The 143,650-nt window shown below is 45.8% G+C and overlaps 2 protein-coding genes across 2 annotated transcripts; one reads left to right on the top strand and one right to left on the bottom strand.

Moving 5' to 3' along the window:
* Window positions 1–36,687: 36,687 nt before the first annotated feature.
* On the top strand, window positions 36,688–97,109 carry ARHGAP31 (Rho GTPase activating protein 31). Its single transcript, XM_084201467.1, has 12 exons — window positions 36,688–37,406; window positions 73,029–73,131; window positions 73,621–73,765; window positions 78,198–78,280; window positions 78,888–78,995; window positions 80,676–80,821; window positions 82,122–82,320; window positions 84,057–84,181; window positions 86,583–86,642; window positions 87,468–88,088; window positions 88,413–88,723; window positions 89,600–97,109. The coding sequence occupies exons 1-12, from the start codon at window positions 37,307–37,309 to the stop codon at window positions 92,057–92,059; spliced, it is 4,461 nt and encodes a 1,486-aa protein (XP_084057593.1). The 5' UTR covers window positions 36,688–37,306; the 3' UTR covers window positions 92,060–97,109.
* Window positions 97,110–104,096: 6,987 nt separating this feature from the next.
* Window positions 104,097–109,321, bottom strand: UPK1B (uroplakin 1B; the record flags this gene model as incomplete). The annotated part of the gene is made up of 7 exons (XM_084227134.1): window positions 109,242–109,321; window positions 108,507–108,707; window positions 106,926–107,000; window positions 106,098–106,208; window positions 105,634–105,813; window positions 104,774–104,857; window positions 104,097–104,147 (listed from the first exon to the last, which is right to left on the bottom strand). The coding sequence occupies exons 1-7, from the start codon at window positions 109,308–109,310 to the stop codon at window positions 104,097–104,099; spliced, it is 771 nt and encodes a 256-aa protein (XP_084083260.1). The 5' UTR covers window positions 109,311–109,321.
* Between the last annotated feature and the right edge of the window lie 34,329 nt (window positions 109,322–143,650).

The following is a 143,650-nucleotide window of genomic DNA, read 5'->3' on the forward strand; positions in this document are numbered from 1 at the left end:
GGGGAATGGTTTGCCTGAGTTTAACCAGAGAACGTGTGGCTGTCCATATGCTTGCCCAGACCTCTGGCTGTACTTCTTCCTCAAGCCTGCCCCCAGGCCCTGGGTGGGATTTCTCTGTTCAGCGCACTGTGCATTAGCAGAGAGGAGCTGCAGAGGGTCAGTTCATTTTGCTGACAGGACACTGCTTCACCTGAAGGATGCCAGAATTTCCCTTTTCCTGCATTGATCTTCTCCTAAATGACTTGGGAAAGATACTACCATGGAGGAAATGTTGACTACCAGGCTGGCAGCCTCGATGCAAATGTCCAAAGTAGCTGGGTCTTGGTGACATTAATCCTTTCAATGAAAGATTGTGGCAATAAATCTGTGTAAGGGGCGGTGAGGTCTGATGCATGAAGACAGTTTAAAACAACTAGAGATGCGTACTGTAGCTTGTCTGAACGATTCACACCTGCCAAGTGACACCCACACATTTTATTGTGCCTGTCAGTCTGCCCAAGCACAGAAGGGAGGAAAAAAGCTGGTTTGCTTTTTCTCCTCGATACTCCTGTTACTGCCCTTCTGGGCATTTGTGGGGCAGGTAACCTGCCTTCTCCCACTGACCCATTTGCTGAGGTCTCTCTCTCGTGCTGAGATACTGTGTCCTGAAAAAAGGAAGCCAGGCTTTGAAAAGGGCCTCTGTGAAGGGTAGCAGACATGCAGTGAAGAGCCATTGTACCAGGGCTACCCTGGGGCACAGTAGATGGAAATGTTATCTTCAAGAAGCGGTACACAAAGATCGCGGCTTTTTATAGCTCTGACCTCTTCAGACCAAAACTCCAGGCCGGAGGAATGTTTTCCCAAGCTTCATGATTTGTGTCTGACTACAGGTCCGGCAGCATTGATGCCTGTGTGAGCACAAGCCGTGCCTGTGGCATGAAGGACTGATCTTCCCTGGTCTCACCTGCCTCCTGGAGCAGAAAAGGGCTTAAAAGAGGCATATTCTTCCTCTGCCTCTCTTTTCTTACTTCCTTGCATCCCATCATCTTCTCTCAGGAAGAAGATGAGAGACAAATAGAGAATGCATTTACCTTTCCTCCCACCCCCCACTTCAAGCACAGAAAAATGCAATGAGAGCAGATTGTGCCCTGAGTTACCTTCACCAAGCCCTTTTAGGCTTGGGCAGGGAAATAGGCTGCTGCTAATGCCACCTTGAGATGCAGAGTTTCAGAAAGGAGAGAGAAGAACCCAGCCAGGAGCTGTAGGAGTAGATCTGGAAGAATGAGGTTGCTCTGGAGATGAGGGGCTCCAGAACATCTGCAGAAAAGACAAGGGTGCATACACATGTTTTGGGGTAACATGAGAGAAAGTACAAGCATCAACTGAATGAAGCTTAAAGGGGAAGGCTGGGAAATCTTCATTTTCAACAGGGTCCAAATCACTTTGGCTTTATGCACCTTGGAGCAATTAGTGTAAGGTCTGTTTTAATTCCCCCAGCCACATATGTGGATCCAGACAGTGGAAGAATGTCCCTTTGCATATGTGTGTGTGTGTGTGTGTCTGTGAGAAGGAGGGAGTAAAAAAATGCATAGTCATCTTCTTTGCTTGGTCTAAGGTAGGTGGGAAGGCATCTGACTCAGCATTTGGGGTTAGGCACTCCACCAGAGAGAGAAGCAACTCGAGGCAAAAGTTGGAAGATGACACAGCTGCAGGGAATCTTAATGTAAGCTGTACAGGCGTTTCATAAATACTGTTCCTCTGGTTCTCCTACTGACAGCAGGTTGTGCTCCTACTAAAACCAGGGCAGCTCAGAGAGGTCTGGCAGGAAGACAAGAAGGGGTGGTCCATCAGCCTGGCTTAGCACTATATCATTTAAACAGAGCTCTGCCTTCATATCTTCCAGGGAGATTTCATGCAGCTGATTTACCATCCTAAATAAGATATCAAATATTAATACAAAATATTGCCTCTACCTCAGGGACTCAGAAGCTGTTCTTGCCATAAACTCAAGGCTTTCATTAAATAGGCTGAGGCTGCAGCTGTATTGTTCTTATAGAAACAGATCACTTTTCCTGTGTCAGGGCACTGCTGTGATAGAGCTATGAGAGAGGGAATATGAGAGAAAACAGTACAGAGCAAAAGAGATGATGGAAGAAGAGATACAGGGAACAGAAAATGGAAAGTATCAGCTGGAGAAAGAAGAATCAAAGACAGGAATGAAGGTGTGCTGATGATGGGAAGGAGAAAAGAGGCAAAAGAATGGAAAAAATATGTGGCAATTATGTGGCAAAAGAAAAACAAAAGCTTGTTTCTGATTCACAAGACTAACACATGGTCCTGAGGGGATCAAGGAACTACTCTGGAAATTCTGGGAAGCCACATATGATTAATAATTAGCTGCAAGATGGAGTTGAATTCTTTTCCTTTTGGCTTTTTCCATGCTTTTGCCTTTACTCAAGGAGACTGCAAGGAGGAGTTCACCACATTGACCCCTGTGCTGGCAGCAGAAAAACAATACCTGGGCATTCATATCTCAAACAGGAGGTGAGGTGCTGTGGTGGCCTCTGGCAAATGGCATGGTGTATCACTGGTGGGGATACCTCATAAATGGGGCCATTCCTGCCCTCCTGTGGTCTGGGCTGTGCAGCCAGCCTGGCTCGATGACTAAACCAGCCCCCAGCTGCTTTGGAAGTACTATCAGTGCTGCTTTGTCCTGTGAATTAAAGATCCTTCCTGGCTCTGTGGCTGCCTTTCGTTTGTCCTGCTTTGTACAAATTCTTTCCCTGCTACACTACGGCACAATGCAATACCAGCAAATAATGCCAGAGGGTTTTAGCAGAAGACAGACTTCCAAATGAGAGAAGTGAGTTCAACACTCTCCACAATGCTATGCCACAGGTGATCTTCTACTTGTGTTTTGCTTATTTTTAGGGATTGCTAATCAAACCTCTAAAGGCAACAATAAAGAAGACAGATGAAGAAGCAGCACAGTGTTAGGTTTCCCTCTTTAAGGTCCTCATCTGCTTCCACAGTGGATGGTCAGTAGAGGGGAATAACACATTTGCAGGTAGCAGAAAAAGACCCTCTTTTCATTTTTCTGGAGATTAGATTTTTCCAGTGTGGCTCATTTGACCAATTGAACGCAAATGCAGCTCCTGGGCCTGCCGCGTTTCAGGCTAAAAGGAATCACAGTTTGATCAAACAGTCTGACCTTTTGTGCACTGCAGGTCTTTCATATTTATTCCATTGCCACTATAATGGCAGGATGAACTTGTGTTTCATGAAAGCATCTTTTTTTTTAGATGAGTGTTTAATCTTCATTAAAGGAGAGCAGAGAATGTGACGTCCACATCTTATGTCAGTGCTGTTTCCTGGCTGACCATCTTCTTTGTTGAAATTCATGCTTTTCCTCCAGCCCAAATTTATCCAGCTTTCAGTCAGTGACTCTTGCACTATTTCTATTCTGCTAGATTAGAGAGACCCCTTTAGTAGCTGGCATTTTCTCCCCATGACGGTACTTGTAAGTTGCAACCTAATCACTTCTTTGTCCTGGTTTTGATAAACGAAACAAACTCAATCCTGAGATTCTCATAGGAAGACACTTTCTCCAGATCTCTAAAGATTTTAGTTGCTGTTTGTTTTTCTCTTTGATTTTCCAGCATCCTTTAAAGGATGGACACCAGAGCTGAACATAGTATTCTCCACTTTGATTAAAGAGGGGAGAGCCCATTGCATTATACAGCTTCTGTGTGAGGGGAAGTGGAGGGACAGGTGCTCATCTCTTCTTGCTGCAACCAGGACCTGAGGCAATGGCCTGAAGTTGTGGCAGGGGAGGTGTAGTTTGGATATTAGAAAAAGCTTCTTTCCCCAGAGGGTGGTTGGGCACTGGAACAGGTTCCCCAGGGAAGCAGTCACAGCACCCAGCCTGACAGAGTTCAAGCAGTGTTTGCACAGTGCTCTCAGGCACATGGTGTGACTCTTGGGGTGTCCTGTGTAGGGCAGGAGCCAGACTCCATGATCCTTGTGGGTCCCTTCCAACTCAGCGTATCCTGTGATTCTGTAATACTTTCATGTAAACATAAAACAACCCTTCTACAACAGAGAAGTAAGAAACACTTTTTCCTTCTGCATTGAAAACTCTTATTATCTCTCTTTGTTAAACAGTGGTACAAGATGATCATTGCTTGTCTGGCTTTGCCACTAGATCCTCTTCAGAGCTGACATGTCACGAGACACTTGTGGTAGGAATAGCTTGTGCTCTTTCTTCTTAGGTTTTCATTGAGCCACGTCAAAATGCATTTTGTCTGTAAGCATCCACTTGCTATTGAATACAGTTCAGGGTCCATGATGGCTTTTTTCTCATATTTACTGCTCTGCCAGACTTTATCTCTCTATAAACTTAACTGGCTGTGATTTTTTTATTTACTTCCAGATCATTAGGCATCAGGCCCATTTCTGATTGTGGAGCTGTGCGAGACACCATCCCCGTTTGAAGAGTTGTTCTTCCCAACAACTCTCTTTAAAGGCCTTACAGCTGTTTACTCTTAACCCATTTATGATGTGGTTTATGGATGTTGTAAAATCATCACAGGTCTGTTTTTAAATCAGAATATCATGCACTACTAAGTGAAATGAAATTTGTGTGGTTAACTTCTTCAGCTAAACTTTCAAGTCCAAGAAAACCACAACAGGTTTGACATGTTGATTGTCATTAATTATATTTGTGCTCATTACTTTGTCAGCAGTGAACATCTGGCCATCTGACCTACCACTGGAACAAGCTGCTTGCCATTTTTGGCTACATTAACACAGCATTAGAGTTCTCTGGGTCTTCTGAGATTTCACCTCCATGCCAAGATTTGTTTACTGTAGATTACTGACTCTAATCAATAGGTGACACAGTGAACTCCTTGGGACTCTTGGGTAAAAGTCATTCAGATCTGGAGACATTAAAATATCTAACCTTAGTGGGTGATGTTTAATAGCTTAAGACATTAATGGACTGGAAAGCACGTCTTCATCCTCTTAAAATGTTGCTGTTTTGTCTTTTTTTAAATACAGACCAGAAGCACTTAAGTCAGTTTCATTTTTTCCAATGTATGAGAAAATATTATCTCCACTATACCTGAACCTTGATAGAATTTATTATGTCCCTTAGACACTTAAAGTTCTTATTGTCCTTAATCTTACCACATACTTGTTTTCAACTTATGTTTAGTTTCCCTTATCAATTTTCTATATTCATGACTTCTAATTTGTATTGACTGTCATCTGTTTTCTGATACAGTATAACTCATTTATCGTACATGTCTTCCCAGTTTCTGATTGCTGCTTTGACTTTGCAGCTGAATAAGGATGATGAGCTCTCAAGGCAAAGCATCCCTTTTGTTGATTGAAAAGATGTACTTTTTTTCTAGCAAACTTTTCTGTAAGACCTGCCAATTTTCATTTATCTTTCCTGCCTAATTTTTCCCCATCGATTTCACTTGAATTTTTCTTCTGCTGTTGAGAAATTAGCTCTTTGCAACTGCCCTCTGTTTGCCCACATTTAATGTAATCATCCCACAGTCATTATCATCTGTAATTTTAGAAACCTTTAAACTCCATCAGTCCCAGCATATATCCTTATAATCAAAGCTCATTAAAACAGTGCTTTCATTTTTTCCCTTCTGCATTAGGTATGAAGAGACAGGTGCTTAAAGAATAACTCACCTTATTTTCTGCTTTGATTTAGCACTCTGGAACATCCCTGTACCTGCATGCCTCCTGAGTTTTATTAGGGAACATATGCATTCAACATCCTTTGGTTCTGGACTCTAAATCAAGTAATGACATCTTTAATGCAGACTGCCACCTCCACTTCTTTTTTCTGCTCACTTATTCCTAAACCGATTAAACCCATGGATTTTAACATTCCAGACATGTGAATTGTCCCACTAGGTTTCAGCAATGCCAATTATATCAATGAGAATTTCTAATCCTTTTGCTTGTTACAGAGTCTCTTTGCACTGCAACAGGAGCAGCTGAAACATTTCGTTCCCTGTATGCTGCCATCTCAGCGCAGTTTGTCTGCGATGAGCGGAGTTCAATGTTACTTTTTCACTCCTGCACTCGTGGCTTGTCTCACAGGGTGTGGAGTATGTGATGTGGTGTCAGGATTGTATCAACATCCATGTTTTATAACAGTGCTAGAGGCTAACTTTTAAGATGGCTTGCTCTTTTGCCTATAAGAACCATAAAAATTACTGCGTTGGAACTTGGCACCTGTCAAGTCTGTCTGTCTTCAGTAAGCTCACAATAACATATTTAATGCCAAGACATACTACATAAAGGAAAGGAAAGATGTCTTTGTTTGTCATATTTACAGCAGCAGAGTTTTGTGGGAGTTAGTGGGAAAGGCACTTCTTGTGCTTTGGTCCAAAGAGTCCGGGACACAGCTGGATCTGTGCAACTGTTCTGGGGGGAGGAAGTCCCTTAGATAGTAGCCATAAGGCAAGACAGAATATTTCTTTATCTGCTGTTCATCTAAATGTTTTTCTTGCCTCATCGCTCTCCCTCTAGCTAGTTATCGCAGGGTTTGTTGAAGTGGGGCCAGTGGTGCTGGCCATGTCACGTGCTCAGTTGTTTGGCAATAGACTGGGAATCAGTGGCATCTCTCCATCTTCCCAAGGATTTTCAGAGGGCAGTGTTTTGAGTTGTGCAGGCAGGAGCTTCCAAGGCAGATGAGCAACTGTCCATCATAACAGATTGCCTCATCTGCAGCCTCCCTGGGCCTGGGTTACAGGGACTGTTTGCTCAGCAGGGAACAGGAAGATGGGAGAAAGTCTTTGCAGCAGAGGATATCAAACATTTGTAATAAATGTGAGGCTGGAGCTTTGGTAGTACTGATACTCATTCACATATAGATAGAGTGATAACATAGATTAAAATTTCTTTATAATCCCTTGAAAAAATTCTTGTTGTCTATAAATGGCCAATCCCACAGGTGTTGTGATCTCGCTCATCAGTTTCAAATCCTTGGGATCACCAGGAAAGAGAAGTTGACCCAATAGACAAGTGGTGTCCCTGGCCATAGCAGGCTTGTAGGGGTCTCCAGGAGCAGGCCAAAGGGAGACAGACAACACTGGTTCTTCCTAAAGCAAGATAAGCATCTGCTCAACCAGCATCCTCTTCTGAAAGGGAGAGACTCTTGGGTTACACTCCAACAATGGACAATAGGAAACCAACCCAAGCAAGGAAAAACCACTCTCCCTAGCAAAACACATACCTTTATCAGAAATTTGCTAGTGGTCCATACTTATCATTAGACTCTCAGCCACAGTCTTCTATCACTAGGTGCAACACCTGACAGAGATGCTATTTGCTCATATGCCTCAGCTTGAGCATAAACAAGCAAACAGTAAACACCCACAAGGGCAGTGAGAGGTTTATCTGGGAAATGCAGTGTGTAAAATGGCAATTACTCTGAAAACTGCTTCTGGTGTGTGTTCACAACACAACTTCTGGGCAAAAGCACCTGAGGTATTATTGTCCAGCTTTCTCACCTGGGATATTATTGTCCAGCTTTCGCAAACCATAGTTTCCATTGCCATTGGACATGGGTCAGGATGGGTATCTTATTCCTTTTCCCCAGCTAGAAAACATTTTCTCTGCCTGTCTTCATCTCTTCCCCTGCCACGTTCAATGCATTGTGAGTGCCAAGTCACCAAGTGCCAGCACTTGTGTCACTCTGGGCTAAGGAAAAGCCCAGGTGCCTGCTGCAATGCAAATCATTCAGGAGGTGCTTGGTCACCTCTCTGCTGAGTCAAGTGTTTAAAAGAGAATACATCACAGGAAGGGGAAAATCAGCTGTTCCCTCAGCCTTTCATCCGTGTCTGAATGATAGAATGGGAGAGGAGCTCAGTTCCATCTGAGCAGTATTCATCGTGGCTGGATTGTCACCAGTGCTACAGGCGAAAGGGTTTAGCATATTTGTCACAACAGCTTAGGGCTCCTCTGTGCTTTCAGGGGGGTCTGGATTGAAACCCTGGGATGATGAGGAGTGTCAGGTTGCTGTTACCTTTCCTGGAACCCAAACATCCCAGTGAAGACTACAGACAAAAAAAAAATCACAGCAGTGCATTGCGACGTGCCTTGATGGTGTTTAAAGAGTGCTCTTGGAAGGAGCCGGCTTTAGACATGGGCACCAGAATTCCTAGTGCCTGAGCTCTGAGCAAAGCATGATTTACACCCCAAGCCTTCCTGTGCAAATGTGCTCCATGCCTTCAGGTCTGAAGTGTCAGGATTTATTCTACCAGACTCTGAGATAATATGACAAGTTTGCATCTTCAACCAGATCTCACAAATTTCACCAATCCCCCCCAGCGTGTAGCTCTACTTCTTTCCATCACTAGCGGCTCTCTTTCTTCCAGCAGGAATAAGAAATTCATGGTAAATAAAAGAAATAGCAGATAACACTTGTGTGTGTAAACTGTCCAATGGGTCATACATTCAGCCTGCAGTGGGAAGAACCAGGAGTATGACCAGAAGTTTAGCTTGCAATGGACAGAAAATCCTACAGGCTTTTATAATGGACACACTACTATCCTGCTGCTACAATGTGCAGTGATTTGAGAACATCTGAATGCAAGAGTTTTCCAAGGTGATACAGTCCAGTCCCTGCTAACAAAAGCAGCTGTACCACAAGGCTTCTTATAAACTGATCAAGAGTAGCCCCATGTGCCTTGACCCCTTTCTCTCTTGGACCCCACATAAGGCCAAGGGCTATGAAAGACTTCAAAGCATATAAACAAAGAGAAGATACTTGCCATAGTGGCAGAGAAAGTTCAGCAGCTGAACATTGATACATTCAAGGGAATCATCTCACAGAGCCCTAAATGTTACAGAACCCAAATTAGCTGTCCCTAACAATCAGGTTATTGAAGACTTGTGCTTCATTCCAATGTTAACCCAAACCAAACAGATGGAGGAAAAGGAAGAACAGTACAGCACTCCTATATGTGTTGGTAGAAATATTTATTGAAACTTATATTTGTAAATGTAGAATTTTCATTCTAGGTTGGCTTGTGCTGACTGAGAGTGGTTACAGCTGTTCCACAGGATGGTGAAGCTGAATGCTGAGTGAGTGCTTTTTGCCTTTAAGTCTGTCTATAAAGCTCACAGTTTTTAAAGATGCTCTACTAAACACTAGTTATTATAATCGTATACACATGCAAAAAGGCTGCAAGCCCAGAATTTTCACAGTGTTTGTGTTATTGGGAAGAATCTCGGGAAATGCTAACCCTACTTTTGTTCTTCCATTTGCTGTTATATATTTCCCTAACCTTACTCTTCTTATGTGTATCTTCTTTAAACTAAGAGATCACACCCTTCTCAATCTTTCTTGAACAGGAGCGTCCCAAGCAGATAATCATTCATGTCATCTATCTCTGAGCTACTTCCATTTCTACTGCTACCACTTGAAGGCTGGTGACTAGGAATGAGCGCAATATTCCACATGAAAGCACACTATTGATTTATTGAATGGCTTTATATTTTCAGTAATCTCTTTCACACACACTGTCTTGCTACTGATGCTAGAGGAGTAAATGGATAAAAAATGTCTCTCAAATGCACTAAAATGGAAAATCCCAAGTATAATCTCTTCCTCCCCCTGGAAAAGTAACACATCTGACACCCTCTGTGTTGCAGAAAGTGCATATCCATCTTGGATTTTCAGAGAGGTGAACTTTTGACTTTCAGCGTGACTTACAAGAAAGTTGGTATTTATTGTGTTACTGCCCATTTGCAAAGTACCTGAGAACTGGGATTCAGTTAGCTGAAATGTGAATAGCTTTTGTTGGGCTGGGGTATGTTAAAGGAGGGAATGCTAAAGGACTTTTCTTTGCCAGTAACCATTTCTGTAAGTGGATTTTAGCAGTAGGCATCTGTAACTGTTTTAACAGAGTATTCTTCTTTCAATATAAAATATATGGGTGATTCATAACAGTTATAAATATGATAACATAAAAATGTATAGCTAAACTGAATTCCTGAAATCCAGAATATTTACAGATGCTCTCAGACTAGGTAATAAATTCCTCCTTTTCTTTATGGCTTTTGATCTGAAATTCCCCCTATGAATATACCATACCCTGGAATGCAACACATTAGCAAAGTTTACCATACCTAAAAAATCATTTTAAGAGGAGACCCTCTTTTACACCATATCCTGTAGAAAATAAATATCAAGAACTTTTAGTAAGTCAACAGTCACTCCTTCTGGCCACCCCTGGCCTGCTCTTCTCAGCCATATCATGGATCCCTAATAGGTGCAGTTGGACTTTAAGAGTAAAGGAGCATTTTCCTTGTGTCCCTAAAGCAGCAGTGTGGACACACTCACAGGCAACTGTGGACTGAATGCTGGCAGCCTTCCTGCTGACTCCCAGGTTTTTCTGCTCCTGTAAGGACTTAAGGATGAAGACTGTAGACATACAGGCACTTTGACTCCATCTATCTTGGCATATGCCAGTGTAGATAAAAGAGTGTATGGCCACTTGCTGAGGCTGTCTGCTAGAGCCAATTGACAAGAAATAAATTAAAAGCATAACAGTTGTCATTATCACCAAGTGTCTCCTAGACACCCTCACTGACCAGGAGCCCTATCTCCCAGAATATGTAATGAGACAGGCAGTAAGATGACTTTGCACCCACCTTGCTGTCTGTTGTCCTCTCCAGAGTCCAATACTGAAGATGCACAGCCAGACTGCATGGTCAAAATGGTTCAGGAGTTAGCCCTAATAAAAACAGGCAGCTGTGTGAGTAATGACAAGTAATTTACTCTATTTTTGGCATTGCAAGTCAGCTGAAGCTATCATTATTGGTGTAGAACTAATCCAGTCCTGGAGAGCAACCTCAGTTTCCGTTATAGCCATGACTGCAGAAGTGAACATGAGAAATTTGCAGAACTTTATTATTTAGTCAGGACACCACTTCTGTTAGCAGGTCTCCTGTACATGAAGATCTTTTCTGCGTGCTTATAACAAGCCCTGAGCCATTAGTATGGACTTGCAAGTACCAAGAATGAATCTTTAACTCTGAGTGTATCTTGGGGATTAAAAACAGTTGTGCCTCTGAATTTTAGCCAACATGTGTTTGACGTCAGCCTACCTATCAGCAGGCAGCACAGGTGCTTAACAGACAGGGATGTGAAAAATAACGTCCAAGGAAGTTAGGGCTCCATGCAAATACCTCTGGATTGAGAGTTTGCTGGACATGACACATTTCAAAGCAACGGGGAGAACTTCTCAGTCTGTTATTTGATCTTGCTCTTGTTTATCACCGAAGAATCTGAATGTTTAACAGTGAATGTACCCAAATCCTAGAGTAAGGCAGCAGGGCTAGTGACAGCTCCTCTCTGAACAGCTCTTTTAGCATCACACTCTGCTGCAATGGCCACAGATAGTGCTGTGGTGGGAGCATGAGGAGAAACAGAAGCATAAGATAGATTAAATGTTCAGGATGATAAGGTTTGGGTCACTAACCATTAGTTTGATGGGTCAAGTGCAGTCCCCATCCTTGTATGTTTCCAAGAGCAGAAGAGACAAAGCCCTGAGCAACTCAGTCTGATCTCACAGCTGACCCTGCTTAGAGTGGGGGATCAGACCACATGATATCCTGAAGTCCTCCCTTTCAATCTGCATTAAATTGCTCTGTGATCCTGTTGCCAGGGTCCCAAATCAGTGCTCTGATGCCAGAGTTTCTTCAATCTGTCATGCTTTCTTAGCTTGACTCCAATCCTGCTATTAGTTTCACTCCTTGCAATGAACACTTTAAAAACCTGCATTCAATGAAGCCAAAGATCTTGAAAAAGAATATCAACAGGGAATCTGTGGCTGTGAAATTCACAGCCAGAGCTCTGACTAAAACTGATGAACAGTAGCTATAAACTACCATCAACTTTCCCCAAACACATTTATGTTTCATTAGAAATAGCAAAATATGTTGCCTGTTGTCCACTCATGACATCACCTTACAAATATATAGCTTTCAATCTTTTTCAAAGTTTCCCCCACCCCCAACTTTGCTACATTTAGATATGATCACTGAATCGTAAGTTCTGTTTCATTTCATGTGGACCATCTCTCATCAATCATATTAAGCAATTTTATCCTATTTAATTTCTAATACAAAAATGTTTGTTTGTTTTAATACCCCTTCCTCAGCCTAAACAAACAAAAAATTAGAGAAGAATCAAGTGGTTCTTTTATTCTGAAGAATTAAAATCTCTAAGGGAACAAGCATTTCTCATGAGCATTTATTCCTTTGAAAACTCAGTATTTGTTCAGGAAAAAAAAAAAAAAAAGAAAAGAAAGGCAAGCCTTTGATGAATGTATTAGCAGTTCATTCTAACCAGGATAATAAATGAAATGCTCTCAAAGCAGAAAGAGCCCAATAGCCTCTAAAAACAGATAACTGCATGTGATAGCTTTTTATGGACTGATGAACTTGGCACAGCATGCTCCTGCCTTGCTTCCTCAAGACACTTTCCCACCTTCAGCTTAAGGCTGCTGTGCTATAGAAATCTCGACACCGTGGCGGGAGTCTCTCTGTGAATGTCTGCAGTGCATATGGGGGCTATATATAGTCTGAAATCAGGTTAATTGCCTATAATAGTGCCCTTCACTCTCTTTGTCACGTTTATTGTTGCTGAAAGATGTCACCCTGACAACTGCTCAGGCTGAAGTCCCCCATCTTCCACAGGAGAGTGAAATATACTCCACAAGTAAGACAGACTCCAGCAACTTTTCATGTCTTCTGACGAGTTTGGGTATAAGAGGGACAATTGTGGCGACAGCTTTAACCTTGACCATTCCTCAAGAGCAGCAGGAGAGGATTGTCCACAAGAGGCAGCCACTGGTAGCCACAGGTAGCCGACTTATGGTATTTTTGAGTGGAGGAGATTTGAGGTACTCACCTTATTTCAAAGTCAGAAGCTTCACACATTTTTATGTGTTTGCAATTTGATGTATATGTATATTTGCCACTCTGCGAGCTCCTGGTAAAGCAACCAGGAGGAATTATCACAGAGGTGATCATAGCCCAGGTGGTGTTCTCATTGACCAGGCACAGTCCCACAGCACCAGGCAGAGTCCACTGACAGCCCCAGGCAAGGCAGGGTGATTAGTAAAGTCCAGGTTCCCATCAGGGAACGAGACCAACCTTTCTACAAGGTGGACCCAGTATATCTGCAGAAAAAAGAATTAATTAAACCAGGACGACACTGAGCACAGGTACACAGGCAACATAACCCAGGAGATTTACTGGAGCTCAGCTCTGGGCTAATGGGCAGAGGTAAGCCAGCCAGGGCAGTTCAGGTCTGTTAGAGCCCTCAAGGCATGGCAGATAAAAGGTTGTAAATAAAGGGGAGCACCATTAAACAGAAAACATGAACACTGAACCACAGGGAGCTGGCTCATAGCATCTTGTGAACAAATGCCTGAGGGCTGTGAGGGCTGTGTGTGTACTGATTATTCCAAGGTTTTTTTGGTGGTCGTTTGGTGTTTTGTTTTTTTGGTTTTTTTTTTGTTGTTGTTGTTGTTTTGTTTTTTTGTTTGTTTGGGGTTTTTTTGGTGTAAAGTATGGAAAGTATTTTCTTTTTGCATTGGGATACAGGCAGTAATACACAGACACAAAGGATACACATCACTCAGCAGAACAGATTCAACCCAGTATGGCAAGGGATATTAGGGAGAAATCTGGGGTGGGGGTAAAAGGAATAGTTTAGTCTGTGCAAAACAACAGAATTCGCACAACAACCAGTAGGTGAAAAAACCACCACTGCCAATTGTTGTGTGTCAAGGTCTAAATGGATCACAGTCAGGAAGTAATTTCTTTCCAAAATACACATGAAAACATGAGGCGTGTCATCAGCGTGTCATACATCTTAGAACACATCTGTGAGATCATTTTTTGGGAGAGTGTACTGTGATGAACAGAGCTCCTCTAGCATGGAAACTTCTGCTATTCCTCTGGCTCTTTTGGATATGCCAAGCTGCATGCCCCCAGGAGATGGGCTGTGGGAGCCTGAAACACAAGATGTGAGGATGAGGCAAGAATGGGGACTATAATAATCAGAAGGATCTTTATTTCTGTCTGGAGACATGATTAGGATTTGTTAACTTCTTTGGGCCAGTCCCTAGAAAAATGTGGCATACCACTGTCTCTGAGCTCTGCCTGCACACACTTCATGTGTTATTTGCACATGAGGAGGAGACTTAGACAGCAGATGCTGCAGAAAGGGAATCAGTGAATATTTATTCAGATTCTGCACAGCTGCTCATCTCCACTCCTCCCCCACTGTCTTTTGTTTCTTATTCATGAGGACGGGTCTGAGTGGGGTTCTGTCTGACATGTACGTTTGGGACACAGCTGTGGCGGGGGGGGTTTCTGCATTAGGAAGCAGAAATCTTGTAATTAAAAGCATTCTGACATGTAGTTCAAGAGCTGTAAAGCACAGCACATCAGTGAGGGAGCCACTTACAAGGCCTGAATGGGAGAAGGGAGCAAACTGCAGACACCCCCCACTGAATGAAGTCTATTTGCATGAACCACTCATGAAATAATTACCAAGAGCAACAAAAAGCGAAGTCTGTTTGCTAATGATTCATGAGCTGGATAAAGGCTTGAATTAGTTGGATAATTTATTTGTAAAAATAATCTAGCCAACTGTAATTAGAAGGCTGGATAGAGTGATCTAGAAAGAGAAGGAAATCATTCCCAACAGCACATGACCTTCCAGAGGATATTACTGTTTTTGAACAGAAGCATTCCTAAGAGCCTGTGAGCTCGCCTGGGTGCAGGGTAGGTCTGGTGGAGGCCTAAGAACCAGGATGCTCTTTTTGTAATTTTAAGTGTAGGGATCCTTTCCTTTCTTGGCTTTGGCCTATTTGAGCAGTTGGTACTATTCCCAGTGGCTTTTGGGTGTAGATCAAAGCATTGCTGAAATCACTTTCAAGTCAAGCAGAGAGCATTTGGAATTAGATCAGCAACTAGCTTCATTTTAAAAGAGTTAGAGATTTTCTGTTGAGAGAAAAAAGTCAGGGTTTTTTTTTTTTTTTTAAACATAGTAGGGCGTTAACTTTCCTACAAGTTTCTCCAAATAGTTCAGGTCTTCTCCCCAGCCCCAGCTCTTACAGAAGCTGAGATAGGGATGCCCCTCGTGTGAAGCACCGTCCTCTGGGGACAGCACCTCTAACCCACCATGGATATCTGCAGGCCTGTGTGTGATCAATCCCAGCACTGCTCGTTTCGCCTGCCAAAGCCCTGAGCTCAAATGTTCCTTGTCTGTCAGCTGGCCTGACCCTCACACCGGTGGCAGAGGCTGACAATTGTGCCTTGTCCTCGTCTTTGCTGCGGGGCTGTTCCCTTCTCTGCTGGGAGGGGAACACGGAGGTCAAAGAACTTGGCTGGGCAGCAGGAGGAGAGGAAAGGGGCCACAGGCAGGTGGGAAGCTCCTGGTGGGGTCATGCTACCGCGAGGAGTAACCCACCTATTGCTTTGTGCAGAGCATTGTCCCGTCATCGTCACAGAGAAACAAGCCAGCTTTTGATATGGACCTTCCTCTCAGCACTCACCCCCGGCCACATTTGCATGCTAGCAGCATCAAAATGGTCAGACAGCCCCTTAGGAAGTTATCTGCCTCCCCTGGGCCAGTGAGGAGTTCCTCTCTGACCTCAGTCTCCCTGCTTCAGCCTGGCAAGCTGTGTGACTGGACCCTCCTCTGCTCAAAAGGAAAGTCCTCTGGACAGAAAACAAGCACTGGCTGACCCAAACATCAGCAGTTGTGTCGAACTCACCTCTGCTGGTCTGCAGTTTAATCATCCCTGTCTGCTGGCCTGACCCTGCAGGTTATTGTTGACCTGCTCTGAAGCCTTTGGAGCAACTCTTAAAGGGGCCTTTCCTTGAAATTTCCCTGCAATGAAATGTTAAAGGGACTGTTGAGGCTGTCAATTGCATGAGGAAGCAGCAAAAGAAAGTATGCTAACCATGCCCTTGGTGTTCTAACAAAGGGCTCTTCAAAGTGTCCTCCCTCTAAACTCTAAGAGTATTCCCTTACACAGAAGAGGTGACAAAACTCTCTTTCTTACTCATGGGGTGCTGCAGTTCAGGCCAAGCCCTTCCCGACCTTCCCACTTGCTGGAGTGAGCTCCATCCTCCTGCCAGGGAGGGCCAAGGCTCAGCTGGTGCCAACCAAAATAGGCTGAAAGCTTCCTATAGGGGTTAAAAGGACCTCACATGGGGAGAAGTCTATTTTTAATTAGCTTTGTAAATTGGTGCAATCATTTTAATGATTTGGAGATTGCTCCTCTAAGGTATATCTGGGAGCTACAGTGGATTTTTTATCTCTCCCGGGGGAAAATCAGCAACACTCAAAGAGAAGCAAGTCCCTTAGATACTGAAAAGCGACTGTTTGTTGCTATCTATGTAACAGTCCTGTGCAGAGGGGTTTGAGAAAAGGGTGGGTGGGAAGGGTTTCCACCAGATCAAAATAAGGCTGTGAATCATCAATGTCACACTGCTGTGAAAATGTGTAAGACCACACTAAGATGTATGGCTAGACTCCTGTGAAGAGCAGGAGCAGCAATCCTTCAGCACTGGGGATTGCTATGAGCTCATTCAGACAGCTGGCATCACACTTCAAAATGTTTGTGCATCAGCTGGGCAGAGCTGGGAGGAGGGTGCCAGCAGAGGTCAGTGGTCGAGAAAACAAGATGTGTGAGAAAAGACAGAGAGTACTGCCTAAGCTAAAGAAAATGACATTGCTTGAGGAGGAGGATGTGATGCAGTCTTCAACACATAGAAGGCCACCGCACAAAGTATGGGATTTTTTTTTCTTCATATTTTTGCTGGGGAAAGGAAATGTAATGAACTGCAGCTAGAGGAATTTAAGGCTGCAGATGCACTGAAGAAGATTGTCTTGGATGGGTGAGTTTCCATCATGGTAACATTAGATAAGTATCTGCTAGGAATGGCCCCGATATAGGTAATTCTCTTTTGGGCAGAAGGTTGGTAAAATGAATGTTTGAGGTCCCTTTTAATCCATATTTTTTTACTAGTCTACATTCAATATGATAAAGCCTTTCACTAGTCACACGCAGGGGGATAGAATTCTGAAACTGGAATGCAGGGATAAGGAATGGACATTTGTTCCAAAGGTTGCTGAGCCTTGAAAAGAGAATCAGAGAGTTTCCAAGTCAGAATACGGCATCAAAAAGGATTAATTTCATGCATTATAATGCCAAGCAGGATGCTGTCCACACATCATTAGGAGTCAAGGCTTTTAAGATCTGCTCTACACTGGCACAGAAAGCAAAATTTGCCCCAGTGGCCCGTGTAAAAGCCATAAAAATGAAATTCTCCCTCATGCCCACTTGCAATGCGCTGGCTACCGAAGAAGATTTGTTTGTCACCCTCCAGCCCAGGTGATGGTCGCCTTCCAGCAGTGCTGCCAGAACGGCAGAGAGGTGCACAGAATACTTTGGGATGGAAGTTTCTCCCCACAGAGCCATATGGCCACAAGCAGATAACGCTGTGAGCAGCATTCATTAACAATTTCCAAATCTGCAGCAGCTGGAGCGTGGGATCATTTAAAACATGACTGATTTACTTCCTGCAGCCTTGAAAAGGAGGGATCGGTGGGAACCCAAATGCACAACACATTTCTCTGAACTTATCAAACGAAGGCACATGCATCTCATTAGCATCACGCACACACACTCACAGAGTTACCTCTCGGGGAGGGTACTGGAGAGGATCACAGGACAGCTGCTCGATGGAGCATTGGCAGGAGACCAGGTATCCCAGTTGCTGGAGTGGCTCCAGAAATCGAGCAGAATGGAGAAAGTGGGAAGAATATTTATAATAATCCTGATGAAAACAAAGCATTGGGCTACTATTTTATTTGAGCTGCAGCAAGAGCAACAATAAAAGCTCTGAGGTAAGGACCATTCTTTAGGCAAAACTGTTCTGTGGAGGCTTGTAATGAGCTTCGCTTACCTAAAAATAGTGTTTAAGTTAACACAGTGTACCCTTATTTGTGGGACAGTGATCCATCTTTGTGCCCACCAGATGTTACTTCATTAATTATTGACAACAACATGGCATTTCTATAGCACTTCATAGTGTTAAGAGAGTTTTATAAATAGATAGATAAAAAATTAATCAATCAATTTTGTTAGACAATTAACTAGCATCCACCATTTTAGTCTGAGGTGATGCCAAGATTTTCCTTTTTTTCAAAGCATGCAAGAAGACAAAGACTGAGCTTGCCAGAAAAAAGAGAGAAACGCTTCCAGCCTAAAAAATGCGAAATAATTTCTGAATGTTAAGCAATGGGGTTAAATGTTTAGAGCTTCCAAAAATTTTGGGCACTGGGATGGAATTCATCCTCCTCCCTTGATTGAATGCAGATGTTTGCATCTAGGCCGATCATTGTGGACCTCCTTTATAGTCAGCAGAAAGAAATGAACCATGCCCTTCAAGTGCCTGTTAGTTGTGGCTGATTATAAAAAGAGATATTGTAGATGTCAAGGTCTGATGTAGGCATTGCACAGCTGAGGGAGACGAATCCTCCCCTGACATCTCCTTTGAAAATCTGTCAGGGAAAACATTTTGAGCTCCAGCCCTGGAGCTGCTGCAGTTTAGAGGACGCAGGATGGTACCTGAGGGAAGGATGGCCAGGCACGTGGCGGGCACAGGTCCCAGCTAGTGCAAGGATGGCGCTCGCTCTGCAAAGGCATTGCGTAAGGAGGGCACCTGCCAGAGGGCAGGGAAAGAAAGAGAAAGCTCTGCTCCTCCAGTGCATCTGCGTGGGCTCTGCCTCTGAGCTGCACTGCTGCAAAGCATAAGTATCTGAGAGCTGGGTTGTGAAGGAAACTGTTGCCCAGGAATACACGGGCAGCCCTATCCTGGCTGCTTTGTGTTGAAGCTGTGGCGATGCCGGGGCTCCTTCTGGTTGCTGTAAGCACAGTGGGTCGTGGTCACTGGCTGCTGTGTACCCTGCCAGCCCGGCTCTGTGCCTTGCTTGGCCTCTGTGGGCTCAGAGGGACTGAGGCAGTAACAGGAAGAGTTATTCCTGATAGATAGGAACAGTACCCAGAAGGAGATTGCAGAAATCCTTGCTCTGTTGTGTCTGCAAAAGGGCATCAGAGCTGCTGATACACTGAGATACGTGGCTTCTTTCAGTCATTTCTCCACAGCAAATGAACTGGTGCTTGTTTAAATGGGCAGGAGCCGGAGCAGAGAGAGCAAGGTGCTGAGGAACAAGAGAACAGAAAGCTGATATTGTGCAGGGAATACAGCATGCCCTTAAGGCTGAGAGATTTGTGGTGAAAAACACCAGGATCAGGATCCCCTCTCTGCACAGCAGAAACCAGCACTCACCTGAGTTTTAAGAATTTCACCTTCCAGCTGACAGGACTGCAGAACTGTTAGAGGAGACATAATGGGAGGAGAAAGGGGAAGGAAGAACTCCCATACACAGGGGCAAATATCCTATTTCTTCCTCCTGTTTTGAAGACCAAGACCACAACAGTTCTTACCTTGGGGACAGCAGCATACATCCCACCAGTATTTTATAAATTTCACTAAAGACTTTCCCTGTCATTTTGTTTTAACATAATGTACAGTCACAGCAAAATGCAACAAAGGTTTAAGGGAACAATACCATACGAAGCAAGAGCAGCACTGGTTATCATTATCAAGATAATACTAACAAGATAAGAAGATTTACCTGTTATGTGTTGGGAGACCAAAGACATGGCCATTGTCTTTTCAACTTTCTCCTACATACACTTTTTGTGCTCATCTGAGTTGCCACTCTCCAAAATATTCATGTGTTATTTAAAAAAATATTTTAGTGGAAACTTGTTGAGAGTACTTGTAATGGGTTGACATAGATTTATACACTTTCTAAAGAATGCTTGAAAATTTTAGAGTTTGTACTCCTGCGCAGTAGTCCTTAGTGGGGATTTCCCTGGATGTTCCCAGGCTTGGAGATGGACATGCAGCTACACAGGCTGATGGCAAAGATGTGGGAGAAGGCTACAAGCTCTTTTATGAAGTAATGGCCATATTTCTTCTGTTTTTCACTCTCTCCCTTCAGAAGAACTCTATATACTTTCACATTGAGAGTAGTATCTTGATTGTGAATGATCTTTCACTGTTCTGTTGATAGTCTTCCTTTAAACCTCTGTCACATTACACATGTGTAAGCTTATCAGCTCCGAAATTTTCTTTCACAATCAACACCAACTAAAAACACTGGAGATGCCACTGGCCAAGCTCCTGTTTCTGCTGGATTTTCTCCTCTTTCTGTGGTTGCACCTGGTTTCTGGAAGAAACAGTACCCTGCTTGTCTTGTGCCACAGATGTTTGTGGCACCCTCCTAGCAGACAGAAATAATTGCTGCCCTAAGGAGCTCTTGACTGCAGTTAGGAGAAAGAAAATGCTTCAGAACCTTATATATTTAGATCTATATTTAAATATTTACAATGTATATACATAATATATTTTCTAATTAACATTTATTCTTTTTGTTTCAGCAGCTCTACGCAGGGGGTCAAATTAATCCCTGGTAAATTGTTACTAATCCCTGTATACAAGTTAATCTAATGGTTCCAGGCAGACAGAGAAACTGCCTGGCCACTGTCTGCACAGGTTGCTTTCAGTGGGAAGGAGCAGATTTTGCAAGCTCAAAGGAGCTGCTCCTTCCAATTCAAGCTGAGAAACTGGCCAAACTTTTGACAGCATGCAATTTCCCCGTGAGATTTTGAGTATAGGTTAGGCTGAAATCATGTTTCTGAAAAGATTATGATACTTCCCCATTCTGATTGTAGGAAATGAGGAGAAGAAAAAAAAAAATAAAGCACATTTCAAATTTTTGTAACCCTCCAGGAGTGTTACTTAGGGCTGCTGCTCAAATCACCTGAATAATTTTGCTCTTCCCTATGTTTTCTTTTAATAAAGATGCTTCTATCAGTGCATCATTATTCAGTTCCCAGCAGCAGAACAGCTAAGAAGACTCTCCTGGTTGCAATCATTAATGGCACCAATCAAACCTGCAGCTGAAATACCCTAAATTTATTTAAATTCAGCCTCCTGCCAGACTTCAGAATTAACTATTTGCACATCTTCTGCTGTTTTACTTGCGCTAAGACCTTCCTGCTATTGCATAATGGACTAAGGGATCATAAGCAAAGAGATCAAAGCACAAATCTTAAAAGATGTTTCTTTTCTGGATGAAATGTGACCTGGGTCTACTCTTAGCTGTTTTTCTGCCTTGGTCAAAAGTGAGTGCAGGATAAGAAGACGCAGCACACAAGTATTTATTTACCTCACCTTTGCCGATGCAGGACTGTGCCCCTCGCACTCGCTGTACGAGCTCTGGGATGATACCACACGTTACCACTAGATGTCAAACTGTGTCCCAAATCCCACAAACGCCTCCAGCGTCAAGTGATGGAGGGCCCTGCGTGCTGCTCCTGCTGCAGCGACCGTGTCAGAGCAGATTTTAATTTTATTTCAGAGGAAAATGGTAGACAAGTGATCGAATTAAGGGCCTTTAGTTACTGCAGACACAGGGATTTCTAAACGGGTACTTTGCCCAAAGAGGCAGGATCAGGTGTTACCAACAGCTACTAACTATGATTTTGTTCAAAAATTAAATCTACCTGCTTGCACCGTTTATGAAAGAAAAAACTAATATAGATCCATAGGGGGAAAAGTTAATTTACCAGAAAGTGAGGCTATATTATTCCTTTGTTCCCTCTTGGCAAGTTTTAGTTGCTTTAAAACCAAAATCAGTAAGAAAAACCGAGGAGTCCTTAGCTCAGGACTGCAGCTCTGGCAGCATTGGTACACAAAGCACAAAAACCATGATCAGCATTTGGATCAAGGATTCCCCTGCATGCAACAAAACCCACGAGAGCAGCTTATTCCTTCAAGCAGCCGAATCTGGAAGTGATGGAGGTGCTGCCTTGCAGATGTGCTGCAGGCTGAAGCCCCTGATGAAGAGTGTTGACTACAAGCCCTGTGTTTCATTCCTCAGGAGAATGGCACTGTCACTCTGGACAGGTTTGGACTCCTACCAACCGTAAGTTTGATTTCTCAGACGTGTGCTTCTTTTTGGTGCCTTCAGGTTTGAATGACAGCTCTTTCACCATCCAGATAGGGTTGTTTCTCAGCAGGAGGTGAAGGAATTCCCATCGAACTGAATGCTTTCTCTATGAAAGCTGTTACATAGAGGATGGGCTCTTGCCTTTACCGTGTGTTGGAAAATACATTTTGTTAGGTGCAGGCTTCTGGAAAGGCATGGCTTGGGCTCATTTTAGCCTCACCAGCATCCTTCCTGTTTCTACCAAAAATAAACACGGCAAAGCTTTTCTTCTTTAGCCCTTTTAAACTTTCTTGGCTTTGTCATAAGTTGTGTCACAGGATGTCCCACATCACCACAACATACCACATCACCCCAGCACGACATGGGCTGAGATCAGCCGTGTGTGGGGAAGTGTCTGGGCCTCTCCTGCCTCCAGTTCCTTGTCATCATCTCCCCCTGGATCAAGTATGATCGAGTACACCGGGTGTAGAGCCTCCCTCCACAGCCCAGTCAGGAGGATTTAATCATCTGGCTCTGACCTTCTCATTTAGCAGTGGCACTTCTGAAAGGCACAAGGCACCCAAGCTGCCCCCCTGAGTGCAGCCTCACTTCTTTCCTGTCCATTTTCCACACACACTTGCATGCAAAGTTCAGTCATGGCTCCTGTCCCTGACTGGTTCCTCCTCAGTTCCCTCCCCCTCTGCTCCTCTTTTGGGGCTGGCAAGAGGCCCCGAGGCACAGCTGGGTGAGGACAGAGGTCTGGTCCAGCCGGGCATGGTGGCTGTCTGCCTCCCACCCAGGGCATGGAGGCTCTGGCTGGGACAGCCACAGAGCTGTGTGGGAAGAAGAGGCTGTCTGGGCCCCTGTCCTCACCTCAAGACGCCGTGTCACAGCCCAGAGCAGGTCTTCTCTGGCTGTCCTGCTTTATTTCATGGAGCAGCAAGGCTGAGAGAGGAGGGTCTCCTGGACAGAGCAGGCTGCAGAGCCAGCATGGTTCAGGAAGCTGCTGGGTCTGGTTACCCGTCCCCAGAGCTGTCTCTCTAGCCAGAAAACTTCATCCTGACACATGAGGAGGGCCTCCTCAGCGTGCTCTATCCAAACCAGCAAAGAAAGGGCCTTGTGCCAACAAACCCAGGCCAAAACTATGCAATCAGACCTCCAGCATGTTTAAAAATATCTCTGGGTCCCTGTACATCCCACTTCTCCTGGCTCCCTTTCTGTTTCTCAGTGTGAGGAAGGAATCTCTAGCTAGCTGAGGTTTGGGATGTGGTTGAGACGTTTCAGTGGAAAAAGGGTGGAGCTCCCTTGTTTTCCTCTTTTTCCACAAAGTGCTCTGGCTTTTGGACAGTGACTGTCCAAAGAAACCATGCTGCTTTTCCTTCCCACCCCCTGCCTCTCCTTCCCTCGCTCAGAAGGTAAACAAAGGAGCTCAGGGATGGCAGGAGCGAGCAGCAAGCCGGAGCTTTGCACCAAAGCTCTCATCAGAGCAAGGTGTGGCCAGCACACCACACAGAGGCCAGCCAAGAGAAGCACTTCCCTTCAAAGAGCCCTCCTTCCCACTACACCAACACCAGGACACCCTTTCATGGGATTTCCTTGCTGTGGCAGCCCACACTCACACAGTATTTAAAAGAAAGGTCATTTTGGGGTTCTCCCTGTGCCACTACCTGCTCCACTTGCCTCCAGCAACCACACAACAGATGACTGGGGCAGGGATGGGGACATGGAGAACACGAGGGTGCCCCAGCATAGCAATGAAATGAAGTGGCTTTTGGCAGCCTGACAACGTCATTTCTCTGTCATCATTGCTCTCTCTGAATTTTAGATCTGAGGCTGTCTCCTGTTCTGAATATAATAAAAAATTATTCCCCTTCAATGGCACACAGTCTTACACTTAAATCTTTCTCCCTTCAGCATCCTCCTTAAGTGAAGGACACAAGTCTAAAGATCAACAGCACCTGAATTAATAACAATGATCTTTTTCCAATCAAACATTAACATGAGACTGAGCTCTTGATTTTTCTGTGGCCATGTGGTCTCACTCGTCACAGCTGGCCCAAATGCCTGAAACCACAACTAGTCAAAGTTCACAGTCAGTCCATGCACAAGAGGAAGAAACTGCAGAAAACTTGCCTGATAGCCTAAGATAATAAAGAATCTGAGGAAATTTCAATCTGCTCTGGGATACTCCAAAAGCAGAAAAAGAAGTGAGATTTGCTGAGTAAACAATTCATGGCAAAATTATTCACTGAGATTAGAAGCCAAATAAAAGGAGGGAGAAGGATCCAGAATGCTTTATGGTAATAGAAGGTATGATGGTATTGGCACAGGAAGAATGTACTTCCTAGGAGAGATGACAAAGTGGGTCTGTCTCCTTATTGGCATTTTTCAGAAGCACAACAAGAGGTAAGACTCCAGAAGAAAAATAGAAGCCATTTTTATCCACAACCTATAGATCCTGGGGCCCCAGAGCCGAGCTGTCACATCTTATTTTTATATCCTACTCCCAGTGTGTGAGTGTTTTACCAAGATGGTTTTCCCCTCTCATTTCATATTTTCAGCAATTGCTATTGTTCTGCAGTCTCCAAACGGGCTCTGGGAGCCCAAGGACGGCACGAAAAGCTGAACTCTGGGAAACACTGTGCCCGGAAAGGGCAGAGCAGGAGGACTCAGAGGGGTGACCGAGACTCCAAGGTCCCCTGGAAATGCGGCGCCCAACCATCCCTGATGCAAGAGCTGGGCTCAGGTGCTGTGAGTTCAAAAAGTGCTCACAACCCTCAGGTATCGAGTGGCTGTGCTTTCACACGCCTGCAATCAGCAGGAGCCAGTGTTAGCCTAGAGTGAACAGAAAAAATGATGTCTTGTAATTTTTTTTCCTTTGTTTGGAGGCTGCTAAGCACATACTGAGTGTTGGGGGTCTCTGCTGCTATCTACTTCTTCTCTGGCCATAAAGAATGAGCAAAGCCAGCAAACATGTGAGAAATCATGTTACTTATTGCAAAGGTTAACCTGAAAAGAGATGATCTAGCTCATACTAATTTGTGGGTAGCCTAGATAGTTTAAAAGGGAGACAACCGTGAGTTGGCACAAATTGGGGTATCTTAGAAAAGCATTTGTGGTTTCCACATGACTGATATATGATTATGTCTGTTTGAGATGGTGTGCTTTAAAAATATCAGATAGCAAAAAAAGGATGATTAGTGTAATCTATATTAATTATGCTTCATATTTGTAGTTATTTCTAAAACTCCATAAAAATTACCAGAAAACAAAACTGAACTGAACTAAAAAGGTTGCTTCCTGTTGGCTGGTAATTAAAACATCCTGATTTGAAACTAAATATAGCCCTTCCTCTAAATTTGGTAATTTTTTGCTACACTGGGCTCTCTGCACATGTAAATAGAACAATCTAATCACTCACTTTTATTCAAATCCACAATTTGCATTTACTTATGTCAGAAAATAGCAAATGGCTTTGCTTATTTATGTGATAGTTATTTTTTTTTTACTTTGATTCGTGTCAAGCTATTTTTAGATAAAAATTGGAATTCAATTAAGATGCAGAAAGACAGCATTTAAATTCTACTTTTTATTTGATAATGGAGCGACCCAATAGTTGGGCAGAACATAGAAGCTGATAACAATGATTTAGTAGGGAAAGGAAATAGTATCTGTAGGTGTGAATTTGTTTCTTTTTGGTTCATATGTCTTAGCAGGTTTTAGAGCTAATAGATCTCAGCCTTTCCAGCCTCACTTATGGTGAAACAAAAGAAGAAAATCTAGTCTTGGTTTTCCAACATGTTATGAACTTTGCAGTTCTGATGAGAGCAGTAGTTCTTGAATAAAAAGAATAATAAATAACTAATAAACTTAAGAAAACCTCCCAGAACTTCAAGAAAAAGTCTTCAAATTGTAGGGAAAGGAGCTCTTGGACTTCAGCAGATTTTTCTAGTTTTTTCACAGGTGTCTTACCTCGCATTGCTGGTGCAAGATTAGACCTTTAATACACAAAATGTCCCATTGATTTCTTAAACAGCTTCATGTTCTAAAAGGAAGGTCCATTTAATTTAAAAGCTAAAAACACAATTAAAAAACCCCCAAACTATCTATGACTGCACTCCTAGCAGTCCTCCCATTGCTCATACTCATTTCACATCTAAACAAAATTTTCTGCAAGAGGCTCCTCCTAGAACAGGACCCATTCTGCAATCACCAAATACAGGTATTTGTTGCATGTTCCTCAGACAATTAGCACCACCTCAGCAGGCATTTCATTGCCACCCCTGAGCTTCTCAGGATGTCATTAATCCGCGTTCCTCTGATTCTCCCTGCTGGCAACCTTTTCCTTTTCATGTTCAGCTGGAGCTCAGGACTTCCTCCACCCGACTGTGCTGCCACAACAGGTCACAAAAGGACCCCAAGCACCAAATCTCCCTGGTAATTCAAGCGGTTTCCCAGCAGCTCTCTTATAGGTAAGGGGCTGCAGCGCTGTCTTGGAGAGTCAGAAAAGGATGTGGCTGCAGACCAATCACTGTCACATCTCCTAAGCAACCACTGAAGTAGATGAACAGTCTTTTCAAAATGGCATAATGATAAAGTGATTTGGCAAAATGCAAATATAATTTCCTGTTGACTGTTAAGGCTCCATAAATGATCTTTAGTCACTGAGCACAGAGGATCTGTGTTCTGCAATAAACAGCAAGTATGAAATAACCTCCTTCTCTATTGCAACACAAACCAAGACCACAGATTTCTTGTCCAGCCTGTGTGCACTAAATCAGGAGCTGCTACAGAGACAGGCCTTTTTTTCTCAGCTTGATATTCAAAATTTTCCAAGTTTTTTGGGCTCGTGTCTTCTAAATTTCTCTATGCACTAATGATGGCTGTAGCTTTTTTATTAGTGGTTTATCCTGAACTCTCAGAGTCTTACAAGAAACCCCCTGACACCAGGAGCTGGGAATTTACAGCAGTTGCTGTGTGACACTAATATTACAATCCAGAAAACCCAGAACATACTGGGTTTTCTAATAACTCCCTTATCTCGTATGACAAAGGCAATTCCCAATTGACTCAGTTTTATTGGAGGCCTTTGAGTTACTCAAATTATCTTCTGTGATATGTTGAAGTGCAACACTGCAGGTCTTGCATGCTGTATCCTATAGACCCTGTCTGCTAGGGGTCAGTCTGAACTGCATTTCTCTCCTTGCTGCGTGAATTTCTCCCTTTTACTGATTTACCTGAAAAACATGGATTGTAGCACTTGGGTAGTTCCCTGCACCCTCCATTCATATAGAGTTTCTCCACGTGACTGCTCTCCTACAAAGCCCATGAATCAGTGTTGTGTGCCCACGGTTTCAAAATATTATTATCTACTTATTTTTGCCCCAGCTACATTTTTCCCGAAGGCATGAGCTCTCCTAAGCTGTTCTTAAAAGTTGGTTCCATTTTCAAGTTGGAAATACTTGGTATTGTTACAAAAAGATGCTATATAACCCAAACCATTGGATTTGTCCCAGTATCTCTTAAATTGGCCAGAGAACTGTGTGTATGGGGGGATCAGGGGACTGGGGTCACATGCACTCCAGCCTTCCTCCTCACAAGAGATTTATACCCCTCTTCTCAGGCAGGACTAGCAGATGTCTGTGTGGTTGAGGCAGATACTTTTCTAGCTAGTCTTTCTCTCTCTGCAAATTTTGCTATCATTCTGGTACTCAGCACCTTTTTACACTGTTGAAAATGTTGAAAATGTTTTTTTTCCCCCTCAAGGAAACCTCTCTAGTGCTTATGGGTTTAAAGGAAGACCCAAACCTGATCCAGCTGAAGGATGTTCCTGGAATCTCCCTCAGGGATACATATGTCCTTCTCTGGCTGGGGATATTTTGGCTCAGAGGGCCATGAGCAGCAAAGTTGGAACTTAAGGTAATGGAACAAATCCATTTTGGAAACAAATCTGTGATTTCCAGGTTCTCATCATTTAGGCTGCTGTGGATTAGGCAGACCTCTCAATCTTAAAAAATACATTAATTCTCTCTTCTCATTTTATGGCTTCTTTGTTTGTTTGTTTGTTTGTTTGTTTGTTTGTTTCTCCCCCTCTTTGCTTTTTTACTTTGGCTCCATTTGTTTAAAGCAAGCAGAAATAATCTTGTTCTTGCTCTGCACACCAGTAGGGCTGGGGCTGCTTTTTCTCTCCCCTTCCAGTGCTGCTGTAGCAGAGAACGGTGGCCAAACACCACAAGAGCACAGAAAAGAACAATGGGGCGAGGGAGAAGGGCATCTGACCACACCTGTAACCCTATATGTACATGAGCAGCTCCTGCTGCAATCAGGGCAGAGATAGCAAAAGCTTTCCAGGAACAACCTGCTGCTAAAATGCGCTCTGGCAGCAATACAGGATTAGGGGTGAGGGAGAACACAGAGCAGATCTTACATTGCTCCTTGCCATCCTGATTTGCTGTCTCTTGGCATTCTCCCCGTGCCCTCTGACACCTCCTCAAAGACAGTCCCTGGGGCAGGGCCACAGCACAGAGCTCTGAGCAAGGGGAAGAAGCCCACGGTGGAGGTTGGAGTGGAGAGGCACAATTGCTTCCCATTTCTCAGCACAGTATGTTACAAGGGGCCCATTGCGAAGCTTGGCCGCCTGACAGTTTCGTTTGCAAGAGCCTTGGCCCCTTTCCAAGCAATTCTTTCAGGTCTCATTGTTTGGTAGGAAACAAACAAGGGGAACAGCACTGGGTGGGCACACCAGAAGAGGGTCTAAATATAGCAGGGCAGCATTAGGGAGCCAGGCTTCCTAGCCAAAGCTTACTCTAAAGATGACAAACCCGCTCTGCTAGTCCACAGAAAAGACACCAGTTCTGCTGTAGGCACCCCAGTTACTCAGGAGAGGGCTCTCTCGATGTCCCTTGGCCAGCTACAACGATTCTACACTAGCCATAAAAGCTGAAAGCAGCCTGCTAAGCTGAGTAAGTAATTGCAAAGCACAAAGAGAATATAACCAGTTTCAGCCTGAAGTCTTCTGAGTAGTTTCTGCTATAATTTACACCCAGTCTAACTTCAGCATGAGTCAGGAAATAATCTGAGCTACAGATTTAGGCAATGAGGCGTCAGAATGAAGGCAAAGCAAGCCCTTTTGACCTGTGATGGAAAGAAGAGAAATTTGTGCCACCTTTGATTGGAGGTGTTGAGACTCAGTAGGATTCAAAATAAATAATTTTGCTGACAGCACTGCAGAGCTGGTGACATTTCTGAAAGCAAAGGAAAAGAGAAAACAAGTGTGCTAAAGAAGTTTAAAAACATCCTCCTTAACTTGGCATATCCCCACAGAAAACACATCTCGCTAGAACAGCCGGGGCACAGGTAAGGAAATGTTAAAGGAGAAATGTGGCTTTTCCTGAGGTAGTATATGGGGGCATTTAATTTACACATCCTGAGCGAGGGGACGCTCAGGCAGAAGGAATCTCCCCACAGAGATGATTTTCCTGCTCAGTACCTTCAGCATTTGAGAGCACAGTAGAAAGGCAAGTTGTTTTTCCACTTAACCTAGGGGCATGCCTGACCATGAAGAGAGATGTGGTGCGAGGCAGGAAGAAAAAACATGAAGGAAGAGGGAATGTGATCAGCCTTGCAGAGAAGACAATAGGAGATCATTTGTGCAGACCCACCAGAGCATTTCCTACAGGGATGTAGCTCAGCAAGCAGAAATAAGAAACAACAAGTGTGCCAGAGCCTGCCACATGCAGGAACACCTGGCCTTGCCTGACGCAGCTGCCAGCACTCTCCACCCCTCACAGCTGCCAGCCCTGGTTAGAGGTGTCTGCAAAGGGAACGTGTGGCTCTTGCAAACTTGTACTTCCTCTCTTCCCCCTTCCTGCCACCAAGTCATGCTTTGCCCTGTTAGAGACAGAGAGAAGGTGTGAAGCAGCAGTGTCGTAGCTGAAAACCACCATGATAGCTGGTAATTCTTCATAGGACCTCATCCTTGTGCTGGATGTTCAGGCACAATAGAAGGAACCTTAGCTGAAAGCTTGTGCTAAAACAAGATAAGTCTCTCATACAAAAGATGATTCATGCAAGTGATCAAGAGAAGACCTCAGAATAAAAGACGTCAGGTTTTAAGTGACCTTTAAAAATAGCATGGACCAGGCTAGCTTTTATCCCTAAAATAGTAAGCATCCCCTGAGCTATTTGTTTGGGTTTTTATTTCCAACAACAAGAACAAGATTATTATAAAGCAGCCCTTATCTTCTACAGAAAGTGACCAATATGGGTGATTGCTGGAGTGAACCCCTAAACCTACTTCTTTTCCCCCCTCCAGCTTAGTCCTTACACTAGAGAATAATCCTCAGCCCTTAGCCTTGAATCACCATTAAAATAATGCAAGGCTGCTGTTTTTATGCAGTCATGTTAACCCACAACTTCCTTCTCCTGTGGGAACGTGATTAGCAGAATGGATGATAAGAGAGGTACATCTGAAAGTGGAAATACAGGCAGTGAAGTGGGTGCTGGTTTCAGTGTCCTCTGTGTGGTGGTGAGCTGGGCTAATCAGAAATTATGCACATGGGGTTTTTTACAGAGTGCTACCAATGCTGTTGTTCAGAACTGAGGACAGGAGAGACAAAATAGTTTGGTTTTTAATTTTTTTTTATTATAGGCCTCTGGCTCAACAGATTTTTCATGACTGCTAGAACAGTGTTTATAGGTTAAAGGGCTGGGAAAAATGAAACCACTGAGTTGCAAATGTGGAGGAAGAGATTGACACTTGAAACTCTCCTTCTATCTCTTAGGCTGTGGTAGCAAAGCTGCCAAAAAGTGACAAGACAAGGGGTGTCTGAAGGGATAGATAGACAGATGTCCTCAGGATTTTCTTCCCCAACTGAGTTTTGTCAGCTCCTAGAGACTCCATTGGTGCTTGAAAATTCTGATTATCACTTTTATTCACAAACTGATAAGACATGAGAAGAAATGGCCTTATGGTTAAGACATTCCCCATGTTCACAGGTGTAGCTGATTGGGCCTTTTGCTGTGCTATGCAGTCACAATGCTGTTTTAAGCAGGTTTTTTCATTTCTGTTGGCCTCTTTGGTTAGCTGATCAGGTGGAAAAAAAGCAGGCAAAAACATTTCCTGGTTTGCTGGGAATCCTCATGGCTGATATTTGCAGTGAGGCAATGTGCTAAAGGAATCACCCTCTGTGACACACTACCTTGCTTGTACTCAGCATAAAGTTGCCAGCTGTCTCTTCAAAGTTTTTCAAAAATTTGCTGGCAGGATGCTCTCAGAAAGGCCTGTGTGACTTTGGAATGTCTCCATGGGGGAAGTTTTGTGGTCTTCCTGCCTCACCAAATGGGTCATCCTGCTGGTAAGATGCTGGGAGGAGGTTCAGACCATGCCTCTGAGATGAAGGAAGCTTTTTCTAGCTGTGTGGCTTCTCTGATAGATTTCTTTTCTCTGAATGTTTGTTTTACAGTACTATCATATATTACTGAGCTATCAATAGAGTTTTACACAGAGGGACATAAAGCCTTTCTATAATGGTCTTCATGTTGTTTAAATAATGAACAGTTGGAGTCCCCAGTCAAGAATTAGACATCCTAGATGCTGGACAAACACAGAATTAGGCAAATGTCATGGTTCAAACAAGTTTGTGCTCTGAATTAGGGAATGGAGATGTTTTCCTCATCCTATTTTCTGTATCCAAGACATCTCTGAAGGGACTGTGAACAGCGAGAGAAGTCAATCTGGCTAAACACATAGTTGCATGTTTTGTAGTTGTGCTCTGTCTGGTCGGTACTGAATTATCATGTTATATTGGGGTACTTACAACCATGTAGGTTGGAAAAGACCTGTAGGATTGTTCAGTCCAAGTGTTAACCCAGCACTGCCAAGTCCACCACCAACCCTCCTGCCCCTGGTTACACTGTCATGTCATGGGCAGGCAGCCAGCAGCAAGGAGACTCAGTAGCATGTGTGGGGGGCCTCCTTCCTTTGTTCCCCAGGTGCTGGGATCTGCAAAGTAGCTGACCAAACAGTTGCATAGGGCAGAGAGACACACACAACAAGGTACATCAGGGTGTAGGTCAAGAGGGTGAAAGGCAAAAAGGGAGCTGGGAGCTGAGGAGACAGGGCTTGTGTGGCTGGGAATGGGTGGAATTAGGACCCAAGAGTGGTAGGTGCCCTGTGACAAGGATCAACCCCACAGTCGGTGGTCCAAAATGTACTCAGAGAAACAAAAGACTCCACACCGGCCTTCAGCTTCACAATACACTCCAGCTTTGGCCACAGAGATGGGAGTAGACAGGAAACTGCTCTGGAGAGGGGTAGGAGAGGAAAGAGAGTATGCTGAGGGGTGGGGAGGGAGGGTGAACTGGCGTGTCAGAGTCTAACAATGAACCGTCTGTGTCAGGAAAACAGACGTACTCGGCAGGGCTATTTTTAGGGGTTCAGATCTCCCCCTCTCTGAGTCTGCCTCCCCCCTCCTCTGCGCTGAGTGGCGCCTGGCAGATCGGTGGAGATTTAAAGGCCACAGATAGGAAAGAGCTCAAACACAATGAAGGAAATGCAGCAGGGAGGGGAGGGAGAGATGGATGCCCAGAAATAGCCTGTGCAACACCTCAGCCACGGCCCCCAGCTCTTGGTGGAAGGGGAAGAAATACTTAGACCTAATGGCCAAAGCTTGTTCCCCAGGCCCTCAAAGTGCTCCTGGTGTCAAGGATAGCTTGTCTGTGAGAACGGAGAGAACTGTAAAGAGCTGTAAAATCATCATCCATGCTTGTTCATTCACACACGAGGCTGGCTCACCACATCCGTTCTCAGGCTGAAGGGCGGGTGAGGCATGGCAGAGCAGCAGTGAAGCGGGCTGGGGAGGTGCCCCACCTTCCTGCGTGAACCTGGGGCCCTCACTGACGGGGAGCCCTTTGTAACTGACTTAAAATCCTGACCCATATTTATAGGTTCAAGGGCAAGGAATTAAAGTCATTGTCACGGCTTTCAGACTTGGGCTGTGGCCCTGTGGGGCCGCTGGCCATCACACTTTGCATATGTTGGCAGAGATGAGGAAGGAATCTCTACAGAGAGATAGCTGCTCTGAGAACCTTGATTTGGCTTGCTCCTATTCTACATTCACTTTTTAATTTTTCTATTTTTTTTTTTAGGAGGGAGAGAATTTCCCCCTTCTTTTTCAGTTGTTTCAACCTTGAATTCTGTTTTGCTTTCAATACTTCTTGCCTGAGAACTTTTCCTCTCCAGGTTAGCCCGATCTTCTCTGTGAAAGCTTTCACAGGAGGGTCCCTGGCTCACTCCTTAGCCCTGCTCACTCGAGCTAGCTCAGAGCCCTGCCTGCTGGGTTGCGCAAATTCAGATTTCGTATTTTTCCTCTCCGGAGAACATCGCCCCTTTCCCTCAGAAAAATCCCTTGGCTCAGCACTGATTTCAGGCTCCGATATGAAGTGCTTTATTTGTAAAGCCTCCCTTGTTTGGCTCCCGCTCACCTTGCCTGACCTTCTCCTCCTCCTTCTCCTCCTCCTTCTCCTCCTCCTTCTCCTCCTCCTCCTTCTTCCTTTCCTCCTCTTGGCCACAGGCTCTCTGGGCACTCCTGTAGCGACCTCCCCTCTGTCCCCTTGCTGAACCTTATCCTGGCATGAGAAGAGCCACCCCTGTAGGACAGCCTGCCTGGCAAGAGCTCTCCTGCAGCTCCTCATGGTTTCTTTCTCTCATTGCAGCACATACCTCTTTCACCCAGCTTGCCATGCCATTTCCTCTCTCCAGCTCTCTTCCCTCCATGGGAACGAGGAGCTGAGCAGCAAATCTACAGCATCTGAAAGAGCTTCTGTGAAGAAAATGGGAATAGTCCTTGTTTTGTTTCTAGCTTCTCTTCCCTCTACTTGTGCTTCAAATACTGTTTGATCTTGTCATGGGGGTGGCAGTCTCTCTGCTTTCCCCACTAGGTTATCATGGTGTGGGCAGCAGACCACAGACCCCAAAGATGAGATGGCAGCTCTTAATTTCTGCAGTGTTCATCAGCCAGCAGGACCCACTACCATGGTTTCCAAAGATGGCACCAAGAAATGGCGCTTCCAGCTGAAAATGCCTGCTGGCCTGTAATAAACACCACAGGGTGAGGGGGATGTGCTGACCCAGCAGTGCTGCTGAGTGCCCATGCTCTGGGACTGTGAGCCTTGGAGCAGGGCTGTACAAGGAAGGGGAGGGGATCTATGCTGCACTGGGTTCTCCCCTACGCCTGGGGCCAGAACTCCCTTGCTGGTGACGTAAGTAAGCTTTACTCATGCATGGTTTTATTTATTTATTTATTTATTTATTTATTTATTTATTTGTTTGTTTGTTTGTTTGTTTTAAAATGAAGGCATTCTCTTCTGAAGGCATTCTGTTTGGATAGATTTGCAAGAGAGGAGTTGAGAAACCATATCTAAGATGAGGGAGGGCAATGGAGATGGGGCAGGAATGTGATGTAGAGGGTCACCAGACGAAAGTACAGGTGGACACACACCCTGTTAGAGGTGTGATCTCCATCTGATGTAGAGCAGTGGAGGAGACCAGCACAGTGAGATTACACATCTTGTTTAGCTGAGGAAGGGAGTGGTCTGCAGAGGGGAGTTCAGGACTTCAAAGAAGATGCTGTGGTTACTTGCCATGGTGAACCTTTTCTCTTACCACTGGTCCTGTGTGGGGACTCAGCCGTGTGGGAAAGGGCTGGCGAGTGCAGCAGGACATGCCTCCTCCTTGAGGGGACTGGGACAGGGCTTCATCTTCCAGCCACCCAGACAGAGGGAGGATGGGCTGGCAAGGCATGCAGGTCTGAGCGTCCTGTTGTCTGTGCGAGCTGTGCGAAGCGAGCCCTTGGCAGGCAGGCAGGATGTGCCGTGGCACGCGATGGCTTTGGCGGCACGCCGTGCGGGGAGGGATCCCATGCTCTGACTCAACATCAAGGTGCTATGAGAAGCTCAGAATAAATTCAAGGAAGCTCTAAGTGTTTCATGAGGACTGAGGGTTCCTGAGAACTGCCACTGGCCTGGTGGTGAGAGCTGAGTTTTCCTCCCTAGCCTGCGAGTGGGAGCAGAAGGCAGGGAGGCGACAGGCCAGACATCTCTATGACACATTCTGCAAATCACTTTCCCCTCAACCCGTCAGACATCAAGCTGTAAAATGGGGATAATTATGTTAATTGCAGTGATAAACTGCACAATCGGAGCTATAATTGGGCAAGGTCCCTCACCAGGTCCCTTGGTGTTTTTTCCTATGTGTGAAGTAGTAACATCCAACAGTTCTAAAGGAAAAAACTGTCACCATACCAACAGAACCTGGACTGATTTTGGCAGCGGTCAGATCTCAGACAGAGGCTTGATTTCCCTGAAAAATTACTCTCAAGTGAGTGAGGTGGTGAGTTTGCAGAGGGGTTCCTCTGCCCTGGGAGAATGCAGAACCGAGGCTTGTGAAGGGAGGTGGGTTAAGGGTGTCCTTTGCCCCGTTTCCCGGCCAAGTTTCCTCCAAACCAAAACTACCTTCCTTGTCTTTGGCCTGATTTTTAGTGAAAAGCTGCAATATTCTGTTTTTCATTTATTTGTGTTGCTCATTTTTTTTTAAACCCAGACCCATACAGCTACAGTTGGCACAGAGTAAGAGGGGTCAGTGAAGCCTTAGGAGAGGTAATTTTGCCTCCCTGGGTATGCTGGTGGGCATACCCAGTCCTGTAAAGAAATGTGAATTTCTGGGATAAAATGTGAAGTAAGTGCAAGGAACTGCTCTAATGAGCTGACATCTGTGTGTACTGAAAACTGGACCAGAAAAGCGTTTGTGGGGTGAAGGGCTGATGACACAGACAAGGCTCAGGACCTGAAGGCAGACCTGTCCCATTTCCCTTGCTGTACTGAGTCATTTCAGCTCCTTATCTAAATCCCTTTGTTGGTCAGGGGGACCCTTTTTTGGGAGCTGAACTCGAAAGTATGTGAACTCAGATGCCCTGACAGCATCTGTTTCTGCTTGCCGGGGAGGAGGGAGCTGCAGGTTTCCCTCCTTCCCCCTCTCTTTAATTCCCCAACTCTCGGTCCCCTTCTTGCACTTCAGCAGCTCCCGCCCGCACCTCTGGAGAGGAAGGCAGATCCTGCAGGGACAGAGTCACGTTGGAGGGCAGGAAGGCGCCTCGCAGCGAAGGACTCGGCGAGCAGAGGCAGAGATTTATTGCGGAGGCTCCCGGTCTCCCCGCTCCTCGCCGGACCCTGGCCGGCCCTTGCCGGGCTGCGGGCTGGTAGAGCCGGGAGCGCCCGGCCCGCCCGGGGCTGCGGAGCCCCGCAGGGATTTCCTCCCGGGCAGCCCGCTATCTGCCGAGCGCCAGGGCAAATCTTCCCTCTTCCTTCCCCATCCCATCCCTGTTCCCCCAACTCCTCTCCCCGCCTTCCCTCAGCCTCTCGCTCACACACTCTCACACTCACACACTCACACACACACACGCACTTTACTGCCAAAAAGCGTCCTCCGCCCCCCTCCTCAGCGAACTTCCTTTCAGCGTTTTTTTGAGCTGGATTATCCTAGGATTTGTAAAACGGGGGAAAGGAGAGCGCGACTGAGCGGGAGTCAGGACAGGAAGCTGGTTTCTCATTCCTCCAACTGTCCAAAGCAGGAGGAGGGGAAGGGGGGGGAGCCAAAGAGGAGCCTTGTGCAGACTCTTCCCCAGTCCCTTTTCATTAGTCCGTTTGAACTTCCAGTCTCCTCCGAAAGCCAAGAGGAGGACGACCAGACTGGGACGCCTTCTGCTGGAAGTGGCGACAGCGCGACTGACGAAACCCAGAAGGTGGCTGTGGAGGGTCCCGGGATCGCGCTGAGGGAAAAGACGTCCCCCCACCATCTCCTGCCCCCAACTTGCCAGCTCTGATGCGGGCACCCATCCGCCACCCACTTGCCTCTGATGAGAACCCTTCTGGGCTCAGGCTATGATCGCTGCTGCTGCGGGCTGTGGAGCCTCCTCTCGCCCTGACCTTCTTCTGCCGCAGGAGCAGCCCAACATCTGGTGGGGATTAATGTTTACTTCTCTGGCTGGACGCTCTACGGGACCCCCGATGTTGCTCCCTGGGAGCGGGACACGGGCGGTGGTCTGAGGAGAAGAGCAAGAATTTTGTCGCCCAGCGTGAGGCCGGGGGGAGGGGGGCAAGGCAGGAGAGGGGTGAACCTCTTTTGGGACTAACCTCATGAAGAACAAGGGAGCCAAACAGAAACTCAAGAGGAAGGGAGCCGCGAGCGCGTTCGGCTGCGACCTGACGGAGTATCTCGAGAGCTCTGGGCAGGATGGTAAATGCTTCTTTATTCTCACTCTGGTTGCAGAAAAGCCAAGCGTGTGTCCCCCTTTTCTAACTGGCAGGACTGCAAACCAGACCTTTCCAAAAGCTAGGGGTTAGACAACCTGGAGCTGATTTATCCCCGGGAAGTGGAGTCACTGCCCCGTTACTCACAATGAATGAACGATCTGAAGATTGCTTTGGTGATGCATCTGCATGACCCTTGCATGAGTAGTGCTGTGTGTGTGGAAAGGACTGGGCTGGGGCTCTCGGGCTGCCTAAGTGTGTTCAAAGACAGCCCCACGTCAGTCGTGATGCCCTCTCCCATCTGCCTGGCAGTGGTAACAGGCTTTTAGCGAGTCAGGTTTGGAAATCTGAACTGTGCTCGGTGTTGCCTCCTCCAGGATTACAAAATCCACCTTAAATCCATGAGACTAGAATTTTGGAGGACTCTGGGGAGGAACTAGACTCCAGTACAGTTCCCATGTTGTCCTTGGACTGGGGGATGGAGACAGGACAGAGACTGGGTTATGGGGTGGAGTACGGTGTGTGGTGTAGGAGACAGCTGAGCTAACACTTTCACCACCCTGCCTGTTGGCTTTCACTCCTTCTCCCCTTGACCTTCATGCTCCCAGGTATTGAATGAGAGCACAGTAGTTCAGACAAGAGGGTAACTCCAATAAAATAAGTGAGTTTGAAATGGTCAGTCCTTGATGAGGGAAGGAGTAGAATGTTTTTTCCTAAAGTGGGTTGAATGACAAGAGAAGTGGTTGTGAGTTTGGCCTGCAGAAGGACCTGCAGTTTAGCAAGAGGAAAAGATAAATACATGCCTGTTACCATCCGTGATGTTAGCATTTTGATCCTGATTTAGCATTATGTTCCAATTTGAATTGACCAATTTAACCAATGTCAGGTTATTTCAAAGCAAAAAAAAAAACCAAAAAAAACTTGTAGCAGCAATGTCAGGGAGAGCTGTACAATCAGGTCTTTCATTTGCTGATGAGCATGGCTGATGAAGTGCAGTGGGGAACCACACTGGCAGAGGGATGGGCTGGATAACAGGAGTACTTTCCATTGCACAGTGAAGAGGGCAGTAAATGTATCACTAAGATGAACTGTTGTATATGTGCATTTATTCAGGTATGGGGAAAACCAGCCATTCAATTGCATCGTGGGTTTTCTGCAACAGGTACCGGATCCTTTAATTTATATAGCTCTTAACAGCAATTGAATTAAGTGTCAAAAAAATAACAGACTTAATGAGCTGATGTCCCCTTTGCCAGTGTGAGGTGCAGACAGATAAATTGGACCTCTGTGGTGGAGGAACTATATACAGCTGTTTACAGGAGCACTGGAAAGCAACACAGGGAAGGTGGGCACAGGCAGTATATTCACTTGAAGCAGCAAGGGGAATTTTAAAGGGAAAAACATACTTAGTGCAGTTGAAGTTAGGCTAGGTGAGCAAAATCTATTGCCTAAAATCCCATTGAGGTTTTTTGGTTTTGCTTTTGTTTGTTTGTTTGTTTGTTTTAAATAGTCTTTTGAGAACAAGAAGGAAGGACATTTTCTCAAATCTCCTTTGTGGCATGGTTCACAGTTCCAATGTACTTATCTCTCCATGCTCAGGAAGAGTGGGGAGAATAGGAAGTTCCTTTCCTTTATGCAGTACTGCTGTTTGTTCAGTAGCACATCCCATTGCCCTGTGCTGTGGGATCCAGAAATGAAAGACTCAGTTGTTGCAGGTTTATTGGTAAGGGTGTAAGTTGGCTTGGAAGTTCCAATTCATCAGGGCAAGGGGAAAAGAAATTAAAGTATTAGAGATATTAATTTTGTTGGTAGTAGGACTCTCAGGATAAATAGGAATGACCAAGAATGCCGAAGTGATGTCCTGGGGAAAAAAAGGAAGGTTGAGATGTCACCAGGACATCATTCACTTGCAAGCAAATTAGAAGTGCATTCAGGGTATGAGAGATGGTTGATCTGGGGAGAGTTGAATTGTCCTGCTAAGAATTATTTCCAGTGACAAGTCAGTGCTCCTGTAAGCAGCAGGTTTTATAGGGACATGAAGCTGTAGCTTTCTCTCTGCTTTGTTTTCTTCTCAGTGCTGTGTGTTTAACTGGTGGGATGCAGGCTCAGGTTGCTCCCTACTAAGAAGCAATGAGGTTCTAAGACTGTTCCTGGTACCTGAGAATGGTGAGGAGCAGGAGAGCTCTTTGGCTGCTGTCCAGCAAACATTTTGTTGCGGGCCTTTCTGAAAGCAGGTTTTAAAGAGTACCTGGAAGGGTTAACTGGAAAAGGAGATGCTGTGGGCCCAGCAGGACGTGAGTCATGTTGGTTGTGCTTTCCGTGCTCAGGTTTGCTTCAGGCCATCCTGCAGTGCCTTGTGTTGTGTGTGACTGGATGACTGGAGCTGCACAGGCAAGGAGAGGCTGAGACCTGCTTTGCTGGTGCTGGCCAAGGGAGTGCAGGGGATGGCCAAGGCTGGTGAAGACAGTTCAATTTGGAGCTTTCCCCTCAGGGTTAGTACGTGACCTTTACAGTTAGGGGGTGCTGCACTACTGGTGCGATGCTTTCTGGAGGAGAGGCACAACTGAAGTCCCTACATGCTTGTGGTTGTTGACGAGCAGCTTGTGCTTTCTGTAAGGACCTTAGTCCCTGTGTTGTTGCCAAATTCCAGTGGAGAGAATTATATTCTGCTAAAGGTATCAGCATTTCCTCTCTTCCCATGTAACTCTTTAATGACTTGCTATGGTTCTCTTCAGAGACAGCCAAAGATCCTGCTGTCTCCCTTACCAGATCCACGTACCTAAGCCTCTCTTAAAAAGAACTTTATGATAATACAATAAAAGCTGCAGCAGAACTACAAAGAATTAAAAAAAGATCAAATAGGAAGACTTTAGCAGGTACAGTGAAGCAGCTCAGGAGCCAAAAACATGATACAAAGCCTTTAGCCGTAAGTTGATTCTCTCAGATCTGACACAGGTCAGTGGTGATGGGCAGATGTGGATGTCTGGTGGCTGGTTGGACACTCAGATGTGTTGAATTTACTGCCTTTCAAGTCAGTTCCTGTCAGTACCACATTTGACCCTATTTGGCCTTTTCCTGCTGGCAGTCTCTGCACAGATGCTGGTCACACTTCTTATGGGGGCAGACTGCTATCAGTGCACACAAGCATTTAAAATCATGACTCAGGCCACAAAAACCATGACATAAAATTTATGCTGGGTTCTTTGTCTGCTTTTTGTTTTCCAAAACTTCAGTGTGCATCTGGGTTATGTTTTCAAGTCTTTCTTTGGTAAGAGGGCTAGAAACTTGGGGAAAAATAAACTTCTCTTCCTCCTCACCATAATTATCAAACAATGGCTTAAATAGCAGTGTGTATGAAGACAAGCTCACATCACACATAAAGGACTGATGGCTGGAGATAGCAATGAGGAAAAGTTGTCTAATTTTATGTAGACTCTCCTGTGTCACTTCCAGGACTGAGTCCACATTTGAAGGCAAGTGATCTTTTGGAACTTAAAAGCTTCACTAGAAAGCAGTGTCCATGCCCAGACTTTGGACGTGGATAGGCGTCCATGCAGAAGGAAGTGAATACTAATAGCCCTTTACTAAAACTTTTTACTGTGCCAAACTTTATTGAAATGTATCAGAGTAATGGGGCTAACAGAAAATAGTCTTGAAGGATTAACATTAGAGTCATGTTCTGGCCTCTTGATAACCAGCTTGGTTTCCAGAGGAGAAAAATGGATTGTGCCTCTGCTGAAGTCAGTGGGAGCTGCACATCAGGTGTAATAACAAGGGTATAATTTTCTGGTGACGAATGAGCCAGCAGAGAAGACAAGACACAAGTTTGTGCACCATCTTTAGCTGGGGCAGGACACTCTGAACTGCTTAAGAAAACAGTCACAAAGAACAGTCTTGCTTCTGGTTATATCACAAAAGTATTGTTAAAAGGAGGCTATTGTAAGAGTCAAAGCTGTTAAAGTGAGAGGAGCTAAATCAAAAGGAATTTTAATATTCCTTGTGCTTCTAACTGTGGGAAATTCAAGTTGGGATTTCAGGTACACAGCCATGTACAACTTCCATTCTTTAAAATGGAAATACACACAGCATCTACAAGAATTGGATTGTGATGGTAAAAGATAATCCAGTGTTTTGTATAGGACCTGCTAGCAATCCTGACCTACCTTTGCTTCATATGCTTAGAGCCAGGTAGAACTTGGAAAAAGGCTGAATGTTTCCTGTGTTTTTTTGGTATGCTGGTGTCTAGCTGTCGGGCTGAGAGGTGCTACCAGGCATGCATAAAGCCAAATCTCAGACTTGATGCCTGTTCTTATGGTGCAGGTCAGTTCTGTGTGTCTGAGATTCCCCTATTTGCTGGAGAGTTAATTCTGCTGCTGCTCTACCCCTCTGTGGTTTCTTCCACATCTGTTTCCTGCCTGATGTTGTCTGGTTGGGATGCAATGAGCTCATCTTTTCCCCTCAACCCCCTCCCACACTCCCTACAGCTCCCTCAATGGCTCTCACCCTGAGCCTGTAGACCCAAACCCCTTCCTATCTATTCATCTAGTGCAGCTTATTGGCTTTGTTTGTTACTTGCTTTAGAAAAGGGGCTACTTCATTTGAGAAGTTTTGGAGCCACCAACTCCCTCGTTCTCCCCACTTGAGGGGAGAGAAAGAAAGGCCAGCCAGCAGAGCAGCACTCCCTGAGGCTGGGGAGGGAAGAGGAGCTGTTGTCTTCAAATGTGGACAGGGAGACGTGAGGAAACCATTACAAGTCCCTTGATTGTGGTATGGGAAAGGAGACAACAACATGGCTGCCCCATATGACACTCTTCTGTGCTGTGTGGCTGTGCAGTGGCTGCTTCTGCCTGGTCACAACTGCATTGGAATGAAAGAATATGGAAAATTTTCATTTTGCATTAGTGCTCTCAAAAAGCTGGTGGCTCTGGCCAGCCCTGGCTCCACAAGCAGGTTCTTCAATGTACCTGAGAGGGGCCGTAGGCAAAGATTTGCTGTAGCATAGGCAGGTGGCTCAGAGGGAAAGCAGTAACAATAATTCAGCAGTTACGTGCTGGGTACAAAGGAAAGGTGGGCTTGGATACTGCTTACTTGTTTTGCACACTGTACTCTGCACAGTGGTTTTGTCATCATGGTTTTCACTGTGAAGCTGCCTTGTCAATACATGACTGGATAAAGAGACCTGTCACTCAGGAAAAAAATTTCTTGCTTCAAGAACAGGCTCCCTTTTGAGTCCATCATTAAACCTGCTACGCAGATGTGAAACAGCTTTTCTGGGTCCTGTGGCTTTCTTTCCTCACCCTCGCATGTCTTTTGGGATAGGAGCATGCTGGGATGAGCGTGAGGGTGCATGCAAGTCCATAGCACAAATAAGTGTGTGCCACACAAAGCTGCATTTGTGTTCACTTAGGACATTTTTTTAAGCTGTCTTTCCTGAAGTGATGTTTCAAAGTAAAGGCATGCCCATACTTTTGGGTAGGTGCTTTTGGTTAGTGATGTATGCAACGAGTCCTGGGAAAACTGCTGAAGAATCATTAAAGGCAAACTGGAGGAAAAAGACAAAGCTTTTATTTATTTTTTTTAAAGTCCCCGTGGAAAAATGAAAATGCCACACGCTCATTTAATCTGCTGCAGAAGAATGATGAGCTGCATTCATCCCTCTTTCAAAATTAGAAGCTGTGGCACTGGGGATTTCTGTCTCAAGAACTGATCAAGCTGAAAAGAAACCTTTTTGTGGAGCCAAATTGCCTTCAATCGTGATCTCTTTTCTGACCTACCTTACTCTGTGGCTATGCAAACACTTGTCTCCATTCAAGGAAGGAAGTGGCAGGGGCTGGGAGGAGAACAGGACAAGAACGGCCTCTTGGGCTGGCTCAGAAATGCTTTAGTCCTCTTTTTTTTGCGTGTGGTGTGCTGCTGGGGTCTGATCCACATTTTCACAGTGCTGGTATGCTGGGAGGCCACCTGGCCTGCACGATTCCTGACACCAGTCATGCAGGCTGTGCGGATATTTAAGGCTGCATCCCCTCATCCTTGTGACAGGAGCAAAAGGGACAGTTGAACTCTGAAGTTTTGGGGGGAAAGAAGTGGGATTGTTATTGTGCAGCGAAGGAGGGCTGTGGCAGCGGGGCCTGAGAGCTGAGCACATGTACTGGCAGGTGGAGGAGCTAGGCTGGGCTTTGAGGGGAAGACAGCTCCTTGGCCTTTCAGGGTCTGCCAAAGCCTGTCCACCGGACAAGAGATGAGCAGCTTTGCTGCCAAAATGGATACTGTGGAGGAAGTTATTAATAATGTAAATTCTTGCATTTTCTCCACCCTCTGTCACAAGTGGTGCATCACATTTTGAGTCCCAGATACCAGCCTCTATGGCAACAAGTGAGAGCAAAAAGACACTGGGAACAACGGGAACAGAAGCCATCTGCTTGCTTCTGTTACTTTGCTGTTCCTTCTTGTTTTGGATTATGTTTGTGTTACTTCCTCAATCTGTTTCTGGTTCCTGGGACCTGGATTTTTGTGTCTCTGTGGCACAGTGTTACTGTTGTTTAACATTCATGTTGCAAGCTCAGCTCCTTGTTCTGTATTGACTTTCCACTGCTAGCACTGTGTGATTAGCAGAGAGCTCTTGCATGTTGCCTCCTGCTTTACATTTCCCTTACTGGGCACTGCAGGAGGCAGATGTGTGGTTTGCATGCACTGAGCCCCACTTTGATCCTGCCTTCTCCCCCACCCCCTGCAAACAGCACGAAGCACATCTTGCCTGCAGATCTTAGGTTAGGACACATATTTTGATTTAGCAAATGTTTTCTCTTTGTTGGTAGCAGCTGATTTCATCTGAACTTGGAAACCAAGGAGTAAGGACTCCACTGCTTGTGGTGTCACAGCTCTCAAAGGTTCAGGGAAACAGCTGCACTGGATGAAACACTGGCAGTGCTTGGGGTGGATGTACAACACAGGCTGATCTAGCCAGTGATGAGAAGTCTGGGAGGTCCCCATTGGTCAGGGGTGCTTGGGTCCCAAGCTTTGGTGTAGGCCTGGTTCTAGTCTGGAGAGCTCAGAAAGCATCTGTAACTCGGGCTTTGCATGTATGACGCAGTTCTACAGCAGCAACATTTGCTGGCAGTCAGGGTTGTGCCAAAAATGTATGTTCCAGTGTTTCTCCTTTAAGGGTAATAAGGGAAATGAAAACAGCCTGTCAGTAATGGTATAGCCAGCCCTGCTCTGAAGGGCCAGGGTGGGGTGGCTGTCACATTGACTGCCCACATCATGGCTTGGACTGCATCTCTGTCTGGAGGGTGATTAAAGGATGGAGAGCTACCAGCATCTGCCTCCAGTCCAGCACCACCAACAGGGTGCCAGATACACTCAGAGCTCTGACATGAAAACCTACAGATATCTTATTGAAATGCAGAGGCTGCTAAATGGCTGCACTGCTGGTTTTTTCAAGGGTAGCTAGTGTTCCCAGCCGCCTACCAGTGGCTCCTTTCCATACATTCCCAGAGCCTCAAGCCTCAGCTGTCTTTTGCTTGCATGCCAGAGCCTTCAGCTTCTCTGCTGATAACTTCAGTTATTGTGTTTTGCATTGTCAACAACAACAAAAAACCCAAATCAAAGCAACCAAACAAAAAAACCCCCAAAAAAACCCAAAACAAAAAAATCTGCAGTATGTTTACAGTGCACACAGACAAAGAACAGTGTAACATAAATTGAATTTATTGTTAAATGAAATTATGTTGTGCAACAATGCTGACTGTATTATTATAACTTTCATACTTAATTCAATGAGTAGACTCTGTTTTCTACATTTATCTGAAACCACAAGCAGACTTTCTGATCTTCTGCAATCACCAGTGTGATTGCAGATATCAAAGTATTTAACCATGGACTTAAGACCTACATTTTTGTCAGATGTTGGGGCCTTTGCATCCAATGAAGTTATAGACACCAATACTAACCTTCACCCTCACTCGAGTGCCAGATCCCTGCTACCCCTGTGTGTGAGAGCGAGGAGTTCAGTCCCTAATGCTACAAATCTTGTGGCACATAAGTGCACAGGGAAGTGCCAGTCCTCTTCTGTTTCACCCCCCCTGCCTTGAACAGGACCCTGCAGCTGGATTAGATTCCCCATTTTCACCCAAGTGGGGGCCCTTTTGATTTTAACAGCGCACCAAAAGGGGAAGAGCAAAACTTAGGCTTTTTGCAGTTGCCTTCAGTTCCTCCAGCTCAGTTGCTGTATTCCCATTTGGGAGCAGCCAACTGGCCTAGGCTCAAACCTGCCCTCTTCCCTCCTGGTGTCACCAGCTGATGATGTGTGTGACAGACTCAGTTCCAGGCAATGTCAGGCTGGCTGCATGGCTGCCTCGACTTTGGTGAGTTAATGTCCATGTAGGAAGAGCTACCTACAGCAGTAGAAAATGTACAGAATCCCAGAATTACTGAGCAGGGACTTCTTGAGATTAACCAGACGAAATCCTCTACTCAAGCAGGGTCAGCTTGAGCCAGTTGCCCAAGACTGTGTCCAGATGAATTCTGAATATCTCCACAGAATTTTGGATATAACCTCTGTGAGCAAACTGATCCAGCCTCAGACTATGATCAGAGTAAAAAAATTTTGTGTTCAGATGGAGTCTCATGGTTTTTAATTTATGTATCTTGTATTGTCAATAGGCACAACTGAGAATAGACTTGCTCCCTTTTCTACATTCCCTTCCAGCAGGTCTTCATTCACAATGACAGATCCTTCCTGATCCTTCTGTTATACAGGATAAGATGATCCCAGCCTCTCCTCACATGAGAGATGCTCAAGTCCTTTAATCATCTCTGTGGCCCTGAGCTGAGCTTGCTCCAGTGAGTCCTTCTGGTGCTGTGGAGCCCAGAGCTGGACACAGGACTCCAGCTGTGGGCTCAGCAGTGCTGAGCAGAGGGGAAGGATCACTTCCCTCAACCTGCTGGCAACTCACCTCCTAACTCTTCTGGTGTTCTTAGTAATCTATGCAGTTACTGGCAGAGATTTTCCTTGGTAAAGCAGTTTTTGCTGGCAATTCAATCAATAAGTAACGTGCAATCAGGACGTTGTAAAGAATCCTTTCTGCCTTGCCTATGCTCTTTCTGCCCTGGTTAATACCCAAAAGGAATTGTCTTTTCATAAAGAGCCCCAGTTCTTTAATGGTTTCTGAAGTTTTGCTATTGGTCAGCCCAAATACATTAATTTATAATACACTGCTGTGCTGCATCTTCTGAAAGCCAGGCAGAGCTTTGGCTTAATAGCAAGTCTATAAAAAATGCGTTGAAGCAGCACACCTTTCTCAGGTGGTGTTTGTAAGAGCTCTCCCTCTCCTCCCCCAAAGGCACGGAGCACAGAACCAGGGCATTGCCATTGACAAAGGCCAAGCTCCTTTCTGCCAAAGCAGACTGGAGAGTGAGAAACTTTGCTGCCAAAAAGGATACCATGGGGGAAATTATTAATAATGCAAACCTTGCTTTTTCTCCACCCACTCTCACAAGTGAAGCATCACATTTCAAGTCCCAGATACCAGCCTCTATGGCAACAAGGGAGAGCAGAAAGGCACTGGGAACAAGGGGAGCAGAAGCCGTGTTACATCTACAGCACGGGGATCCAGCAAGGGGAGGGGAAACTCACATCCCTTTGCAGGATTCTCAGCTGTGTTTGCTGCTCTTAGAAATATGCCCTGAGCAGCTGACTTGGGTTCATAACAATTTGTCTGCTGCTCCTCACTGCCCTCTTCTACACTCAGGGCTCAGCTAACTAAATGCCTTTGGAAATGCTATTATCTCCTGTGCTCTCTGGGGCCAGGAGCAGCGTGAAGATTGATCATCTGGAACAGGAGGCTTTGTTTAGTTCTATAAAGTACAGAAGAGTTAAAGAAAGAACAAAAAATAAATGCCAAACCCAATGCAAAACTCACTTTAAATCTCATGCCCTTTATTTTCTCTCGCCAATCTGGGAATGTGAATGTATTTTGTCTTGTCATGTCATTAGATGCTATCACATGAGGAAATGGTTAGAGGGGATATACCTGCATCTCTAGAACAGGGATTGAACATCCAAATGGCCAGGAGACATTCCTGATATGACTAAGCTGTGTAATTTATTTCCTGAAGAGCATCAGACAGGAGACCCGGCAGCTTCTCCAATACAAACTTCATTTAAAGGATGCCCTGGCTGGTTTTCACTGAACACAGCAGCACTGACACTGCCTTTTTACCTGAAAGATGCTGAACATGCTCACAAATTTTCTATACACGTGAGATGCAAGGCTGAGAATCCAGGCTGGATCTGTGCCTGAACCCACCATCTATATTCACCAGCTCATCAAAAAATGCTGATTTGGCAGACAGAACTCTGGGAGGAAGGGTGTGTGTGTGTGTGTGTATGTGTGTGTTTATCTGCAGCTGAATATTTCAGTTGGGATATTTTTGATCCATTGGCATTCTGCATTTACCATCTCAGCAGTGAGTGTGACTGTCAGTCCTGTTGCAGACAGGCAGCTTGGCAGCACAACAGAGCCATCCGGCGTGTGGAAAACCCTTTGCTCCACATGCAACTAGTGCTGGTTTTTCTATTCCTCTCCCACTGTGGTGCTGCTGCTGGTGGTAGCAGGCGCACCTCAGGAGGTGCAGAGGTGTGATCAGGCAGGGTGAGCTTCCTTCTTGTGCCCTTGCATCTGTGCTGCAATTTGTGTGAAATAAATAAGCTGTCGGTGGGACTGAATGTTTACTTTCTTTGTGCAAAATCAGAGAGGGAAACAGCTTCACCATTTTGCTCTTTCTGTTTTTCTCTTCTCAGTGTGCTCCAATTGGTAGTGCATTTTCCTTACCCTTGTTCTGGCCAGGTAATTTCAGATACATGAGAGGCTAAATGAGAACAAACTCTCTTGTGAGATTTATTGCATCTTCTGCTTCTAATCAAGCCAGAAAAATAGAGCAACAGACTTCTTTCTGTAATCCTGTTCTCTCCATTCCAGTCCTGACTGGAAACCAGAAGTACAACAAGGAGGAATGCAGTGAAAAAAAAAACAAAACAAAAGTTAAAACAAATGTCCTGGAATCTCTAAGAAGACCGTGGGGTTTGGCCTGAGGTGATGGCTCAAGGGTGCAGAGGGGGTATGGAGGATTCTCCCTTCTCTCAAGTGTTTTCAGTTCCCTCTACTTAGCTGGTTTTTTTTACCTCCCCCTGCGCTACCCTCCCCGTCTCTCTCCATTTTGATAACTTTATTGCCAGGATGGCAGTATGCACATTTTGCCAAAGTCAATACATCAAGCTCTGTGCCCAAGGCAGGCTTAGGAGCAGTAAATGAGAAGAGCTGGTCTTGATCCATTGAGTCCATCATTCTTCCCTCCTGGCTCGATAGTGACTTACATACTGCTGCCTGAGGTTTGCTGCGTAAAGCCACAAACAGGGGCTGAGACGGGAAATTCAGTTCCATATCCCAGTAACTTCAGTTTGGGGTCACCCTCCAGACTTGCCAGAACCTAGATAAGGAATGGAATCCCCTGCAGCCCCATGTGTAGATCAGGTGGGTGTAGGTGACCCAGTGCCTGCTGTCCTCCTCGGGGTGGCAGGCAGAACACGGTGCCAGAGGCAGCCCTCCATCGCTGCTCACAAACCTGCTTGAGGCGGGGAGGAGCCGATGTGACAGACACAAAGGAGGGCTAGGAGTCCTAATTAGTCCTAATTTCTATCCTGCTAAAACACCCATCTGTCACTCTGCTGCAATAATGAGATTTGAGAAGATTAACTGGATACTACTGAGGCCCCTCAGCATGGCAGCTCAGTAAGTGTGCCGCTGCTCAGCTTTAAGCCACGCTCGCAGCAATTACACCTCAAGCAGGTTTTTATGTCTGGTTAGTGCTTGCATGGGAGTGGCCCAAAAAAATCTGCTACAGGGATGGGGTGGGTGATTCAGAAGATGGCAAGTGTAGTATCAGCTCTGTCAAGTTGCTGTCTAGGCGTCATTTGGGGAAATGTTGCCATTTGGGTGCATGGTAAAACAAGGACCCCAATACTTAAAAAACATCCCTGGTTTATCTTTTTCTTTCCTAGAGCATAGGGTCTCTTTTACAAATGCACATGCTGTGCTGTGTCTTTTCCTTTGCAGAAGCAATTTCTGCTAGAGCTAGGATTTGTTTATTTATCCAGTGTCCAAAACTGTCACGTAGTGCTGCTCTGCCTGGCTCAACAGCTGCCACCTCCCAGCCTAGAGGTGGGTGGAGTGAGTCTTGTTTTTGCAGTTTGTGAAATATTTCAGGATGTAAGGCACTCATTAAATTATTGATGTTAGCTCTTGGGCATTAAACAGATGTGAATTGCAGCTCTGCATCCTAAGGGCTTTAGAGGCTTATCCCTGCCCTAATGATGGTTCCCTGTTTGGGATTTTCATGCATCTCTTACTACAGATTTGAGCTCACTGCGGGATGGTGCAAGGATTTAGCAGATGGACAAAGGGTGACTGCAAGGCTTTTCTTTGCAACATTATATACCTGTGAAGCAAATCTAATTGAGCTTTGGTAGAAAAAGTGGAAAGACACATGCATGTTTTCTTTAGGAGAATGGAAAAAATTAGAAAAATGTGTTCCTGCCTCTTGACAGAACATGTTTGCAGGGTATGAAAAGATTTTGAATAGTTGTGATTCAAGGAACAGTGCAGGTGCACCTGACATCAATTCTTGTGCTTTAGGAAAGATACTGTAGCTGGTAACATGCCTAATTCCTATCCCTTTCCCCAGTCCTGCCTTCTTGAAAAGTGGCTGGCAGCAGTAGCGCTGCTGGCTTTACCTCGTGATGGTGGCAGGGTGGAGGCTGGGACTTTGAATGCAGCCCTGTCTCTGCGGTACCTTCAGCTCTTTGGCCGGGCTGTGCTGGTGAAAAGCAGCACCATGGCTGATGTGGGACAAGGGATGGAAGGTAACAAACGTGGCACCAGGAGCTGTTGAGATCTCTGGGCAGCTTTGACGGCTGCTTGCTGGTTCCCAGGGAACCGACTGCAAACAAAACTCTGTGTATGGCAGGAAAATCTGCTCTCAGGTTTGACAGGGGTCCCGTGTCTGTGTTTGAATGGGAAGCGTTCAAGAGGCTTCTCCTTCACCTCTGCTTTCCCACCCATTGTCCCCTCTCTGCTTTGGGGGGCTGTGGGGGCACAAAACCCTCCTGTTTGCTGTGGGGCAGAAGAAGGGCGAGGGCCATCCCTGACCCTCTCCTCCCCTCAGCAGTTTGCATGGCAATTAGCTCGTCCCTACCAGACGAGCCCACAGCCCAACAGAGACACAATTCAGATGCTGAACAATGTCCAATTATCCCAGCCCTGGGAGCAAGAGGCCACTCCCTGACACGTGGGCTCCGTGTCCCTGGCCAGATGGCTCCTCAGACTCCCTTGGCTGGCCCAGTAATGCTGCCTGGGGAATTTGACACGTGTCAGCAGTTTTGGCTGAGGGCTTTTGCGAGCTACCAGCAGCACAGTTGCCTGAAATATTGGGAAGAGCTCTGTGTGCACCCCGGGCAGTGCCAGGCACTCCGTGCCCTGTGCTGAGGCAGGGCTGGTGGCTACAAGGGTGTTCATGTGTGGAGGGAGACTTTGCAGCCTCAGCTTGGCTGCCTGTATCCCTCATTTGGTTTGGTGACCTGCTGGAGATGTAAGCAGGTTAAAAGCGCACCTTTTGCTTTTCTCTTTGCATTCCAGCATTTGTGCACCAGTGAAGGCTGAATTGCTCAGGTTGGAGTTTGAACTGCATGAAGGAGGTGGCAGGAGTCACATCCATGGCATGTCACAGGCCATGGCAAGCTCTGCTCCTGCCACTGCCTGGCTCAATGAGAGACCTTAGTGCACCCCTTTTTCCACATTCTACCTCCCTCAGTGATTAAATGACGCTGGTATCACCTTCTTTTTGGTGCCAAGTTCCCAGTATTGTTGTTATTAAATGGGAAGAGTCCTGGCTGTTTTCATCACCCAGCACTGAAAAGTGGGCTCTCGCAGCTCTGGGGAGTTACACATTGGGTGAGAGTGAGGGCAGGAAAGTATTGAGCTCACCCAGCTTGCCTTTCTCAGCAGGTTCCACAGCAAGAGCCTCTGAGGGAGGTGTGAGGAGCACCAGGGTGGCATCACATGCCCAGAGTGCTGCGTGCTGACTTGGCCAGGCTTCTGCCCCAATACGTGACAATTTAGCTTTGAAGAGAACATGACAGCCATTTGCCATCTAACCTCTGGGGTTAGGAAATGGAAAAAACAATGCAGCACGGATCTGAAATAGCAGAAGAGATTTCCCTAGACTGGAACTCGGCCAGGCTGCTTCTGCTAATCTTGCAAAAAAAAAAAAAAAAAAAAAAAAAAAGGAAACCAAGCAGAAAAATAAAAAACACTACAAAGAATTTTTGCAAGATGATATTTTATAGTCTCTGATTTAGAAGGGAGAACATGCAATAACACAGCTTTCCCTTCGCACACCATGGGATGGGCTCATTACTGACTCATGGATAGGACTGCCCCTTACAAGTTGCCTGCAGCAACTTCGATTGATTCTGGTTTTGGGACCAGGCCCAACCTTAATTTATGGATAGAAGTTAATGATAATGCATGCAAAGAAACAGCTGGGAGGAAAGAGGTGTAGCAGAGAAATGGAAAAGGACACTGGAGGAAATGAATGGGAAAAGGGAATAAAGGGCAAAAGCAGTATGGAGAAAAGCATGTGAGGAAATTCCAACATGCTTGAAAGGGAGGTGGCGAAGGCTGGAAAAACTGACTGGGCAAAACTGACTGGATTGGAACAAATGGAGACTGCTAATGAATGGTGGAAGAGAGAGGGCTGTAAGTGGGAAGAAAGTTCAACATCGTGGCAGCTTTGTTAGTAGGGGTGTTAGAGAGGAAGAGACACTGTTCTGGGTACAGACAGCTGAAGGATAGACAGGGACATGCTCTAAGTGTCTTGTTATCCAAAACTCCTCTTCCAGATATTTACTCAAAAGTGAGGCAGGGCAATTGGTAAAAGAGTAATTTGTGATGTGTTTCAGCCCTTGGAACAAGCTTGGTTTTATGAAGTGCAAAGGAGATGCCATTGGGTTACTACATTGCAAATGATGGCTTTTTTTAATCAGCTAACTACATTTTTTCATTCCCCTTTTGGCGCCTAACTGATGTTAAAACGAGCTGCAGTCTCTGACTAGTTCCAAAGTCTATGGATGTGAACAAGAGCAGCCTTGCCTCTCTTGGATAAGCTCTCAGTACTTAATGTTTAAATGTGCTCATCTTCATCACCTGCTGAAGGATGCAGTGCTTCAGCTTCCTTTGGTTTGGAAGCCAGTGCTACGAATCAAAACTTCTCTGATCTTACAGTGTCCAGCAAGGCCCTACTTTTAGATCATTCAGCTCATCCCCCTTTGAGACACACCTGTGCAAGAATATGAACTTAGCCTGGAGTTTTCCTCTCTCTGAAACAGGTCAGCCATATACTGAAATCAGGATACAGGTCATGGCCTGAAGTGTGTGGCTCAGCTGTGTTGGCTGTGGGGAACTGTGAAGGCAAAGAGATGATGGACTTGTACAGCAGCACTGTAGCTATCAAAATGTAAGGAAGTTTGATTAAGTATGATCTCAACGCCCTTTTCCTGCAACACCCCTTCTTGTGTTTGCAAAGTGTTTGTTAGTGTCTCAAAGCCCTTAGTACAGCAAGATCCAGGAGTCAGAAAGACAAAAGAAACACAGTCCAGAAACCCAATTCCTGGACATATGCCTTTGAGAAATGTAGTGCATTATATGTATTTTTTTTTTGGTTGCTTCCTCTTTCCTTGCTTCCTTCAGTCTTTGTTATTCCCAGCAACGACTTTATTTACTTATTTGCTTCTTCCCAAACCACTGGACAGACGGGGGCTTCATCAGGGAGCAGTTTAGCTGGAGTGGGCAAAACAATGGGGCTTTAATCAGGGTGCCTCCAGCAGCCACTGCTGGCCAGAGGTTTCTCTGAATTCCCAACATGGAACAGTTGCCTCTTTCATGAAGTGCCTGTGGGATGAGCACAGGATTGCTACACCCAAAGCATTTTCATGCAGCCACAGCTCTCTGAAAGGAAACACTGCTGAGGACACCGCCTGCAACGCCCCAAGCTACTGGGGTGACCAGCATGAGAGAGTCTTTCTTACAGGCCTGGGCTGTGTTTGCCTTCCACATGCAATCTGTGAATAGCTCAAGTCTGGAAAGTGTTTAGGAAAGCATCTAACTTTTCTCTTAAAGGAAAAAAAAAAAATAAAGGAGGAAAAAAGAAAAAGAGAACGTCAGGGATAAAGAAATAGTTTCCAGTGACTTGATGCAGTGTGGCCAAACTATTTGTAATAATTTCCTTTAAATTCCTTTTATATAGAAAGAATTAAATATGAAATCATGAATCAGGAAACAGTCATCCTGCCAGCCAGTGACATGTACAGAGAGATCAGAGCGAAGTGAGAAAGACACAGAACAGCAGGAGACTTGCAAAAACCTTTTTTAGCTCTCTCTTTTTCTTCCTCTTTTTGTTTAGTGTACACATTCATGTAGAACTAACATTTCTGACCCAAAAGAAGCTGCGGGAATCTCCTGCTGTTCCTTGTCTCTCCAATGGCAGCCCTAAACCTTCCTGTCTTGATGCGTCTCATCTGTCTGTGTTTCCTGATGGATGTTGCAATCCCCAGATGTTTGGATACCTGATTCATCTCAAAGAAGACTGTGAAACATTAGGTATTTTTAAATACCCAGCTTTATAATTGCTTTGTTTGACTTTGCAACATTCCGAACTCATATAAGGCAATAATAAAAATCACTGCTGTTTTCCTTCAAAGTTTTTTTGCCATTGCTGCTTCTAAATTTGTGTGCACACAATGGCTTTTGCCTTTGCACTAGCAAGGTTATAACATTCCTGTTTCCTGAATTCATGTTTTTCCAATGGCTTTTTTTCAAACCCTCTGTGAAGGTTCCTATCAGGAGTGCCCAGGCTTTTGTGTAAAGGAGGATGGACGTTACCCAAGTGCTACCAAACTGAAGTTAAGGAATTTCCCCAACAAAGCCTGAAGTCAGAAGAAACAGACCTTGTGCCTGTTGTCTGCAAAGGTCTACAGGCCCACAAAGCTGACTTGAGTTGCATTTGAGTTTTGCATATCTCAGAAGCCTGCTGGATTACACTCTGGAGCTCTCTGGAGCCTTTGCTGTGTCTCGGCCAAAGTGAGAGATGAAGATGCCTCTCTGAAGCCCTGTTCATTTCTTGAACATACTCTTCTCAGATTGCTCTGATCAGGGCTGAATTTGAAGTACAGACGCCTGACTTCAATTTCCCTGAAATACAGGGTGTTCATCTCAGGATTTTTATCTGAGTCTGTCTCTTGCTTGGCTCCAAGGGAAAAGAGAATAAATACTACAGGCCAGGAGACTGCAGATGCAAAAAATTATAGGCTTTAAAATGTCACTAGCTGAGCACATAATAGATATTCTTCGCATTTTATGATTAGCTGTTGTGTTCTGTTGGCCAGTGCTGCCTTCCTGATGTAATTTATAAAGGAGTCTCAGGTCAGGGTGAGGCAAGCCAGATTCAAAACTGGATTTCCTGAGAACGCCACTATCTTTTGCAACTTTCCTTAGTTTTCTCTGAGCAGGACAAGCTTGCCTGTGTACACCTGACTGTGACTCCCACCCACTTTGCCATCTCCCCTTCCATTCCTAGTCCAACAGGACATCATCCCCTCAAATATCTCCTTGCATACTCCAAAGCAAACTGGTTTATGAACGAGGTTATGCAGCTGAATCATGCCTTCATACCCAGCATTTCAGATCAAGAGAAGTGCATTGTGTGTAGGATTCATACAACTGTCTCCCATCTCTGCCCAGAGCCGTCTTAGAAACGGGGATGACCCGAATGCTGTGTGTGAAAACAGTCTATTCGTGGGGCCATCTGTGCCTAGGGGATCAGGACACTGGTCTTTAGACTTGGCAGCTGTGTCTGCACTTCATGGTTTTGTATTGATGTGTTTCCTTGCACTCCTTTCATCTGCTGCTCAGGTGGGCCACAGGCACAGCTGGCCTCACTGAATGTCCCCTGCCCAGCATCCTCTGGTGTACGAAGCTGTGGAGTAGAAGGGGATGTGCAGAGCAGTGTGGCAAAGTCGGATGGAGCAGGGCTGTAGAAGCCAAGGGATCCAGTTAGGAGCACACCCCTTGTCTGTGTGTTGTGCCACGAGCCTTCCCTAGCGTGGGGCTCTCATCACTCCGTGTGTCCTTTCAAGCACTTGGTACACAAAGTCTCTCGCAGTGGGACACAGGCACTTTAAGGGATTTTCATGCTGTCAGAAAAAGAGTGTCTTCATTTCGTTACTGTGGCTCTGAAAGGCTTCTCCAGCACCTTGTAGCCCTCTGACTCCTTGCCTCCGTTTCAGCATGCTGCCTTTTACCACTGAGCTCCTCCAGAGGCACAGCCTGCATGGCGTGGGGCCAGCCTCTGACCTCAGTGATACTAGTATGAATCTGGGATACTGCAGCCAACTGGTATGGAAGTACTCATCTCTGAATATACAGAAAGTATTCCCGGCCATAAAGGGGTTTATGATTTAGGTTAGCGAAACAGCAGTTCAAAGGCAACTTCTGTGTGATGGGGATACTTGCAAATCTCTCTCGTGACAAAGCGTTTCTGCAACATTCACACTTTCCCTGTTACTACCATAGTGAGCCATGAATTAATTCCAGGGAAGTCCAAGGAATGCACCAGAACTCAGCTGATGCCAAGAATGAAAAAATAACCAAATTTTAGGTGGATTTGTCAACAGAAGGTAGACTGCTGTAATTTGCTGCATTTGACATTGCAGACAGAGGTGCCGTCAGCTCCAGGAGAAGTAGATTGTGTTGGCCTAGAACTCTTCTCAGATTGCTGAGAAACTCTTGGTGAGGCTGGGTATGGATCAGAGGAGTGCTCAAGTTGAAAGCTTTGGTGACAGTGTCTGGATAGGAGGTTTTGGAGACCTGGAGACAAGGCATTGTCTGTTTTGAGTGCGCTTGACACAGAATGACCTTCCTTGAATGAAACCAAGCTGCAGACAAATATGATCTTTTGTGAGACTTGCAGCAAAATTCCTCTTTGGCCAGGGTCCCTTTTTGCTGTAATTGAAGAAAATTAATGGATAATAAAGAGTGGGAAAAAGCATTGTGATAGGAAAAGATCAACTGAACCTGAGAGATGCAGAGCAGAGAGCAGGAAGAGCCTCAGCTCATTCCTAAATTGGATCACATCCTTACCGTAATGCTTCCCAGGAAAGTGCAGTAGAGCAGCGTTGCTCAGGCCTCTCAGACTGAAGCCAAACCTGTTATTTCAGAATAGCTGAGAGGCCATTTTTGGAGCACATTGGTGGGCAAAGCAGAGGGAGAGCAGGACAAAAGCCCTGGAAGCCCTGAAGATCCCCCTTGGTACGAACGCTTCAGGTGGGCCAAGGAGCAATGCTAGGGCAGCCCTTACTGGGGAGTGCAGGCTAAAAGTGTTTCCTGAGATGGGGCAGAAAGAAATGGCCTGTGGTCTGTAGTTGCTTCAGCTGATTTTCCCCATTCCTTCCAAGAACTCTGTCCTGGGATGCTGTCACAGCAGGAAGACTCATTTTATGGGCAATTCCCAGAGGCTAGGCAGAGCTTGCTGGGCTCAGCACAGACACTCCTGCAATCTTACAAGGAGCAACATGGCTCAGAAAGGCCCCAGGTCATCTCAGAGCAGTCCTGGGGGCATCTGAGGAGGTCTCTGGGGCAGGATATGCCTGGCCACCCTATCCCTACCCTGACACACATAACCTTGGATTTGAGAGATGTCAGCAGAGCTAGAACAGTCATGAGATCTAAGTTCTGACAGCCCTGCAGTCAGCTGGCTCAGGAGGCAGCAGTAATGCATATATTTGGACTCTTCCTCCAGACAAAGCAGGGAATGTGTCTGAAGGGGTGGATATCCATCCCAATATCCAAGGAGATCCCCGAGCCCCCAGCAGGGCTTTCCTGTGTGCCTGGTAGCATCAGCAGCTGCTGATTTGGAACAGTCTGCACATCCTTGTGCCAGCCAGGGCAGCTGGAGGTGGATTTGTTTTCTGTTGATTTCATGGCAGTGCTGCTGCTTCAGGCCACTGCTTTGGTGTGAGGAAAAACAACATCCTAGAGGAGACATCCAGTGAACTGCTGACTGCTCCATGGCCAGCCAATCCGCATGGCCAGCGTGGGAAGCGGGCAGACCACCCTGACGGCACCAACAAAGCCATCATGTTTGCTGACATTTCAAGGGAACAGAGAAGGGAACAAGGGCTGGGAACAAAAGCTAGGAACAAAAGTCTTTGATGCAGTACAGAGCTGCAGTTGGAAGATATGGGCCTGAATTGTAAATGCCAGATCCAAGGGCATTTTTGCTGGGGAGGGATTTTAAACCTCCATCCAGGTCCCAAAGGTGGGGCTTGAGTCTGAATTCCAGGGAAAAAAATTATGCTGAAAACTGAGTGTGCTGTGAGATCAAAACGAAAGGTAAAAAAAGGAAAACGATGGGTAGCTGAGGAGATGGAGGCGGTCAGTAGACAAGGAATGCAAGAAGTGTGGTAGAACTGATATGTAAACAGAAAGAGCATCTCTTGCAAAGAATTCAGGCCTCTCCTCACCCACCCCCCACCCACAACCTCCCTTCCCTGAAATGCTCAGAAATATTGCAGTTTCTCCCTAGATGACCCTTTGATACTGTCTTGCTATTATTGTGGTATTCAGTTATGAGACAACCATTCAAGAGGAAAAAAAAAAGAAAAGAATTATAGAAGTGACACCAAGCCACAAAGCACAGGACCAACTCCAAACATTCCCAGGAACAGGGCTACTGGAGTCTGGTCTTTTGGCACCAACTGACTTCTAGGACAAACAACCCAAAAGGTTTCTCTGACCATCTGATCAGTGATCTCTGATTCAAATCTCCTGAGGTTTTAGCCTGTGTGTTTAGGTTTAGGATAGGACTTTGGTTAGGGAAATTCTTTCTGGTTTGGTGGAAGCTTGGGGGAAATTGATCCTCTTCCAGAAAAACACATTTGTGTGACATTTTCAACTCAACTTTCTGGGTCAGTGATTCTGACAAACCAGTTGCAATTTCTGCATGCTTTACCAGCTTCTGAATTTTTGAAGGTAAGTTTCTATTTGCCAGGAGTTGAGATACAAGAAAACTGTCTCTTAACCTTAGATCTTCCGCTATCACAGTGCATGATTGAGGCTGCCAAATAATTTCTGTTTCTCCTGTTTGCACCTATGGGATAAGAATGATCCTTATCCTCTGTTAATTCATGACTCCTTGCTGAGGGCTTAGATTTTTGCTGAAATAAGCAAAGCACATTTTGTGAGACTGTGCTGAGGTTTTATCCTCACAATGGGGGACGTGACATACAAGCAAGATTTCAAATGAGGGGGTTTTTTGTCCTGAGGGTTGAAAAGCAAACCATAGGACACTCACCTCCTTTTTTCTCATTCATTGGCAAGAAACACATGCGATATTCTGGGCTTCAGCTTGCAAGGAACCGTGCTGCCATCCTCAGAAGTGTACAGAGAGGAGCAAACACTAGGCAGGCATTGATGATACCACTCAATGTCCATTAGAACTGGTTCCTGTTTTGCACTGTACTGTACTCCATCTTCTCCTACCACAAGACTTCCTTTCATCCAGAACTGGAATAAAAAAGGAGAAACTACCCCTAAATAAAAATTCTCCAAAAGGTTTAATTAAGTTAAAAATAACAATAAAGGAGTAAATATATTTCACCTTCTAGAAACAGCATATCTGAGTGTTTGGTTTAAAAATGGAACAGAATCCATGCATTCTGGTGAAAGATTTTGATTTTGTGAAACGCACAAAATCCTACTGGAAAATTTCCTACTGGAAAGTCTTTCAGCTGGATGATTTTCAAGTGGCCTTTCTTCCCACATGCTTTAGTATCCAATTTAAACTCCAGCTGCTGGTTGTGGTCTTCCCTTGCTGTAGTGAGTGCTGGCACTTATGCTTTCCTTTAACACAGCAAACTCTTCCAGGGAATCTTTCTGTGGCTGAAAAGGCATCACCTGATAATGACATGGGAAGGCTGGTGAGATGCTTTTGTCTCTGTCTCAGCGGCCGGAGCAGAACCATTCCATTCAGAGTAACCTCCTGACGGATTTTGAAGATCCAGGACGCCTGCCTCCCACCCCGTCCCTGAGAAGCCAATTCTACACGATTTATACTATAATTCTACACAATCTATACTATGTCTCAGTGTTAGGAGGTTTTCCCTACTCAGTAATATCCTCTCACAGTTTCAGTCACTCATGGCTACAAGCCCTGGATGCCCCTGAAGCAGCTCTTCCCTCGATGTTGTGCCTCCCCCGTGCAGAGCACTGCTGCATGCCTTGTTTCCCTCCTGGTCATTGGGCCGGCTGTGCCTGTCTGCCACCAGCACTTTGTTCTTCCTCGCTAGTTAATCCCTGCAGGTCATTAGAGTTTTTGCTCCTTTTCTCTTCCTCCTCCCCATGTGCCGCATGGTATCCTGTTTTCCTTGTAACTCAAGCCACACTGCAGGGCTGAAAGACTCAAGGATTTTTCCATTAATAATCCCCACGCCCTTTTCCTGGTCAGTACACTGCTTAAGAGGGATTGAGGTAATTCATTCACGAATAGCAGGCGGTACTTAGAGGGGGGAGAGGGCGGCAGGAAGGTGTGGGCTCGGTGGGCTCTGTGTGTCCCGTGCCACCCTCCAGCCAAGGGCGGCTTTGCTCCCGCAGCAGCTCCTGGTGCCCCATCCCGCTGTGGTGTGTGAGCACTGGCACAGCTCCAGCCATGCAGGGCACACCCTCCGTGCCTGGGAATGCTCGCTCTGGTGTCAGCACTGTGAATTTCAGCAGCTCTGGCCAACCCCTGCTGGGAGAATGTACGTGGGCTTTTTTTCCTTTGCGTCTTACACCCTCACCAGCCTTTAAGATTTTGCAACTGCACCTTGAGTAAGAATTTCTTCTGGTGAGGAAAACTAAGCCCCAGTTCACTCTCTTGCAGCTCTGCTGGCTCTGCCAGACTTGGGGCCGCATCTGCTCTTGACTATAGTTGCGTACAGCTGGAATAATTTTGTTGGCCTCTGCGGCAAATTATGGACAGAAATTGGAGGTATACTCCTTTGCTTAGTTACTGCATTGTCACCAGAAGGTGACTAGGCCACAGATAGGAAACAAAGGAGAAAATCACATTATAAGAATGAATTTTGTAGACATACACCTGTGACTCATCCCAGAGGACCGTTAGGAGCACTAGTTCTAGACAGTCTGCTAAGGGACAGGTCCTGTTCTGGTTATTGCTGTGCCCTCCTTAGTAAACACCATCCCCACCCCACCTGTTTGGCTATATCACATCCATTAAGTGGTGGATGTGATATAGAACATGCTGGGGGGCTCCATTTCCCCAGTGAAGGGAAATCCTTTCCTGCTGAGGTGCATGTCCTAAGGGGACCCAACTCCTTGCTCTCTGAGGGAGGCCATGGGACCCTTGTGGCTGAAATCCTGTGAAGGGCTGGCAGCACTGTTACCCTCTGGCTGTGCTCCTCACCCTCTGCCCTGCTGCGTGTCCCTGTAGCCACAGGCTCCGTGACTGTTTCTGACACTGTGGAGCAAATTGCAGACTTCCTGGTGGGAGATGGGACAAGCCCATTGGCTTTTCTAGTGGGACAATGCAAACCTTGAACACCATGGGCTGGGGGAGGCCTGGAATGATGTCTGGTTAGGTTCCCTCTTCTCTGCTATGGCAGTGACACACACAATGGCAGTCTGTGGAGCTGAAGTGATTCAGCTTGGTGTGAGCTGTGTTCTGCGCATTCGTCGCCCATTTTCTGCACTGCTGATGAAACAGCACTGGCAGTGGTAGCGATTCCTCCATTTGGGAGAATAAAAAGGAAGGCAATAGTCTGGTGTAAAGGTCTTGGCATTTCCCACAGCTTATGACAGCGCTGCTGGAACGCAGGGGCTGGGGCTGTAGCTGTTCTATTGTGAGCTTACATTCCTTAGCAGTGGGAAATCGGCAGCTGTAATTAGTCTCTGATGTTCTCTGCTAATAAGTGATTTTCTGCTACTTGCAAATACCAGCATCCCTAAGAGATAACTGTATTGTTTTGACCTCTTATCTCTTCTCCCTCCTCCTCATTGAGAGGGACCCCAGATGTTCTCCAAGACTACTTGGAAAAAAACCCATCCACCGCTGCTCCTCCTATTACATCTCTTTCTCCAGTACTATTATTTTTTTCCCGGCCACTGGGTAGGAAAATGGTTCCTGCTAATCCTCATGGAAAAGGACACAGATGCCGTCAGGAAGCCCATTTGCTTTAGGAGGAAGAGGAGCCTGACATCAACAGGAAGAGCTGTGCAGCAGAGCTGCTCCTGCCTCTGAGAGAGGGGGGCCTTGAAAACAATGTCAGCTCGCAGTTTAGGACTGGCCAGCAGGAAACGCATGCACCCTGGTGTTTGCTGTGCAGAGGAAATGATAAGCACTACCTGGCCTGACTTGGAGCACAGATAGCATGGGGGGAAAAAAAGTGGGGGAGGGGGAAAGTTGTTTTTCTTCGTACTGCTTCAGAGCCTGCCCTTTGCAAAATGGAAAACAAAATAGAGTGTGAAATATGGAATATATCAGGAATCTGTTGGGGAGCTTGGAAACCGAGGAACACAATTGCCAAGTGATTAGATTTACTGCTTTAGTGACTGCTTGATATTGGGCTCTTTTCCTATTGTTAGCACTGAGAATGACCCTTAGTTTGATAACCCCTGGCATGCATATTTATTGAGAGGTGAAGGGAGTGAGAGGCTGGTATCCCCTGTAGAACCAGGAGGATTTTTTCTGCAGAAAGACATGGGGACAGTGCTACCACTGGGAGGAGAAGGGCCTTGTGAGTACAAAGAAAAGTGCTGTGTAGATGGAGATCTTTCCTGACTTGTCCTTACTAGGTGAGGGGATAGAAGCCTTCTTGAGAAGTAAGGAGATACCATCATGCTGAATATTTTATTCAGCTTTGTTTATTTTCCTCTTTTACTAGTGTCTTTAAAAGCAACATTGTGCCTCCTTTCACCACTGACCATCTGACAGAATTAGTTTCTATTTCTGATGCCCTTCCACCTCTGGCAGGCAGTTGCAGGGGTCCAGTCCCTGCAGCTTAGCCTTGGAGAAACCATTCCTTGTCCTCTGGGTGCATCTCAGTAGTTGTGCGCTGACGTCCTGAGGTGGAGGTGGACAGACACCAACAGCATGGCAGGAAACATTCTAAACAATCCTAGCCCAGATCAGCCTCTAGAAGGCTGGGAGGGCATTGTGACACCATCTGCAAATGTTGTTCTGCCTCCTTTGCTGTCCTTGCTGATTCTCTCAGGCTCTGGAGAGCGAGCAAACTGCCCTCTTGCACCAGATGTGAGCACGGATGTGCCACGGGGCTGGCAGATGGGGCAGTGCTGTGCTCCCTGCTGTTTCTGCAAGAAGCCCTGAAGGAGCAGCACCACATGCAGATGTTTGAGCCAGGCTGCTCAGCAGCTTTTTCTTGAGCTCTTTACCCTCCCTGTTGTATGGAAAGGAAAATAAAATCCTTGTGAACACGGCTGTAAGAATACACTTTGGAGCATTCTGCCGCCTCTGAAGATGAAAAGGTGTGGCCAATATGACCCATATCCCATGGGCTGCCCTTCTTAACTAAACTACTGAGGGAAACCAATCCACTAGGCTGGTTCTGGACTTGCTGATGCAGATGTCCATGCATGCTTGAGGAGCAGTCCCCCAGAACAACAGCTTTCCTTGCCTGTGGGTGAGTGCTGCGCCCAGCAAAGCCTTCAGCAGCAACAAGCAGGGCAATGCTACAACAAGCAAGTGGACCAGCATGTCATGGTGAGTCCCCCAGACCTATGACACTGGCCTGGCATGACTTTCACATCTTTTGACTTTGTTAGGCTTTGATTGACAACTCAATAAAACCCATCTGTTTCTCTAAGAAGAATTTCCTGGTAATGCACATGAAACCTCACAGAGGCACACACGTACATACATACACAAATATAGTTGTATGTGTAAAAATACATTCATCTGTGTATATGTATGTATATGCATTTATATGCTGATGCATGCACTTATTTTTGTGTAGAGTTATGTGTGTCTGGTCAGAGGCTGCTTCTGGCAGAATTTTCCCCGTGTTTTTCAGACACAGAAGCTGAGCCCACAGACTGCTGTGATCGTATACCCAGGGCACTACTTAGGATGGGGAGAACAGCACCTTGTTTCACCAGAAAAGCATCAGCAATCCGAGTTACCCACAGCTTAATCCTCTTCAAAGAAATACTGACCTGTTTTTAGCCTCCTCTGAGCAGGGCTGGGGGAGCATTTCTAGGTGACCTTCCACTGCCAGCAGAAGTCTTAGTTCTCCACTCTGTGCTGAAACTCACACCATCATTTTGTGCTCCTGTAAAGCTGGTGAAAATGCTTCTATCATTCATATACCTCCTTTGCTAGTGTTTGCATGTCACAGTAAAAGGTGAGAGGGTGTAGAACAAATTGATCTTATTTTGTTTTGTGGAAGATACTGATGAGTGCAATGGGATTTTTTTGTAAGAGTGTGTTTCTTTGGGTCAGGCCCAGGCAAGCTGGCAATGAAAACAGTCTAAATATATGCTCAGCAACTGAGCAAAGATGGAATGGATTTGATGCTGCTTGGCTACAAATTATAATGCTTGATTATTGCTAGCGCCTTTGCATGTTTGTTTTCAATCAGGCTGACATCATGAAGCCTTATTTACTTTTTTGCAAAAATCTGTTTTCGTTTGCCTTTCACTTCTCATTTGCAGCCGCTATGGGTTTGCATTCAGGCTCCTCATCTGTCTGCCTGTGATATGTAATGATCCTCAGTGATTTTTCCTGCTCTTTGCCCTAAGTTGTTGACTGTCTGTAAAACAGCCCATTTGGAATAACCTCTGGAAATTGCTGTACTGCTCTTGACTAGGAGAGCCCTAGAGGCAAGATCAGGGAGAGGCCTGAGTGCAAGAACATTGCTGCATAACCTAGTGTCAGTCTGCATCAGTCCATCAGCGTGACAGAGGGCAAAAGAAAAAGAAGGGAGAAGATATAAGTAAGTTCTGTGAGATTCAACTATGCCATTTTTCTTCCACATGAGAGCTTGGTCCAGGACCAGCTTCTCTGTTAGTTTGTACCTTGCTGCCACACAATAACCTGGGCTCTCAGTGGGGTGATGGACCCCTCTTCTCCCTTTTGCACACCTGAGCTCATTGGCACTGCCATCCTGAGTGAGCTGGCACAGCTGGATGTGTGCTTTAAAGCTTGGAAGTGGCTGTCATGTCCGCTTGGGAATGTGTGGCAAGCATGGAAGGAGAACCATGAGTGCTGGTGGACCTCCATCCTCTCCTTGCACATTTGAAGGAAAATTGCACATTCCAGAAATTTCCTGGAAAAGTACAGCAGAGAGAACTGCCGAGCAGCCCACTTTGGTGCAGCATGGGTGTTCATGAGACAACAGCCCAGTTCCTTGCTTCATCCTGTCTCTTCTGCAGCCTTCCAATAGCATTTATTTGGGAATGAGTTGCTTTGTCACCTCCGTGATGTCACTGCAAAAGTGAAGCAAGGATCGTCGAGCAGTGACACCATTACAGAGCAGCACAGAAACTGCAGGCAGATTCCATGTCCTCTAGAGATTGCTGCAGATTTCAGTGTATGGAGATGGTGTTTGTGAAGGGCACAGTACAAAGGACTTCAAAACTGTTTAACTAGTTACTGTATTTTTCAGGTGCGCATCAAGACCTAGGCACTCAGAATTTCCTTCTAACAGCTCCAAAAGTCTGTATTATAAAGAGAAACCTGGAATCCTCTGTTGTTGGATGTTGTATTGCACTAAATAGTTTAATTAGTTGTGGTTTTGCACTGGGTGATGGGAAATTTTACTGTTGGACTCCACACTAGAGTCCAAGTGGAAAAGGACTAAGGGGCAAACTAACACTGACACTCAGGTAGGGAGCATTGATCCCCTTGAATTGCTGCTCTCCTGATTCTGGAATCCTAAGAATCCCATGTAGGGATCTCAAAGTGTCAAGGGAGATTTTGGGTTCTACACCCGTAAAACAGTCAAAAAGCATGAGTTAAAGCTTACAAGTTGCCTCCCAAGTAATTTTGGGACTGCAAGAAAATGAGCAGGTCTACATCAGGTGGCAGGCCCAGGTAATTGATGCGCTTGATTTTTAACTTTCTTCTGAATTCTTGTAAATGAAAACATGTAAATCAAAATCTGGTGAGAGGAGGAAGAAACTTATGGAGTCCATATAATTTTGTTGCTTTGTTGCCAGCAGTTAAGTGGGTTAGCTTGGCTTACTTGGATTTCTATGCTTAAGGGGAGAGCAGAAGAAGAAAAGAAAGCATGATGCAGAAAACATGCCATAAGCTTGTTTATCGATCTGGGTGACAGACAGCAGGCTCTCAAGAGACTTCAGATGAAGCCTACATTACTGGCTTTCCTTCCCATCACCCAACACTTACCTGGGCTCTTCCCTGGCAGGTTGCTTCTTTCAGCTTCCTCGAGCTGCAGCATCGGCATCGCTCTTCTCCTGCACTCCATCAGCTGGTGCAGCCTTTGGATTTGTTAGTGGTTTTAGTACATGTCACTGGAATCGAGGTCCATGGCAGAATTCCTGTCTTACAGCTTGCTTATCATCACAGTATCTAGGCATTTACCAAGACAGAGGTCAATTCATTACATGCAGCTCCAAAACTATTCTGATGTTTTCTATACTTACACCCGAGTCCGTTCCCAGACACAGCATAAATTGTCCAGTTACTTCCATCTCCAGAATTATTTATCCTGATTGCTTGTGATGAGGTAAACCAAATGCTGTACAGTATCCACCCTAATCTGTTGTGGAACAGGGTTGTTAGGATTTGAATGGTTAGCTGAGGACGTGCACAGCTCATTGACCTGCCATGCAGAACCTGAGCCACTGCTTTCCGAGGTGATTGTACCACAAAGCCATAAAAGTTAGGAGTGGAGATATCCTGTTCTGTTATCTGGTCCTTTTTTTTTCCAGGAAATTCTCAGCAGGATTTTTTCCTAACAAAACTATTCTAGTATTTAGTACAACCTCTTTTAAAAGTGCCTGCGTGACAGAATTTGCCAGCTATGTCAAGGTAAAGTCACATTTCAGAGGGGCACAGTGACCGCCAGGGCTGAGAGTCAGCATTCAGTGGCTGCTTTGGCAGTGCTTTCTCTTAGACTGTCTTTGATGTTTGTGCTGTCTGTGAGCTGGCTGGGTCTGCCAAGGGCTTTTTCATTCCTGCTTCAAACATCACAGTTGTCAGATCTGCTCTGGAAAATCAGGTGTTCCTACATGTCTTATTTAGATATGCTAGATGTAAGCTGGGTATAATATCAATGGGGAACAAAAAAATCCTTGATGGTGGTGCCATTGGATTCACTCAAACTCACAGCTGAGCCTGCAAGTTGTGTTGAAATGTGTGTGCTTGAAATCAGAAGGCCACATCCCAAACAGCACTCAGTATTTCCACTTCCCACACAGGCCATGGAGGGTGATGGCTCGCAGCATCTGACAGATTTGAGATCTGTTTTTCCTACATTTTTGCCCACCAAATCACAACTGTGACAGGACAGTGCTTTCATCACAGGGAATGGCACTGTTGTGATAACCTCTGTGACATTGCAGGGCCATTTCTCACAGAATCAGAGGGGAAAAAACACATGAAGTGTGTGACTTACACAGTGAATAAATTGTGCTGTCTGTGTGGACAGGATCTCCTTGGTGCCAACCATTCATCCTTTTAAACTGTGTTTATGGCAGCTAAAGGAGAAAAGCCAAGGTGAATTGTAACGAGTTGGTTTGTTTTTAAGCCTGTTTGGTGCTGTTTACTGTCTCATGCTGTTCAAATACAGGTGTGTGTGTGTGTGTGTATGGAGGGGTTGTGGCAGCTTAGCCACAGCTAACAGCCAAATTCAACACTGGAATTTGAGAGTGAAACAGGTTTTGGCTTTTTTTTTTGTTGTTTCTTTAAAATGAATTTAGTGCTGGTGAAAAAGTGTGCACAGACATCCTGGAAACTGAAGCTTTGTCCTTGTAGCATATATGTCCTGACAGGGCAAACCATCCCCTTTCCCAGCTCTGCAAATTTCATCTCTGAGCAGTAGAGAGCCTCTGCATGGATTTTGGGTGCTGTGGTCCCTTCCATCCCTGGCTGCTGCTGGCAAGGAGACAGTGGAAAGTGAGAAGGCAGGATTTATCCCTGGCTGCCACTGGTTAGGGCAGTGCTGTGGGAGAAAATCTGGTGTTGTGACTGATGTGCTGCACCAGGGCTTGGATGAGCTGCAGGGACGAGAGCACAGCTTGATCTGCTCTCAAGCCTGTTTCTCAACCAACCTTATGCCTAGTGAAAATCAGGCCTTGTCAGCAAAAAAGAAAAAAAAAATAGTGAATCAGCTTTAAAACTCGTGATTTGCAGTAGAAAGTCAGGAAATGCAGAAAAATATCATATCAGACATACTGATGATCAAGTATGTTGCCATTTGTACAATGTTGTTCCTTTCCTGTGATTAGGAGGCCAACTGAATATATTAGTTTGTTCTGTTTCATTATTATTTTGTACAAAATAACAACTCTTGCTTAGTACAGACTGAAACACTTTTTAAAAGGAAGTATTTCCTATTTTAGTCATTTAAATTGAAACAGGAGACTTTTGACCTTTATTGTCATGGTATAGACATAGCATGATAGGAAGCATGCACTGCTATTGAGGGTAATTGAAGGCAGTTTTAAAAAATACTTATGTATAACAAAACCAAAATGATGAAATAAAATGGCTACAATTTTTTTTTTTTAATGGTGCAGGATTCATAGTGGGGAGAAGTGAAAAAAAAAAAAAATCCAAACTATTTCCTGCAAGTCAAAAATCAAAAAGTTGTTGTTCCAGGTGAAATGAAAGGTCTGCATTTATCCTCCCAATAGCTGAACTAAAATTAAAATAAAATTAGAGAGGACATAAAACCTCCACCCTGTGGCAGAAACCAACTACCAAGGAGGCCCTGAGCATGTCTTTCACCAGTGCTTATCTTTACAAGGGGCAAGAAAGAGAAAATAACAGAAGGATAAAGTAGAAAAATTTTTCTGAGAAATATTTTCTGAGAAAATAACAGAAAGATAAAGTAGAAAATTCAGTGTGCTGCTATTCAGTCCAGTTCAGTGCCGTGTACCCTGAGCACGTGGCCCAGTCCAGGTTATCTGACTTGCTGTCTAACTGGGCACTATTCACACTGACTGGGTAGGGTGTCTGACTCAGCAGCCTCCTCCCTGGGTCCCTCTGTACCCCATGGACACTCTGAGTTTCTTCTGGAAGGTGGCACTGAAAGCCACAGGATATTGCCTGCATCTCCTGCATCTTCCGTGCTCTTTGCTGGCTTTGGTGGGAGGCCAGGAGGCCATCCTCCCACTGGTCACTGGATGGGGTCACTCCCTCTTTTCTTAGTGACCTCTCCAGCTTGGGCTGCTGGGGATCCAAAATGCTCAGTCCAGTGCCAGATGGAGCCTTTGCCAGGCTGGCAAAGAACGGGCACCTTGCTTGCTGGTGGGGAGGTTTGGTGGGTGGCGGCACCATGGCTGGGAAGGGATGGGAGAAGGGAGAGCCAGCAGTGCTGGGAGGTGGGAATTTCAGTGCCCATTGCTGCCACTGGAAGCTGGGAGGATCAGAAGGAGGAGGAGTGGTGCCTGACCCAGCCAGAGTGGCAGACAAGTGTAAAGGAGGTGGCACGAGCTGTTGTCTTGGCAAAGACCCTGGTGAAGGTGCATGCCTGTGTACACTGAACTTGGAGGTGATGCCCAGTGAGAGTGGAACGAGTTACTGTGACTGCCCTTCTGGTTTATTTTTGTCTAGGGGAAGAGAAGTATTGTCTTTTGTGTGCAGCGTGTTTATAACTCAATTTCCCTTCTGACTGATGCCTTGCTCCACGCTCTCTTGTCCTCTTCCATCTGGTTTCTATTGTAGTTTTAAAGGAGGACAGTTTGGCTGTCTGGCAGAACAAGCGGGGTCTGTGTGACACCAGCTGCCCCTGCCAGCTTCTAAGCCTCCTAAGCCTCCAGCACAGTGTTAATTATGAGAGTGTCAGGATTGGATTCCCTGTCCCCCATCTCCTTTCTGTGCCTGCACATACAGCCCCTGCTGCAAATCCCCATCCGCGTCTGATCTTCCTTTGGGAGACACCCAGCCCTGTGATTTACATGCCCTGTGACTCTGATAAAGACCTGTTGTAAAGCACATGCCAGAGCTTGTACCTTCCTGCATTCAGGGTTGATCCCAGCCTCAGTTCATCAGGAGCCACGTCTGAAATAATCCTACCAGCTCAGAAACTCCTGGAAATGGGAGAGAGCTGCTCACTGCTGCTCTAACCTCACCACCCCCAAAAGCCCAAAAGGCTAAGCTTTGTAGGAGATCAGAGCTGCTCAGGAATGTCAGAGCTCCAGGTCCTGCTCAAAGAAAACATTTATTGTGCTCCAGTTCCATACAAGTGCTGCATTTAGGGGCTTGATTTGCAGGAAGTCAATGTAGTCCCTTCACCTCCAGGGATCTGAGGTCAAAGTCTGTAATTTTCAGTTGCGAGTGAAAAGTGTCCTCTATGGGATTTTTTTTGACATCACAAAACTGCCACAAATTTTGGTGGCATAACGACTGTTTCTCTTCCTATGAGCCGAAGACCTGGTATGGCAGGAAATCTTGTATATGATGAGTGAAGGGCACTGGCAGAGACTGGTGAGAAGCCCAGGGTTGGAAAAGCAAGGAAAAATGCAGGGCTGCAGTAAGAGATACTGGCAGAGCTCAGTGTATATTGCCTATTTGCAATCTAAAGGCTGTCTGTGCTGTGCAGTTTTCACCCACTTTTAAAAATGGGTTGAATTTTATACATTTGCCACAGATTGTTCCCCTCAGGCCTGTGTTTTTTGCTTACCAGTCCTCAACAGATGGATCTAGCCTTCTCTTCTTCTGTATAGGGGGTTTGCATACCTGCCTGAGGCCTCTTGACCTAATTTATTCCAAGGAAACTTAGAACTCAGCCAAAAAATGGTGTGATTTAATAGGTCTTACTTTCAAGAGGTCAAATTAGTCACAACACACATCACTATCTGCATTTTTAGTTGGTTTTCTTATTCTTAATACTGAGGTTTTAAAAAGTATCTAATAAAGCATGCTTTGTGCATGTACCCCATTTTTTGGCAGCCAGGCACCATCATATGAGACTTGTCTCCATGAAAGACTGTTAACCTTTAGACAAACCTTGTCATGTGGTTGTTGTGATCAAATATGTTTTCTGTTCAATTAATTCTTTTTTTGGGTTGCATGGAGTTCAATGGTTTCTATTCCCTCACCCAGACAGATCTGAGGGGGACATGGATCTGCCTAACTTTCATTTTTGCTGGTTACGTGTCATTTATTCCAAGACCTCTACCAAGAAGGAAATTTTAATATGCCATGTATGCATAGCTTCTACCATAAAGATGTTAAAGCCTGATTTTCCAGAAATGGAAATGAGGCCTGAAGTAATTTGTCTTTCCCTTTTTTTTTAGCATTCTCATCATCATATGATCTGAGTTCCCTACTGCAGTTCCAGATAATCAGGACTTACTTAGAGATAGGAAGGTCCTCTTTTTTTGATGCATCACTTGGACTTTTCTTGGAAGGTTATTAAAGAAATTTAGTGCTTCCTTTTTTTTGCTCTGTCTCCTTCCACACCATTCAGCCCTCATAGCAAGTAGGTGTTGCCTGCACTGAAAGGAATGCTTCCCAGGTTCTTTCCTTTCTGGAAGGCTCTGATGCACCTTCCCCTCCAAAGTCCATGGGGAGAGAATACCATAGCTCTGTGACTGTTGTGGACAAAGCTGTCACTCTGTAGACTTGAGCTGTTCTCTTTGCAATTCCATGGTTTCCTGAACACTGTTGTAGGCTTAGGGCCTCTGCCATGAGCTCCGCCCAACAGCTTGAGGCTCTTGAAAATCAGCACAAGGGCTTGGAGTGTGACACACCATGACCAATGTACCCGTGTTATGCGTGCCTGCTCAAAACAACCATAAAGTCAATTTTTCCCTGTTGTTTTGGAGAAGCTCCTTTGGCTGAGAAGAATTCGTCTGTTTGGACCGTTCGGGCTCCCAGTAATCACTGGGACTTTGTGCACGCCTGCGTTTGGGTTGGCCAAAAGACAGGAGAAGGGGCACACGGAAGGACTTCTTCTTTACTTCCCTCAGCCAGTCAGGAGGCAGAAGGGCAGCGCTTCCCTGACTGACTGGCTCAGTAGCAGTGTGTCCCTGAGGTGGGTGCAAGCTTGGAGCCCTTCTCCCCAGAGCCTGAGCCCTGCAGGGCTTGGCAGGGACAGGTCCACCCATAAGCTGGCTCTGGCCTCAGCGGCTCCCATGGGAAATAATAAAATAATGGAACAAACTGGTTTTGTTCAGGCTGTTGTTGGAGGGCTGTCTTTGGATGCCATCTGATGAATCACATGTTAATATGTCATTATAGTCCTGAACTTTGAGCAGAAGGACTCAGGGAAGGTCCAGCCAGAGGCATTGTCTCCGGGGTGTCACAAAGATGCAGTAATTGCTATGCCTGGCTTTCCAGTCAAATCTATGGCTTAGCTGGTTTCTCTCCATACAGCTTTTGAAATGTGCAGTGCAGCAGAGTCAGCATTACAGCAGGGAACTTCTGACTTGTGCATTTACTGACTTGTGCCTATGGCTGTGTGAAGCATTGCATTAAATACACAGTAGTTTCTAGCACCTAATAAGGAAGGGCTTTCTTACTGTTATTGTTATAGCTTGGGTTGTTATAGTACTGGGGACAGGGAGCCTTGATCTGACCAAGAGAATGGGGGGTTCTTATACCTATGTAATGGGGAAGAAAATAAACATATACTTTGGGTCCAAGTCTGGATGTAAATGTTGTGCCTCAGGCTCCTCTCAGCTTTAAGACTGGTTAAGTCTTTGTCTAGTTATGCTGATGGAGTTCTTCTGAAGCCAATGTCAGGTTTTGTCAGTGTGCAGATCTAGTCAATATTTGAACTTTATACCCCCTCAGTGGGATTTATGAGCACTCAACTGTGGGTATGTAGGCTTATATGGAAGTGTGAATGCTTCTCTGATTTTTATCCAAGCCAATGAGACCTTTTGGCACAATTCAGCAAGGCTGGAGCTCTATACTGAGGAGGGTGGAGGTTCCCAGGACCTCAAGCTTTACCACATGCTTTCAATTAGAATGAAAGAGCTTATTTTATTTTATTTTGGAATAAAAAGGAAGAGAGGGAAACCCTACCTTTCTTTCTGCTATGTTACTGTGACTTCAGGGTCAGTCATTGTCACATGTTGACGAGCATTGCATGGCACAAGCACAGCATATCCTCACGGCCACTTTGCAGGGGCTACTTTTGATTTGCCCTGTATTTCTTTCATTGCTGTACCCTTCCCTGCATCCACAGAGAGCCTCTGCTGTGTTTTCATGGAACTGTCTCCTCTGTGGTGACTTGTGGGAGCTGTCAGTGTGTGTTCACTGGACATCTTGCTTTGCTTTCCTCTCGCAGTCCCTTACGTGCTGAAGAGCTGTGCGGAGTTCATTGAGACTCACGGCATCGTGGATGGGATCTACCGGCTCTCAGGAGTGACATCCAACATACAGAAATTGAGGTAAGGGCAATGTCTGGGAGTGTCAGAGGGATTCAGGGACATTGCTCAGTACCTTTTCGGTGCTAGTCCCTCAGGTACAGACTGTGGCCAACAGAGCTCCACACTGATGCAGAAGATAAATTGTCTTTGAAGTTGCTAACAGGGGAAGATAACATTTTAGGGATTAGTCCAAAAAACCCATGTCTCCATCTGGATCTATTAGTGGGAAAGGCAAGGAGGGTCTCAGTGTAAATACTGAGTTGCTCTCTCTCACTTTGGGACAAAGCAATCTCTTTATATCACTTTGGGGTCCACTCCCTGAGTTAGGGATAATGGAGACTGATAGAAACCTCAGGGACTTGAACTTGGGACACAATCTGGGCCAGCCTGAAGAGACATCTCTGCTTTCCCATTTGTTTTTTCTCTAGCTGTAAATGAGTACTTTGCGTGGAGTACTGGCCTGCTACAGCTCTTATTCACCCATATTGTTGTGCTTCCATATTGTTTCAGACAAGAGTTTGTTTCTGACCAATGCCCAGATTTGACAAGGGAAGTTTACCTCCAGGACATCCACTGTGTGGGGTCACTCTGCAAGCTGTACTTCAGGGAACTGCCCAACCCTCTCCTCACTTATGAGCTCTACAAGAAATTCACGGTAAGACCCTTGGCTGTTCTTGTTCTTCTCCAGCGGTGTGGATGTGCTGCAGATTCCTCCATGACAGCTGCTTGGGATTCACTCCAATGTCCTGGCTTCTGGTGCATCTATCCATATAAACACTTCTCAGTGCTCTTCCCTTCTCATCTCATGTTGGCTCTCTTCCCTTGTCCTTGTTTCTTTTCACCATTTCATGTTTATTTCTCTCAGTTTGTCTGCTGTTTCCTCCCCTTTATCTTGCTCATTTTTTCACTGCGTTGCTTCCCTGCTGCCTCTTTTTTCCCCCATTGTGCACCTCCTCCCAGCACTAATCCTCTTTCTTTTCCTCATTACTGTCCATCACTGAGTCTTCTGGCTCACCTGGGCTTGTGATCATAATCACAGGGGTGAGGTTTCCTCATCCCTGTCCCTCCAGCTCTCCCTGACACCTGCACAAACTGAGCGCCCAGCCCATGTGTAAAGCATCAACTTTTCTGCATCTGTCACACTTTTCATACTGTTTGTAGGGCTGCAGATGAAGATACTGGTTATGCCAGATACGGCATATCAGGTCCATCATGATCACATTATAAATACAAATGGCAGAGGAAAGTGGCAACTGGCCAAGCAGAAATCTCTAACTTTGTTTAAAGAGATTACAATTCAAAGAGTAGTTACTTGATTCTGGAAAGCAGCCATAGATTATATGTGGATACAGTTGGAGCTTAGGAGCAGACTGCGGGGGAGCAGAAATGTAAGACCACAAAGCCTGAATTTTTAAGAGACTTGGCTAATTTTTATGACAGATAATATTTTATTAAAAGGTGGCACAGCAAGCTATGCTTGTTATTAAAGCTGTGTGTTTCTTAGCACTCTAAATCTACTTTCAGTTTTTTATGACACCAGCAAATTTACATTCCATCAGTGAGGCTGAAATCTTGCGTGCTGAAGGTATGCACTTTCAGCTAAAAGAATTTACCAACTTCTTAAGGTAACTGGTGTGGGGGATGGGAAAGATTGTTTTCCCAGTGTTAGAAACATCCATCCTTTATTAAGAATTTCTGTCATCCTGCTCTTTCCCATTTGCTGGGAGGAGGCGGCGACAGCCATTGCCAAAAATGTCAGATGTTGCAGACAAGAAGTTCTGCAAAATCAGGTGTTGCTGTCCGAGTTGCCTCTATCCCAAATCAAGCATTTCCAAGTGACACTGCTATGGGACAGGAGGCACTGGGAGAGATCCATGGGGTCCTCACGAGGAGATGCTCTCCAAAGTCTCCCTGTTGCCTGCTCTGGCAGGCAAGGGGTGCTTGCTGTGGGGCAAAGCCAGATGGGACAAGCCAAAGAGGAACTTGCTGTAAGAAGTCAGGTAGCTGTTAGGGACACGACTCTGCTGGGAATTTTGGGGTGGGAGTGGCTCACTGTGCTGCCTGACAGATGTGCAGTAATGTTAGGTGTCTTGCTGTTCCAGATTTTAAGTACGATTGGTCTTTGTTTCAAGGTGATATATAGTCAAATAGTTAGGGAAAATCCTGAGCAGATTTGAAAAATTGACCTGTATCCTCAGGATATAAGGATTTTGAGGATATGGGGTAGGATTGCTGGAGACAGTCAGGATGACTAGGATCTTGAAAATACAGGGTATCATTCAACCATTCACTGTAACTGATGAGTCTCATCCTTGTTGGAGCCATTTGGCCGGTGTCTTCCTGGCTATCACTACTGATTTATGGAAGAAAAAATGCTCTAAAGGAAACATTAAGATTTAGATGGAAACTTTTTTTAGGAAAGAATGTTTGCTGAAAAGTGAAGTTTTGGGATGATGACTTGCAGATTTTCAGTAGATACATTTGGTAAATAGCTTTATTCAAAAACAAAAGGGAAAACATTTCTGTAACTGAGTGTTTCTTCTACAAGTATTTCTAAAGGAGATGTTTCAATGTTACATCAACACATCTAGCTTACATAAAATATCTTTCAGAAAAGGGTTAAATAGTTCCAAATTTTAATTATCATTTCTGTAACAAATGTTTGAGTGTGATGCTTTTGGTCAACCTTGAAGAGTTGTTTTCTAAAACCTTATGCCAGCTTCCCAAAATGTTATCACTTTGGGTTGTCCTAAAAGGGTGGGTTTTTTTTTAAATCTCTGGCTTTTCAGTTTTTCCACTTAGCCACAAAATCCATTATTCATGTAAGCCTGCTCAGAAGGGATTTATAATTGGTAACCCAGCTGACAGGAAGCACAGTCAGATACTAGGAGGAAAGAAAGAAAGAAAAAAGACCAATCCCCAAGGAGCAGAAAACCCACTAGGAGTGTGTGTGTATGTGCATGGGGTGTCTGAACAGGGAACAGTGGCAGCTGTACCTCAGCAGACGAGTGCTGGTAGGAATAAAGAACACATGCTAATCCCAGCCTGGCTGAGCCAGAGCTGGCTCTGAGCTGGGATAGGCTGCACTTTGAGTCACCACAGTGATTCAGAGATTTCTGTCTAAGGAAAGTCAAATTCTTAATGACTAGGGAAGGGTTGCCCTCTTAGTCATCACTATGTCAAGTTCACAGGTGTAACATCCCAGTCATGACCTCACTGGCTATAAATTTTTGCCAAATGATTGCCATCTTGTATCCTACTGATGGATGGCTGTTTGTCCGGACAGGTCTTGTTCTAGCCTGGGCATAGAGGGACCAGCTCTGGGAGGCCAAGCTTACTTTCCCTCTCTGGACTTTATTCCACTCGTTAACAAGGGCTCATGAATTGTGAACTCCCAGAATCACTAGTGGAGTGAAAAAAAAAAAAATTTAAATGGCATAAATTCATACCATGATGAACGGATGTGCAATTATTGGTTCTTCCCTGAATTCTGTATTCTGCTGCCGTAATCTGCAGTTTTGGAGGGCTCCTCAGGTCACAAAAGCACAGCTCGTGTGGGTCAGACATGTGGCTTGGAGGACTGAACAGGTCATGACCTCAGAGAAGCTTGTATTCACTTGCTGTCTAATCATTGGGTCTTTGAGACCTGGAAGGTTGACTATGGGAATGAAAATATGCACCAGGTTAGAAAATATTGTGTACAATCTAGTTGAAATCTAATGCTTTAGGTACACCAGTTAAAGTTTTTATTTCTCTTAGTCTCCTTTTTTTTTTTTTTTTTTTTTTAAGGCACCATAGACACTTGTAAAATCACTAGAAGAAGTTGACCTTTAATTTGGGCAAAAGAAATCTCATATATACCTAACTAGTGAGCTCACTTGTTTTGATCTGCCATCACTTCTCTGGTTTGGAAACTGGCAGTGTTTGGTTAGCTGATGGCTGCAGATGAGAAGTGATCTGCAGGGAAGAGGGCAGTGACAAAACCAGCAGCGGTAGCGTTGTCACAGGGGGCTGCAGTGGCTGCTGCAGGAAGATGCTTCTCTAGCGGTGGCTGGTAATTTCAGGTTCATGATGTTTAGGCAACGGATGGCTTGGGAAGGGTTGTTTCCTTCCTTTCCTCCCCTGGCAGAGCTGACATCTGTCTGGAGGCAAAGCTTGTGCTGGCTGTGTGGGTCACAACATCTTCCTTTGAACTCGCTCCAAACTCCAGCGGCAGTCGGGTGGGTAGGAGGAGGTTCCCAGACACTCGTGCACTGTTTGAACTGGTGGTGGCTGGTCCTCCCCCAGCAGAAACATTGAAAGGGAATAGCTGAACAGATGAATGTCAATGCAGTGAACTCCCAGGAATGCTGACAAAAGCTTCTCATGGCTCTCTGAGCTCTTGGTCTGTAGAGATTTGCTCAAGACTGAGATGTATAACTTTGATTCTGTCTAACCCTGAGTAAGAATTTATTAATCTGCTGGGCAGAGATTCTGCTACAGCTTCTTCCATCATGAAAGATGTAAACCCACAAAAGTAACCCCCTCAGCTATGTTGTTATGACAGTCAAAATATTGTTTATTTTGAAGAATACAGAACATGTATATCCAAGATATTCTCATAACACAGCTTTAAAAACATGTTTTAACAGGTTATATTTGGGAGGTGTCATCGCTTTTTGCTTTTTCCATTATTTTCACTACTGTCTTCCTCCTCTCTTTTTATTTTATCCATCATTACCCAAGTTAAAAAAATGAAAAGAACCAAAAAAATACCCCATGAAAAGCAAAGCAAAACAAACCAACACAAGCCAAACCCCCCCCCTGTAATTTGTAATTGAAGGTCTAAGTCCTTGATTGCCCCTCTCCCATAAATACTGACCACCATGCCTGAATGTGTGGGCATGGTGTACTGAGACATGGAATAACAATGGTGCAGAAATCTCTGCTGTGCTGGGGACACAAAGAAACTTCTTCTTCCAGTAGCTCTGCAGGGTAACAAGAGAGCATTCCCTCTGAGACAGGGTGTCTCGTGTGACCCTTCTTATCCCTCTTCCTTTTCCCCTGAGTCCATTGCCAGGGTGTACTGTTTCCTTGTGTCCCTGCAGGAAGCAGTGTCACGCTTCCCCGAGGACGAGCAGCTGGCACGAATTCAAAATGTCATCCAGGAGCTCCCACCATCACATTACAGGTAAGATTGTGTCCACAGAGGTGCTGAGGATCAGCATGGTGACCTCACCCTCATCAGGGAATAGTGCCTGAAATAGCTCTAGGGTTCATTTCCAGAAATCAATTTCCAAAAGCTGACTCACCATTTCCAAATCTGGCAACAATTTATCTGACATTTATATATCATTGAATAAACCTTTGTTAGAGACAGAACAAGGTGTCCCTGCTGCAGTCTTACCATCCTCCTTCCCAAAGTATGACCCCTGTGGCACCCTTGGGCGTGTCCTGGGTGCAGTAAGGAGAAGATCCGCTGGAGGTGCTTGGGCAAGACCTGAGAGCTTGGCCTTTGCATCATCCCATTCCCTCTTCCACCCATCTCCCGTGTTCTTCACTCCCATCCTGCTAAGAATAGTTTGGTTCACACCCCACCCTTGGCCCCCAGAGCTCAGCAGTTCAGGTATTCCCTGCCATGCCCTGCAGATGCTGGTGCTGTGTCTCCTCTGCCCCATGGGCTCTGTTGTGCCATTGCAGATGCCTGGGGAGGGGACAGGGCTGGCCCTGAGCCTCGCTGTCCCAGCAGGCAGGCACTGGTAACGTGGCATATTTTCCTTTGTGTGGAACCTCTGCAGAACGTTGGAATACCTGATCAAGCACCTGACTCACCTGGCCTCCTTCAGCAACATGACCAACATGCACACCAGGAACCTGGCCTTGGTGTGGGCTCCAAATCTCCTCAGGTACAGTAGAGCTCCTCTAATCCAGAGCCCCATGCTGAGTTCCAAGGGGAGTGGCAGCATCTGAGCTTAGTGACCTGAGGGAAATGCAAAGATGTGGAAAAGCTGAGCAACTAAAGGGAAGAGCATAGCAGAGTAAACAGCTTTTCTTCCAGGTTGAATAATCTAAGGTTTTACTGCCAGCGTCCGCGGAAGCTTGTGGGTTTGTGTGTTTCTTATTAAAAAAAAAAGTTGTTATTTGCAAGTTGAGCATAGATTTAGAAATGGGGACTTAACTCATCACTTGGGAATGTTAATGACATTTTTGATGGTGCCAGTGCTTCTGCAGCAGGGCAGTGAGAGACAGCAAGGATCAGAAGGGAGAAAAACAGGGCAATAATACTAGAGACCTGTTCCCAGATCTGATTGTGCAAAATTGAGATGAGCTTGCTGGGCTTGAAATGGCAGCCAGTGTCAGATCTCAAGACCACCAGCCAGTTTTTCATGTTTGTTGTGCCTGGCACTCTGCTGTGAAGAAGCCTGGATTAGATGCAGGCAGGGATTTGGCTGCTATGTTGTGGAGCTAAGCAGAACAAGGAAAAATAGCATATGGGAAAAAAAAATTTGTATCTTGTCAAAATTCCCTTTCCATCCATCCAATACCCCTGCATTTAGAGGAATGACCTATGCAAGGAGAGCCCAGGACTGCAGCTGGGCAGGAGAGGGGTGATGGCAGGGCCGTCAGGGTAGCCCTGGGCTGGCAGAGGATGTTGGCTAGAGAGGTACGGGTCTGAAAAGCATGCTCTAAAGAGTTATCTCACCCTTCTGAATCCTAAAAATGGCAGAGCAGGTTCTGAAAATGAATCAAATGTTGACTCTAGTGAATATCATAAATTGGGACTTTACTACCAAGACATTTTCACTCTAACATCTGTCCTTGTAAAAAAAAGAAAAAAAAAAAAGAGGTCTGTTTTTCCTTTGCAATCTTTCGTAAGTACAAGTTCCAGGGAGGAAAAGAAAGGAGCAAGCAGTGCAACTGCAGTCTCCTCGGAGGGTTATCCTCTTGGCAATGCCCCAAGCTGTTATCTAACACACCAGTCATTAACTTTACAAAGGATCCATTGCCCAAAGATAATTTCTTCAGCAACACTTTGGCATGTCAAGATAAGGAATATTCCTTTGCCTAGAGCAAGACTGAGAATGTGGGAGCACAGGAGGGGCAGAGAAGAGACTATTGGGGCACATGGTGAAGTATTGAAGAAATTGGCATGGGGAAGACCTGAGCAGGGTCTAAGGGACTTCACTGAGTAGGGATCTAGAAGCAGCCTTTGAAGGCTCCCAGCCTTGAAATAGCCAAAATAGGAAAAAGGGAGAAGAATGGAACTTGAGAGTCACAGTTTTACCTGCTGAAAAATGTAAAAGCCATCTGGGGAAAATAACACATTCAGGAAAGGAAGTAGCAGAGATGGCAAAGAAATCAAAGAAAATAATTTTTAAAAGAGTCAAAGACAAAAAGAGAGGATGAGGGCCTGTGGGGGAAGGAGAGGAAGTGGTACAGCAAGAGTGGGGAAATCATCAGCAAGGAAGTGGTATAGCAAGAGTGGGGAAATCAGTTGCCTTGCTTGCAGGAAGAAATCTGGTCTGTCTTTGCCAGGGGCTGTGTGTGGCAACGCTCACTACTGGTACCCCTCTTTCCTCATGCAGGTCAAAGGAGATTGAGGCTGTTGGCTGCAATGGGGATGCAGCTTTCCTGGAGGTGCGAGTGCAGCAGCTGGTGATTGAGTTCATCCTGAACCACGTGGATCAGATCTTCAACAAGAACAGGAAAGCCAGCTCTGCAGAGAACATTGGTAGCAACCTCCCTGAGCCACTTCCCGTGTCACTTGCTATGTCATTCAGCTCCCCCTTCAACTAACATTACAAGCACAGTAACCCTTGCTACCACCACAGACTTCCCCAAAGACACCTTGAGCCCAATATCTCATTACTCTTGTCTTCTTCATCCCTATCTTCAACATTTTCTTTTTCAATACTGGCCTCCTTTAGTGTTTTCTCAGGTTGCCTTATGTCTCATCTTCTGCATGATCTCGTGTGGCTTAACCCTTTCCACAAAAGGAAGACCACCTGACTGATTCTCAATATTGGTCTAAGCTTTCTCTCTAAGTCCCTCAGCTGCAGTCTCAGCACTTCTGTCAGATTCCCCCAGTTACAATTCCTCATACCAACAATACTTGCCCTGCAGCCACTATTTCCACCCAGGTCAGAGGTCACACTCCCAGGCACTCCTGGGAAAAAAATTAATCTTGTGCTCCAAAAACTTACAACTTGTTCCTGAGGACATTTTACAAAAGAGATGTATTTTTTCCTGGGAGATCAATAGTTTTCAGAGGTGCTGATTTTGCTCTTTAGTGATGGTTTTGTTGGCAAAGACTGGGAAGCGAGAAGGCATGGATCCACAGTGACCTCACATAATTGTAGATATATGCATCTTCCCATTTTACAAACTCAAAAGACTTCTGATACCTTCAGTACTCAGGCAGTATCCACCTCTCTGCTTTGCAGCCCTGTGTCAGCTCATTCTGCCCATCTTTACCCTAACATGGCTTTGCCCCTGTCCCCATAAACAGACTTTTGGCTGTCAGTGGGACTGCTTTCTGTGGCCCTGAAATGGATTTAAAAGTTCAAGTAATGCTGGTTTTTAGAACAATCCCCCATCCTGCAACAGGACAAGGAGAAAGTTGTGGAAGTGAGAGAAAGAACTAGGCACCAAATTGGGCTCAAGGACTGAACTGCTCCAAAATCGGGGGAGGGTGGGGGTGAGATGTGGGAAGGGAGTGAGGGAAGAGTAAAGGGAATGTGTGAATCCTGCTGGTTTTCAGAGACACCTCCTTCACACAGAAGTGTCTGCAGCAGAGGAAGCAAATCCACACAACACAGCCTTTGGCTGGCAAACATAGCCCCTGCTGGGAATGTACTCAGATGGATAAGGTTGCTGGGGAGCTGAAAGGCTTATCTGACAAAAAGCCTTTCTCCCTGCACGTGCCACTTCTTTCCCCCCTCTACAGGAGATGTTCCAGTCAAATAAAGTCATGAAGCTCTTGCTCTCATCTCTCCTCACCCCATGTTGGAATGTATTTTCTTGTTTTTCAGAGAGTGCATCAGTTGTGAAAAGTTTGACCCTCCCCTCGGCCTCCCTGCCAATGAAACTGGTGAGCCTGGAAGAAGCCCAGGCACGGAGTCTGTCTGCATCCCATCCTGCTCGGAAGGAGAGGAGAGAGAACAGCTTGCCTGAAATTGTGCCTGTAATTGGGTCCCTCTTCCACACAGTTGTTGACCTTCCTGACAGCAAGTAAGTGCCAAGGGGAGTGTAAAGCACAAACAAAAAAGTGCAGGTTCCCCAGTGTGATTGGGAATGATCCTTCTGTTAATGTGCTACCCCCACACCTGCACTCATCTGAATCCACTGACGCTACAAAAGTAAATTCAGCGTCCTCAAAAGAGGCTGAGCTACTCCTGAGAAGTATTTCAGGTGCTGGGTTCACAGCTCCACTAGTTCTCATCTCTCCATCAGGGCAGAACCTCACAGACCTCCTGCAGGAGGAATGAGTTGTCTTTGCATCCTTGTGCCAGCTCAGAAGTTGACTAAACACAGGATGAGCGTGGAGCAGGTTGGGGCACAGCTCGTCTACGAGTTCCACCTGCTGGTGGCCAGTCCAGGGCACGCCTGATGCCACTGACCTGCTCCAGATTCTTCATTCTCCTGGTTCCTCTGAATTACAGCCAAGCAGGAAGGCTCATTTTCACTCCCAGCATGGAGAGATATTCATGTAGTGGAACCTATGCCAGCTATGTCTATGCCCAGAGAAGAGTCTGATTTCGGCTGAGGTTGCTGCAGTTGTTGGCACAGCTGTCCAGAATAAGTATTTATCTATTGGTCTATCTAACTGTTAATATATGGCCACTCTACTGCCTGGTTCAGATAGATTATAGCCTCTGCAGCAGGAGGCTCATTAATCTACTGACCCAGAAAGCACCAGAACAAAGATATTTATTGGCACTTGATATATTAAAGCAAAGGGAGTCATCTAACAGAATAGTGGCAAGAGGATAACCAGCTTAAGACAAAAATATATTTGTCGCTCTAGAGTGTCTTCTTTCTCATTTGAAAAGTCCTATTCCCTTTGTAGGACTGATTTGTACTTCTCTGTGTATTGATCAGAAAGAAAGGCAGAAATATGGGGATAGAAAGCCCAATGTGGAGAGCAGGACAGGGAGCTAAGAGAATTCTTGCTCTGGAAGATGGGGAGATTGAAGGAGGAGTCAGAATGAGAATGAAGAAAGTGAAACAGATCTTCACAAAGAAATATGTATACAAGGAAAAAAATTGCAAGAAGCCTCTTTCTGCAAAAGCTGGGATTTCCAGAGACTCAGGGAACTGGTGTCCCACTTCCTCTGAGGGTTACGAGAAATTGATTTAATTCCCTTAAACCTCCTCCTGTTTGGTTAGTACATTATACTTGCACATGCATATATAACACCTGTGATTAGATTAAGGTTGGCCTGAGAAGCATTAATAGCTAGTTTTTATTAAGGAATCCCTTTTTTTTTGCCATAAGACATGGTCTTTAAAGCATAACTTAGTGCACTGAGAAATGGTACCAGTTCCATCAGTTCCCTGGAATTTATCATACATTGTGTCATTAAAACCTGTTAAAAAGGCAATTTTTCTTTGCTTTATTGCAGCCTTGAAAACCACTCTTTTCTGGAGACAAGCATGGTTGACTGTTCAATCTCTGTTGCTGTAGCATGATGCCAGAACCAACTATCTGAAGGCTTAGGTGCCTTTCCATCCATGAAATAGTTAAATCAGCAGTACAGATAAATCATTTACAGTTGATTGCTACCTATGCAGCCAACAAGGGTTGGTTGTATAGCTATACTTTGCATGCTTTTGAGTTAAAGGAGGTGTGAGAAGAAAAAAATGGGCAGTTGTGAAGGGAGACAGCTCAGAGGCCTTTGGAGGGTATTGAAAAGGCAAAAGTCTCTAAGGTTTGGTGACGATCTGAGCCTTTTTTTTCCTTCCAGGAGGAAATTATCCACCAAGTCCAAGAAATGGAAGTCAATATTTAATTTGGGCCGTTCTGGCTCAGAATCTAAGTCTAAACTGAGTCGAAATGGGAGTGTCTTTGTAAGGCCACAGAAGCTCTCTGGTAAGAACACACTTTACAGCTGAATGTTTCTCTCTGAGGCTTTCTCCTGTGTTGTTGGTAGCATGGGACAATCTGTATCCACTTGCCACTAACGCCATAGATTTGAGATAGTTTAATGGGGCCATGCTTGTTGCCTGGTTTCATGCACATCTCATTCTCCTGTGATGGCAAGAAACACCTTCCAGGAGGATTGGACAGACAGCTACAGTAAATATTGCATTTTGGTACCTGATAAACAGGCTCCTGTTGTCCAGCTGTCAAGTCTGGGGACTAAGAAATGTTATGTAGGTTTGGATTAGCCCTCTGTTCCAGCCCAGCCAGTCTCTGTCTCCTGAGGCTCATTACATAGCACTGGGTGAAGGGCTGTCTTCCTAGGCTGTCCTTCCAGGCTGTCCTTCCACTAAAGGACTTTAAAGAACCAACTGCATTCAGTGTCTTTGTGAAAAATGAGGCACCAGGAGTGCCTTCAGCTCTGGCTCTGAGCACTTTGAGGGAAGCCATTGCTTTTGCAGAATTTACAAAAGAGAAGCTGTGTTTTCTTCTGGCTGTAGTCCCAAGTTCTAACCTCTCCTGGGCTGCAATCTCTTAAACACTCTGCTTCCTAGAAAATCATATGGCAGTGCCAGTTCCCAGTGTTAAGAAATGATGACTCAAGCTCTAAAAATCATGAATTTGACTCAAAAGTAATCACATTCTTAAAAAGAAAGCATGCCCTTTTAATTTGAATTCATAAAGAAATGTTTTGGGTTTAAATGTTCCAGATTTTTTTTAGTATCTCCAAGTCAAGGAATTGTTTTCTATAGGGAGATAAAAGTAGATTTTTTCTTTATATAATCTCATGACTTCAGGAGCTGGTGTTTGGAGGACCAGTGCCCAACATTGTAAGGCTTCAAACAAAACACTTAATATTGGCAACATTAGCTACCACCACATTTAAGAGAGGCTGTATTCGGATCAGAAATGAGTGTGAAGCCAAATGCTGGGTCCAGCTCTTTTAGGAGCCCTGCCTTCCCCATGTTTTGCATGTACAGATGGCCTCACACAGCATGGCCATGACAGACTTCAAAATAGCTCTCTATCCTATTTTGATCATGGGATCACCTTTTCACTTTGATAAGGAATACTCTGTGCCAAAATAGCGCTAACCCAGGAATGATGGCAGCAGCCCTAGTGATGGTGGAGGCTGAGCCTTGTTCCAAGGGCAGCCCTGAGTGACAGGGGACTGGCCATTTTCACCAGCAGGACACCCTGATGCACAGCCTTGTGCAGAGTTTTCAGCACTGAAGCAGTGCCTCCCTGTGCTGCTGTGTTACATTTTTCAGCGCTCTCTGCTTACAGACTAATGTGAGGGAACAGACGAAGCTGCTGCTGAAACTCAGCACATGCTTTAGCACAGCTTGAGTCTGTGCACACAAATCTGTAAGTCACATAAAATGTGACTTACACAGCTCCCCAGCTTGAATTCTGTTCCTCCTGGAAAACGGAAACAGTGCTCAAGACATCACGTCTTATGAAGGTAAAAAGTAGCCAGGACTCCATATAAATGTAAAAAGTAGCTGGAGTTTCTCCTGTGCTCCTGAGAGTCAGAGCCAGAAGCCTCAGTTCTATAAACAAATGAAGTCCAACAAGCCTGCTGACTTTCTGCTTTACCTACTTTGTGCAACTCTGTAAACAGCAAACTTTACTCCCTGACATTTTCCAGATCTCCAGGGACCCTTTTTGAGCTGCCAGAGACTGACTTGTCTTCCTTGCCAGCTGTATTTCCCCACCTCCCTTCCTTTTTCAGAGCAGTAACAGCTACAAGCTTCCAAACCCTCTCAGGAACAGACCTGTAGAGTGTACAGTAACAAACGACAGCTTGTTTCTGGACAAGCAAGTCCTGTGAGGATGGCCAGCAAAAGAGGTCACCCACGGTCCTCAGAAATTTCCCAGAGTTCTTGCTGGAGGCCGGGTATGCTCACATAGAAGAGCTGGGAGTGCAACGTAAAAATAACCCAACATTTGCTATCAGGAATGAGAGGTGATAAGGCATTTATGTCAGTTTAGTTGAAAAGTCCCCCACAACCAATAGCCTGACTAAGTCTGGGAGGGGAGTGGCACATGACAGCTTTGGGGATGCTTAACTGCTTCAGAGTGGAGGTGGTGTTGTCTGGCTGGGTTAAGTATAGCTCTCCACATGTCCAGCAGGTGCAAAGCTGTTGTTAGCACTAGCAGATCCCCAGCTGTGTGGACAAGTGTTGTGGGTAATAAGCCATGTGGTGTAGATACATGGGGGAATGCTTGGAAATGGAAAACGTCTGCCTGGCATGCCTGTCTTTACGTATGCAGCCTTTGATCTTTATGGGCTGAAGGCTGCAGAGCCACAGGATCTGATACCTGCTTCTGAAACTTTTTTCCACAGAAAAAGCAACTATCCGGCCTGCAAAGAGCATGGACTCGTTGTGCTCCCTGCCAGTGGAAGGTGAGACATCCATAGGCTGCCTGTACTGTAAGGGGGAAGGATTGCAGCTCTGCATTTCCAGCAGCATGGATCACAGAATCACAGAACGGTTCGGTTGAAAGGGACTTTAGAAATCTCCTAGTTCCAAAACTCCTGCCACAGGCAGGGACTCCTTCCCCTACGCCAGGTGGTACCAACACTGGAGCAAGCCTTGAACACTTCCAGGGATGGGGTATCCACAGCTTCTGTGGACAGCCTGTTCCAGTGTCTCACCACCCTCAATGGATGAGCAGTCTGTGTCTATCTCACCAGGTTGTGTATTTTATGCCACAGCTGCTGACATGCGTCCCCACCTCTGTGCATTTTTGACTCTTTTCTGTGTTGTTTATCTCAGTGCATCCACCTGAGAGTTACCTCTGTGTTTAGCTGCACCTTTATTGGCAGTTGGACTCTTTTGATTTCTTTCTTGGTTATTCTGGGCACAAAAATCCCATTTGTAGGTGAAAAAGGCTTACAAAAAGGTGACAAAGCCTGGCACACGCATTGTGAGCACTATGTGATGGCCCTAGACTTGGCTGCATCTGATGGAAAAGGGTGTCTAATGAAAGTCTGAGCTGACTTCCACTGGAGGGCATTGAGTCCCGTGCTGCCTGCCTGTTTTGAAGGAAGCCCTAGGCTAGAGCACAGAAAGCCTTCAGTGCCACTTGGCTTCATCTGTCTGGGGAAATCTGAGTGTTCACCAGGGCAGACTCATCCCTGGAGGGATTGAGGAGGGCTCCTCACAGAGGAACTTTGTTTGCTAGTTCTTTGCTTCCCACTGACTTGCTCCTGTGTTCCCGTCTCTAGGGGAGGACGACAAGAGCAGGTTCAAACGGTCAGTGACTACTGGAGGATTCTTTGTGCCCACCAAGATACGGACAGGAGGCACAGGCAGCTCATATGACCTCAGCAAGGAGAATGAGTGGGAGCGGGAAGGAGCTGCCATGGGGGCCAAAGGAAGTTCAGAGCTGGGTGGGGAGAGAGGTCTTCCCCGGACACCGCAGGTGAAGTCATCCCCCCAGCAGCTGAAGGTTTTCCGCGTAGCAGAGGATGCTGAAAACGAGCAGACTTCAGCCAAAGGAGTGCTCATGTTCTACACCTCTGAAACAGCCACCAAGTCAGGCTTCCCAAGCAGCCTCTTTCCTTTGGAGGCCTCTCCTCATCACCAGAGGAAAGCCCTGAACATCTCGGAGCCATTTGCTGTCTCTGTCCCGCTGAGGGTATCGGCAGTCATCAGCACCAACAGCACACCCTGCCGCCTGCCCACCAAGGAGAAGCATTCCCTTTCCAGTCTAGAGGAGCTGTCTTCTCTGGTGGAGAGCACGAGCCCCTCTGCTCTGGAGCCAGGGAGCCACACAAGGACAGAGCAGGCAGCGGAGCGCAAGGAGAAACAGCCGGGGCCAACTCTGCCCTTGGCAGCATCCAGAGGTAAGTTGTGTTCAGGAGGGGAGTATGGATCCTCAGCTGGACTGCTGGACCTGCCCTGCACCTTGCTGGTGTGGAGGTTTCTCCAGCTTGAGCTTTGGCAGGAAAGAAATTAACCTATAGCAGGGTGGGTGTTGACTTGATAGCAGGTCAGGGTGGTGCTTGTTGCAGCCTGGGGAGGTGGGTGACCTCCCAGAAACATCTGGTTGTGCCTGGAGGGAGCTCTCTAGCTTTGTTAGTTGGTGTTGGCTCTTGGCAGCTCTGCTTTGTCCCAGGGCACAAATTTTCAGTCTCAAGTTGTTACATGCATTTGTGTTTCTGATCCAGGCTCTCATCCTGAGGAGCTGGTGGCAGCTGGGAAACCTGAGTCCCTAGAAACACCACAGCCAGCAGCAGAAAATCAGGAGACATGTGGGCAAAGCAGCTGCACAAGCAGCACCAGTGGCCCCCAGCAGTCCTCAGAGCAGAGTCCCACCTTGGAACAAACACCAGCTTCGGAGCTCCACGAGGGACCACTCCCAGCAGACAAAGCAGAGCAAGGACAGCTCAAGATGAAGGATGTCTCCTCAGAAGGCAGCTGTGACCAACAGGAGGTTGAGATGGCTAAGACAGAAGAAGGATCATGCCTAAGAGATGTGGTAAGGAAGAAGGCATGAGAAAGGTGGGGGACCGTGTCCTGGTGGTGACTGGGAGGCTGTTTAAAGTTTCATTGTGTGCCTGTGGTTATGAAAACTCAATCTGTAATTTAGGTGAGCAGCACCAATAATTGACCATGTACTGATTCATTTCACTTCTGTGAAATCACCATGTGGTGATTTACCTTTACATAACTACCTACTGTACCCTTTTGGTCATCTTTTCCTGTAGCTGTAGAATTTCAGTCTGTACCATCTGTCTGCTCTGAGACTCTCCAGATGTGAGACTGTCCGGATGTCTGAACATTTTGACCCGTGGTCTCTGAATTCCCCTTCTATTTTCGCTTTCCCATTTGTCCTGGACAGCCTGAACAGCCCTTTTTACTCCCATTCTCTATACACAATTTTATTTTTTAAATTCTTACTATTTTTTGCCTCCTCTGTATCTCTAGCAAAGCCTTTTCACCAAGTTTCTTACAGCGATAGTCATCTCTGGACAGCTATTTAAAGATCTGTTGGCATATCTCCTTGAATAGATTATTCATTCGAGTTTGTGTGCAGTTTGGGAATGCATTTTCTCTGGCAAGGCCAAGGGAGCCTGAATGGGAATTGCTGAGAAATGGGTTGGAACATTCCAGCTACTCATTCAGCTCACTATTTCAGCATCTCTGTCCAGGCCTCCTTTTGGCTGCACCTCAGACCTTCTCCTCCATAAACCCGCTTGTTTATAGATGTATTTTCTTCCTTGAACTGGTAGCAGTCTGTGTGTCTGTGTGTCCGTACCCATGAGCATGCTCATCCAGGAGCCTGGCTATTCTAGGAGGGCTGTTTGGGGAAAATGGAGGGAAGCTGTGAGTTCCCATTGTTTCTCTTTTTCAGACTGAGGAGGACCCGGCGAATGCCGTTCTAGAACCGCTGTGGCCAGAGATACAGCAGGAGCTGAAAATCATTGAACCTGAAGAGGAGCTCTTGCTCCTGCCAGCAGCTGTTCCCAAGACAAGCCCAATTTCCGAATCCTCCTCTTCAGAACAAACAGATAGCCTTTGCTCTGGCCCAGGGCAGAGTCCAACACTCACTGAGCAGAAACCTGAAAGCAGAGCACCACAGATAAATCAGGTGCCTTTATTTGCTGCCGGTGGCACGGAGCAACAAGACAGCCTCCCCAGCTGCCAGTCTGATGCAGTTGCACAGCAGAGTGGTGCCTCAGCCCTACCTAAACTGGGCACTCTTCCAACAGGCTCAGCTCCTCCAAAGAACCTCCACTCAATGGAGGAGAGCAGGAGTGAATGTCTCACTCCTACCCCGGACTGGAAGCTTCATGGTCAATCAGAATTTAGTGAGATTGCCCCTAGGGATGGATTATCTTGTTCCAAAGGAGCATGTCCAGAATCAGGGAAAGAAAAAGATGGCACTTACCAGCTCCAGAGGGAAAAGGATAGTCTTACCAGAGTCCAGACTGAGAGTGAGAAACATGAGATAATGACTGCTGATGAAAGGGACGCATTCTCCTCCAAGGCACTGAGTGGAGCTGGAATCCAGGAGATGAAGGAAGGCAATGCTGTTAGCAGAACCCAGGATGCTGCTGACCAGGATGAGGAGGATGCCTGGACAGACAATGTGCAGAGCTTAGAGCTCGTGGAGCCTTGGGAGGATCACCAGTGGGTTACAAGCCCTCTCCATTCCCCCACCTTTAAGGACATTCAGGAGAAGATTACCCAGGAGTTTCACCCGCAGAGGCAGAGAGCAGAGACGAGCCTTTCTCTGAGGCCGCGCTTCAGTCGCAGCCTGTCCCTGGACAGCAAAGACACCGTGCTGAGCCTGTGGGCCACCCCCTTCTCTTTCATAGATGCCACTGACCAGCAGCAGCCCTGCGGTGACATTCTGCATTCAGTGACTTGTGAGCTGTCCAAAACACAGCCCGTGTCCCCCTCGACTTTGGGCAAAGCGATGCAGGATGAGAACGGCCCAAGTCCTCCAGAAGAGCCTTCAAAACCTGAGTATGCCCTTATCATGGAGAAAGCACCAGGTGAGAAAGCAGGACCCTCCAGAGTCCCTCTTTCGGAGACAGAGGGAAAGAAAGTGCACGTGAGCAAAGAAAACCCTTGGAACCCAAAGCCTGAGTTGTCTTTGCTGTACCAAAATAGCCCAGGCAGTTCTTCACAGACTAAGAGCACAAAGGAGGAGTTATCCATCTCTCAGGACGCTGCCCTGGGAGGAGAGACTGTCACCAAAGCGTTGTGTTCTGCTGCTGAGTCGCAGCTGAGTAATAAAGGTGAAGAAACACCTCGCAAAGTAAAGACCAGGCCTTCATCCCTCAACTTGGATTCATTCCTCCCAGCCCCAGATTTCTTCACGTTTGAGAGCCTGTCCGTGCCATCTGCTCCTGGGAGCCTCCTGTATGGGCAGAAGGAAGTAAAAAGCAGTGATTCTGTCCCATCCCTGCCGACACACTGCCCTGCTGCCGCTCGGGGTGTTCCTTGGGGGTCTCGTTTCAATGCCCCCGTGGATCTAGACTTGGATTACCTGGCAGTGGCCCACGCCACCACCGGCCGTCGTAACTCTGCCCCCGTCAGCGTGTCAGCAGTCAGGACCTCCTTCATGATCAAGATGTGCCAGGCCAGAGCGGTGCCCGTGATACCACCTAAGATTCAGTACACCCAGATCCCCCAGCCCCTGCAGGCTCAGAACGCTGCTCCAACCACGGAGAAGAAGGAATCAGAAGCCAAGCAGGCCATCAGGCCAGCTCCACGGGTGGCATGGAGCCACCTGGAGGCCCCCAGGAGCCCGCTGACAGAGAAGAAAGCCAAAGCAGAGAAAGAAAACAGCGACCCTGCTCAAAAGGACTCAGCCTGCCCTTGGCACGGCAGCCTGGGCTCCCCGCTGGAGCCGTCTCAGTCCGGTCACCACCCTGCTCTGGACGCCCCCGTTCTGCGCCGCAAGCGCACCTCCGTCGGGGAGGCAGCTGGGGATAACCCACAGTCCTCAAAGATAGAGAGGCCATCAGGGTTCTCCAAACCCTCCTACAGATCGAGGCCTGGGAGGCCCCAGAGTCTGATTCTCTTCAGCCCCCCTTTCCCCATCATGGACCACCCCTCGTCCTCGGCAGACTCCAGGGTACTGCTGTCCCCCATCCGGAGCCCCACTCAGAGCTCCTCTCTGAGCCCCATTTGCGGCGACCCGTCCGACCCCGCGCGGACAGCGCCCGAGGGCGTGACGCTGCGCAGCAAAATGACCATCCCCAAGAACGGCCAGAGACTGGAGACCTCCACCAGCTGCTTCTACCAGCCCCAGAGGCGCTCTGTGATTCTGGATGGACGAAGTGGGAGGCAGATTGAGTAGCAGCTGCTCCTCCTATTCCTTTTCTGTGATGGTTGGAATGGGAGTGTCCAAGACCAACTCTGTTGCCATTTTGCTGTTGTTAAAACTATTCTGTGCAAGATGGACTTGAATCCTTTATGGTTTCCTGCAAAGCTTTTGCTATGGAAGGTCATGGTATCTTTGTCTTGCTTTTCATTCTCCTTGTTGCTGCTGCCAAGTCCCTCACTGTCTGTGTTTTTTTATGGTAAGCCAGTCCCAGGGAATTGCATTTCTCACACCTGTTCTCTAACAAGCCCTGTGAAAGTCTCATCTTCCCTATGGAAAAAAGGAAAGGTAAATCTCTGTATAATTACAATATAGAGCTGAGAGGAAACATTGTTACAAAACACTGCAGCTCAGGGTGCAGGGGCACAACATCTGCTGAGAAGGTTAATCCAGATGTTTGGGAATTCCTACCATTGTTTCCCAGACACCGATGAAGGACTTTCTGATTTACACAGTGTAAATAAACAGTGCAGGAGGCTGGGGGAAGAGGAGCTAAACAGGAAGGTTAAGCTGGCATGAACAAATCACACAGGGCGTGAGGCAGCCAAGGATGTTCCAGTGATAAACATACAACCTGCAGACTGCCTCCAGCTCTCTCCTTCCATCAGAGATGTGCTCTTTCCAGCCTGTGCAAGGGCTGGGATGAAAGCAGCTGGACAGGAAATGCCTGGTTGTTCTTTCAGTCTCCCAGGTCTTGCTCAGGAGTTTTGTGTGCTCAGTCTCTCCTTCCTTGGGCACACAAGACGGGTGTGGCTGAGGGATGAGTGAGCAGCTGGCTGCCCAGCAGTAGAGACCCCTCAGGCTGAAAGCAGAGAAAGCCAAGGCAAGGACACACCAAAGGCCAGTATAACCATTTTCATCATTGCTTAAAGCCAGATGACACCTCTGCAGCTGTCTCCAGCTGAGCTCCACACTGCCAACAGCAGACAAAAGCAAGAGGATCTTATCTCCAGGTCCTCGGGCTATTGCTCTCTTGCACCCTGACTGACAGATCTTTGACCCTTGGTCTTTCATTGCCACTGTGTGGCATGTCCCCAGGTGCTTCTTCTCCATTTCAATTTCCTCTCTTGTGATTTTACACTGTTTCTTCGAGACTGTGGCTGGTTGCCACCTCCCTGGACCTCAGTGCTTTCAGATTGATTAAGAGTATGGTAAAGAGGATGATTTGTGGGACTGCAGAACAGATCATGAACAAGTCCTGAGAGGGGGATTTGAAGGGAATTAAACTCTCTCCTGAAGGAAACATTAATGTTACAGGCAAATATGTGTTCAGATATGCAACAGCTGCCATGGGAATAGAATTAAAGCTTCCTTTATAAAGCCTCTAACTCTGCATTCACCACAGGCTCGTCTATTGCCTGATCTATGACTGTGGGCGATGGCAAAGTCAGGTACAGCCTGTGCTGTCTCTGCAATTTAAGTGTCACTGGTGACTAGAGAGGAGATGGGAACACAGGTGTTGCTGCCAGCACTGAGATTGTCCCTGTAATGTGCTTGCAGGGGCCATCATTCCTGGAGATGTCTGAGTCTGCAGGCCCTCAGGTGGCTGTGATGGGCTATAGTTGGAGCAGCAAACTCTTAGGAAGTGCAATAGCCACCACCATGAGTGTCAGCCAGAATTTCCCAAAAGATGTGTGTTTAGGGCTTTGTTTTGTGAAGTACTGGCAATTTCCAGTGGTTAGCAAACTCAGCCCATGAGCTCCTAGTCTGCACAGACTGTGTCACTTTATTAGTGCCATTGTGGCTGGAGGGCCCGGAGCCCCCCCATGCAGTGCTTTCTCTGAACTCCTTGGTTGCAAAAGGAGAGATATGCCAGAGTATTTTTGAGAAGTTATGGGCCCACAAACACAAGGAATATATCTTCAGCAGAATTTTCTCCTTCCATTTCCAAAGGGAATGTGAAAAACAAGAGGGCTTTTCCTTGTCACGAGCAACACTCTTTGATCCTCCCCACCACACTCTTTATTTGTGCACAGTGCCACATGGGAACTGAGCAGAGAAGTAAGTCTGTGCTGTCAGTTTTGTTGAGGGAAATTATTAAACCAGATGAGAGCCTGGAGTTCTTGTTTGGGTCCATGTTCTTTCACAGGCAGCAGACTATGCTTTACCTGGGCAAGCTGTGGACAGCAGGCCCAGAATATGCAGCTTCATGACAATTGTATTATTCTACTCCCAGACCATAATATGCCTGTGCAGCCTCTTATTAAAACTAGGGAATTTCCAGTCCTTCATGCTCCTCATAATTAGCACAGCTCCACGCTGCATATACATGTCACTGCCTCTTGAGAAAGCTTTTAATCACCATGGCTGGGTCACTGACAAAGGGAAGGTGCGATACGAGGTGTTGTGGTAAGGCTTTAGAGGAAGGAAAAGTTGTGGAAATGATGCCCAGGTTTTTTGGCATCCACAGAAGAGTTTACTTTGGACAAGGACTTAGAGTCTCTCAGGTCCTAGAAGTTTCGACTGCCAAGGCAGCTGGAAATGAGCTAGAGAAGCTCACAAAGTAATGCATCAGAAGGAAAAGAAAATGTGATGAAATTCTGGCATGTTACAACCATTTTTTTCACCTCCTTATTCTCATATAAGCTGATCTATGAGCAAGAAATGAGGTCTGGCAATTTGTATATAATACACTGTCTCAACTCTAACAGCATTCCAGTAAGTAATAGCGCTTTTGGCATAAGTGATGAAACTCCTGCAAGAGAAAATTATTAGAAATCTTTACTTGATATTAAAGATCAGCTTCAAGCAAGATCTTTATCCAGACTATACTTTTAAGGATATTTCAGAATTTGAACTCAGGTCTGGGTCCTGGATTTTAATTAAGCAGACATGCTGCAATGATATCTCTATTTTGTAGCTTGATCCCATTGCTTATCTACAATTTCATCTCCAGCTGATGTATCCACAACACTTAAAATATAGCCCCAGGTCCTGCAGAGATGAAAGCATGTTCTTAGTTGCAAGGTGCCCTGCTGTTCTCAGTTTTCAGCTGAGGTTCAGCCTTTGCAGAGTCTGTGCAGTTTGGTGATGGATCCATGCTGATATGGTACCTGCAGTCAGCTTGAAGCACCAGAGCCTGGGAGCTGGACAGGGCCAGAAGACAGAGGCCACCTCCCACTGACTGATGCTGGCTGGGTGGCAGGAGCTTCCTGAGATCCAGCTTAACAAGCTATCCCCAGTGTCAATTTCAGGGTCAGACCTGGTCTCTTTAAGAGAGGATTTTCTTCTTTCTTGTGTTTTTTTCTCCTTGGTTTTGTTTTTTAAATAGTTTTTATTTGTTTGTTTGTTTGTTTGGGGGCTTTGCTTCTGTTTTCCCTTTGTTTATCTGTGAAGCATTATGATGAAGGATAGATTGGATTTATGGGAGATGAATCTGGCCCAGGTGAGCAAAGCTGGCTTTTCTTGGTATTATTGAAAGGACCTCCCTAAACAGACTGGCTTATCATCTGTAGCTCCAAAAGGATCAGAGACCTTGCAGGACATTTCAATTCTCCTGAGACTATGAAAAGTAAAGGCTGTTGCCCAGTTTGCAGATGGCCCCAGTATCAGACATGACAAAGTATCACCAGCATGTGTTGCTTGTGGGCTTTTACAAGTGGAAGAAGAGTGAGTAAATTTCACTTATTCTTCCCATGTAGTCAGAGGGTTGGTGCAGCTTCTCTTAAACTAGCTCAGAGTGAAATGGCTGAGCTGGCAAAGGTGAGAATCCCCGGTGGAAAGGAGGGACATGGAAAATGTTAGCTTGTGCGGGAGCTGCCTCCCTGGCAGGAGAGTAAACAGAAATGAAGGTTATATTTTACCTTAAAAACCCCAGTCCTCTGGGCTGTCCATCTCATGCTATCACTGTAGAAAAACTGAAGTACTTATTTTTTCACCTTTAGAGCTTCAGAGGAACTTAAGTCTGTATTAGAGAGCATCTGTGAAGGCTGCAACATTTTCCCTCATCCAGCGTCCAAATGGTGCAATCAAAATATTTTTTTTCTTTCTTTATGGATTCTGAAACACCTGTAATGATGAATATTCTAAATTTTATATATATATATATATACCTATATATATATATATATTAAAAAGATCATTCTATGTAAATGTATTTTAAAAATGAAATGTAATTCACATGAAGGAATTGCCTAAATAGTATTTTACACATCTGTGAAACTTGGGCTGATGCATGGAACTGCTTTCTGCTGCTATGTTTGCAGCACTGAGAGTGTGAGACAAGTGGCTTTTTGCCCACAGAGTAGGTAATTAATTCTGGTTAGTCTGTGGTGGGCAGAAGGCCTGAATGTGCCCTCCTGAGAAGGATCTTGTCCTGGGAAAGGAGGGACAAGACCAGGGCAGACCAGAGTTCAAGGGCTGATTTATCTTTCCACCACAAGCTTCTCCCCAGGCCTTGAAAATGCAGACAATCTACTGAAGCATATACAACCTTTTAGGCATGCCCAGGTTTTGCAGTTGTCCTTTTTGCTTCTCTCCATCTCTGGAAAAAAAAAAGAATAAAAAATTTCTCGGGATTGGGAAGAAGCTGCAGCTGATCCCTCTTTTGTTTAACCTTTGCTTGCTCCTAACTGATGTAAAGGCTTACTGGTGATAACTAATTCTGCTCCGAGCAAGGAATGGAAAACTTCCCACTGAGTTCAACTGGAGATGGAATAGGACTTTAACAGCCCCAGAAAGGAGGGATGGCAGAAGTTTCTGAAGGCTCCATACAGCAGTCCAGACCCTGGATCTTGTGCTTGCAGGCACTAGTCCCCTTTGAATATTATTTGCTGCCAGGTCAAGAAAAGGGCTGGAAGCTGGACACTATGAAGGGGACTGTCTCCATCCCACTGGCCCTGGTTTTGTGATTATTTTTCCTGCTAGCTCTGATGAATTGCAGTTTTGTTAAGCTTTTTTCTCTGTGTGGACTTGCCTGCCTCTGTGCGTGATTGTTTTGAAAAAAAAAAGAAAGAAAACAACAGCCACAAAAGAAAGATGTTTTGCCAGGTCTCAGCCATGAGATTAAACTGGAGTTTTTATAAAAACACATCTGTGCCCTAGTGATGTTGTGGAACATTTCACTTTTTTCTGGATTTGGTTTATGAATACAGTGCAAATGCTTTTGTCATCCTCTGACACGGAGTTTGAACCCCTCTTCTGTTTCGTGAGTGGCCAGGGCACTGATCTGTGTTTGTGTGGGCTTTGATGGTGGCACTGAAGGTTAGGCCCTGGCCACACACTTTTCTGATTGGAGGTTGTGGGAGCTGCAGCTCCTCTGCAGCTCTGAAAATTAAGTGAGGGCTTGGAGATTTCTGTGAATTACTGTTATCTGAAATGCTTTAAAATTTTCAAGGGTAAAAGAATCTTTTCTCTTTCCATTGCTGTTTCTACCAGGCTGAAGTTTCAGTGATGTGCAACCATGTCCTCATATTAAGCACATCTCCTGCAGAATTCTGCCTTGCCTGTCATAATGCAGAGCAAGACAGAGTAGAGTATGAAAAAACTTTGTGATCCCAGTTCTTGTACAGCAAAAGTCAGGCTGGAACAGAAGAAGTTACTGTGAAGGCTGCTGATGCACTTCTGTTGATTTGTAAAGGACAAGCAAGAACTTAAATTATTAATTTAGTTCCTTGGCTCTCATTGATCCAATCTCTGAGCTGTAGCATGGAAGTGAATTTTGTTATTATGTTATTATTCCATCCTGGGATCAAGGAGAGGGGGAAAAAAAAAAAAAGGGTGTTTTGTGCTTATCGCCTCAGTGGATGTGTCCATAGTGCAACTTGATCACTGTTCTCCCTAAAAGGCAGATGAATCATCAGGTTAAATTGAAATATTTTTTTCCTACTCAGCAGCTGAACTCAGGGCTTGACTCCCTTTCCTACCTCCTTCATGACTTCAGTTTCCCTTTAGGAAAATGCCTGGGTTGTGCTTCCTGCTTACCATGGCAACTGGCATACAAATTGAGAGAGAAAACCATGTTTGTGGAGCTCTGGAATTGTTAGGCAGAGCCAATTATTAGTGCTGTATGAGAACCAGTCTTTTCCCATTCTTTGTGCCGCAGAGTCTCGCAATGACTTGGCCATAAGGCAAGGGGAGAACCTCAGACTGCCCCACAGCATTCCCATGGTCACAAAGATTGGGCCAAAGGGACACTGCAGACCTGCTCCTGCTGCACTGGGACTGTGCCCTAAATCAGGATGCTTAAACACATGGCAGTGCTTGAGCTCTCTTTCAGCCAGTTTCTTTTGCCTGCCTGACTCAGGGCAATACCCTGTGTAGGTTGTATTGGAAGCCACAGCTACGACATTTTGGATGCTTTCAGCTAAGCCAAAACCAGGATTAAGCAAGTTTCCAACCTGGCTGCTAACCAGGAATCAACCTTAGTCAGCACCAAGGAGCATTTGACACCGGTGTCTCCTACATCCCCACTGCTGCACAGGAGTCCAGCAGCTCTGGGCAGCAGGACATCCCACTGGTATCCCACTGGTATCCCACTGGTATCCCACTGGATGGGGCTAAAGGTCAGCTGGCAGCAAAGGGGAGGCAGGCAGTGCAGGGAAGGGAAGGGAGACTGGCACAAGGCACCACCACCAACAAGAACAGAATCATAACAGCCAAGACAGAGAAATGAACTCAGATTTCTGAGCTCATTTTCCATCTGGACAGGGTAAATTATGCAAAGAACGTGCCTCACCACAAGGGTAAAGGATGAACAGTTTCAGTGTTGGGGATTAGAAATGAATGGGATCTGCAAAGCTCAGATCTGCCCGTGTCCTGATGGCCTCAGAAGTTAGACACAGTGTGAGTGTTAAAACTTGAATGTTTGCCCCACTCCATAATTAAACATATTTTTGTAGGTCTTTTTAGCAAACTGCAGTGTGAGATGAGCTACATTTTGCAAACCTAGACAACTCCTAGAAATTATGTTTGCAATTTGGGTCCAGATCCATCTTAAAATGGGACCTGTTTTCTTCCATAGCACATCTGCTGCAGAGGGTACATTTCTCTGTCATTTAAATTCCTTATCTGAAAAGACCAGGAATTATTTGAATTCAGTGAAAGGAAATGACTTCAAAAAAAAAACTTTGTAGCTGCTTAAGAAAGAACCACAAGGCACACAAACATGGGAACAACCAGAACTGGAGAAAGGAGAATAACACACATGATGATTATTCAACAGAGGACGTTTCTAGATAAGTAAAACCCCAAAAGGAAAAAAAAAAAACCCTAACACCCAACAGCCATGAGATTAAGTTGAACCAGTCTGAAGAATAGCAGGTTACATTTTCTTTTCCTCTTCCTTCACAGGGATCAGGAAGAAGAAATCAGAAAAAATAGTGGTCACAAACTGCTTTTTTTTTTGTTGTTGTTGCACTGTGAGATAATTTACTTTAAATATCAAGGGTCAGACAGTATGGAAGGACTAGGCTGGTTATTTACAGGGTGACTTGGATTTACAGTCTCCAGCCTCTGTGCCAGCCACAGTACCCTGCTAAAGGTGAGCATTGCTTTGGGAAAAAGAGAGAAGTCCTGCATTGGCTCACAGTTAGCAACAGCCCTGGGTAGCCAGAGCAGCTCACTGCTCATCACTTGTCTCTGCTGCAGGGCTTATCTCCACTGGTGATCGAGCAAGAACTGCACATGACCTCGCCTGTGATGTAATTTCACCTCAGAAGCAAGTCAGAAACACCCTCTCCTTTTTTCCTGTTGAGGATCAACCCTCAGCAGTCATAATCCCCTCCTCCCAAAGCAGGATCTCCAGGAGATGCCTGAGATTGCAGGGAGAGCTCTTGCAGGAGGTTCCCAGCATACCACACGTTGCAGGGGATTTCCCCAGTTGCCAAGGAGGGCAGGGCTGCCAAGGGTTGGGAGGAGGAGGATTCCTTTAGGAGCTAGTTTTAGGTCATTGGTCCCAATAAACATTTGCTGGGCATGAGTCCCTGTTGTAAGGAATGTGAAAAACGAAGATGCCAGGGCAGTGAGCAGGAAAGGGAATGAATCACCCACGTCAGAAGGTACAGAACACCACTGTCAGCCTGGTTCCTAGTTTTCCCAGCGAGGTGGGTAGCCAGATGTAAGTGTGGCACACAATGGCCACTGTATGTCAGACATTAACCAGCAAGGTAAAGAAAAACAGGGCCTGAAAGAGTCTGTGCAAAGAGGTCTCATGCAGAAGAAGTGAGGGGAAAGGAGGAAGGGTCAGGAAAACTCGTTGGAAAAATGAGGGTTGAGGCACAAAATACACAAAGGCAGCCCCACAAGGCCCCATTGCCTGAAGGAACAGACACTTTCAGCACTGCCAGAAACAAACATTCAGCAGTGTGAAAAACACCAGGTTACATTTCTGTGTGCGTGGGAGGGCAGCAGCTGAGTATGTGGGATTCTTTTTGGATTGGAGGACACAGCAGTCCATCAGCTATGTACAGAGGGTGCTTCTCAGCGAGACTCTTGATTTCTCAGAGCTAGGAGTATTGCAGTAAGCTAATAATCTAAAAATATATTTGGTAGCTCCATGAGAGAATTGAAGTGTGCTTTTATTGCCACGAGAGAACTGTGAATATTCACACCTGTAGAGAATAAATACACAGAGCAAATCTGCAAGCAAACTAAATGTCTTCCACCTGCAGCATTTTTTTTCTTCATCCTGTCTTAGCAGGATGTCTTCGTCCCTCAGTTCTCATGCACACATGCATACTGCCTGCTCTGAAGACATCCATGCCTTCAGGAAGCAATCCAAACAGCTGAGAATGACCAGGATTCTTTTACAAGTCTCAGCTGACACCTAAGCCTGGTCACCATCATTCCTGTCACATACTCCATCCCTTCCTCACCCTTTCTCTGGCACCTCAGGTAATTTCAGAGGCTGGAATTAACCTTCAGAAGCACAGCCTTTTCTGATTTTTCAGCAGGATTTTTCATGACCCTGATCAATATCATCCTATCATTAGTCCACTCCTCTCCTTCCCCCTTAGTTCAGGCAGATAAACCTGGGTTTTTCTGGATGCACTGTGGCATGTTTGGCACTTCGGCACAGATCCACCATTGCCTGGTTTACTTGGTCACAGCTTTTATTTTTTTAGTACATAGATCATAAAGTGCAATGGGAGGGAAAGGCTAAAGAAGCAGAAAGCAAGTTTGAAGAACCCAAACTGAATAGATTTGAGCTGCCATTTATGTAATAGGTCAATGGTATCATTTGCACTGGTTGGAGCAGTTAATACTGCAATAGTCTGTTTAAAGTATTGCCAGCCTCTCTTCTCCTTCAAAATCCTGCAGCATTTTCCTCTATGCTAAATGCAGTGCTGTAATCATACCACACTTAGATGGAGCAGAAAGGTCTGAAGCAAAAGACCAGAGGAGGAAAATAATATTTGATCTTGCCTGCTTCTGTGGTCCTACAATTTTTTCCAGGCAGAATTTCCAGTGACATCCATATTCAGAAGGCCTTAATAGCCTCTAGAAAGTCCCACAACCAGTTGTTCCACCCATTTGCAGAGCTGCTTGAGTTTCAGGAAAAAAACTCAAGCAAGAGGCCCTTGTGCAGGAGGGCAGCTATTCATGACCAAGAGTTATTGGAGCCATTTGGCTGAGCAAGGACAGAGTCTCTGAGCCTGCTGTGTCCTTCCTGCTCCATTTTTATCCCCTCTGCTGTTGCATTTGGCAGGAATTTGCAGTTTCTGGCAAGTAGCAGAGAACCTAGTCTTTGCCATTGCTCCCTAACTTTGGCAGATGCTGATTCTCTTTAGATTTCTTTACATTTAGGTGTTACTGGAGTTTTCTTTACATTTAGGTATTACTGTTGTTTTCAGCCTTGTGTAGGCTGACCTAGAACAGAGGCCAGATGGAGTTAAAGAATAAAGTAGATATTTATTAAAAGGCCTCAATGGATTCACCTTGGGTAGTACAAGAGTTCAGCCAGGGCTACACCCAAGGTGAACCCAAAGTGATCACAAAAATGGATGACCAGTCACAGGGTCTCACTTTTATAAGTTTTGGTCCATTTGCATATTGGAGTTAATTACAATTTGTTAATGTCCAATTACAGCTTTAGGTTATGAAGCCCCATCCTTCTTGTTTTCTCTCTTCAGTCCACTGTTGTTCATGCTCTTGGGCCTGAAATTTGGGTTGGTTGTCCTTGGTCCCAAGCTAGAAAAGGAATTGTTTTGTCTAGCTATTCTGTGAAGACAGCTTACCATCCCTTAATATGAAGCTCAGAGCTGCACACTAAAGCAGTACAGAATCTGAAAAATATGAAAGCTAAAACCTAAGGCATCCCTACCACCAAACCTCTCCCTCACCCCCTTGAAAACCAAACCTTAACCACTGACATACACGGTCTGCATGGTAAATCCATGACTCAAGTCTCACAACAAAAATGCTGAAGACTAATTTCCTTGTGGATTTTCTCAGAGCCCAGGGTGTCCAAGACAGTCACCACGCCACTGAGTCAGGGGAGTGGCTGATCCCTGAGGACTGTCAGTTCCAAAGGCACAGTCATACAGAAAACTCTTTCTGTGTTGCAGGGACCCAACCTTTCTTCCTGAAATCTCTTCACCCTTATATCTGCCTCCTCCTCTCCCTCAGCACTCTGGCAAGGGACTATTTGGCTGCCGAGTTTCTGTAGCACGCTGCAATCTTGGTGCTTTAACAAGATCTCTGTTGCAGGATGTTAAAGCCTGACATTGTCCTGCCCCACACGTCCCAGACACAGACCTTTATTATTTTCCCTTCCCAAAGACACAATCTTGAACAAGAGAAAAAATTCACTTCCATTTCTTTTTAATTAGTATTTTGGTGAATATACAAAAACAAAGAATCAAGGCAGATGGCAAGCATCAGGACATGAACCAGTACATCTTTGGAAGAGGCTTCACCTGAAAACACTTCACAGAAGAGCACATTTCTCACAATACATTTAACTACCAAAGTGTTCACTAGGAAAGACACCAGCTCAGTCTGGGCCTAAGTAAGCAGCCTTTACTGAACTGAGTGAAAACTGCAAGTGCTGATGCAAGGACTGGGTTTGGTTCAGTTAGCTCCTTGCTTGCATTTTTTCACAAGAGTTACTCGCTGCCATTATTTGCCATTTGTCCTACCTGATCCAGGGATGTGGGAGGGGAATGACACAGGGGGTGTGACCATTTACACACAGGGAGCTAAAGCAAGAAGCACAACAAACCAGGAGCATGGGACAGCCACGTTTGCAACTACAGCAGAGAACCCCCTGTAATCTGCACAGCTTCTAGATGTATGAATTCTTGTGCAAAGTAGATAACAGCTTTCTTGGAGGAGTTGCCTGTTAGCAGGTGGAGCTTTTCCTGGACTGGCACTTCTGAAGGTAGGAGCACATGCAGTAGTTTCATGAGTGACAGGAGGTAGGCTTGCATACAGGCAGCATATTGCTGAGGAGCGAGCTAGCCTTTTATTGGGCTTGACTGGCAACAGACTTTCTATCTGTGTCATGTTTTTATTGCTGATACACTTAAATGCTCAGAGAATTTGCCTTACTCTAAGGCAAGGGTGACAGAGACCAGCAAGAGAAGTTGATCAGTAGAACATAACAGAGAGGTCTGCAGTCTTTTCCCTTGCAGCATCTGTCCTTATTGGTCACAGGAGGGTATTGTTCACATAGCCCTTGCTGGAGCGTTATAATTTAAATTCAAATTAATTTTAGAGAGACATTTTTCTGGACCAAGTGTAAATGGACATTTTCTTTTCTGATGTCATCAGAGAACAAAGTAGATCACTTTTTTCCCTCATCTTATGCTCCAGGATTTCTTGCACAGTGAAAAAAAGATTGTGCTTCAGGCAGGAGGCATTAAGGCTGCAGAACAAGGGGCAAAGCAGGGACGAGAAGATTCTTTCCTGCAGTCATCAGTTCTTTGTGTCAAGTTTTTGGAGGGGCAAAAGTATTTATGGGAGAGGTAGTGGGAAAACTTCAAATCCTCCATGGCCTGTGGAGAATGGAGTGGGACACAAACAAATGCAGTTTCACATGGCTCTTCAGGACAGCACTGAGGACACCAGGCCTTCAGTATTCAACTCCACTCCAGTAGAACATGGTGCCAAGGAGGACGCAGAACTGAAATGACAACACTATTAAGTTTCTCTGCCCCCCCATTTCCAGCTCTTCACCCCTCCCTCAGCCCCATTTTGTCCTTCTGGTAGCAGAGAGTAACAGAAACTCTCGAAAAGCAACACCTGTTCAGGCAGAGGATCTTAAAGTTTTTTATCTGCACAGAAACTACCCAGTAAAGAAAGAAGATACATGCAGTATAACTATTTGACTATATCACTCTTCTCACTGGGGATTATCTGTCATGAAGCTGCTGAACCCTGAGTACTGAATACACTCATACAAAATCTTCAAACTACAAGTTCAATTATCTATCTTGATGATCCAACACCCTTCACAATGAAGCATCTGCAAGCTGTGTTCACTGTGTTGTATTGCTGAGATGGCAGCAGGTCACAGCAGGCCATGGCAGGCTGGCAGGCCATCTAATTCCTCACCCCTGGAAGCCAGAATGGAGGGGAACTTGTAAATGTAGCCCGTAGTGGAGTAGGCTACGGGCAGATTTGTGATGAATGAATGACAATAATCTATGGACATTTTAATGCGTCAGTTCTGTCATTCACCTCCACCCAACTGGGTGTGGAACAGCAAGAGAAGAGAAGAGGAAATAAAGGCAAATATTAAGTACTTACAGTCCAGCAGAGGATGGCAAAGCCAAACCAGGCAACACCCCAGGCATGTGCATTCACTGGCCCAGAAATAGCATCGTAACAACCCTGAAAGACAACCAGCAGTGACTCAACACCAGCAATGAGCCTGCACTGCAAGGTGACAAACGTATCCACCCCCGAGAGAGACTGAGGTGGCAGGGTGGCATGCTCCTCTCCTGCTGCAATTTGGGTAGCTCAGAGTGTTTCAAGAAACCAAGCCAGAGCTACACTGCTTATTCACAACTTGCAGATAACCCACTTGTTTCTGGCTCCAAATTCAAAGCAGACCCATCTCAAACACTTCAAGGACAACTTGTTGTGCCATCCACTTGCCAAGTACAGTTAGATAACCAAACACAGTTGACACAGAATTGACCTCTAGAATCAAGAAGCATCAAGAAAATTTGGAAGCTTGAATGCCTTCTAGAAATGCAAGTTAGTGCAGAAGCCTGATGCTCATGACCCAGCAACCAAGTGAATAGGACATAATGGTCTACTGAAAAGGTGTTCCTTGCGGAGGAAAACTGCTGATTGGCCCACTCACATTGTATACTCTCATCTTTGGGCTAAGTTTGATTTAGCTACTGTCCATCTACATGTTAGAGATGTCACTTCTTACCAGTGGCTTGGGAGATTTCTCTCTCCATCAGGAAAGACTTTATCCTAAAATAAATTCCTGTCCTGTTCAGCAACATGGCCAGGACTCTACAGGCATTTCTTCTCCTCCAGAAAGCTTCTGAACGCCTGTAGCTTACAGTGAAGGAGAAAGGCTATTCATGGTTCCTTTCCCTTCCAGCAAGGCACTGATGTATGCTCACTGGAAAAAGCAGAGATGATCTTACATTGCTGTTATAGTAGCCAGACACTCCAAGTTTGCAGCCATCAAGGTTGACAGGGCTCCCTTGTGCATCCAGCACGCAGCACGCCCGTGGCCAGGGGAAGTCGGCGTCGCTGTGCGTGGCGCGGAAGGCAGAGGTGTACTCCTGCCAGTCGGAGGGGCCGTTCACCCCACAGCAGTGGTTCTGCAGGGACACAGAAGGGAAGGGACTCTGTGGGCCCAGGTCACTGCCCTGCACATGCCAGGACTCTGGGTAGGCATTAATCACACATTTATGGAGCAGATTTTTGAAGTGCCTGCCTTTGACAGCCTGCTGTCTGATAAATGAGCTAAAGGGGGAGTGTGCCAGAACTTTCTTTAAGGTTCAAGGCAGATGCCATCCTCTTTATTATCCAGCAGCCCCATGGAGGACTTGAAATTCCAAGCTTGCAGAGCATTTAGTAATTAGTGACTTTTCAGTGTTATTACCTGACGCATGAGTTCATCCCATGTCTTTGTGACCTCATTGTCACTGCTTTTGTTTGGCTCTGACTTCTGATATCTCTCCAGCATTTGCTTCAGGAAGAACTCTGGAGTCAGCTACAGAAAAAAAAAACCAAAAACAACAGAGAAAAATGCAGAAACTATGTAAATAAGTGGCCATGTAAAGCAAATACAGAGTTATGTGGGGAGGGTTTGTTTTCTTGTTTCAGAGTCCTGCTGGAGAACAGGAATGTTGCTTCTCCTCTGGCTTTACACAGGAGAGTAATGAGCAGGATTTGTGGAGCGGGAGCAACAAAGATGAAGATCTCAAGCAGGCACTACTAGATGTATATCACAAGAGCTGTGCAGAAGCTATGGATTGCATTTGGTATGTTGGAACTAAAGCACCACAAATCATTTCCCTCCCCACGATATCTCCAATAATCCATATAATCTTTCCCTCACTAGTAACACTGCCTGGAGCAACGCTGAAGATTTGTCTTTGTGTATGATAGATTAATCAGTTGGTAGCTGAAAGACTAAACACTCTATTGATGTTTCAACTAACCCACACTATTATTTCCTTAACTACAAGGTGTTAAACATTTAAAAATGTTAAAAAAACCAAAACTATGTTCGAAACAACAAAGCTATTACTTTGATTAGAATAATGATGTTGGAGTTTTTCCTTGTGGGGTTGTCTTCTGCTCAGCAGTAGTCCTGTGAGTTTGCACTGTATTGTCATATTTACTATGCTGAACAGGGTGACTGCGTGCCCTAGAACTTGGGTTTCCTAGCAAAGTTAAACGAATACATGAGAAAAGAAATACTCACTGAGTCTTGGTGAGTCGCTGCTGTGATGCAAGAAGCCATTTCAAATGCAAAAGTGATCAGCATCAGAATGATGTACTGTGGGAGAAAGAGAGCAGAATTAGTTCTTGGAGAAACAGTTCAGCATTTTTTTCAAGACTAAGCCGGGAACCCTGCTTGATGCAAAGGTGGCCAGGCTATCCTATTCCATCTCACCCAGCCTCAATGTTCTCGAAGCCCTTCCCGGTGCTTGTTCCAATTTGCAATCTGCTTTCTTGAAGGTGAATGACTGGAACTGTTCTTCATCTCACAGACAAGATTTCATCAGAACTTTATGGCATTAAGACTACCCTGCTTCCATGGAAAATACTTTGTCCTTTTCTTTGTTGCATCTCATTGGCAACCTATGTTTGTGTCATGTGTCCTCCTTTCACTTCCACTTACCAGCTCTAAGCTTTTCAGCAGGAAGCTGTTCACTCCTAGCAGGAGAGATTGTACTTTGGGGGAAGGGAAGGTGCAGCTTAGGGCATCATTCAGATCCCCCTGATTTTTCATCATCAGATTTCCTGAACACTCCTACATTGTGAGCAAAGATCTTTCATGAGAACAGATTACAAGGGTCACCTCTCATAGTCTCTTTCACTCTTTCGTTTCCCTTTCCAGCATAATCCCTTTGACAGTTTCCTTTTTTTTTTTTTTGAGTTCTCATGTATCTGTTCCTCCTCCCACATTTTATAATGTTCTTTGAGTTAAAGCATTTTTTTCCTACTTACCTCAGCTTCTGTCCCTTGTACCCTCTCATACATCCTAAACCAGAGCTTGGGTTTCAGCCAAGGCACAAAATTCAGAGTTAAGGGAATTCTGTTTCCTTAGCAGTTTTCTGGCATATTCCCTGGCTCAAGAGTTCAGATCTCTGAATGCCTTTTGTCTAAAACAGATACCCTGCAACCCCACAGTAATCCACAAGAGAGCTCATTTCAGGGTTTTCATCTCTACCCTTTGTTAATGCAAACGCCAATTAAGTTTTGCCGCTGCCATACTAAATGACTAAGTAAGACATTGTACAGAGATTTGTCCACATCTTAACATTGTCTTTGGCTTATCCAAAGCTTTGTCCCCACCCCTGTAATTTCTGCCTGCCTGCTGATGTCTTATGTTTTTCATTGCACCCATATTTGGTATCCTGACACTTACTAATGCCTTGTACAGAAGTCATTACCTATCAGCTCCTAAACTGAATAGTGCATGACAGCTGGAAAGCAGTAAGGGGTGGGGAGAAACAAGGATCGAAACCACATCCCAGCTATATGTGATTGCACAAGTGCTCCTGCATTGCCTCAGGGCAAGGTCAGGGTCAAGCGAGTCAAACCTTCACTGTGGCTATCTCCACGTATTCCCTCAGCCTGCTCCTGGAGCTTCTTGGGCATGAGTCTTCACAGGAGTCACCTTCTGGGACACCACAGCCACGATCAAGAAGAACCTTTGGCTCCTTATCAGTATAAAAGCTGTCTTTGCTCATTGGTTGTTTCCCAAGGTGACCAGGGACACCAAGGCAGCGTTTGGTCAGTCTGGCAGCGATAGGAAGGTAAAGTTTGCTGCACTTACCACCAAGAGCAAGGTCCTGCTGGCCTTAATGACTCCAATGATACCAAGGATGGACAGGGCAAAGAGTGCAAGGCCGACAAAGATGCCAATCCAGGCAGCAGCGTGGATGTCACTGTTTTCTGAGGCTCTCAGCAGAGGGTAGGGACCATTGGGGTGAGACACAACATAGATGCACTCTGCTGTCAGGGCAATGCCGCACATCTGGGAAGCACAAGAAACCCATTAGTTCAAGGTTCCCCAAAGAAATAGCAGACAGAAACAGGTGTAGACTGCTTTCCTTTAATTCAGCTTCCTGCCAAGTGGGAGCTACCCAAATCCCTCTGTCCAGCTCTACAATCTTCTGTATTGGGACTTCACAGAAGAATTGCAGGCAAATCTCACTCAGCCTTGATCTGAGAGGTCAGGCCTGGGACTTCAGGATATTAAGAAAGAATGAACAGAATCATTCCATTACTATATAGAGGGAGATGGTTGGAAAAATGTTGGTCTGCTCCTGCTGACCAGGACCAGCCAGTTCTAAGGCTTTTCCCCTAGCACCCATCTTGGTATTGTGGACCTGCCCCTGCTGTCCCTTTCCCACCCAATCATCATTAGGACAGCTCTCATTATCCTCTTTTCTCATGCTTTACTGGACCATGTGTGTGTGTGCTTCACAAGTGAAGAGGGAGAGCTGCTGTTTTAAGAAGTGTCATACTGGAAGGAAGCCTCCACCCAAACTTGTTCCACTTCACTTACCCCAATGACCACATTCCCAAAGACTAACAGACCCTGCAAGATGTGTATGCAATCATCACTTTTCGCCATCTTTAATTCTTCATGCAACCTAGAAAACAACAAATACAGTCTTCAGTTAAATCACTGGTACACTATACTTAAATCAGAAACACAAATTATCCGTGAGGAGAAGGATAGACAGAACTTGCCAACCTGTCTGTACACCTCCCATCCCTTGCTTTATAGTAGTTTCAGAGGAGACCTCCCCAGGTATTAATCTGCTAACTCAAACTCTCCCTGATACTTGAGCTACAAAAGACTGGGACCATTTTGGGGACAGCTGGTGTCTTCTGCTCCCTTTTGATGAGGATTTTCATCCTCACAACAGTACTCACAACAATCTCTGCTCATTGTGTGTCATTTCTACCTGGCCAGAAACACCAGCTGCATCTGGATGCAGAGGGGACAAGTTCAGCACCCTCACTTCACCCCTATTCCTCTCCTGGGCCATTTTGACCAGCACCACCATGGGACTGAACTGGTAAGCACGGTGCTCTGGCTGTATCCCACACACACCCACAGCACAGGGCTTTGCTACAAGCATCCCCATCTCCCACCCGTGCTGGGAAGGGGAGCTGAATCCCCCAAGTCAGGTGTGAGGGAGGAAGAGAAGGAGGGAAGGGCAGCTCAGGTTGCAGCTGGCTCCTGGGAGCCAGGCCAAGTAGCATTCCCACCGATTCCTGAGAGTGCTTATATCCTGCAGTCTAGAGTCAGGTGCCTTCCAGAGAGAGCAGCATCAAGGTATCATGGCATGAGACCTCTTGGAGAAAGTAGCTCAGACACCAGAGCCCACCAAGTTTTTCTTTCAAAGGGATGTGTGCGTGGAGAGGGTAAGGGGAAAAAACCCCAACCCTCAGACAACTGCATTTCCCAAGTGGTTAAGAAAATATAAACCAGGAAATAAAGGCTGCAGTGAGCCCAGCTTGAGCAGACAACAGCAAAAACTGCTTGAATGTCCTTCTTCTGCCTGAGTACTTGCACTTGTGCCTCTCTTTTGCTGGGGCCACTGGCTTCCCGATTCTTCGAAGAAGATGTTGGGAAATATGAGCAGACAAAGCTGCCAATGAAGGGGAGCTTTCTGAGGAACAGAACATTGTGAGATGTCTCTAAAAATGCCACCTCCTGCCTCCTCAGCAGCTGCGCTTTTTGGGCTATGCAGGACCTCCAGCAGTGACAGATGAAAACCAAGCACTTCCTACTGCTCTCTCTGCAGTGGTTCGAGGGTTGGGCATGCAGACATCTCCAGTGCTCTCACCATTATATCGGCAGTGCCCAAGTATTTTTATATGATAGCATGTGTAGGAATTTTTAAATAATATGTGGCCATTACTTTTATGTTGAGAAGATTTTTTAATCCCAGCCGGGTGTTTGAAGGCCAGCCCCAGTATACATGGAACTGTGCAGCTCTGTATTTGAAAATGGCAGGCTTGTGAGGTCAACCTGGATCTCTGTCCCTGCCAAACTTCCTGACAAACCAGGGTGTCCAGTGGCTGTCGTGCAGGTCAAATCTGAGTCTGAGCAATATTCAGCCATGTGTTCTGTACTACAACACTGCAGAGTCTGCCAAACCTAAGATGAATCCTGGTCTCCCACTCATCTGAGAGCTGGAGAGACCACTGCCTGTGTGCTGCAAACTCCAGAGATGTTAAAAAACCCCGTAGTTATTGCTATCTAAGGGACAGTGCAAGCCAGGCAGCAATCCAAAAAGCAAGGAACTCTTTCCTGCTTGAACACAGGCACTTGAATTCTGCTACATGGAAAAGTGGGTCTGCTCCAGGTGCATTGTATAAATCAAGGTTGAATGTGTTACCCTGTTCAGTGTAACAACAGCACTGACACCTTGTGCATGGGCTGTCCATCCAGCCCAAGCTCTTGCCTCTCCACAGGCTGACTTTATTCTCCTCCTTGGCAGGCAGAAGCTGGCTCACTCCTGTCTCCCCTTGGGCAGGTATTAGCTGGAGAAAGCAAGCCCTTTCTCTTGAGGTGAGCCCATCTCCAGTGGCTTACTATGGTTGTGAGGAAAGCTGGACAGTCACCACCACAGGTATCAGCTGGAAAATGGCAAGTCTCCAGACAAGCTAAGGTTCTCCCATACCTTAATGAAGTTCAATGGGATTGCAGGGCAGGGGGAAGCAGAGAGACCAGGAAGAGGAAAAGGGAATGAAAAAAGGATGTACTCTAGACCTAAAAAACCCCACTGTTGCCATATTTCTATGAATTATCCCCCTGACTCCAAGTGATGGGTGCCAAAAGAGCTCATTTCTTGGTGTCCACTTTATTAGCCTGTGCCACATGGGTCAACCCCTTGTCTGACCTCTGCTCCCTTGCAGATGGTCCAGCATCACCATCAGCAATGAGAGACCAGGCAGGTGCTCCAAGGCCATGACAACAGCTGGGCAGCTGGAGAGCCAATCCTCCATCATGTCCCAGAGGAGAAGCTGTGGGAGATCAGGAGCTTTCCACTGCTCCTCATGCCTCGGAGGTGAGCGGATTGCACAGCACTGGGCACAGGTGCATGACTACAGAGGCATGAGGCAAACTTTGCTGGCATGCCTGAGGCAGGCTGTGCACAGAGGCACCTCACAGGCACCCCTGGGTGTGACAGGGGTGGGTGGGCAGCCCTCCACCAGCCCCCAGAGACACAGCCCCCAGCAGCCTCTGCCCGCAGACACAAATGCATTTGGAGGTAGAGAAGCCTTCTTCCTGGGCTTGTTAGTTTTATGACCCAAATGCAGTTTCCTGGGTCTTCAAGGAAACCCCTGAGGAAACTGGGGCTTCAGCTGCAACCTTTATCCAAAACTTCCACTAAGAGGGCAGCCAGGTCCTGGAATTTCAACCTTGACCTGGTGCTCCTCAGCACATCCTAGAAATCTTGCAATTTAGGTGTGACCTGTCTAGGTCTGAGGTATTCAATTATCACTGCCACAGACTTTGCTCCATGCTCTAATCAGCTTTGGAAAGGTGTCTGTTGCTCTTGTCATGCCAAAAACCCCTGTGTCCCTTCTGAGGCACATACTTCTTACTCATCCTGACACTCTGGTCACAACAGTACAACTGTTTGTAACTTCTCCCCTCTCCTCTCCCCTCTCGTCCCCAAAACACTCCTAACCCTCATGGGGGTCCAGCTGAGCCTGCCAGAGCTCAGGAGAAGTGGTAGCCTTGCCCCCCCTGGTACCCCACAAGCCACAGACAATCTATTATTTCTCACACCCTTGAAGCTTTTTTGACCTCCCCTCGCTTCCTTTTCTCTCTGAGACCATCAGCACAACTGTGAGAGACAAAAAAGAAGCTCCTTTCCGCAGAGGCTGGCTTCTGCCCTTATGTTTAGGGTGATAACCTCATGCAGGCTTTGAAAGGACACTCTTCTGGCAACAATTCCCGGATTCAAATGGGATTTAGGGTCTGTTGTGCACCCCTCATACACATTGTGCTGGTCAGTCTTTTGAGGCCTCCACACCCTGTTTCTACATATCCCTGTGACAGGATTTCAGTGGCCTTACAGATGAATTCCCCCTTCTAAGCCTTGCTCTACTCCATCTCTAGCCAAAAAAACCAATGGATAAGAATTCATGTGGCATTGCCCAACACAGAACCAAGTGGCATTTTGATTGCTTTGCGTTTTGTGCTAGTTGTCAAGCACTGTGACAAAGGGACATCCCAAAACACCCCTGTGAGCATCACCCTGCTCCTGGAGGTGTCTCAGCACGGTGGTGGGGCTCGCATGGTGGGGCTTCACATCACCCCTTGCTACCTCCCTTCCCCTCAGCCTCCCTGCTCAGGGCGTTGCATTCCCATGCCCTGGTGCAAGGAGGCAGAGACAAAGGATGCGTTTGTTTTATGACTCACGGGCTCTTCAGCCTCGGCTGAAGGGCTCTGCACACTCGAGCGCAGCTGAGCAAACCCGGCTGCTCAGCAGCGCAGTCCTGGTGCCTGCCCGCACAGCCCTGCGGGGCAGGAGCCCGGCACCGCCCCTCCTGCCCGAGCCCGGCTGGAGAGCATGTCCCTACAGGCAGGAGCAAGATGCCCGGGCTAGCCCCGGGGTGCTGATGGAGGGAAGCCACCCAGGTGGAACCGCTGCCGGAGGTGCTGTGCCAAGGCCGGTGCCAGAGCCCTGGGAATCCTCCGTGAGCCACAGACCTGCCCACACCCGGACCTCCTGTGGACCCCGATGCATCAGCAATAAACTTACCTTTGGGATTTTTTAAAATTGTTTATGATGGAAAAATTATCCCCTAAGGGGCTTAAAAAGGAGAAATTATCAAAATGCTTGGGACACCTTGAGAATTACACAGTTTTTAAGAGGAAGTAATTTAATATGTTAATGATGAATCGCTTGAACTCCGCTGTAAGAAGCTGAATGTTTTACAAATGTCAGTTCATCATTTGTTTACTTATTTCAAAGCAAACATCTCCAGTGGACACAAACTCATGCACTCCTCCTGCCCTGCTGGTCTTTCCCCAGTGCTCCACCTCTGACAGAAAACTGCTTCTGTGCTAGGAGTCAACCACACTCAGAAATGGAAGAGGCAGACAATTATTTTGTGCTACCAGAGGAGAAAAATAAAGCAAAAACATAGCTCAGCATCAAGCAGGGGTCACAGACTAATTAAGTTCCCTTTCAAAGAGATTGCTATGAAATGATGCCTGTGTGAACAGTGGTGTGGCTGGTAAATCATCATCAAGCATAATTACCTTGTAAGTAGAGCTGGGAGGTAGGTTTTTCCTCTCTCCTTTATTAATTCAGCTCAGCCAAAACAAGCAGGCTTTTTTAACTTTCCTAATTTCACAAGTGAGGGAGAGCTATAAGATTCGTCTTCCTCTACAACAATTTTTCCTTTTTTTTTTCTTTTAACACTCAGATTTACAATAGATTAAATTTTTTCATTCCCTTCCCCCCAGTCTTTAGGAGAAAAAATATCTAACAAATTAAAATAACTACAGAGAAGACACAGCCTGAGGTAAGAAAAATGAAATACTTAATAATTTCATGCAGTTAACCTTATACAGGTACCGAACTCCCACATACCAAACACAGTCGAGGGACTAAAATAAAAAAAATTAAACATAAGACCTGTCTTTTCTCCTAACAGACACTTCTGGCTCACATGCCTCTTAAGAGGAAGACCATGACCAAAGCAAGGCACTCACCACTCTCTTCTGATGCTCCCCAGCAGAAATCCCAACCCACCTGCAGAGCTGAAAAGGCCCTTTTCTCCCACCTCCGCTGCCCTTTAAAGAGCCCAGTTGGCCGAGGAGCGTGCTGTGTGATTGGTGGGGTGCCCATCACATGAGGAAAACTTTTTTTTCTAGCCAAACCTGTTCCCCAGTCCTCCTGGGACCGAAGGGTGTCTCTGTGATTCTTAGATCATATCGGAATGTCGTTGTGCTGAAAACACAAAGCTTTAAAGAATTTCTATTCTTATACTCTCAAAAGGGTGGATGAGTGAGTCACTCATATGAGGCACTTGAACTTTAAAGAGGATGGGCAAGTTGGAAGGACGTAAATATACGAGGATTGCTGGGTCGCGGCTTGAACGTAGGTATAAGAAGAATGCACTGAATAGAAAAATAAAGTAAATTAATTTTAATATTTTCATTTAGTTATGTAGCATGGGAAAGATCCATTTGTTTGGGTTGGATCCATTTTTGTTTCATTCAGCTTGGGATTTTTTTTGGAAACAGAAGTGTAAGTGTTGGCTACTCTGCAGGACACTGTGGATGACATGAAAAGTGGGGAGAATGTTTCATTTCCTTGGGCACTGGATTTTTCATGTAGTCAGTCCTATTAAGACAGAGCAAAATCAAGAACAGATATATGTATTAATTGGCCTGTGATGAACTGAGAATTCAGCTAAGGCTGAGGAACACAACAGAAAAGGAATGTCTCTCACCTTCCCGTCTCACCCTCATTCCAGCACAAGTTTGCCAAAAGTCAAGATTCACATTACTGGTGCCTTGAACATGTCCCTGGCAAAAGCACAGGCGGTTGTGCTTGCTGTTCTTCATCTGCTGATGCAAAAACCAACCGAATAAATAACAGGCTTGGGAAGGGTAATGGGAGTTCCATGATGTTAGAGCTCCTCACAAGTCAAAAAAAAAGCACTAAAACAAGATGTTTATGTCCTATCGGTGGCCATCCTGGCAAATATTTTGTGCGAAATTAGTGAGCAATGGTTCTAAAGTCTTATGGATGCCTTGGTACTTGTAGACAACTGAAGAGAGACCCTGTTCTCCCATGAGGTCTGTGTGAGATTTAACCCTGAAGAAAGGACAGTACTTTTGGCATTTCCAGTTCCGTGAGGTACCACAGCCATAAGCAAAAGGTGACACAGCCATTGCAGCGAGGGACAAGAAAATCGTCCCTCGGGTCCTCAAGAATACAGATGCAGATTTGTCTAGACTTAAATGACTCAGACCTCCTTGCCCACTAATTTTGCTCCCTACAACACCTTCAGTCTATTTTGGTGCAGTTGCCACCCCATATTTTGGCAATGCTGGTGGGACCAGGTGTTTCACACCAGCTGGTGTCCTGAGCTCTAGGAAGGCAGACCCATCATTGTTGTTGGACACTGAGAGCAGCTGGCAGGGGAAAAAGCAGTGCATCCATCTCCTGAGCATCACAGTTGGGCTGATCTTGAGGCACTGATTAGACAAAAGCCTGCCATGGTAAAACACCCCATCACATCTCAGCTGGGAGGAGAAAAGAGGCAGCAACTGTGGAAATACTGTCTTGGGAAAACAAGATGAGGAAAGAGAGGAGAGGGAAGGGGAAGCTGGCAGTGAAGTTCATAGTCTTGCCAATCACCAGCACTGAAAGTAGCTGCTGGAAGAGAACCCAGGTGCAGCTGAGCTCTTGCAGCTCTGTAGCCCTGTCCAGGACACTGCAAAAAGCTGTTAGAGTGAATCCTTTTTTGGGCTGGAAGAGTGGGTTAGGCTGGACTGGGTGGTGGCCACCCTTCAGCTGCCGTGAGCATTTGGCTCTCACAGTTTGTTAATCTGCTATAGAATCTGGGTAAGTATATTTTTTATGATCTCTGGAGAGAAATTTGATATAGGAAAGGAGAGGCTTGGGATGGGGGTTTTGTTTGTTTCTTTGAACTTCTTCTGGTGTGTGCCAACAAGGTCAGACCATGAGTTTACATGAATGCCTGTGCAGAGCAGAGGGTCAGATGGAGACCTTGTCTGGGGAGGGAGCACAGTGGCATAGTAGGGCTGACATTCCAGGGCTGGGAAGCCCCCGTTCCCACAGGGGTACCTCCAGTGGGGTGCCTGCAGCTGTTTTAGCCTCCCCTGTAGGACTGTGTCTGTGCTGGCCTACTTCAGATGGACCAACACTTCTATACAGCCAGACCCATACATTTGTGCAAGCTTTTGCACTTGGGAAAGCTCCAGATGGCTGAGTGTGCACACCCTGCACAGAGCCAAGTGTGTGTATGTGCACGGGTACCAACCCCTACATGTGTGTGCTTTGTGTATCCAGCCACGTGTGTGCACATATGTGCACACCTCTGCTGAGAGTAAGTTAAAGGCAAAGTGGGACTTTGGAATGAAGACATGCTGCCATTTGGGGGTTCATCTGCAGGGATGATCAGATGCTGAGGCCACAGCCTGGCCTATTTTCAGATGGAGGTGGAAAATGGATTTCTCAGGAGATATATCTCTTCGATATTGTAACGTGCTCAGTGGGTGACAGGGCAAAGTTAGAACATGCCTGTCACAAAGTATGCTGTGTTTATTCAAAATTGGTATGGAAGGCATGCTAGAGGATGCCCAAAGCTGCTGAGAAGGGCTGATTTGATGTTGTGGTTAGTTCCAGTGTGTTGCTTCCACTCTTCACCTCTAAGAATACTTTCCCGCCTTCCCGAATCCTTTGAATTTCTTCTCTTCATAGCATGGAAATAATGATTTAAGGCTGAGATAATATGACAGGGCAGAATTAGGGAGGGAGCAAGCACACAGAGAGGAAAAGGAGCTTGTGGTCAAAGTAGCAGACTCCCAGGAGTCATCTTTGTGACCCCCTCATGCCAGAGCCACTGCCATCCGTGGGCAGGAGGCTCCTGGCTGCATTTGCAGTGTTGCACAGTAAGATCAAAGCTCACGGCTGGGGGACCGGGCTTGGGAAATCCCTTGTCCCTACCAATGTGGCTTCAGTGTTGGCCAAGCCCGTGCTCCCATGCACAGGTTCAGCTTGACACACACTGTCTGTTTGTCCCAGGGAGGGGACTTTTTTAATGATTGTCCCTCCAGTATATGGTGGCAAGTTCATGGCAGCACTGCTGGGAGCAAAGCCAAGCATCCCTGTTGCGGCATGCTGCAGGGGGGCTGCCCATTAATGGAGGGGCTGCCACCTTTCCTGGTAGAGTCCCAACCTCATCAGCTGGGTCAGCAACCTCCTCCTTGAGGGCACTGCTCCCAGTAGCCCCAGCCCCAATTCCTGCCACCCAGCTTTGCTCCTGCATTCCCAGGAGGGCTGTGAACAGCTGCTTCCCAGTCCGCAGTTTGACCTTCCTTCCCTGGGCCATATTTGGGTTTGAGTTCGTGTCTGCCACCCAAGCCCTCCACGTGCCATGGCTGGGAGCCAGCTCCTCCTCGGAGTAGAAGGGAATTCCTAATGGCTGCCTCCTCTCCCAGCTCAGTGCATCTGCACAGGGGGTGAGGATGTAGGCGGTGGGGGACAGATGTCCACGGTGCCTCTTGGGTTTGCAGCTGGCCTGGCCTCCTGCCAGCCTTGCATCCCGCCTCCCCAGTTGAGTCCTGTCTTTTGCTACAGCTGCCTCCCCCTTTTGGCAACATTTTTGCCCTTTTTTGCCACTTCTGTACCTCACAACCTCAAGAAAGAATAACTGTGGGGTGCAGAGAATAAACAAGTGAACACCACCTAGTGAGATCAGGGGAGAGCAACTCTGTCTCTGAAATTGTTTACCAAACAGTGCTGAGTGTGGGGAGACAAATGGCATACCATGAGCAACAGCCATGGGCTAATTATAGTGGGTTAGGATAAACCACCAGGCCACTGGGCTGGCCACCTCAGCTAAACCTGCAAACATATAGGCTGAAAAGCAGAACTGTGTATATATATATATTTAGTATGATGTGGAATGCAGTCAGTAACTTCTGTCTGAAACCCCAGCTACCTTGGCAAAGAGTGTTACAGAGAACACAGATACAAACACCTTTGTGATGCCAGCAATCACATGATGCTGGGTTTTGCACTTAGCAATGAATATGGCATTGCACTCTTCTTAGGAATGAAGAGCGCTTATAGGGCACACTCTCAAGGACTGTAGTTTTTAAATATTTTGGGTTAGAAGAGGGATGCACCTTATCTTTCCAATTTTGTAGGATAGCTTTATTCATGAGCTTGTAACCTCATCTGTATTTTGGTATCATTAAAACTTGCAATTTTGGGTAGTTGCGTAAAGCCCAAGCTACTGCAGTCATGAGATTGCACGAAAATTTGTACCTTCAGCTTTTCAGAAGAGAATATTTCTCCTGAATGTGAGCAAGCAGAAAGGACAAACAACTTGGAGAAAGCTGCTCTGTCTGATAAAGAACTGAGGTCAGGCAGGGAACTGCTTCCCCAGGGAGGTTTGGGCTGGTATTCATAATGATATTTGCACGTGTGGGTAAAGGCAATAACAAATGAAATCTTGGTACTCCACTGCTAACAATTAGACCAGCTGCTCTTGGTCCGCTCCTCAGTGGTCTCAACCCAAAAGCATAGAGAAGTAGTGAATTCTTATAAAGATTAATCTTTATTGGCTGCTACTACTGTTAATAAAGGAGACCCTCAGGGTGCCTTCTTGTACTCACTGAGAGAGACGGGCTCTAAGTCTCATCCTAAGGATGTCTCTTACTGTGCTGACTACGAAGGGAATTTGTAGGAGAGCCTCAACACATGCCCAAGGCCAATTTCTGCAGAGGAAAATCCAGACCAAAGGATCTGCATCTTAGAGTTGCTGATCTCACCCAGTTCTTTTAGCAACCCACAGGTCACATTTTTGTACACACAAGAACCAGAAGATAAAATAAGCACGGAGGAGCATGGGAGAGTGCAGAGGTCAAGCTCTGCCTTGACTTCCCACCACCTGCAGGAGTTTCTCCTGGCAGGGAAGGGGAGCCAAGCCCAAGAGTGACGCTCCACAGCCAACACCCTAGAGGGAATAAAGGGGCTGGTAAAAGGGACACGGTGTTCTCTTGCATCTCATCTTCAGATGAGGGCAGGCCAGCCCACTCTGAAGAGGAACCTGGCCACAGGCAACCATAGAATCACAGAATCCTAGAATGGTTTGGGTTGGAAGGGACCTTAAAGATCATCTAGTTCTGACTCTCCTGCCCTGGGCATGGATGCCACTCACTAGACTAAATTGCTCAGAGCACCATCCAGCCTGGCCTTGAACACTTTCAGAGATGGGGCATCTACAATTTCTCTGGGCAACTTGTTCCAGTGCCTCACCACCCTCTGAGTAAAGATTTTTTTTCCTAACATGTAATCTAAACATGCCTCTTTCAGTTTCAAGCTATTGCTTCTTGTCCTATCACTACCTGCTCGTATAAAAAGTCCTTCTCCCTCCTTTTTTTAAGTCCCTTGTACTGGAAGGCTATAATGAGGTTTCCCCTAAGTCCTCTCTTCTCCAAGCAGAACAACCTCACCTCTGGCAGCCTGTCTTCATAGGGGAGGAGCTCACAGGGAAGGCTCATAGGAGGATAGAAATCTCATTGTGCCTGGGCAAATGATTGCCTGGGATTTGCAGAGATCTTTGGCAGGAGAAAAGACTTTTGAGAAGGCAGAAATTTTCTGCTTGCCTTTTAGATAGCTTCTTAAAAAGGCTGTCCAGGGAAGATCTGCTAGGCAGTGTGTCTGTATTGCTCTTGGTTATGAAACCTGGCCTCTGAAAGGCTGCATATGTCAGTGTCAATACAGCCATTAGGATGCAATCCCACTCCCAAACAGCCTTGGCACTATGATGGTCCTTCACTACTGTTGGTTCAGTTGAGTTTCCCTAACAGACTGGGAACAAGCTGTTCTGTCTGGATCTAGTGACTCCATTGTTCTTGCTGATGGTTAAAAACCTCTCCTCCAAAATCCCCTCTGTCAGTCATGAGCCACAACATGCTTCAAAGAAGTGATCTTGTTTGAGAACGCTTACTGCTTGTTTGCAAGGGACCAAAGAAACTTGTTCACATTGATTCCAGCTTATCATTGAAGAGTGTCTGGGGATACCTCAATCCTCCCAAACCCACAGCTTGCCTCCTCTGCATTAGCTGCATCTGATGCAGGAGGCCACAAAGGGCTGGCAGTGGAGCACTGCCATCTACATATGGTTGCCTGTCAGTACCCAGTTTCCAACACACGTGCTGCAAGCATATGTCTCATTTATCTCAGCATTTCCACCATCCACCTTGCCAGAGGGCTGGAGCACCCAGCAGAAAGAAGGATGACAGTCAATTAAAGCTGCCTCACAACAGTCTTGGCAGTGGGAGGAATGGGAGTAGCAGAGGGGTGTTGGCTGGTGAAACACCGTGATGGAAATAAATAGCACCTGCCTCAGGCGAGTTTATACTGCTCCCGGGGTGACAGCCTCTGCCTTGGAAAGGGTGCGGTTGATGTCTCACACCGACTCATTGCTTTAACAGAACTGTAGGCACCGTCCAAAATTCTTCCACTGAAACTCTTTCAAGGCTGCAGTACCTAACGGGAAACTTCCCAGAGAAATCTGTGAGATTCAGACCCCGCCGTGCATCTGGAGTCTGACCCAGCCAAGCCTGCACCTGGGTTTCAGTTTCAGGTGGACGGACGGATGAGCTTGTGCTTTAGGTTATCTAGCCCTTCTACACAGATCTTTTCGCCTCTGCTTGTAGCTACTCCAGGGGATGTAAACTCATGCCTCGGAATAGCCTTTAGTGAAGGCTCAGCCGGTCTGTGCTGCCCTCTCATGGGCACACATAGGCAAGGTTACGTTTTAGTCTGGATTTTTTTTTTTAATTCAAGATGCTTTTTAACCTGCTACACCAATGCCGTTTTTCCACGCATGATTTCTGAAAAACCAGGAAGGCTTAGAACAACTACTAAGAGGTCTATGGAAGCTAACTAGGATAAGTTAGCTCAGCTTCTACCTTTCTAAAGGGCTTTTTCTTCATTTACAAAGATTTAATCATCTAACGGGCCAAAATGTAGGGAGCTGTCACTAAACTTCTCCCATATGTGCTCCCATCTGCCAAGGCAAACATATCTTTTCATCATGGCATCACACCATGGTCAAGGAGTCTCTCAAGACAGCTCTCTTACACTACCAAGGATTCAGACTACAGGGCCAAAAGCTGGGTTCTCCACTGAGCAGTGCTTGCTTTCAATACTGTGGGGTTTTAGCAAACTGGCAATGCTGTCCTTCACTGAGTCTCCTTGCAAGGAGGCAGGATACTGTGCTAGACCCAAGGGTATACTTATTTATATATATTGTATAAACAATAGTGAGGTTGAGCTGGCATTGATCTGCTCTTCAGAGGGACTGTCATGTTCACGATATTTATGTAAATTTGAGACACTGTTAAAAACGTTTGAGTCTCTGACCATTTGCCTGCACGCGATACAGCCTTCCCCCTAATGTCTACTCACCTGTCTAAACTCCAAAAGTTCCTCAAGGTGGGAACTGATTTTCTTCAAAGGCTGGCATGACCTGTTTTTTTCCATTAACAAACAACTGCAGTATTACACATCCTTTATTCACCCATTTCCTGTTTTATGCGAGAAGTTAATCTGAGGCACAGGAAGGAGGAAGGACAGAGGTCACGTCTTTTCCTTACCAACTCCCTAACCCTAACATGGATCCTGCCTCCCAGTTAATAATAATTTTTAAGGTTGGACCACATGATTCTAAATAAGGTATTTGCCTTAAAGACTTTTAAGTTTATAGTCAAGTTTCCATGGCAAGTGTAAACTGAGAGTTGCACTCACTTAGCTACAATGCTTCCCTTTTAATTTTGAGAACTGCACTAGATAGCCGTGCACCTTCATAACTCTGGCTCTGTGCAGCTGTATGTTCCTCCACCTCTTGCCTCTTTAATGACAATGAAAAAGATGCTAATTTTGGTCTCAAAGTAACAATGTCAAAAAGAAAATGAGTCCATGTCATTGTTTGTTTCTTTCCTGGTATTATTTCAGTGCAGTTTATGACATGACAGCAACAGTTTCTCCTCTTTTCTGCCCTGGAAGATAGTTTACTCCAGACTCCTGGATGAATAAGCCACGGAGATGTCCTTCCTAGTGCTTGAGAACAATAGGGTCTGTGACAAAGGAGGGTGAGCTATTCCCATCTGTGAGAGGAGTTGCATGGGGAATAGAGATAATAGCCTTGAGGAAGAAGAGCCACTCCATTCAGTCATACCAGGAATTTCTAAAACAGACCAACAATTGGGGTGTCCACAGTCAGTTTCCAGTGTTGAATTATATATACAGAAATCTCTTGCATCTGCTTTGCCTAAATTCATCTGTTCTGCAGTGACATTCCAGCCCACCGCCTTTCTCCAGGAGATGATGAATGACTATTCATCCAACCCATGTCTCTTCAACAACTCAAAGTTCTTATTTTCATTATTGTACGTCAAACTGTGGCCATGAGCTTTTGGTGATGCTGCTACATCAGTGTTGTCCATAAGGACAGTCCCCAAAAAAGGAACGCAGCCATGGATAATAATTCCTGACTTTAAGAAATGTTTCTTCATTTTCTCCTGCACTTCAACTGGATGAAAGAATGGTCAAGAGAAGCTTTCTCTGGAATACAACCTGGAGGCATGTCAGACAGGGTTTGATCAATTTGCTTCAGTATATTCCCTTTCCAAGCACTTCCACATTTTCCAGTCTTCAGCTGGAGCTCTCTTTAGCTAAGCTCTTTGTTGGACTTTACCCAGAGGTTATTTTCTTCCATTTCAGACATGAAAGCAGTTGCTGCTGCCTACTGCGAGTTCCACAAGATTGTGAAACTTTGAAATCAATGGCATTTAACTAGCTTAAAGTTGGTGTTATATAGCAGTGATTCATATCCAGTGAGTCACAATGAAATGTCTCATTCCGTAAGCAGCTGCCCATTGAAGGGAGATCTTGCCTATGCCCTCCACCTAAGAACCAGAGCAGAGGCTGTGTGAACTTTTCAAAGGATTTTTAATCAGCTGTTACAACATTTTTTTCCCCATTGGTTAGAAGCAGTACACAGGCAACTTCAGTATTGCTTGGGGCAGCTGAGTCTTTTCAAGTTCCATCAGAAATGGAAGAAAAAAGAAACTGATGTTTTGGTCCAAGTGGCCTATTTTACAGGGACAACACTTTCCTCCGTATGGCTCCTCTGTGTCCTGCCTCTGGAGGAGCTTAAGGATCACAACAGAAACAGTCTGGGCACCATAAGACTTTGCCATTTGGCAGATTACCTGGGTGTTGCACCTCTGTGCCTGTCCATGCATGAACAAAAAAAATCTCTTCCTTGAAAATAATGTGTTTTCTCAGTACCCAGCTCATACTGCAGAGGAATCATCCTGGGGAACTACAAACTACCTCCAACTTCCACACCTTCCACTTCATGACTTATCCATTGGAAGTACACAGAGATACACAGGTGTGGTAAAAAAACCCCAAACCACCCTTTCTAAAAGAATGCACTTCAGTGCACAGCCATTTCCCTTGTGGAGAGGAGAAAGAGCAAACAGCAGATGTTAGTCACGTTGCTTAGCACTCTGGAGGGCATTCAAATGTGCTGTGACTAGTGTGCTGTAAGGACTTATATGGAAGAGTTTCGGTTACACACGAGGAACTGCTAATTCCTTCTGAGAACTCAAGGCAAGAAATTTAATGACAGTTTAATGTCATGTTGATAAATGTCCACTTACAAAGAAGAAATAAGGATCCAATGCTTTTGGAAAGAAATTGTGGAAAAGGGATAGTCACTCTGGAATTAAGGCTACAGTAAAAGTTTCCATGTTAAATCTAACTTTTCTTCTTTTCTTCAGCACAGAAAAGCCTTCTTATAGGCAAACAGCATTGCCTTAATGTGAAGTAGATTTTTTTCTAGCGCTAGAGTGTATTTCTCAGAATAATTCTGCAGCAGATCAAAAAAATACAGTTCTGTGACACTACCTTAAAGACAGATCTCTGCAAACATTCTGGAGGATGGTTTTTTGTTTCTATAAAATTAAGTTAGATCATCTGAGAGGCTTGGGGTGAAGGAAGTGACACTTTTCCTTAGCTCATGGTAAGCTCCCCAAGATTTCTGATCTAAGTCCTTGCTCAGAGATTATATCCTTCACCACCCCAACTCTGAATGCTGAAGGATTTTCCTTGGCCCACTGCCTTTCCCAGTCTCATGCCACCTACACATGCCAACTCCAGGCCCACAGAGCTTGTCCTGGGTACAGCATCATTCATCTCTAGAAAACTGCTCCTCAAAGGAGAAGGACCTCTCCTTAATAGAAAGAAAAGAACAGAAAACACTGTTTCTCTTTTCTGAGAAACAGACAAGACAGATGCTCACTCTTATGTGTATTGGGGAGGAATTCTTGCTGCCACACAGCAACTTTGTTAGCATGAGATGAGATGGTCAGGCCACCAAAGGAAAATTGTGTCCCTGAGATTACTGAGGAACACTGGGTACGGCCTCTCTTGCAAAACTTCTGTCACCTGTAAGAAGACTGCTTTACAGCTAATTTCAACCTACCTGAGAGAGGAATTAAGAATCTTCCCTTGCATAACTCCCTTAATGCTGACATGAAGTTGAAGGCATATACTTATAGTCTGAGAACATATTACAGGTCAAAAGCTTTTTGTAAGCAAAAGACAACATCAAACTGCAATACCCAAATGACAAGCAGGAAATACACAGTGAAGGCTGTACCCCAAGGCAGCCTAATCCTGCTCTACAACAAAATTCAAAGACATGTCAGCTTCTCCATCTCCTGGGACAACATGCTGACAAATGACCACAGAGATGAGAAAGCTTCAAACACTATCTTCATCTTCCATACATTTCCAGTTCCACAGAGATACATTAGGACAGGGCATGTATGTATTGTTTTTCAGCCTGATACATTTTCGGTCAAGAATTTGTAAGCAGATCAATCTCAGATTCTCAGCGTCACATTTTTCCAGTTGCTGGAGATAAGTAGGGATTTCAAAAGCATCTCACTGCTGCAGTGGGACCTAGATGCCTAAGCCTACATTAAAACTCTTCTAAAACCAATGAAGATTTAATCGGAATCTTGAGCCATCTTTAGGCCCACAATAACGCTGAAAAACTCCCTTCTCTATGAATGACAGGGGTGCTTACCTGTTTTCAATCTTGAAACACATGAGTTAACTGATCCTTTTTGAGAAACTCAGATAGAAAGGAAACTCATCTCACACATGGAATTTGTATGCCAAATACTTCCCCTCTGTTATTCCCAGACTTTTGGCGCCCAAGCTGTGTTGTGTAGAATCACACAACCCAATCATCATACATTATTTTTTTAAAAATAGATAGATGGAAGTTTTTATGGTGCTCTCTTCATAGCCATAGAAACAGTCATTTGGGAATACACCACCATTCATCAGGAAATTAGAGCACTTGCCTAAAAAAGAGAAAAGTCTGTAGTGACATAAAAACCCTTTCTGGCATCTATTGCATATAAGACAATCTATTAAGCCAAAATAACAGTATGCTCTGTTGCACATTTTCAATAATTGTCAGGCAAGAGACAAGAAAAAGAAAGAAAAAAATTTTTTTACAGGGTAGAAGCAGACACTTGGATAGTATGAAAATTAGGATTGTAAGTGTTTCAAAAATCAAACACAGTTCAAATGATGTGCTTGCGAAATGTACCTGTACCTTGGCTCTTAATTATCTGGGCTTCCAGCGCTTGGTTTTGGTTTGTTTGCTTTTATTCACCTCCCACATTCCTGAGTGACAATGTCTCCTGAAAGCATAAAGGGTGTGTGCAACTGTTGCTTTACTGTTCTGGTTATACACTGTACTTACAATGATACAGGCAGGGCCACCCCAAAAAGCAGAGTGATCAGTGTCCAGCAGGGTTGATTAAGGGTGAGACAGCTGTATCCAGTGTGTGGAAGAGGCAGAGAGACAGCTTCTTGCATTAGAGGAGCTCTGGGGGCAGTGGGAAAGCCCAGACACAAACGATCCAAGTACAAGATTGGTGCTGCTGCATAACTGGACACAGTAAGCCACCGATGCAGCATGAGAAAAGAAGGCTGTGGGTTGTGCAGGGCTGCTTTTTAACTCTGCTCGCTTTTGTCCTTGCCCTGTCTGAGCTGTGAGGTTTCTCTGCACAGAGAGGCAGAGTGTGAATTGGCCTGAATATGAGATTTATGCATTTATATGCCTAGAAGTTCAGCAGACCTGCCTCTTCCAGACATGCCATATGTGCATGCAGATCCACGCACACTTAGATCTCAGTCTGTGATTCCAAACCAAAACTTAGTTGGAGGATTTAAACCCAAGGGGAAGCACAATCATACAAAACAGAGAAACCAGGCAAGAGACAGACAAGCAGATCTTTTCCAAGGTATTGCTAATAATTACATGGTGCTGTGAAGGCCTGGTGTGGCAATACCACAACAGCAAGGTCAATGGGGGCCGAAAGGAGTGCACAAGCCCTCTTCTAGAAACACCTACACATCTTCGTTCTATTCCGGTAGTTTCTCCGGTTCTGCTTGCCTGGCACTTATCATAGACTGCACCTGGGCAAAAGGAAAAGAAAAAGAGTCATTTGGGAGCTTATTTGCTTTCACACTGATGCCCAGAACTGACCCTGCCATTCCTGTGGAGGTTTTGTGCTTAGTGCACCATGAAACCAGCAACAAACCTCAAAGATGGTGCCTCACCTGACTGACTAGAGGGCGATGAAGGCACTCTTTTTTCTCCATCTGCTTTCTTTCTTCTAACCTCCTCCTCCTCCCAAGAAGCAATCCACGCTTCTAACTCACTCCCAAACTATTGTCTCACTTCACTGACTTTGAATCACCTGTGTTTTAATACCCTTCAGGATCAGCAAAGACAGCTCTCTTGAATAGGGAGGTGTGGGCAGAAAAAGTGCTCCCTCCCAGTTTGGGATAGAGGCAGCTAGAGAAGGGTAACAGAGGGTAACAGAGATCTCTGTCATTAAGCTTCCCTTACCTCTCAGGTAATTCCAGGGCACATTCACCCCATTCTTCCCCCACCCTCCCATACCTTTCCTTCCTCTCAGAGCACACATGGTCCCTTGCACCCCAGGCACTCTGCTGCTGCCTGTGCTTTTCTTCCTCCCAGGACAGCAGACACACAGTCAGGGAAACAGTCCTGGGCTGACCATGATTCTGGTGCGCTCAAAGCTGACCCTGTCCCCACAGAGCCCCAGCAAGGCACCCTACCTCCAGCAATATGAACTCTAAGGGGTCATCAGGCTTATGGATCAGCAGTTTTTCTGTGATATCCTGAGACAGAGACAAACAGGAGGAAAGAATTATTGATCCTTGGATAAATGGGTGCCTGCACTTCCTGTTCCAATGCCATCTGCATTTTAAAAAGCAAGAATCTTTTCAGACCAAAGATGATCTAGGGTCTTTTTCTACTGCTTTTTCTTAAGTCTATACTTAAGAAAGCAGGGGACAAGGAGGGGTCTGGGAAAGACATAATTTGGTTCAAGCTAACTTTAGGCCAAGCTCCTCATGTAAGCCTCTGGAAGAAGATGAGAAATATGCATTTCACCTGAAATATCTGTAGAATTTTATGTTCCTCCACATAATTCATGGCAACTTGATAGGGGTCTCCAAAATTCTCTGGATTCTCCAATGATTCAAATGTAATCTCTGCTGCTGACAACACAGCCTCAACGGTGTTACTGGATCCATCCTGTGTGGATTCAGAGGTGTGCATCTTGACTTTGAAACCTGGAAGTTCACCCACAGGTGATCTGATCTCAGGTGAGCTTTCCCTGGATGCAGACTATACAATGAGCAGGAAGTGGTGCTCAGAACGTGGTGGCTTCTTGACAGCCAGCTGGTCTGCAGATACTGGCAATTCCACTACAGATGGCTGGGCTGCAGATGCCCGTGCTTCGATGCCAGGTAAGTCATCCAGTGATGGTGGGGATTCAACTACAGGTGTGTGGTCCTCAGATTCCTCCACTTCAGATTCTGAATTATGACTGAACCCTTGCTACAATATTTAGCAGATAAAGAACAAGAGTATTTAAAACATCTACCTCCACAGACTAGACACAGCATATTACTCCATCTTCTGCAAATATGCTGCAGCCACACTTAAAGCATGTACTAACAGGGTTTATTTCTGTTACTGGCCCCACCTGCACCTTCTGCATGATCACAGGAACTCTACTTAAGCTCTGGCCCAAGCCTTCAGAACCGAACTATGCAGCAGTTGTATCTGTGCCTGATTCTCGCTGACTAGTTTTCCTAGGGTGACCCTGAGTGTATTTTCTAGGTAGCTTTGTGTCTATGGAAGTTCCTTGGATGGATCCCAGACCCGACCCATGACCTTTCCTTGCCTGTGACTGTTGGTGACCCCTCTTATGTGCACGCTGCCTGCACTGTGGTTGTCCTCAGCTCCTGCCTCATTCCCTGCTTGGTGCAGCTCCAGGTTTGCTCCCTGACAGCAGCAGCTGAAATTTGTGCAGGTTTGCCCATCTACTCCTTGAGCAGCTGGCCGTGCACTGTTCTGTGTCCATGCCCCACACTCCCATCCCTAGACCCGTGCACTGGCAGTCTTGCCCTGTTTCTTTCTCCCATCCCGCTTGCTGCAATGTCGCCTGAAGCGGGGTGCTGGGTGAGGACCGAGGGGGAGCGGGAGCTGCGTTCACCCTCCTGGAACTGGGAAGGAAGGTGCTGCTCCTGCTGACAGCGGGGCTCGCTTCGAGCAGAAGGGAGGCGGTGGGGGGCCGGGCCGGGCAGTGCAGCCGGGGAGGCGGGGGGAGCGGTTCGTGTCGGGGCTCGCCCTCACCTGCCCCCGGCTCTGCAGGGAAGGGCAGGGGGCGAGGCGGGGCGGGGCAGCCAGGGAAGCGGGGGGAGCGGTTCGCGACCGGGGCTCGCCCTCACCTGCCCCCGGCTCTGCAGGGAAGAGCAGGGGGCGCTTCGCCCCCCGCCTGCGCCGGCTCTTTCTGCCGCTCGCCGCTCGCCGTAGCCGGGGGAGTGGTGGGTGGGCGCGGGAAGCCGCGGCGGTTGCCGGGGTAACCGCCGTCACGTGCCTCGGCGCGCGGTGCGGCTGGCGTCACGCGGGCGCTGAGGGCCGCGCGGCCATCTTGGGTGAGGGCGGAATTGCAGGGCGGAGTTCCAGGGCGGGAGGGCGGCAAGCCCAGAGTTCGTCTGTGGGGAAAGATCCACGAGTCCAGCCGGTGACCGAGCGCCACCATGGCAGCTGGACTGTGGCAGGAAGTGCTATGTGCAGTCTTTGCTTAATCATTTCCAGGGACGGTGGCTTCACTGCCTCCCTGGGCAGCCCATTCCAGTGTCTAGTCATGTTTTCTGTGGAGAAATTCTTCCTGATGTCCAGCCTAAACCTCCCCTCGCACAGCTTAAGACTCCTGTCCTCTTGTCCTACCGCTGGTTGCCTGGCAGAAGAGACAACCCCCACCTGGCTACAGTCTGTTTACAGCTGGTTGTAGAGAGTGCTAAGGTTCCCCCTGAGCCTCCTTTCCTCCTGGCTGAACATCCCCCAGATCCCTCAGCTGCTCCTTGTAGGATTTGTGCTCCAAACCCTTCACCAGCTCCATTGCCTTCTCTGGACTCACTCCAGCACCTCAATGTCTTGTAGTGAAGTGGCCCAGAAATGGGCTCGATTCAGAAGAGACAGGATTTGAGGAGTGGTCTCCCGAGTGCTGAGTACAGGGGGATGCTGCTCTGGTCCTACTGCTCACACAATTCCTGATACAGGCCAAGATGTCACTGGTGGCGGTGCCTGGCCCTGGCCCTCATCCTGGCTCTGGCTCTGGTTTTGGTTTTGGTCCTAATTCTGGTCTTGGTCCTGGAAAAGGGCATATCAAATAGCTTGTACAAGAAAGCAGGGAAGGAGGAGGTAAGGTAGTAGAGTGCTGAGAGAAATATTTCCATGTACATTGATGTGAGAAGTACTTTCTCCTGTCCTCAGTTTTACACAGATCCAGACAGTTTGTGTTCTGCGTGATGAACTTCGTCAGAAAAAGCAAATAAACAGACTGCCAGTTTTCCCCAAAGAGGAGATGAAAGGAGAAAGATAAAAGCTCTGCTGGGTTACCACAGTAACCAGCTTCTGACATATTCTGGTTCATGCTCGAGTCTGACAAGAGCTGAGTTTGAAACAACTGGCTGAAAATGCCATGGGGGCTTATGGGGATGAGAGGAGGGGAGATACAGAACTTCAAAAGCTGTTCTAAACTTACAGATGTCGCTTCCATTCAGAGCAGTTCACTTTGTGTGTGTTTTTCAGGTTATGCCATTGGCCTTTTAAGAGAAGCAGCTGCCTCACTGCTCCAGTACCAGGTTCATGACAGTGCTGTCCATGTCCTCAGCCGTGCTGACTGCTCAGATCGTCTTGTACTGGAGCACTGCTGTTTGCACTCATGGGATGCCCGGTCATTCCCTCTCTGATCCCTTCTTGCATCTCCCATTTCTCCATGTGACAGTGATGCTTCCAGACAGCATGGGACTGCCGGCTTTTTGTAAGTGCTGATACAGTTTTATCTAAAGGAGGCATCTTGATATCAATTGTGTGTTAGGGTGGTTGTGTGCTGAGCCATCCCAGAGCTGTGTTCTCCACAGCATGACTCCCTGCAGAACTTCTCCCATGGGTTTCTCCTCTCTATCCTCTACTGGACAGGACTAAGCAGTTCTCAGCTGCCTGCTGGCTTCAAATAGTGTCGTGCTGTGGGTAAATCTCGAGCCCCATGTGTTCCTTTCATCTGTGCCTCATTGGTAAACAGCAGATCTCTCCATTTCCAACCCCACTGCCTACTGCAGGGATCTGGCTGCTGGGTCTGAAAAGCTAGGATTTTGCACAGGGAAGTAAGATGAATGACTCTATTAAATAAACATCACTGCTCTGTTTATTCTTTCAAACGAACAGATTAAAAAAAACCAGAAGATGCATTTTAAATGCATTAAAAATTCTGAGCAAAATAATGCCTTAAATACAATGCTCATGTAAGATAAATCACATGGGGTTTTTTCTACACAGGCACATGGAAAGCAAAAGCATATTATTATATCATTATTTATATGGCACCATATGCTAAGTCTGGAACTTAAAGACTTTGAAATAAATAAGAAAACACCAGCTGCAGATTAGCAATACACTCCTTTATTGGGAGTCACTGTGTAACTGTGGCTATCATTCCTGCTGTTAAGTTAAAACTTAAATAAATTGTCAGAGAAATAAGATAGCCATTAGAGATTCAGTGTCTGTCTCCTGGGGACGCTTTTTCTAACAGCTGTAACAAAGACATGCTGCTGGTTTTGTCCTATCTCTGTAGTAACTCACTGCATTTGTCCCTGCAGTATCGCACAGTTGTTCAGCAGAGATGGTTGAGCTGCTCACTATAAATAATGTTGGTTAACAATGCAGCCCTTTTTGGGTTAATAAATTACGCTCAAACCACTCTTGAGCCTCTTTGATTGGTTTCTTGCAAGTCTGCAGTGGAGAGTTGGAAGAAATCACTTTCCACAGTCTGTTTACTTTGAATATTTCTTCTTATTTTATTGAGCTGTAAATATATATGTACATAATAGCCAAATCCTGAAAGTGCCTATCTCAAATTCCGGTTGCCTCATCCGCTACTTGAAAATCGTAATGAGATGCATGGGATGGAACGGATCAGCAAATTTAAATGTCATTGCTTAAAGGGGCAGAGGGCCTCGGTCAGCACCACGCTGGGAGATTTGATCCTCTCCTTTGTGCTGTCCGAAGCTGGGGTTTTCCCTAGGCTGAGGTTGGTGGCTGGAGCAGGGAGCTCGCCTGCCACAGTATCCATGAGCTGTGGCAGCCCAGCCCAGTTGATACCCACAGCCAGGGCCTCGTTGTTCTCTGTACACTGCAGCCCCAAAACTCTCTGACCTGTGCTTTTGCACAGGTGTGGCCAGACATAGTTAAGGCCTTCCTGACCTCTGGTGAACAAAGAGCAGCTTTATGTCACGGAACAATGATCAAAAAAAAATCCCAGGCTGTGAGGCAGAGGCTTGGGGTCCTTGGAGAGACATCTCTGCTCATCTGTGTCCTGACCAGTGACTCTGTGGGGGTCACGAGGCTGCCCAGCCCGTTGGTTCCTTACCTCAAGGGTGGGTTAATTGTTCTGCTCTCGATCCAGAGGGTTTTGAGAAAAAAAAACAGGCTGGGAGGAGAGCAGGTGTTAGTACAAGAGAGTGGAGAAAGCCAGCTCCTGCATGAGGTAGAGGGCTGGGGTGCAAGGGGAAGAGAGGTGTCTGGGGCTGCAGATTTGCATCCAGACTGGTCCCGTACCAGCAAACTTTAATGTGGGTATACTTTTGGCAGCGATGTTGAAGAGGAGACACCTGTACCCAGGTGTCTGCGCTTGTACATGTGGCTTTGAGTGTTTGTGTGCTGGCAAATGCAGCTCTTCCCCCAGCACTTCTTGCAGCTCGGGCTCTGCCCGCATTTCCCAGCAGAGAGCAGCAGAGCCTCGTAGCTGCTCGCAGGGCCTCGGAGTGCGGCAGCCTCCGGGACCTCCTGGCAGCACTTGCCTCCGCAAAGCACAGCAGTAAACCTTCGCTGAGCTCGCAGGCACGTCAGGCATTGCTTTGCCCACACCAAGAGCATTGGTGTGAGCAAACAGAAGACACATGCTCTCAATAGCGAAGATTCGGGTCTTTCCTGAAAACCAAGATGTTTGCAGAAATCAGTGCGACCTTTCTTGAAGGGGTGCTTTCCAAATTGTCTTTCTGCTCAAAGTTTCCTGAAAGGGAGTGCCTCAAGTATGGCTTCAGAAAGTGGGGGCAAAGGATAAGCAAACCTCTTTCATGGTAATGACCAGCACGGACAAGGTAACCCCTCAAGGTCTCCTTCAGGCCAGTCTTCAGCAGTGGAGGAAAGAGATGTGTAATTAGCTTCTGTGTTTGGAAATACTTGCTTCGGGAACCTGTTTAGCCTACCTAAGATTTAACCCTTGTTAAAAATAAAGTTTCAGCTGACTATTTTCCCCTCATTTGTAATGTTACCAGGAATGTTACTGGAGCTAAAGATGAATGAAAAAAGTGGGATAGTTTCTTTGCCAAGGTGTCCAAACGAATTATTCTGTGTCTAGTTTAGATAACATTCTCAAGGAAAACAAGACTTATTTCCCTGTTTGGAAGTTTTCCTGCTGTTCCTATGGCAGTTAAATAAGTCAAATTTGGGATTGTATTAGAAGCTCCTCAGCAGTATTAACTGGGACTGGTTTTGTCATTCCTTAATTATCCCATTCTAGTTCCTGAAACTATTGTGGTTTTATATGTTCTCTTAGAAAATAATCACAAACCTTCTGCAAGGCCGAGTCCTTGTAAGACAGAGGGCTTAAGTTTGATCTCACCATCGCATGTCATGAGAGAGAGGGGATGCTGTGTTCTGGCTGAAGTCCACAATGAACCTTCATCCAATCCTGTCTCCATCAGTAAAACCCCGGAAGGAAGGAAGGGTCCAGACTGAGGGAAGTTCAACTGAGGGAGTGGTGCCTGTGGAGGATGCTGGGCATAAGGACAGCAGCTGGGTGCTAGGAAGACTCCAGTTTGCCTTTTTGCTCCATCCTGCCAACTCTGCCTCATTGCTGTGCTCCTCTCTGCTGTGAACCCATTCCTGGCATTGGAACAGGGAGGCAGGCATGATACGGAACAGGGTTTTGGAAGGCAAATGTATCACGCAGTGACAGCAAGACCCTGGATAACCCTGTCAGTCGGTCCCTTTTGAAGAGGCTGTAATCCACAGATGGTTGTGAGGGGCTTTCTGCATTCCTCAAAGCCTTGTGGCTGCAATGCCCTCTTCACTCTCCCTTCTGCACACCCCCTTATTAGGCCTGTATGCCAAGGTAATTTAAAATGTGATGTCGACCACCTCGGCCCTGGGGTCACCCAGCTGGCCTCTACAGCCTCCCACCACTCACCCTAGGTAGGAACTGTCCTTCTTTATTTCTGCAAATGTTACTTTGTCTCTGAATCGTAGCTGTACATGGGAAAGGTGCAATTAGCTGCTGCAAGGAGCCAGGCCTGTCTGCCTTCCCTTGTTTAACAGAGGCTTTAATTAAAGACCCCCTGATGCTAGAAAGGCACATTAATTATTCATCTGAAAACATTTACATAGAGTCCCCCGTTTCCCTTCTTCAATAAATTATCAGCTTCACATCTCCATAATTCATCGAAATGACTAAAAATACATTGTCTCAGCCTCCATCACCTCCCATTTCACTTTGTCTATTCCAACTGTGATGGGTTCAGTATCTTAATGTGAAGGTCTCCTACTGCTCTTAAGTAAAAAGGAAGGATGGAATACAAGGGGGAGAGGGAAAGATTTGTCCCCTAATGGGAGTCATGCAGATGGCAGTAATTTTTTGGTTTTTTCCTTCCTGCAAAACTGGCATGATCCTGAGGTTTGAGGAAGCTCATTGACTATTTGTAATAAGAAAAAATTCACTGAGAGGAGAAGAAAATATGCTTTCAGGGGCTGAAGAGGTCTGGGTTTAGATGTTTTCTATGCTCAGATGTAGACAGCCTGTGTGATCCTTAGCCTAGTAGTCAATCTCCCTAGATCATCTCTGTACTTCACCTGTAGACCAGGCCAGCAGTTCCCTCTCTCCCTGGTAGAGGGATGGTGTTTTACTAATTATAAGCTCTAATATAGGTGTGTGAAAGAGAAAAAAACAGATAAGGTTAGGCAGAGGGAGAAGTTTTGTAGCAACTCACAACAAAGATGTCACTCCAGGTGCAACTGAGGGAAAATTCACTGCAAATGGTTTTCTCCAATGCATTTCACTTTGTGACAAAGGGAACCATCACATGCAAGAGGAAAAAACCAATACTTGTTTACATGGGGAATTAAGACAAATTAGTGTGAGATGTGAGGTAATGTGCAGAAGCTCAAGTGCATTTAACTTCTGTGTGGGGGCTCCAATGCAGAAGGAAAATGGCCACAGTTCACTATGGTGACAGTTAAACAAAAGCAAAGCAAAGGTCACTTTATCTCCATATATCCATGCAGGGCTTAACATGCTTTCCCATGCATTAATTTCACAGATTGATAATTTATTTTAACTTTCATGAACATTTTAATCTGCAGGGATTGGAGAAGTGCATGCTCCATGTGGCTCTGAATAACTACTTTTCCTGGAAAGCCTGGAGCAGTCTCGGTGCCTACAGAAATCAGACCAGATGTGCTCTCCTGGGAGCAGGGGGAGCCAGATGCTGCAAACAGGTGATTTTCTAGGATGATGGGTGGAAGGGGCAGGACGGATACTTTCTTGGGATGTGGTCAAAGAGGGCAGTAGATAATGAACCAGGAAAGAAATGTTGACTTTGCAGGACTTGACCCACTTACCTTTGAAAGTTCATTGTTTTCAGAGGGAAATAAAAAGGTTTATTTTTGGCCCTGAGCACACACAGCAGCTAAATCTGAACTAAAAATGGGGTGGAACTGATTACTAAGAGAGTGATATGGTTATCTGAAGCATTGCTTTATTGACTTCTGCGTGGTTTTTTCTTTCTCTTGCCCTTGTGGCTGTTTTAGATGGGCTGTCTTGGCTCAGCAGGGAATAACATGGTGACAAAAACCTTGCCTGATCATGAGGCTATGTCTAAATCTTGGGCACTGCAAACTTAGAGCTGAGAGACTAGAAGCCCTTCTTGCTTTCAATACATTGATTAAGTTTACTAAGATATAAATATCATCTATTGCTTACCAATTATATTATGGTTCAGATTATTTTATTAAGGAACCTCAATTAGCATTCTTCTGGACGTAAGAGAAACATGTTTTTGCAGGCAATAGTTAAAAGCTCCCATCCTTTTCTTCCATCTAAACAAATTGGATTAGAATTTTCTGTAGTGAAGTTTTTTAGCACTTCTGTTGTCTATGGAGACCCCTTAAAAATTGTCCAGGCAATGGCTTTCATCCAAATGTATCTAAGTATCAGTCTTGGGATACCTCACTCACAATCCAGCCTTTGCTGTTAAATTTGTATTGGCCTTAACATGCTTTGAAGTAATAATCAGTGCTGTGTCTCCAGGGGGATAGGACAATATGTAATTGGCTTAAACAGAAGGAAGATCTCGTTAGACATTAAGAAGCCTTTACTAATGGTACAGTAATTAAGCACAGGAATAAATGGCTTGAGGCCTTCTGCCTGTAGAGAAGTTTGGATGAACACACTGAATCTTGTCTTCTCCCACAAGGAAAGCAGAGATCATTCTTTGCAGTTTCTTTCAACTGTGTTTTCTATGATTCTGCAAATGTCCACAAAGTTTTCTTGCCAAAAGTGGCAATAGCAGCATTTTCATTGCCACCGCATTGCCATTGAAAATGCTGCCCCATCAGTGCCCCAGCGGAAGAACAAGCTGAAATAACAGAATGCCAATGAGAGCATCCTTTCTTTCCAAGCTGGCAGGAGCAAGCCATTCTGGAAGGTGATGTACATCTCCCATAACCCATGCTCCAGCTTCCTTGGTTGAGCCAAATTGTCTTCCCTGCTTGTCAAATGGGAGAAGTCTTAACACTGTAATTAGAAACATTAAAGCAATCAAAATGAGCATACAGGCATAATTAAGGCACTATTGGTTTATGTCCCCTGCAGGCATTCTTTTAGAATAAATGACTTTTTGGCTTAGTTTAAGCCTCTTCCAAAACATCACTAAAACAAAGGGGCAAAGGAGTTTCTGTCCATATATTCACCAGTAAAACTACTTAGTTTTCAATCACATAACCTTGTTTATACTGGTAAAATTTCTCTGCACTGACTAAATAGAGAGGGTATTGCTGAATAAAGAGCTTAGCTTGAAAAGAATGAGTTGGGTCTGGACAACAAGAATCAAAGAGGAGCAAGAGAGACTGCACTGGCTCTGGATCAAGCCCTTTGTAAAAGAGAAATTAGCTGTGCTGTGCCAGTTGGACATGATGTTATGAAAGTGCCATTTTTTCCTGAGAAGGAAAGGTACAAAGAATAATTAAGAAGGCCAGTAGAGTTTTTTCTGACCTGGGTGGGTGAATAAAGGAGAGATGAAGATCAGGAGCATTGGGTCAGTATGGAGGAGTCGCAACTCTTCTTCTCTGTAAGTCTGAAGTGGTCTTGCGCTGTGAAAGAGGTTGAGCTCCATTCACAGTGCTCACTGGGTTAAGCCTTGGAGAAGTAGATGTTCAGCTCTGACTTGCTGAGGCTGAGCTGACTGCAGAAAGTAGCCACAACTTTAATTGAGGAAGATGGGCCCAGCACTGTGTGCATGTATATGTGGTGTGATTTGGGTGCTGACAAAGAAACGCAATTGGCATCCATTAGAAAAGTTCTGCCCCTTGGTTCCTCATTCTGCCCCAGGAATACTTTTTTTTGTGATCCTTGTTGTTGTAATGGCAATTCAGCCCGAGAAAAGGGGCTCAGGGTTACCCAGGAGTCAAGGCAGAATTGCTTGCACACAGTGGCTTAGTATAGAATGGTAATATGCACAACCAAATGTGTGAATATTTTCTATCCTGGCTGCCTTCAGCTCACAGAAAGGTTGAGTGATTGGAGAACTGGCATGTGGACTTTATTTGAGGTCGGTGTTAACTTTCCCACTGGTGGGAGGTTACAGGTTCTACTGAGTATTCCTAAAGGTCTGGGAAGAATATTCAAATTTGACCATCTCTGCAGGGATTTGATCTTACAATATGTTCTCAGAAATGTCTTCCTTGTATCCACTCTTCCCTGTTTTAATGAACTTTGGGTTTTTGATTTATCCTCTCATAAGCTCCCATGCAAACCCTCAATCTGTCTGGTATAGGCGAGAAACGTAACAGAGCCAGCTAATGGTGGTGCAGATGGAAGGACACTTTCTTTGAGGACCTGCCTTCCTGACAGGGTTAACAAGGGCCATGTTAGCACTGTGGGTCACTGTCCCACTCATGGCTATTCCAGACTCAGCTGTTTGCCCATGAGCCAGAGGAGTGACAGCTCCACAGTTGGCATCTCCCACCACCGGTTCCTGGATTTGGCTGCTGTGAGCTGCAGGCTAAACTCATAATGTGTTCCTTCATGCAGGTAACATGATGAGCAACAGGTACTGCAGGATGCTGCTGCAGCTTCCTGGTTCTAGTACTACCCTCACAGATAGCAAGTGGCATCCATCAGGTTCTGAATGTTCCTGTGCTGGGCAGCTGACAAGAGATGGCAGCGTAAGCCACAGACTCTGTGTCTGAGTTTCATTGTAGTTCTTCGTGCTAAAAAACGAGCCATGGTAAGAGTCAATGGGTGTACCCTTCCTCCCCAAAACTGATTAAGCAAGAGGTTCAGAGATATAAGGGGAATTTTTTGGCTCATATTTTGGCACTCACATGAAGAACTGTGGAAATGATGTTTGTCTTTGCTCACTCTAGCTCTGGCTAAGACCTCTGCAGTCATAGAATGACTGGAGCAAGTAGCTCCCTTATCTCAAAGCCTTGCCCTGTTGCTGCTTCCCCTGCTTTCTTGGCTTAGGTTGCCTGGGTTAGGATTGCTGAAGTTCCTGGATAGGGAAAGAAGCACGAGAACACCTTTATGCTGGAGACTCTCCTGCAGCACCTCTGCAGAGGGGCACAAATGTCACTCTTCTACCTCTCTTTTTTTTTGTCCCTGTTCCCAGTTAGTGTTGCCACAGCTGACATGCCATCTGTACAGAGCAGACTGATGGCCCTTTCCCTTGCCCTCTGCAGAGGCAAGGGGCTGGCAACTGGCTGCAACAGACGGGCAGAAGGACAAGGTGAACGTCACAGGCAGCACCAAGAAAATCCATCTGAAACCTTGCTCCATATGGGGAAGTACAGTTCCAGCTGTTCAGCCATTGGAGTAAGCTGGCTCTGAAGCTGCTGCTACCCTGGCTGTAATGCTAGGCAAGCACAGCCCCATCAGAGCTGGTGAATAGGGGGAAAGCAGCAGGGGTAGCAACATCATGCTGGTACGAGGAATCTCGTGATGCTATTGCTCCCCATGATTATGCTGTTAACAGCCAAGCAGGGTGGAGTTTAATGAGCAAAGGTAGATGAGAAAAGGAAAACAACTGAGACAAATGATGTTTAAATGTGATGGCTCATTAAACAAAAGCTCTCTACTATGTTTCTTTCCTTGGTAGCAACAAAAGGGACAATGGCCATAAGTAAAAGGCAACCCACTGACAACAGGAAGGATTTATAGAAAGCAACACACTTAATTTAGCTGCTCCAGCACGAATAAGCAGACATATTTTGCATCAAGTAACTCAAGTGAAGGATTTTGCAATGTCTTTGTATGAGACAGAGTGCTCTTTTCTGCTGAAACCATAGGAGCTTCTTGCTATTTGAATATCAAGGACAAGTCCTGCTTTTCTTCATATCTGAATTCTTGTTGTCTTCAGCTGGAGGCCTCATATTAATGTGTCAACCATCTTGTCTGGCCTGGTTTAAAAATGCCTGCCTGTGTGGCCTTGATCTTGACCAGATACTGTAGCTTTTACTGAACTGTAGGTCTTCACAGATTTTGGGAAGTTAGGCTAATCAATTCTCCTTCAAAAGATAACAACAGCTTCACTAGTGTCCTTCCTGACAGATGTAAAACCACTTCCCAAAGCATCTGTGGGATAGAGGCTCTACACCCCCCCAACTGAGCAACTTTTCCAGTGTTTCATTGTCATAATCCACCTTGTCAGTATATTGCCCTCTCCAGCCAGGATATGGAGGACAGACTATTTCCTCCTTCTTTGGCAAAGCCATACTATCGATTGTGTAGTAGATTGCCTTTCAGCTTTCCAACAACATGTGAGAAAAGATCTCCATAATGTTCATCTCTCTTACAAGGCAAATGGCCACTCTGCATTTGTATAAATCATGGAACTGTGAGTGATTTTCTGCCCGAAGAAAAAGATACAGTCTATCTTACTGAAGTTCCTATTGTGTTATTTATGAGACTGGTGAAGGCAATAGTCTTCAGGCATGAAATACCTGATCCCCCAGGAGCTCCCACCATTAAGCTCTTGACCTGAGAAGCTGGCCCTGCAATCTATCCAACAAGAGGAGAAATGGGTCCCTGGACTTCTTTGCCAATTCAAAATGTGTCAGGAATGAGAAAGACTGAGTATATGATCCCTTCTGATGTTAAGATATCTTGGATAGCAAGAGAATGATATCTTTACTGTTCTTTACTTGTTTTCTGCATGGGCAACTCAGCCTTATCAGAGATTACATTGTCCAGTACTGGAAAATTTAGTCATTTGGATGCTGTAGAAAGTGTGCTGCCAGGTCTCTCCATAACAAAAAACAACAACTTCAGAGCAGATGCAGAGAGATGAGATTTAAACCTCCACTATTCACTGGCCTTTTTGAAGGCCATGTGCCAAGGAACTAACACAGATTCTGGTATTCCTGGTGAAATGGTGGTGCACAACAGCAGTGGTTTTGTTGGTTGCGCTCTGCACATGGCTGCACTGTAAACCACAGTAAAACAGGTAACTTTGTTCTGTCTGATATAATAGAAGGTCCTCTGTCTCCAAATATCGTTTGATCCCAGAGGGGTTGAACTGATTTGAAAGCAGCTTTCACCAACACCCTCTCTGTTCTAAGTGAGGAGCTTGCGCCTTTGGAACCACCTATTCACAAATCTCATGGGAAGGCAGCCAGCAAAATGCAGTGTCCGTACAGAAAGTGCTTATTGGTTAAGAGATGGCAATTCTGTGGACAGAAGAAATGCTGCTGAGAGAATTTATCTACAGTGAGGAGTTGAAACATTCAGTTCTCACTTCCATACCACTGCATCTCCTACTTAGTGGAAGTCAAAATGTTGCAGTTGAGCAACATCTCATTTTGTGCATAGAAATCAATGATCTGATTGATTGCCCTCAGACTGGTTTTTGTTCAAAATTGCTGAAGCCCCATTACCTGGATGTTATGAGTCAGAGAAATTAAAGTCTCACTGATAATGATGTTATAAGGCAATCTGAGTCTACAAAAGAATTACCTACATATTTTATATCAAGGCATGTTGTGTTTGCAATTGACACTTTGAAGGCAGATACCTAAGGCTAGAGCAAGCTACAAGAAAAGCAGACCACAACAATAAGGCAAGGCCAACTGAATATGCAGTGACTGAAGCATGTTTCACCTTTGAATCTGGCAGTGAGTGAATTTCCAAAACTTACTGACAGCAAGATTTACCTCCAATTGCATTGCTAAAGTGCAGGTACGTGGAAAGCTCTGACACTGCAGAGATCAGCAGAGATCCAGTCAATGCAGGTGGTGATGTGGTGCGTTGGAGAGTTCTGCTGCTCTTGTTAGACACAGTAGATACAGCTGATGGGTTGAATGGCTCTCCAGAGTCTGCAGCCTGCACTGGCTCTTTTTCTGTTGACTGAAAGCAGACATTTGGCCCCAAGGTCATATGCAAGTACCCACAGTCCAGACAGCCACATCTCACACTGTCAGTGAGTACACATGGTTCTTCTCACTCCTGAGCTGCAAACCTCACCTTGGTGTGGACTATATCAGTCAATAACAAAAGCAAGCAGCTGAAAAAGGTGGTTGCCAATGAATCATCTCCAATTCCCTGGGAATAATACCAGTTTAGTGTTTAAGATCAGTCCTTCCACCTTATTTCCCACCATAAGGATGTAGAAAGTATTTGGAAACTGAGTCTTGAGCTGGAATGTCTTCTGAAGGGTATTTTCACAAAACATTCAATCCAAGAAGTCAAGAATGTATAAATGGGTATATAAATGTCTTCTCCCTTGCAAAAGGGAAACCTTTTATTCACCTTGTCTATCTTATAAACGACTTCTCCCGACTTTGCTCTGATGGATTTCCTAGAGTTTTCTTATTTCTTTCCAGGTGGCCTCTCTCCAGTTTCACATCTACTGATGGCCACATTTTCTTCCTGTGTCTGTTGAAGGCAATGACCACTATATCTGCTCCAAAACAGCTCCCCATGGACAGATCCAGGGAGCTTCTCATGACAAAGAGCAATTTGATGTTCATACACAATATGCTGGCATGTAAACCCACCAAGGATGACCAGAAGAAATGGTATCTGACTGTCTTCATAAATTTCCTCAAGTACCTGGTGGGTAGCAGAACATGCTCTTGCCAATGACCTCTGAGATTGCAGTATAAAATTAACCTAAAGCATCTAAAAAGCAACTGGAGGGGAAGGATGTATTTTATGTCAATTCAGTCAAAAAGTCCTCAGAATTAGTTGCCTGAAGTGTTTGGGAAAGCTGACAAAGTATAATAGCACAGAGACTATTTTCTTGCTTCTTAGCAAAGACAGCATTAATCGTCTGGGCTTAATATAGCCTTCCACATGCCAACTGGGTGCAAAATTATGGCTGGTATTAGAAAACCACTTACCATGTGGACAGGCTTAAAGTGCAATAAGCTGTGGGGTGTGGATGCAGATGGAGTATGCCTAAGGACAAACAGTGACCTTGAGAATTGTATGCCATGTCTCTGGAGATATAGTGCCTCTTCATTATGAACCCTGACAGACATGGAGCTCTTCATCAGTGGTGGGGCAGGGAAGGACTTAGATTTTAAGCCAGGCTAGAATTTTGCAGTCCAGGTATATCTAGAGATGTTTGAGTGTGAGAGATTTACTGGAAAGGGTTGTATACACCCTTATAATATCTGTATTCATAATGTATAGGCCAATATACATCAAGAGTGTTTCAGAGAGAGAATCCATGGCTTTGGATGTTTGCAAGAACAGCATATATAGAATGTTCCCAGCCTGACTTGATTGTTGTACCTTCTACCAAATAGTTTTCCTTATTTTGATAGAAAAGGAGCAGAAGCATGGCTGAGTATCTCATCTGAGACTTTGTCTTAGCCCTTGAAGAATGCAGTGTATATCAAATAAGGTCAAACCCTTTAACACCCTGCATTGTAACATCTGTACAACACAGCTTAGAGATTGTTGTTCTGGTATTACTACCTAGTAAAGTGGGCTCAATGGTGCAGTGCTTATATAACGCTCTTTTTTCTGTGCATGAATTGTGTCTCAATCCTGTTTTTCTCCCAGTAGATTTTCTTGATAGTTATTAATAAACAATTTAATAAGTTTCAGGTCTTGAAACGCATTCTTCATTGTTCTATCTGTAGTTGGCCTCCTTAGTTATGCAGCAATCTCTCTTGGTGGTCTCTGATGAGGAGATTAATTTTAAGAGCATGACAATAAATATACTGTTGTTAAACTCTTTTGGA

The sequence above is a fragment of the Fringilla coelebs genome (genome assembly GCF_963513975.1).
Source record: "Fringilla coelebs genome assembly, chromosome: 2".
Lineage (NCBI taxonomy): Eukaryota > Metazoa > Chordata > Aves > Passeriformes > Fringillidae > Fringilla > Fringilla coelebs.

Bases quoted from the DNA above. Each gene is read 5' to 3' on its own strand.
- ARHGAP31 (XM_084201467.1), top strand. From the start codon at position 37,307: ATGAAGAACAAGGGAGCCAAACAGAAACTCAAGAGGAAGGGAGCCGCG. The intron at 86,643-87,467 runs GTGAGACATCCA...TCCCGTCTCTAG, and splicing joins GTGCTCCCTGCCAGTGGAAG to GGGAGGACGACAAGAGCAGG. The intron at 88,089-88,412 runs GTAAGTTGTGTT...TTTCTGATCCAG, and splicing joins GCCCTTGGCAGCATCCAGAG to GCTCTCATCCTGAGGAGCTG.